General features: G+C 48.0%; 2 protein-coding genes across 4 annotated transcripts; both read right to left on the reverse strand.

Moving 5' to 3' along the window:
* Nucleotides 1-943: 943 nt before the first annotated feature.
* Nucleotides 944-89122, reverse strand: CRACR2A (calcium release activated channel regulator 2A). The gene is made up of 18 exons (XM_058655856.1): nt 89026-89122; nt 57305-57541; nt 51406-51514; nt 49571-49751; nt 46483-46629; nt 38811-38901; nt 35662-35757; nt 32883-33070; nt 27392-27463; nt 24890-24935; nt 22542-22648; nt 18478-18814; nt 16552-16684; nt 11495-11576; nt 11299-11413; nt 4931-5032; nt 2278-2354; nt 944-1228 (listed from the first exon to the last, which is right to left on the reverse strand). The coding sequence occupies exons 2-18, from the start codon at nt 57506-57508 to the stop codon at nt 1144-1146; spliced, it is 2172 nt and encodes a 723-aa protein (XP_058511839.1). The 5' UTR covers nt 57509-57541; nt 89026-89122; the 3' UTR covers nt 944-1143.
* A 30553-nt stretch (nt 89123-119675) lies between these two features.
* Nucleotides 119676-140745, reverse strand: PARP11 (poly(ADP-ribose) polymerase family member 11). 3 transcript variants are annotated; one of them, XM_058655875.1, is made up of 9 exons: nt 140543-140745; nt 134051-134168; nt 132666-132794; nt 131692-131812; nt 129409-129484; nt 125551-125623; nt 125340-125470; nt 121535-121686; nt 119676-120147 (listed from the first exon to the last, which is right to left on the reverse strand). In XM_058655875.1, the coding sequence occupies exons 3-9, from the start codon at nt 132789-132791 to the stop codon at nt 119831-119833; spliced, it is 996 nt and encodes a 331-aa protein (XP_058511858.1). In that variant the 5' UTR covers nt 132792-132794; nt 134051-134168; nt 140543-140745; the 3' UTR covers nt 119676-119830. The 3 variants fall into 3 exon arrangements, with proteins under 3 accessions (XP_058511858.1, XP_012785601.2, XP_004596405.2); XM_012930147.2 differs by having other exon boundaries at nt 134051-134171; XM_004596348.3 differs by lacking the exon at nt 134051-134168 and having other exon boundaries at nt 140543-140744.
* Between the last annotated feature and the right edge of the window lie 2573 nt (nt 140746-143318).

Here is a 143318-nt window from a genome sequence, read left to right on the forward strand (position 1 = left end):
CACTTTCCTGTGTGGGCCTGGGTTGCAGCCTGAGGGCTATTTGTGATCCTCTCCTCCCAGCTATTGGCCAAGGCAAGCACTCCTGCTGCCAGCTAGGCGAGCCTGAGCCCTCTCAGAGGCCAGGACCCCATCAGCACCAGGCTGAAGGAACACAGAGAGGCGCTGAAGCCAGCAGCTCCCCTCGGCCCCATCCCTCAGCACCAGCACAAGGTCAATATCACAGTCACATGCTTTCTGTTTCTTTAAATACAGTCTTCTGGAATCCAGTGAAATAAAACAAAATGAAGTTGGTAACCATGGATCTAGTGCCAGGCCTCCTGCCTGGCTGTCAATCTATCCTATGGACAACCCGCGTATGATTTTTTCAAAGTGCTATTTGAAGAAACATCTAGGAAATGGCTTGTCCACAGCCCTGTTGCCCTCCAGCATGGGTTGCTGTGCTGTGCAGTACATTGCTGTCATTGCAGGCAAGCAAGAAACCAGCTGCTTCCTGTCTCCCTCCTCCCCCAGGGGTCAAGGTCACAGGTGGGGGTGGGAAGAAAGCTGTGGGTTCTTGGTGAAGCACTGAGCAAGGGGGCTGGGCTCTGAGGTGCAGAGACCCTGGGGTGCAGGTAGGAGCAGCAAGAAAGGGGGAGAGGGAGGAGGAGGAGGAGTCTGGTTTTTATCTCTCAACAGCTGAAGTATGTCAAGGCCCGTGGGGACCAGGTACTAAAACGAACGCCCTTGGCATTGCCCCACAGGGCCATCTTTGGCCTTGTAGCAAGCAGCAAGTCTTCCCAGCATGGTTTCTATGGCGACTAGAGGGCTAAGGCTCCTAAGGGTAAAGAGGGGAAAGGGGATGCAGAATGGGAGATGGAGAAGACAAATTAGTGGGAGAAAGGTAAATAAATAAATAACTGGCCTGGGCACCTGGGGTCCAGGGAGAAGAGGGAGAGAGAGAGAGAGAGAGAGAGAAGACACCAAGCTATCCCCAGAGCAGCTCTGGATTCCCTGCCTTCTACACAAAGCTGCCAAGTGGCTGACCAGGACAGAGATTTGGGCAGGTGGGCTTTGGTGGGTGTTCCTCCTGGTGGGACGAGTGTGGGCTCGGCAGTTGCAGGTGTGGGTGGGCACGAGGGAGCCATCCCTGGGGGATCTCCCCTCTCAGCTGCAACAGGATTTCTTCTTGCTGAGGCGGCCCACCTGGATAGTGTCTTCCCTTGCTGTATCTTCCTGCTCCTTGAGGACCCTGGGTGAGGGGCAAGGAGAGTGGATAGAGAAGCTGCGGGTCCCTGGAGCCGGCAGCCTGGGCCAGCCACCCACAGTTGCGAGTGGTGGTGGTCAGGTTAATACAGGAGTACCTGCTCTCCCCCAAGCCTGTGCCTGCCTGGAGGGCACAGGGGGTCTGGCTGTGGGAAGCAGCCCTTGGCAGAGGGACCTCCCAACCCCCACAAATGAATCTCATGGTCGTTCACTTTACAGAGGCCATTGATCCTAGTTCCAGATTAGACACAAGAAATGAGGTATTAAGATTAATGCCAAGTGTCTGACCCTCTGCTTTATGCTTCCAAGGCACTGGCACCTGGAACATCTTCTTTGATTCCCACTGCAACCCTGGGAGTGGGTGGGGAGGGTCTAACAGATGCTCCCACCTCATTTCTGACAAGATCAGGGAACCCTGTCCAGGGCATCACGGCCGAGAAGAGTCTAGAACTTTCCTCTGTGGCATGTGACCTCTCCAAGACAAGAATGACTTGTCCTGGTTCTTAATAACTCCAACAACAGCATGTCTTCCCCTCCCCAAAATGAGTGCTGAGTGCAGCAGAATGGGCACTACTGAAGCACTGGATGAATGGGCAGGTGGATGGTGGAAGCATGGAGTGAAATGAATGCCTTGATGTGTGAGTGAGTGAATGAATGCTTAAGGACTGGCAGTGGATCCCAGTGGGTTTTTGATTTCTTGATTTTTGGGGAGGACTTTAAGGAACATGCCCTTTAGGTGGTCATCATTGAACGTGCCAGCCCCTCCTCTGTCCAGTTCTGTACCCCAAATCCCAGGCTCATGTATCCCGCCCACCACCACCACCTCCCCATTCTCCCACCCCTGTATGTGGAGGGACTTGAGAGGGGACCTTCCTCAGGAGCATTTGTGTTATCAAGGAGGATCCCTGGGAAAAGTGGAACAGGATACTGGTGTTTTTCCAGAAGGCTGCTCAGACCCCGGAGAGCTCAGTGTGCCTCCTGTGCCTGGCCCTGGCCCAGGTAGACCTGATGGTGGTTACCTGGCAAGGTGGTTACCTGGCAAGGTGGAGCAGGGACTCCTTAGCGTTGTGACCGGAATAGGCACTGCACTCATAGAAGAGGAGGTTGTTCTCCTAGAATTAGAGGGACAGAGGATGGGGGAACTTGAGGGGACAGCAGCGAGGTGGGAAGTACACTCACCTGCCACCCGCATTGCCTCCAACAGTCCCCTGAACTCCTCCAGCCTGCTCTGCGCTCTGCGCTCTGCATCTGCTTGACTTCCACTCTAGGCATCTTCCGAGGGAGTGCTGACCACAGTGAAACAGCAAAGCCTGCCTTGGTGCCGCATACTTCCTCATGGGCCTCTCCAGCACCTGTACCTGCATATTCACCTGCGGGCCCAGCTTCCCCAGGCTGACAAAGACACAAGGCTGGAGCAGAGGAGCCAAGGCTCGGGGGACAGGCATGTGGCTGGCCTGCACAGGTCAAGGGTTCAATGGCTGACAGGGCTTCCAGCAGCAGGCTTTTTCCAAGACACAGGTGTACTGTGGGCCTCAGGCAGGTGTCATGAGGTGCCTGTGTAGGAGTTCTCCTGTACACCAGTTAATTAATACTTGAGCTGGCCAGTCTCCTAGCATTGACTTCATCAAGTCAAGGCTGTGCTGAGTGTGTGTGTAGGGGTGAGGAAGGTTGTAGGGTCTCTTGATCCAAGTTCATCATATCCCATTTCTCACCAGCATGAATAGATTGCTTGTTTCATCACCACCATGGTAATGGTACTAGACCTTATTTCCAACGGGATGTCTTCTGGGCATGCAGCCTGTTGGCTGCCAATGGATCCAGCTTTCCCTGGCCAAGCCCTGGGGGTCCAGCCTCACCCCCAGCTCTTGGTCCTCAGCCACACATGGTTCATTTTGCCCTGTTTGTTGCCAGTTTGTCACCTGGCACAGACTCCAGAGTAGGAAGTCAACATCTGCCCTCCAGCACAGGTGATCTGTGTGGACGTTTGAATGGCTCCCTTCAACTCTGTGTCTAACCCTTTTGTCATTGACCAGGAAGAAAAAAAGAAAAAGAAGATGGGATCATTTTCCTTAGCCGAGATCTTTGGATCCAGATGTATTTTGGTATCCAGAGGATTAGAGTTTTTGGAGTGGTGACCCAGCACAGTCTGTAGTGGGCCTGAGATGTCATCTTACAACCAGAAACATTTCATATTTCTTCAGAAGAGGCAGGTTTGATTAAACACTTGAAAGGAGGTAAAAACCACCGATAGTCTTCAGCCAATTCCCTTTGCATTGTTGTACTAGATGAAATGCAAGAAAAATTTCCTGTTCTCAGAGCATTTTGGGTTTTGGAATTGTTGTCACATGGCTAACTGCCCTGGTAAGCCCTCAAAAACACCTGCTGGGCCTCTTACTCCCTTTGCCCTTGAATTTCAATTCTATGTGCATGTGCCTTGGGCTCTGGGCTCCTGGGTCTGTGTAGAGTGAGCCTGCTGGAGGCTGTGGACTCACAGGGCAGCTAAACCCCCTTCTTCCCATAGACACGGTTCCACAGAAACCAGACCGTGGCCAGGAAAGCAGCCACAGGGTGGGCCCTGTGTGGCTGCCCTGTGTCCATGAAGCCTGGCTCAGTCCTTTCTTGGGAAGGAGGGTAGATGATTATTTTTTTAATTATTTATTTATTTGAAAGACAGAGACAGGGAGACAGACAGACACACACAGATCAGGGATGGGGGGGAATATCTTCCGCCTGCTGGTTTACAACCCAAATGCCTGCACCAGTCATAGCAGGACCAGGCCAAACCAAGAGGCAGGAGCCCAATCTGAGGCTCATGTGTGGATGGTAGGGACCCAAGTATTTGAGCCGTCACTGCTACCTCCTGGGTGTGTATTAGCAGGACGCTAGACTAAAAGCAGAGACAAGACTCAAACCCAAACACTTGGGTCTAGGACACAAGTGACTTAACCTCTGTACCAAATGTCCATCCCTGATGCTTATTTTAAAGGTAGATTTTCCAGCATAAGCCCCCCGCCCCCCACATGCCACAATCTGCCTGGGGTTCACAGCTTTGAAGAGCAATCCGGACATGGAGGGTGAGCTCTCCGACAGCACAGTCTAAAGGAACACACTGAAGTGAGTTTCTCATGGCTGGAGGTCAAGTGCAGAGGGTGGGATTCAAGCGTCAGAGCAGATATGAAGTTTGCAACCTCTGTTTTTCCTGAATTCCAACCAAGAGAGCTTAGGGTACTTCCCCATATCCTAGAGGGTCCTAACCAGCTCTGTCTTAGGATCTGTGCCTTAAATTTTTTCAAAATTAAGCTTCTTTCAGTGTAAGAGACAGAAAGACTCCCATCCGCTTGTTAACTCTCCAAGTGTCCATGAGAGGTCTCCTATGTGGGTGGCAGGGATACCTGCTGCCTCCCAGGATGCATAGTAGCAGGGAGCTGGAGTCAAGCATGCCACTGAGACTTGAACCCAGGCACTCCAATGTTGGGGGGAGGCGTGAGCCATGTGTCATCTTAACCCCTAAGCCCAATGCCCACCCTTACTCTGTGACTGTCAAGGTGCAGGAACTGGGACCTTGCCCAGCTGCTTCCTTCTTCTGGGACTTCCAAAGAAGGTTCCTGCCAATACTCTTAAGGCATGTGTCCAAGTGCCTGGGTCAGGGGTGAGGGTGGAGAGTGGGTTGGGAACACTCTCGCTTTACCTTGGCAAGCTGTTCTCCAAGGCCCCGGGGCACTTCCCGCTCCTTCTCGTTGTCAAGTTTGTTGCCCAGCAGAAGCACTGGAACACGGTCTCCGACAGCTTCCTGCGGAACAGATAACCCGCCAAATGAGAGAAGCATTCAAAACGAGCCCCCAGAAGGGCAGGCTTGGGATGCCAGCTGGGAAGGTACAATCTGTCTTGAGCATCCCCAGCTGCTACCAACAGCCCCCAAAGCTGAGAGGCAGCGCCACCTTTGGCAAAAACCTGTCTACCAAGTTCTGGCAAGGTAGTCTGGTACCTGCCCCGCCTCCCCAGTCCCATCTTTGCAGGGACTGTGTCTCCTTCCCTAGGTTTCTTTGGTTTTGAATGGGGGATGGGCTCTGCAGGTGTTCAGGAGAGTGGGTCATGAGAAGAGGGTACGCTCTTCCAGGGTGGACAGTGTCTCTCAAGGTCAACGTAAGTGAGCAGGTGTAGTCTAATGAAGCAAGAAAATTAATGTCACATGGCTTGGAGCTGTCTTGGAGGCTGCTTGGATTAGAAGTGCCACCTCTCAAGGTCTGTTGACACAGGAGCTCCCTGTCGCTTGGGATCAAGTCCAACTCAGGCATTATGGATCCTTGCTGCTGGGCACTTCCGGCCTTGCACAGCTGCACCAGCTCTCTGCAAGGTGCCAGCCCTCTGGACCCCCCCAGCAGGTGTGGCATGGCCACCACAGGCTTACCTTGGCTAGTCTCCTAGGACCCTGTCCTTGTTGGGACCCTGCATGTTCAGCGGTCCTGTAAGTACGGTCGTGTTCACAACTCAACAGGTTATTATTTTTGCTTGTGGTGGAACATTTCATCAGGGACTTTTCATCAAAATTAGGTAACAAATTAAATGGTGATTTAGTGTTTTACTAAATGAAGAGGCAGGCAGGCTAGCAGAAGCTAATTAATACCCAGCCACAGTGTGGGCAGTCCTCAGTTCTTACCTCACCATTTCAGACAGATGTCCGTAGTGCACCTGATAGACATGTAGTTGCACTTGGAATTGAAGGCCCCGCATGTCTTTAACAGGCACATTTGTTTTTATTGCTGTCCAGCTGAGGAGAAACATTCTCATTTGACTAAATGGGTGCATTAAAGTCTCCAGGAATCCAGAAGAATGCTTGGCGGCAAAGTCCATGAATGATGAGGCCTTTTCAATAAATGGATCCACGTCCACGGTTCTCTGACATTTGTTGTCTGGGTTCCTATTTCTAATGAACCTTCTGCTGTTTAGTGTTCATGACTTTCTAAAAGTGGTATCCGTTGGTAAGTTGGTGATTCATGTTTGCAATAACCACTAAAAGGCACTAGAAGCTCTTACGGTATTTTCCAACCCATCAATGTAGATGAAGTTATGTGCGCTGTAGCTGAGACATTAAGTGGATTGCACCATATTCCAATTACTTGAACGTGAGAGACCCACTTACCATGTACCCAGAATGCTGTGGCTCCCAACAGAACAAGCTGCGCACTGTGATTAACAGAAGTAACCCCTGTTCTCCCAGAGCACTATGTGGTGCTGACTTGTACCGAGAAGAGGTTTTCATAGCAAAGGGAGAAAAGAGGAAGAAGTAGGGAAGTGGTGCAAAGGCTTGCTGTGCAGAGCACATGGGGAGAGATATTTGTGCATGGCTGTGTGCTGACTGTGATATTTGCTTGACATGGGAGCTCTCTGCAGATCTGACTATCAGACTTGCAGTCTTGGGGTAGAACCCTAACCCCAATTCTGTCGCTGCTTGGCGTGGTGGTGGCTTTGGTGTTCCACCTGCCAAAAGGAGATGGCATAGGCTGAGTGGCCTGCTGGTGTGAGGAAGAGGAAGTGAGTCATGAGCCCAACACTTGGGCTCTGTGCTGTTCCTTGGGGATGGGTAGTGGTGGTCTTTGCTCTGATTTGAAGTATTTCCTAGATATTCAAACTGAAGCATCTAGAAGGAGCAGAAGGCAAACCGAGGGAGGGCCTAACCGCAGCTGTGGTTTCTGCTTTCTCTACTCCTCTGTCTTCCAGTGGCACTCTGGTTATCTCTTTCCGTCCACTGGCCCAGACTGGCCACTCAGCAAAGCCTTGGGCTCTCCTGGGCTGTCTGTCACAGTCACTCTGGCTCCAGGTCAGTCTGACTGCCTTAGGGGGCATGGCAAGGTGCTGGGATGAGGATGGCTATCTCAAGGTAACTAAGCTTTCTATTACTAACCAGGCTTTCAGCCCATCTACCTATGCCTGGCCAGATGGAGGCTGGTCGTGATTCACTGATGGACCACTGCTTCCTTTGGGAAGGTCAAGGGTGCCTCTCTGCACCTCTGGGACTCCAGAAGACAAGCCTGTGATCAGTTCAACCTCTGAGCTTGATTCTGTTTCAGGAGTCAGCAGGAATCTCCACAAGCATGGCAGGTCCAAGTGAGTGAGGAGAGCCTAGCTACTGAGCTAATTCTGGGAGACTTGGGCCCTGCCATCACACCCCTGGGGTGGCTAGCCTGCTGGCTCCTCTCTTCTCTGATCTCCAAGCCAGATGTCTAAAGCTGGTCTCTGAGACAGAAGCCCTTCAATGTCTTCCATCATTTTAGCTGCTTCTCTTGCTGAAGTAGAGTTTATTGGAAGGCCAGATTCATTGAAATTTGGAAGATTACCCATTTCTGACTTTAAATAATTGGAATTGTCAGTATGGTGCAGAGGACTGGCATTCAAGCTTAGAACCTGCAGCTGTTGGCTTTTGTTGGGGTGGGGTGTGTGTGTGTGTGTGTGTGTGTGTGTGTGTGTGTGTGTTAATATCTGTTTGCTGGGAGGCAAGAAAAAGCACTCAGCTAGGAGAGTACTGCTATTTCTCCCAAGTCAGAACAAAAAAAAATTCTTGCAACACATTAAAGCATTGCCTTTATGCTAAGAAAAAAAATGACTGCAAAATTATATCTTCAGGGTTTCCATATTTATCCACCCCCTGGACTATGAGTCAAAACAAGATTTATTTGTGTAGTTCATTTTAAACTGCCAGCACTTTGAGCTCAACTTGGAATGTGGGGAAGAAATTTAAAAAAAAAAAATCACATGGCTATATTTTGCTCTGTGCTGTGCATTGTCACCAAGGACCAAGATCACAGTCGGAGATTTTAGCTGGCAGCTTGGGGAGGAAGAGGGACGTGGGCCAGGCCCCCTTGAGCTTGAAGGACATTCAGCGTTGAGACTGAAACAAAGACAACCTTCAACAAAAGCAGATACCTGTTTCTTCAGAGTGGTTTTCAGTCATGGGGTGGGGAGGGGGACAGCATCTTGACCAGATCAGAGCGCCACACGGAGGCTGAGCTCCGTTCCAGGGGCCTAGTGGCAGGGACCTCAGACAACTCACTTCCACCACACCTTGGAGCTTCGTTTTTCTTACATAGGACCCAAGCGGTGGCAGGCATTTGCCTCTGAGTGTTCTTCCAGTTCAGAGATGCTGGTCTATCAGCTTATTCAAGTCATGGTGATTTTCTCACTTACAGACCTCTCAACACTGTGCCATCGGAACAACAGAGAGAGGCTGGTGCTGTGGCTCAGTAAACTAATCCTCCTCCTACTGGCACCAGCATCCCATATGGGCACCAGTTCATGTACCAGCTGCTCTACTTCTGACCCAGCTCCCTCCTTGTGGCCTGGGAAAGCAGTAGAGGATGGCTCAAGTGCTTGGGCCCCTGCACCAATATGGGAGACCCAGAGGAAGCTCTTGGCTCCTGGCTTTGTATTGGCTTTGTATTGGCCACCCTTCAGTTCCCAACACGATTTAGGGCCTTGAAGGCTGTGTTTAAAACTTGTCCTGTACCCTCCCTTTGTCAGGAGAGGGAGTTGGTAAAGTGCTCTGAACTCTGGGAAAGCAAGGTGTCCTGCAACCAGAAAGTACTTATTACTTCCAATCCCCCTCAGAATCAATTAAGTGTCAAGTTTCCATCTATCAGCTCTCACCTCTGAGCGCTGGTTGCCAAGGCAGAATAAATTTGCTTTTCAAGAACTGGGAGAATAATTGCATTTCTGATGCTCCCCGTGGCACACCTTTGACACGCAGCCCGCTGTGGGATGTGGGAAAGCCTCCTGTGCTTTCAAGTGCATCAGACTGCGTGATAAACACACAGCCAGGCACAAGTGTCTGCATGCAGCTCACAGGGTGGCCTCCTGGATCACCAGCACTGACCTCCCTTGAGGGCTTGTTGGAAATGCCAACTCTCAGAATGCAGCCCAGACTTGCTGCTGAGTCAGTCTCCATTTGAGCAGGATCCCTGGAGAGCAACATGTGCTCCTTTAAGCTGGGGAGTGAGGGGCCGAGCATAAAAGTCTATGGCAAAGATTTCAGTTCTTTCCTCTAGGCCCTTAGATCATCCACAGACAGAAAAGGGGCCCTGGTGTTTGGGTTGGCTTAGCCCTCCACCTGATGTTAGTCATCACCGTGGGGAGTAGAACTGTACCTTCTCTTACATTTTTAAAAAAGGAAAAATTTGAGCTACAAATGGTCTGCAAAATGCCACCTACAGATAATTCTGAGTTAATCAGGAATTGATTTGCCTCTCAGCCTGGACTCCCTGCACCCATACCACAGCTTCCAAGGGGCATTATAGTAGGCAAGGGCAAGGCATGGGTTAACAATACTCTTCTTTCCAGTTGTGAGCATGCTTGGTACACACATTCCAGAATCTCACCCAAGCTGTAGCTCAAGGTGGCCTTCTGAGAGTTCGTAACCTTTTCCACCCAGCTCAGCCTGATTTCTTCTCTCCTGCTGGATTCCAGGTCTCTTTGTGCCACAGGTGCCTAAGAAGTGACAGCCCTGACAACGGCAGGGAGCACAGTTCCATGCATGGGTTTACACTCACTCCCTCTAATGCCAGGCACGGAACTGGTACTGCCCAGCTGTAACAGACATCCAGCTGCAGATGTACTGGTTGACTATTCTTTGCCTTGTGACCAGGAAAAGAATGAGGGACCAGGAGAAGCAGTGACCCTGATTCCTTCACTTGAGATGGGTATGTCAGATGAGTGGTTTCCAAGAGGAAACCCATTTTGTCATCCCAAAATTGCACCTGGACTTACAAGATACCAAAGCTGAAGGAAGCAGAGCACATCTGCCTGAGAGAAAGGGTGAAGGTTCCAAACTTTCATCCCCAAAGGGAACTCATCAGTTGGACTCTAGGGCTTTATGGAAGCAGGTGCAAAAATCAATGGGTGAGGAATCCCCACCCAGCATCTCTCCTGGTACTTCGCTTCTAGGAGGACAGTGGTGAATCTGCTGGTGCTGCCACAACAACTAATAAAAATAAGGAATGGAGGAGGCAGGAAGAGAGGGAAGAGGGAAGAAAAGGTATGCCATAAATGCCAATGTTTAAACAGGCATCACCCCCGACATTCACCCATGCCATTTCCTTCTGATGGTAGCTTAGGGACTGAAAGAACTGCTGCATTTCAAGATTTATATTTTTCTCATAAAAGGTTTTTAGGTGAAGTAATTTTGAAAAAAGACTTTGTATTCAACAGAATTCTGGGATCTGGCACCCATTCTGTTTCTTGAGACAGAGAATAGCCTCACCAGCCAAAACCGATTTGGGCTGGAGGCGTCATAAAGCTTAAGGTCCAAATGCATGAAGAGATGAACAATTCCAGTTTCTGCCTTCACAGCCAGAGCATATCCATTCATTCATCTGACCTCTGTCGAGCACTTCTTGCATGAGAGTCCCTGGGCTACTCTCCCAGCTGCTGCTGCTTGCTCTCAGGAGCCCCAGACTCCAGCAGAACCTTTGAGTAGGTGAAGCTGCCACTGACAACAACATGATGAGTAAGGGCATGGTGGGTGCTGCAGGTGGTAGAATGTCAGGCTCTTGGAGGATGAGAGCTTTGTTTGTGTCTCATTTATCGCTATAATCCCCAGACTCTGAACAGGACCTGGCAAGTGTTCTGAACAAATCAAAGAAACCCAGAGGGAGCTTGTGGTGGAAGAGCTGGGATATCCTACGGGATGTGACTCATCTACACGACCCTTGGTTTTGAAGTGGCTGGGGAGAAATGCACAGGTGGTCAAGGCGACACATTGCAGGTGAGACGCAAGACAGCAATGTCCTAAGGGTTGTTCTCAATTCACAGGGGATGTCACTTCTCTGAGGCCCTGCCTGGTACTCTCACATGAGAGGGTCCTGCCAGAGGTCTCCCATCACAGCCCAAGGCAGCTCCCAGTGACCAGCCTGCCATGGGCATTTGGCTGCAAGGACAGATGATGCATGAACCAGGCTGTTCCTTGTGAATTGGCTTTGCAAAGCATCGAGGGCCAGGTGAGCAGGCTGCAGAGAGGAAGGAGTGGTAAGAGCAAGCCCAGGGTTCCCCGGGAGGTGGTTGCCTCACCTCCACACTGCTCAGCCACTGCCGGACAGACAGGAAGGACTGCTTGGCTGTGAGGTCATACATGACGATGACCCCGTCGGCCTTTCTGAAGAACTGCTGGGTGATGCAGCGGTACCTAGCACAGAAAGAAGGGCTGTGGATCAGGCACATGTCACCTTCCCTCCCAAGGCCAGGCTCTGTGGGGACAGCTGCTCACCTCTCCTGCCCAGCGGTGTCCCACAGCTGCAGGGCCACCTGGGAGTCGTCCACAGTCACTGTCTTCACGCGGTAGTCAATGCCTGCAAGGAGGAATGGGCCTGTTGGGGCTGCTCTGGGGACCAGAGTAGACTTCACTTCCAGGTTTGAGTCTGATGGCTCCCATGCATCTGGGGCTGCATCCGGACTAGGGTGCAGCTTTCTGGAGATAAGGAGGGCAGGTACACAAAGTGCTCACTGCCCGGGGATGTCTGGCTCTCAGGTTCTGGCCCTGTCTCTGCCATGTGTGGGCTATGGGCTTCTCTGAGCTGCCCATGCGATCCATACCCTTGACAACGGTCAAGTCAGGTCACAGATTATAAAGCCCTAGACAAATGCAGACTGTTTTACTGCCTGACAGCTTGCTCCCTCACTAGGACCAGGTTGGGGATGGGCAGCATTGCAGCACAACTTGGGATGCCAGCATCCCACATCGGGAACATGGGTTTGAGTCTTGGCTGCTCGTTATGCCACCAAGATCTCAATAACGAATGCACCTTGGATAGCAGCAGAGGCTGGTCCAAGCCCTTAGATCCCCGCCACACACGTGAAAGACCTACATGAAGTTTTTGACTTCTGACTTTATCCTGGTCCAGATCTGGCTACTGTAGCCAACTGGGGGAGTAAACCAGCTCTTTCTCTCTCTCTATCTCTTTCTCTCTCTCTCTCCCTTTGTTGCTCTGCCTTTTAAGGTAACAAATCAATTAATTAAAAAAGAAAAAAGACTGCACTCCCAAATTTTCTCCTTCCTTCCTTCCTTCCTTCCTTCCTTCCTTCCTTCCTTCCTTCCTTCCTTCCTTCTTTCCTTCCTTTTTTCCTTCCTTTCCTCTTTTCTCTCTCCCTCTCTCTTACCCTCTTCTCTCTTTCTCTGCTTAGAATCTTTCCAAAAAACCCTCCCCTAATCACATCTAAGCATCCAGGAGGGTGGACCATCCTTTAGCACCTGCACCATCCAATCCAAATGTGTGGGAAGAGGCAGGTAGAGGACAGAGAGAATAAACGCAGTAAAGGAGGGAGCCAAGAACAGTGTTTGCCCTCTAGAGCAGCCCATTCACTGCACTGGTGATGACAATCGGCTTTCTGGGCTGTAACGCTTGGCTGTGTAGCTGTGAACTGCAGGGAAGCAGGAGGAGGCCAGCGGTTAGCATTCTGTGGCACCTGCAGCTGAAGGGGGTGGGAGGCTTGAACACAGACACACCTGTCTCCTGCATTCCTGAGGATGTTCCCAGTGCAGGAGGGTGTTGGGCGTGACCTCAGCACTCACCGGGTCATCTCACCCCCCACCTCCACCCCTCTCACCTCCAGCAAGACCCCGTGTGGTCCTTACCCTGGAGGGTTCAGCAGCCTGGATGGACAGCAACAGAGGAGAGCAAAGAGGAATGGAGACAATCAGTGGAAAAGGTCACCTGGCTACATTCGAGGTAGAGGCCAGCACATGTAGGGCCCGCGAAGGGAGGAGAGGCAGAAGTGACCACTCAGGGAATGTCAGGGATCAATGCAGTCCAGGGGTGCTGCGCTCCAGATGAGGGTAGAAGGAAAACCTTCATGTGAGTCTCCCACATGGGTTGAGGAGCAAGTGATTTGTCCCCCTTAGTAGAATGCTTTCCACATGTCACCTCCCCATCTTCACATCCACATGAGATGTTATCTGAAAACACATGTGCACACACTCACATACATACAGGCACATATGCATACATGCACACAGTTGCACACACTCGTACAACATGTTTAAGCACATGCCCACTTACACACATATGTGTGCACATACATGCTGGAGCACATGCACACACAGATGCATGCCACCATGGAAAGTTGCAGGAGTCCAGACGCTGGGCCTTGCCTGAACTGGTCTGCTGTGGCACCAAGGTGTCATCCCAGCCCTGAGGCTCACAGTCCCTTTGATTCTGTAGCTGGGCACAGAGCCCTAGCTTCTTTGTCCCAGTGACAAAGCTCTGGCTAAACACACCCTGCACTTGCTAGGAACCTCAGGGGCAATTTTCTTCTTGGCTAAAAGTGAAGGGGCTTCTGGATCTACAGTCTGGAACCCTGGAGGGTCTGCCTGTTTTCTGATAGGTACCTGGGAGAAGGCCAGCTATAGCCAGATCTGAAGCCAGCCAGTGGGCCCAAGGCCCAGAGGATGGAGCCCATCGCTTGTTGGCAAGATACGCCAGCAGGAGTGTAGGTGGGGACTGCAGGAACGGCTGGGTCTTGGCTGTCACTGGCTCCCGGTTTTGCTGGAGGATGGAGAGCTTTGTCTCTGCGATAGTGAGCTGGACAGTATAGTGCTGGAAAGTGTGTTCTGTCCTGGGGTGAGCTTGGCTTGACTCTCCACCAGACACACAAAGTACTTTCTGGAGTCATAGTGGAGGAAGTGGGTGAGCAGGCCCACGGGGACTGGATGCATGGTCGAGAACCCATGGAGATTGGAAGGAGGTGAGGACACAGAAATGGCACATGGAACACATGAACAGGAGTCCAACAGAAGAGCAACCAAAGTAATGTGTCCTAGAGGGCTTGGGCTAAACAGATATTGAGGTCACTACTGGGTCTGACATCCCAGGTGTCAGGAGATCCATGTCTTGTGTTCCTGTCTCAGTTCTCCACTGAGCATTGCAGCAATCTTGCTGAAGCTTTGCTTCACCTCCTTTGAGAGGTCCACTTTCAGAGGCTGCCACCACGGATGCTGGTTTGAATCCTGGCTGCTCCACTTCCTATCCAGTCCTTGTTCATGCACGCGGGAAAGCAGTGACGATGGTCCAGGTGCTTAGGCCCCTGAACCCACATGGAAGACCTGGAAGAAGCTCCTGGCTTTGGACTGGCCTATCTCTAGCTGTTGGTAACCATTTGGGGAGTGAATCAGCACAGGAAGATCTCTCTCCTCTCTGTCCCTCTCCCTGCATAAGTCTGATCTTGTCTCTGTGAGAGAGCAGATGCCAGGAAGTTCCCCAGGACCCTTCTGATGACGGAGGTGGGTGAGCCGGAAGGAGCCATGGCATCACCCGCTCCTGGACGTTGCCATGACCACTACCCTTGCCAGGTAATGATCAGATGCTGCTCCGGGGGTGGACCGCATTGGCCTCTGTGGCTATGACAGCTCTGTGAAGGGCGCACCTTCTGAGACGGCTGCTTGGCCATCTGCTTAGCGACAGGAGAGGCAGCACGAGCGTGTTGCGTGGCAGAGAAGCTAATCTGAGCGTGCGTGGAGCGGCATGATGAAGGGCATTCCTGATTTGGAATGTTGGATTTTTCTCCCCCTTCCTAAATTGTAGGTGTTTTCATAATTGGCCTCCTGGAAAGTGCAAATCTGTCTGACTTTCTCTTTATTAGAGGCTTTTAGCCAGGGCCTCAAATTGGAAATGTAAATGGATGCTGATTTCACATACAGATGCACACAGATCCTCCCTTCCCCCATCCAAGCACGTGCCTTTGAGGGCTCAGCCCAGAAGCCCCTGTCTCCTGCGAGCCTGTGCCGGGATTGTGACTTGGGGTGCAGGGACCCAGCCCTTGGGATGCCCTCTGGGGAAGGTGAGCCTGCCATTCCCTTGGCCACCGCCTCTTTTTTTTTTTTTTCACTTTAACCTTTTATTTCTTTATATTCACTCTTGTTTGAAAGGTAGACCCACACACATACACAGAGACCCAGAGATTTTCCATCTATTGATTCATTCCCCAAATGCCTGCAGCACTCAGGGGCTGAACTTGACCAAATCAGGGAGCTAGGAGATACACCCAGGTCTCCCATGTGGGTGTCAGGGACCAAACGGTTTGAGCCATCATCTGATGCCTCCTGGGGTGCCCATTAGCAGGAAGGTGGAATCAGATGTGGAGCTGGGACTTAAACCAGGCACTGAGATGCGGGTGTGGCAAGCCCAGCCATGGCTTCCTGCATCACTACCACATACAATGCCCCTGGCTCATGATCAATACCTCCATTCCAGGCCAGGCAAGGCCAGACTCCTCCAGGTTTGGACCACAGGTTCTGTCCTTCTTTCCCCTCTGAGTTTCTTGGCCTCTGGGTGGAGTGGCACAGAGGGAGGGGAAGGAGAATGTTTCCAGTGCTGTCACAGTGCTGGAAAGCGCTGGGCAATAACAGTGGGACACTAGGCATGTGGGGAGAGACCCAGAGGAGGAGAAGAGCTGGAAGGGCCAGGAGAGAATAAGATGAAGGAAGTAGGGTCTTTCCAGGCATGGACCTGGGGCACGGGAGGTTCGACCTGTAGAAGCACTGAGAATTTTCAGAATTCTACAACTGTAGAAGCAGTTGGCAGTCAGCAAAGGCACCATCTTGGGCTCAAGATGTTTCAAATTTTGGAGCATTGAGGATTTCAGATGTAGACGCTAAGGAAGTTCAACCTGTAATGCATGGTAGGCGTGCAAAGTGTTTATCTCTTATTGGGTGATTCAACCTGCTGGAAGCTAAAAGGCCCATGTGCCACTGTGTGTTGCTGCTCCTCATCCCAGTGCAATGTGCACCTGCAGGCAGCGGGAGTACAAGTCTACTTCAGTGTAGCATGGGGCACCATCAGCCATGGCCACTCCTTAACTGCTGAGGTAGATGGGCTTCTGACACTCACCCAGCTGCCACCCAACAGCCCTTGGAAGGAGAATGGGTCAAGTTTGTCCAGAGCACTCTTCCACCCCACCCCTGTGTTGTATGTGCGTGCACACACACACACACGTGCACACACACACATGCACAGGGGAGGGTAAAGTTGGGCAGCAGTAACCCACTAGGGAGGCAGGTGAGGTGTGGGGTGTGGGCCCCAGAATGCATCATGGTCAGTTCTGGGGGAGCTGGGTTCTGCTGAAGGTGGGAAGGAGTGGGGAGAAAGAAATGGAAGTGCAGGGTGGCCACAAGGGGGCTGCACAAATCCGGAGCTGGAGTTGGGAAGCACTCCAGAGCTCCATCACATGTAGACCTTGCTGCTGAACAAAGTAGAAACCCATCCCCATGAGTCCTCTCCCCAGCCCCCTCCTCACCACAGTCCCAGGCCCAGCTTGGGGGCAACGACTCACCCACAGTGGCCACCATGCCTGGGCAGAAGCAGTCCTCACAGAACCTCCTCAGGAAGGATGTCTTGCCCACGGCCGAGTTGCCTACAAACACAATCTTGAAGAGCCGATCTGGTGTGGAGGGGCAGCGTTCCTCCTGTGAGTGGGCAGCATGTGGTCTGGTCAATGGCTGGCTTTGGCTGCTACCCTTGCTTGGTCCATACTCCACCATCCTCTTATTCCCACACTGGTCCTCACCTCCGGACCAGCAGCAGACCAAGAAAGAGAAGGCTTTAAGTACACACCCCCAGATAGGATGACTCTGACTTCTGTCCTATCCCCCAATACCTGGACCCAAAAGGGACACTCTCACCGCATCCCCTGCCCCACCATACACTGGCACCTCCCTTGCCCTGACCCCAAAATCTAATCAGCTCTCAACTCAGCAAGAACACCTGCCTGGGGCAACTGAGTGGGCAGTCTCCACTCCATAGCTAGAGACCTGGACTGCCCCGTCCCAGCACAGAACACCCCAGGGTCAGCCACGGGGTGTCATCCACCTGCTCGGGAGGATGCTCCAGGGCAAGCAGAGAGTAGAGCTGTCTGAGGGCACATGGGTTTTTCCCCCGAGAGGTGTGCTTCCTCCCTTGCACCCTGCCTCCTGGCCCAGCTCAGCTTGAGCAAGTCTGATGAGATGGCTTTGGAATCTATTTACAAAGTGGATTTGGTGGAATTAGCTCCTCTCTTAGCGCAAATATTACAATAGAGTGGCTGTTATTAGCAACGTTGAATCTCAGAGAAAAGTCATGAACAGGCTTTTCTGGGAAAAATCAGTGCCGCGCAGTTCTTGAAGGGAATTCAAGGTCAAGCACAGGACTCAAAATTAAAGAAAAAAAAAAATAACCACACACACAACCCACATTCAAAAACTACCCCTCCCAGCCCACTTCCTCTAACCATGCATGGCACATTCTGTCGATTTCTTGTCCCTGTACATTTAATTGTCATTTGCTTGGGACTCAAACTTGGTACCTCATCAATCTGTTTATGGGGTGGGAAATGCAAAACCCAGGAGACAGGGAAAGGGTCCTGGTGACCCTGAGATGTGTCACCAACTGACCCCTTCCCTGAGATATATATGCATATATATATATGCAGGTGATGGCCCTGGAGGTTGAGTGCCTGACATCTACATGAGAGACCCAGACTGAATCCTGGCTCCATGGCTCAGTTTGTGGACTACCAGTTGTGGACACTAGAGTGAGCCAGTAGATGAAATTGCTTTCTGGATCTGTCTACATTTCAAATAAACAGAAGCAATAGTTTTTTAAAATATAGATTTATGAATATAGAAGGCAGAACTACAGAGAGAGAGAAGGGGAGAGACAGAGAGAGCCTCCATCCTTTGAATTACTCCCAATGTGGGCACAGCAGCTCGGGCTGGGCCAAGTTGCAGCCAGGAGACTGTAATTCCATTTGTGCCACCCACAAGGGTAACAGGGCCCAAAGCACTTGGAGCATCCTCCACTGCTCTTCCAGATGCATTAGCAGGGAGCTGGATTGGAAGTGGAGCAGCTTGGACACGAACCAGTGCTTTTATGGGAAGTTAGTGTTGCAGGAGATGACTTAAACCGCCACAAGACTGGTCCCCAAAGCAACAACTTTTATAATTTATTTATTTTTATTAGACTGGCAGATATACAGAGAGAAAGAGAGACAGAAAAAGATCTTCCATCTGCTGGTTCACTCACTCCCCAAGTAGCTGCAAGAGCCAGAGCTGAGCCAATCCAAAGCCAGGAGCCAGGATGCTCAGAGAAGTGCGTGGAAGACAGTATGCGAAAGCCATAAATACTCAGTATCCTAGCACCTGCCACATTCCACCTCCTTGGTGATGACAAGGGGCAGATCACACAAGTGTTGTCTGCCAGGCAATGTCGGATATGCCCTTACCTTGGAGAGGGCTTCTTTTCCAACAGGCTGTCCCCGGGGAGACATGGGGGTGACCTCCAAGGGGGAGGCCTGCTGGGCTTGGCCTTCCCCATCCTGGGGCGAGCCTTCCTCCTCCTGCTCTTCCTCTGGGCACTGGCGGAGGGGCTGCTCAAAGCCCGCCTCCAGGAGCTGGGGCACATGGTCTTCTTCAATGGAGATGATTCTGCGGAGCCGCCTGGGGCATCCGGTCCCTGGATCACCTGGTCCTGGTTCTTCTTCCATGAGAGGGTACACACTCAGACCCAGGGAGCTTCTCCTCCTGGCAATGCCAAACACATCTTCCTCCTCCTCTGACTGGCTGTGGGGTGCGGAAGAGAGCAGTGTGGGGTGGGCATTGCATTACACATCAACAGGAGGACAGATACACAGCTGAGAGCCCACTACCTTCAGCTCCTCCATCCAACAGCTTAACTTGTCCTACGTGATGCCTGCTGGTGATGACGGTGAAAGGGACAGTAGTGATGCTTATCAGGTATCATCAACGATGTCATGGATGCAGTCCCTGTCCTTTTGGAATGTTCCACTGAGTGGAGACTAAAGCAAGAATCACACACACACATAAGAGCGGGACTACACAGACACTGCAGGGCAGCACCTGCAGCAACATTATAAGGACTTCTGGCCTGCTCCCAGGGCTGGCGCTAACTAACTGTGGGTCCTCCAGCTTCCTTCCTGTCTGCCCTGCCCGTTCAGAGCAAGGCATGATGAAAGCAGATAGAGCAGCTGCCTGCAGTGTGAGCTGTACTCTGCCACTCCCCTTCAGGAAGTCTCAGGGCTGTCAGTGGGCTCCACTTCCCCTTCAGAATGAACAGGCAGGTAGACAGACAGAAGCCAGGGGATGCATCTCCTTCCCCTTCTCCGTGTTTCAGGAAGTCACGGTGAGTTGGTAGTGAGGAGGCTTAGAAGCTCGTGTACACCTGTGCACCAAGGGCAGGGAGAAGCAGTCGCAGGTGGAAGCAAAGGGGCCATTGGAGGTAGGGCCTATGCACTGGTTGGATATGCAGAAGGTTCCAAGAACAAAGACCTCACACAGGCCCTTCTGAGCTTGCAATTCCTCGCAAGTCTTGGTCAGCCATCACCGGGAGGATCTCAAGTCCACAGCAGAGACATACATGAGTGAGAAAAGAAAGTGGACTGGGCATGAAGCAGAGAGCTGAAAGAACCAAGTGGAGGATGCGGTAGGCCGACCAGAGGTGCAATCTTTCCTTTGTTTTCGGCTGATCATATTTACCGCTCCTAAAGACTGCTGTTAAGAAGGACAAAGAAAATATGAGTCTCAGGGCTGGCGCTTTGGCTCAACTGGCTTGTCCTCCACCTCCAACTGCCAGTATCCCATATGGGCACCAGTTCGTGTCCTGGCAGCCCCGCTTCCCTTCCAGCTCCCTGCCTATGGCCTGGGAAAGCAGTAGACGATGGCTCAAAACCTTGGGACCCTGCACCCATGTGAGAGACCTGGAGGAAGCACCTGGCTTTAGATTGGCTCAGCTCTGGCTATTGTAACCATTTGGGCAGTGAATCAGCAGATGGAAGATGTTTCTTTGTCTCGCCTTCTCTTTGTAAATTTGCCTTTCCAATAAAATTAAATAAATCTTAAGGAAAAAAAAAAGAAAACATGAGTCTCACCACACTAAAGTTAATTATAATTCTGATCAGTAAATTAAGATATAATTCTTGCTTACAAAAACAATCAATTAGTTTGGATTCCTTGACACGAAACGCAGCACTGGTAGCCATTCAAATAGCTTTCACTTACAAAATCCTAGTTTTTAATAAAAGCTAAATGTCTTCTTTCTGACAAGCTTCCTACAGATTCCATCAAGTCTCTTAACTGCTTATGTGCTTCAGGGCACAATTAGTGGGGCCAGTGTTGCGATGCAGCACGCTAAGGTGCTGCTTGAGACATTGACATTCTGTGTGAGACCACTGATTCAAGTCCTAGCTGCTCTGATTCCAGGCTAACTCTGTTCATGTGCCTGGGAAAGCGGTGAAAGATGGTCCAAGTACTTAGGACCTTGTCATGCAAGTGAGAGACGCAGATGGAGCTCCTGGCTCTTAGCTTCAGCCTAGCTGAGTTCTAGCTGTTGTGGTCTTTTGGGGAGGGAAGCAGTGAATGGAAGATTCTGTTTCTGTTTCTCTCCCTTCTTCCCTCTCTCTCTTCCCTCGGTCTCTTCCTGTCTCCCCCAATGCCATCGCTACCTGCCAATTAAATATTTCAGAAGAAAACAATTAGCACTTCTATCCACTTCCTCTTTGAATACACACGCAAGAGTTGGTATCAGTATGTGCATGTGAGCAAGCATCTTCACCCACAGCAGGTTTGCAGTGAAACGAAAGAAGGAAAGAAAGAGCCACTTAAGCCCTAAAATGAAGCATTTTTGCCAAAAACAAAACTCTTTCTATGGTGAATTTTCAAGCCCTATTGACCTTCTGTAATACCTTCAACTTAGCACAACAAAGTGTTTTTCAGTTTGTCACCAAAGGCTGTATGCCAACAGTAGAAAGAACAGCTACTCTCTCCAAAGTCTCTATTAGAACCCAAGGGTTCAAAAGTGTGGCTGACTTGATTATTGTCTATTTCTTTTCCTCCACCGTAATTGCACATGCTCTGCTCATCATGGCATGTACCAGCACACAGCACTGGACCTCACACACCGTAAACGCTCAACAAAGGCGTATTAAGTGAGCATTCAACAATGGGTACTGATGGCAGGGACCCCACATCTGCTTTGTCTCAGGAGGCTCACTGAGCCCCAAAGAATGTCTCATACAGAATAGGTAATCAGCGAGTACTTGTGGAGTCAATCAGTGAGTACATTCACTTTGCAGGAACCAACAGGCCAAACACTGCGGAAATTTGGCTCCCAAACGGTATCTCATTATTCAGCTAGTTAGAGGACGAGTTCATGATGATCAGGCTCCAAAATTTGCCTGATGAGCTGAGTCACTTTTGCCTTTGCAGATCTTACTTTATGCTTGAGATCCTACAGGATCAAGGGTAGGCATTTTTCTCCCCAAGTCTGACATCTAGGGTCTGGCTGCCTCACTTCCTGTTTGCACAGAGGTCACACTGAAAAAAAGTAGGAGTAGGGGATTGATTTATGTCTGTATGTGTGTTTAAAGTATTTACTTTCATTTGAAAGACAGATTTACAGAGAGAAGAAGGGATAAAGAGACAGAGACCTTCTATCTGCTGGTTCACTCCCCAAATGACTGCAATGGCCAGAGCTATGCTGATCTGAAGCTAGGAGCCAGGAGCCTACTCCTAGTCTCCCACATGCATGCAGGAGTCCAAGGACTTGTGTCATCCTTCAATGCTTTCTCAAGTCATTAGCAGGGAGCTGGATTGGAAGTGATGCACCAAGGACATGAACCAGGTCCCCTGTCGGATGCTGGCATGGCAGGTAGAAGCTTAGATTATTGTGACATGATGCCAGCCCTGGCTTATGTTTTTGAATGAATGATGAGTGAATCTTGAGCCCTCACTCAGTCATGCTATCCAGCAGCAAGAAAGCACGTCATCTTTCAGTGAGCTGAGTGTGAACCTCTGAAATGACCTGGCAAGCCCAGACCCTAATCTTGTCTGTAACTATTGGGATCCAACTACTGGAGATTCCATGGGATATGTAGCTGGTCCTTCCTAGCCAACAGAGTCCCACTCGTGAAAACCCATGTGCACTCTGCTCAACCCATGCCGAGCCTCTTCCAGGCACATCCTCCATCTCTCCCTCCTCTGACTCATCTCCTCTTTCCCTTTTGTCCCTCTCTGCAGGCACACACTATGGCCAAGAGACCTCAGAAGCCAGTAGCCTGTCCTAGGGGATGCACTGCACAGTCCCCTTCTCATTGGGAGTGGGCAGAGTATGTCGTCCAAGGATCAAGGGGAGTAGACAGGAGCTAACCTCAGCCCTCCCATCCAAGGCCATATCTCAAGGGCGTTCCTGGACGGGCAGAACTCTATACTCAGAGCCAGATCCCATGCGGTGTGAGAGATATCTAAATGGAAGAACAACGGGGTGGTGACTTACCTTCCGAGACGCCCTCTGCCATCTAGGTATTTGCCTATCACAGATCCGGATCTCTGCTTCCAGCTTGCCTTGGAAGCAGCTGCGTTTGCCTTGGCTGCTTTGTCTTTCTGTAGAAATACAGAAGTCCTTGAGATATGAGTCTGCTGATTCACCCCAGTGTTTGAACAGAAAAGGGCTCATGGCCACTCCTGCCTCCCAACCTTGCCTCACAGGTCAAGTTCTCACAAAACTCTGAAGCCACTTGGTCTCCTGACCTCCCTGGTAGCATCTGCTCACTGGGTCCTTTGACCGACATCCCTTATCAGCATCCCTCATCTCCTTCCTAGCAAGCTAATCAAACGAACAGTCAAGATAGCACCTGCTGGCCACACGAGCCAACATGGGGGAGCAATGAGAATTTGCTGGAGGGCAAAGAAGAAGAGATTAAGGTTAAATGCCTAAGAAGAATATTTAACAGTCTAAAAGCTTTTGTTGCATCTTTAATGCTGACTCTTCTCTGTGTCTCTCACCACTTATCTTCAAAATCCCAGGGACTTTGAAAAAATAGCAACCCGGAAGCTGAATTAACTCAACATCCAGTCCAAGGCTTCCGAGCTAGGGTAAGGTCCATCAGACTGGGTACAGAAATATCGCTTCAACATCAGTAGCAGGGAAGCTGGGCAGAGCAGGTGCTCCCAAGCCCCTTAGAGATGCTTCCTCACTGATATCTTCCAGGGAGAACAGGGCAGAAAATGGATCATAGGAAAAAAATCTCTCATTAACCAGCCCTCCCCAGGTTCCCAATGATCTTGAACGAGGGGAAAAGGAGATGACTTGTTTGTGGGGCCCTGCATTGCCTCTGCAGGAATCTCTAATTATTACTCAGTGTGGAGGTGATCTGAGCTCCCTGATTGGCATTCATAATTCCACTCCCCTCCTTCCATTGCAGAAGGAGTTTGGCAAATGAAAGGGGAAGGAAGTGAAGGGAAGCCATGGGGTTGGCAGAACTAAAATAAATTCAGTGCTACTTCTAAAACTGTGGTGACCGTTTTCATCATCAAGCATGCATGGGCAGGCTGCAGGCTCACTCTAATAGCACACACAGGTGGTGGTCACAACATGTGCTGCCAGTTGGTGGTATCACAGGCATGGTGACAGAACAAGATCCCACAAGGATTTGTAGTGATAAACCATGTTGGGACTAATGGAGGGTTCCTACTTCCTTCTATGGTTCCTACTTCAGTGGTTGTTCAGCTAAAGATCTGGTACAAAAAACCCTCTTTTTCTTTTCTTTTTTTTTTAAGAGTCATGTATTTTAATTGGAAGTCACATTTACACAGAGAGAGTGAAGGGGAAGCAGACAAAGAGAGGGAGAGAGAGAGAGAGATTTTCCACCTGTTGATTCACTCCCCCCAAAATTCTAATGGCCAGGACTGGACTAGGCAGAGGCCAGGGGCTTTTTCTGGGTGTCCCTCATGGAGACGGGGGCCTGAGTTCTTGGGACATCTTTGGCTGCTTTCCCAGGCACACAAACAGGGAGCTGGAATGGGAGTGTAACACCTGGGACTTGAAACAGTATCCATAGGGGATGTTGACGCTGCAGGAGGAGGCTTAATTTGCTGGGTCACAATACCAGTCCTCAAACCCTCTTTCTAAAAATCTTTCTCAAAAGGTCCTTATAATGCGCAGGTGGGAGGATAGGGATTCCTTTTCTTCATGTGACAATTAGGGGTCCTTGTCCTACAGGGCTTACATGTGGTCCAATGCCTGATAATCCTGATGGTTACAGAAGTTGTACTTATCAATCCTGCCCCCAGTCTCTGGTCTAAAGGGGAGAATGAGAAGGGGAGATCAAAATCCTAGATGTTATGGCATGTGCCCCACAGCGAAAACCTCTGATTAAACACAGCAGTGTGCGTTAGTTGGGCAAGCGTGTGGTCCTGCTGCTCAGGTCTAAAAGAAAATTGCATACGAAATGAGCAATGTAAATGGTGAAATTCACATCTTTGATTTGGCCAAGCACAGTATATAAAAGTGTAGATTTTTCACCATGAGAGATTTTTAACAAAGATGAAACCTATGTTGATATATTTCATCAGTACCATCTCATAGGTAGAATTAGCATTTTTGCATTGAAAAAATGCTTTAGTTCTACTGGGACACAAGAAAGCTGCACAACTTCCTGGGAAATCAACTATACCCTGGAAGCTATCCTGCACATTCTTCACCTCAGGCCCCCACAGGAATCGTCGGACGCATCCCAGGTGGCAGAATGTCCTTGGGCCAGCCCAAACACAGATCTGGCTACCCTGGCCCCCAGCCCTTATTTCGTAATACTTCCACCAACGTAGCAAATGTCAGTCAATTACCTGGAAATGCATGTCCCGTTCATCTCGAAGGTGCTTGTTTCTTTCCCTGTGGGCAGTACAAGAGAATCTGTTAAAATCTGGAGCTTATGGTGGACAGCTGCAATAGCAGCCAACTGGGTGATCAGATGGGTATGAGGGAAGGTAGAATGTGGGAGACCCAGGACCTGTGTAGGATCTGTCTGCAGGGATGTGGGGCATAGTTAAACGGAGGTGATAGCTTGTGTGTCAGTAAGAGGCAGGGAGACAAAATGTTCCTGTGTCTGTGGTCCTTCAGAATGACTCCTGGTCTCTCCTATCACCAGGGGGCACTCCCTCTGTGAGTCTGTCATTGAACTCTCAACCACTCAGAGTGATTCACACATGCATTCACTCACTCAGATGTCCTCTGTGTACCTTCTACATGCCAGGCACTATTCTATCACACTCACACCAATGAACCAAACAAAAAGGGCCTACCTCGGGGAATTGGCATTGTGTACTGGATGTGTGTGTGTGTACATATGCGTGTGAGGTTGGTAGCTTGCACCTGCATGAGGACTTGGGGAGACTGAGTGATCCCGTCTTTCCCACGTTGTTTCCTATGTCGTGTGGCTGTCTCCACAAAGAAGCATCAGCATTTAACCAAAGGCTGTCTTCTTTATGTGGACCTGCTATCAGGGTCCTTCACAACCCCGTTGTGATTCTCAACTCAGATACAGCCTCGGAAGCTCATAGGAAGCCTGGCAGCTGGACAAGGGAACCTGAAGGCTTCCATTGGGTTTGCCAGTGGCCAGTGAGGGCAATGCTGGATCTTGAACCTGAACCAGCAATCAACCAGTACATGACCCTATCTAACTCCAATTTGCCCTGAGATGCCATGCTCTGTCCCCATGTGCATGGTGGTAGCAGCCTTCCTCACTTGTCACAGCCCAGCTGGTGTCCTGTTGGACCACCTGCTGTCCACTGCTCTGTCCTGACCCCCACATTCTCACTGCTCTCCCTACCTTACTACTCCCACCCACCACCCTGCATTCCTTCTCTCCCGCGATCCTTGATGAGCTCACTGGGCAAGAAAACTCTGCCATTGCAGCTTTCCCAGCCACATGTTAACCTTCACAAGCTGGCCGCCACCACACAATTCCAGAGAGGCTCTGGGTGTGTGCAGCTGCTGGTCTCCATCTGAAAGACTCAGATGGAGTTGTAGAGTGATTCCTCCTTGTTGTCTTCTGGGCATCCTCTAGATCTGTTATTATTACTAATTTTTCTATGTATAAAAGGAAAGAGAACACACCAAACTCATGCCCTCACAGGTCTTGTTTTCTTCTAAAAACTGCAGGGACATACATACCTTCTGTTCAATGTATTAAACCTACCTAAGAACCCTCTTCTAACTCCCCAGTTGTACCCCACACTGGGTAGGGTAGAGCTGGAGGGCGTCCAGGTGGAAGCCCTTTTCAGTGTGGTAGCATCACCGACATATGCTGGCCTTGCTTTACACAAAAACAAGAACAAAAGTCCTCGTTGTTAAGTAAGAGGTGATTCAGTTACTTGTGCTTTAAAAGTCAAAACTTGGAGTGGGTTTTGGATTAGTGGTCCAGATGCTGTTTGGGATACCTGCATCCCATACAGAGTACTCCGTGTTAATGCACTCTTTGAGAGGCAACAGATTGACAGGTTGTGCACTTGGGTCCCTGCCACCCATGTGAGAGACCTGGATGGAGTTCCAGACTTCCGGCCTTGGCCTAGCCATTACAGTTGTTTGATAAATGAACCAGCAAACAGAAGATATCTCAATCTCTCTCTCTTTCAAATAAATAGGTCTTAAAAACAAACAAACAAACAAACAAAACACCTTTCAAGCGAACTTGAGAAGTCCATTTTCTACCCACACAAGTTGGCTTTCTCTGGCACATTCCAGACTCATGAGTCTTAAATGCATCGTGGGTAGTTTCAGAAGGTTGAGGAAGGTTCCTTTCTTGGCTCTGTGCTTGGGATTCATTTACTCAACCCACAGCCAAGAGCAGAACAGGGATGAACGCAAAGCATCTGCCAGGCAGGGGTGTTCTGTTCTGGCTCCCTTGTGAGACACTGTGTTGCTTTGTTATTTCCTTTTTCTCTATGCTCACTCCTGGATGCACAACTACCCCTCTTCCCTGAGAGTTCTGCAGGGTGAAAGAGGAGCTGTCTCAAACCAATGAGACACTTAGTTGATTGAGGCTGGCTCTGTGCTGGTTCAAGCACTAGGCACAGTGCTGCAGGAGTCAAAGAAGAAAGTGGTAGCACTTCCCCAGGAGGAGGGATGGGCCGGGGGTGGGTGAACATGGGGGCAAGTGGACACAGTGTAATACAGTGGGTGGCGCTTAGCAGTCCCTGTCTGACCGCTGGGGAATGGGGAGGATGAGGGTGCCCTCACAGCTGCTATGTTTTTCCATCACACTGGCATGGCAAGACACATTCAGATTAACCCTTCCACCCTGGGGTTTCGGAGCTGTGCTCCCAGGGTAACTCATCCTGGGCATGCACCTTAGAAAATCCAGCTGCTTCAGGAGTCCAGATTTCTCCCGCTGCAGGCTCTCCGTCACACGGTATACTTCCCTGAGGATGAGACAAACAACATGGTGAGTGGTGAGCCACAGGGTAGTAGGGGCCAGTTGCAAGTGTGTGACTGGGAAATCAGCAGAGTTGGCCCACGCACTGGGCATGCAGTGGGTTAGAGGAATGTGGCTTTCTCTGGCACACACTTGCTGTGTGCGGGTACATTGAGCTAATTGTCTTTGTCAGTCATCCCAGGATCCTCCTGCAGAGCTGTCCCTGACCCCACTGAGCATGCACTGGCAGTCCAAGATGTCCATTGGTAGTGCCCAGTGACATAGACCATCCACAGTCGAGCCAGCTCCTTACATGGGCTTTCCACCCTGCCCCTACCGCCAACCTCCCAGGTGTGTAGATGCCGCTGGACCACACAGGGGGGTGACTTCTTGGGTGTCCAGTGTCTGTGGGGACAGAGTCAATGTTCTTTTGTGAGACTGAGGGGGCTTGGGGTTCCCCTACCACTCCACACTGGTTTATTCTATTTTCAAGAAGATTCAGTTGCTCCCATCCCCCCACCAATATGGCTTCCAGATTCATACAGATGTTCCAACTTCATCCAGTTATGGCATCTAAGAGGTGGGTCTGTTGGGAGGCTCTGAAGTCAGTGTAGGTGTGACTTCCAGGGTCAGTCCTCCAGAGGACAGACATCACAAAAGCCTGAGTGTGTGTCTAGCCCCTCTCTTTCTTCTTTCTGGCTGGCCCTGGGATCCTCCCTCCACTCCTGCTCTGCCACTGCCACCCCCACCCTGCAAACCTCTCCAGATGCCAATGTGGCTTCCAGTCTTGGGCTTGACCTCCCAACATGTGTCAGCTAGACAGCCCCCTTGTATTTTCTAAGTCTCAGGGAGTTCGTAGTGGTAGTAAAAATCTGACAGCTCCCAGTATGTTTCTAGATATCTGCAATGTCCGCTGCTATACACTGCCAGCCATCACTGCCCACAGGCTGTCAGGTTAGTACCACAGGTGTACACACACAAAGACAGCCCCTGCCTACTCCTCCCTACATGGCTCCTGAACCCTGCCAGGCTCCCAACACCTTGAGTCCTTAAAAGCTGCCTACATTTCTTTCATTCTCCACCTAGCATGCTTGCTTATGAAGTCACTTTACGACCACAGCAGACCGCATCCAATGCCAGGTTCACCTTAGACAGTCCTAATTAAGCCACACAATTCCTCCAGCTCCTGTGGAGTCGCAAGTTCCTGACATTTTATTACCAATTATATTTCGTTTCAACTTGTGGTGGGGGGGTGCAATGTTTTCCATTATCCAAGCTGGGTCCCCAGGCCCCCCGTGTAGAACTCTGCTCTGATTACAACTTACGGGAGTGGTGTGTTCTCATACTGCGTGCTGGGAGCTGAAGGCCACGCATGCCTGGCCGTCTCGTGTTCCTGCCCCAACCCCAGCCCGGCTTCTCCCAAGGGGCAGCTGGGAGCAGATAGCTTTTCCCCTACTAAGGAAATTTCTTCACTGGCAATCTCATGTCACCTTTTGGAACACAAGTGACATTGCATACTGGGCACCATGACCTCCAAGGTCCCTGTCACCAAGAGGAAGTCCACAGGTGGGTCAGATGCAATATGAGAGGGGAAAACTTCCGATTTCAGAGCAAGGATTGGCAAGATTTCCATGATTCAAGGCATGCTATGGAAGTTCTATGGGCTGGGTCTCTAGGGGGAGAAGACCTCGAACATTCTAGAAAGTAAAGTATCAAGAGGAATTGCAAGACAAATGAGAACAGTGTGCTTAGTACACTCCATGGAGTGAGGGTTTGTGCGGTGTGCATGTGTGCCTGTTTACATGGCATACTCAAACGATCCATGAAAGCTGTGACTGTTGACATCTGGGTGGCTGGATAGTTGGGTCATGGTGGAGACGTAGCCCTCTGTTGTGCTGTCTACATGCTGAGCCGCACCATAAACAATTCGTTCTAAATGGACGTGCGCTGAAAAAAGAACAAGAGAGTACCGCTTTGTATCTGACCTTCCTCAGCACATGAGCACCCTGTTTGAGAGTAGAGCTGTATCTCACTTGAAAATCCAGCTCTTTTATCTTCAGGGAACAGAAAAATTAATTTTGTCTGTCCAGAATTCTTGCAGATAAATGACTAAGTCTGTTTACCTCCAAATGCTACCCTCTTCCCTCCTAGCTGCTCAGGGGTAGTGGCAGGCAGCAAGCATGGAAATATCCGGAGACAGGACTCTAGCTGAGCCTGTGTTCTGGCATTAAGCAGCTGAGTGGCCAGGGTTAGGCCACAGCACATCTCCAAGCCTTGGTGTCCTCATGTAGAAGATGAAGTGGGTGGTTGTGGGTCTGAAGGTCATGTTGGTGGTTCTGGTCTGTGTTTGCATGCTCCAGGGAGTGGATTCAGGTTCTCAAGGGACTTCTTCTTTGGCCCAGATAGGGCCCCCACTCCTACTGCTCAGTCAACATGATTGCCAGCTGCCTAGTCTTCATTTTTTTTAAGATTTATTGTATTGCAAAGGCAGTTACGGAGAGAGAAGGAAAGACAGGGAGAGAGAGTTCTCCATCTGTTAGTTCACTCCCTAAATGACTACAATGGTTAGAATTGAATCAATTCGAATTCAGAAGCCAAGAGGCTCTTCAGGATCTCCCACATGGCTGCAGATGCTCAGAGGACTTGAGCCATCCTTGGCTGCTCTTCCAGGCCATAAGCAAGGAGCTGGATTAAACATAGAACAGCCAGGACATGAACTGGCGCTAGGCCAGGTGGAAGCCAGGAGTTAGAAATAGCCCAGGTCTTCTGTGTGAGTTACAGGGGCTTGAGTACTTGAATCATTATGTGCTGCCTCCCAGGGTGCACATTAGCAGGAAGCTGGACTGGACTGTGATGTTGGTGGCACAGGTAGAAGGTTAGCCTACTACACCACAGCACCAGACCCTGCATAGTCGTCTTAGAGTGTGTGGCTGGCTTGGTTCATTAAGATAAGACTAGAGAACATTCTTTATCCTCACACTGGGATATGCTGCACCAGCCCAGGCGGTTTAAATCTATCTGCCACTCTGATGTTCATGCCTTCAGATGTAGGCTGTTTTTAGAAACTGACTGAATTTTAAGAGCATGAATTCTTAATTCTGCTTGTAGAGTTAAGCGTCCATGTCTGATTGACCTGCTCTAAGTGAGGAGGATTTGATAGGGCTTATTGACAATGAACTACAGTGTCCTTCCTTACCCATTTATCCTGGAAGCATAACACAGGAGCTAAGTTTTAAGTCAGCTGCCAGGAGTCCTTGTAAAAAGTTATATTTATATAAGTTTTATTACTTGAAAGGCAAAGAGAGAGAAAGGGAAAAAGAGGAGATGTTCCCTCTGCTGTTTTGCTCCCCAGCAATAGCTGGAGCTGGGTCAAGTCAAAGCCAGGATTCAGGAACCACACCTGCGACTCCTGTGTAGGTGACAGGGACCCAAGTCCATATCACTGCCTCCCACAGGGCATGTGAGCAGGAAGCTGGGTTGGACGTGGAGGAGCCAGGACTAGACAACACTCTCCTGTATGAGACATGAGAAACTCAAGCCATAATTTAACCTTCTGCACCACATGCCTGCCCCAGTATACTTTTTAAAAATAGATACTGAGAATATTTTTCCTTTTTTAAAAAAAAATAATCATTTAAAGAGAGTGACAAAGACAGAAGGAAAGAGAAAAAGAGAGAGAGAATCTTCCAATCTTCTGATTCACTCCTTACAGCAACTGGGGCTGGACCAGGTGGAAGCCAGGAGTTACAAACCTGGCCCAGGTCTTCCATGTGAGTCATAGGGGCTTGAGTACTTGAGCTGCTATGTGCTGTCTTCGGACGTGCACATTGGCAGGAGCTGGACTGGAAGTAGGGAACAGGCCTCCAACCCAGGCACTCCAAAAAGGGACGCGAATGTCCCAAGTGGCAGCTGAATAGCTGAACTACAGACATCATACTAGCATGAAATTCCCAATCAAAACGCAGTTCCTCCCTCTCACTCTAGGCAAGCAAGACCAAATGACACACTTCTCTACTCGTGAACCCAACTGACATGGATTAAAATCTTCCCAGTAGTCACACAAAGTGAGGACTTTTGCTTTTGAATAAGGAGTGTGAGCCTTTGTTGACCATTCAATATTGGTAAGTAATGACTGCTCTTTGCCCTGGAAACAGACTTTTTATGTAGCATGGCATTTTTAGGACCAGCTACAATTACCTTTGGCAGAATGAATGAGGAGTAGAAGAATAAATGAATGAGTGCATGATGCCCAGTCCTACCCTGTGAACATGAGGGGTGGGGCCAGCACTGGGACAAACTTGGAAAGGCAGTAGCAAATGGTCCAAGCCTCTAAGACCCACATTGTAGACCCAGATAGAGATCCTGGCTCCTGGTTCTGGCATAGCCTGGCCTTGGCTATTGTGGCCAACAGGGCAGTGAATCATGGCATGAAAAGTCTGTGTGTTTTTGCGTGTGTGTGTGTGTGTGTGTGCCTTCTCTTTTAATAACACTTCCTTTTTAAAATGCATGAAACTTTTGCACGATCTTTTAATTCCATTTTCCACAAACTCTGGTGTTTTCCAGCTGGGGAGAGGGAGGGGTGAAGCAGAGAGTCAACAAGATGTGTCTAGCATTTAGCATCTTGGAACAGTTCCTTAAAAATTCTTGAACCTCAATATCTCATTTTTAAAAAGGGTTAGGAATAGGACCAGCCAGCTCAGGATGCTGTAAAGGTCAAAGGAGGTGACACATTGAATGTTTCTGACACAGGAACTAGCACGAAATAGCTTTCAACAGGAGTTTGTGCAAAACAAATGAGTCAAATGAGCAAATAACTGGGCCTCAGAGTGCACGCATCTCCAAAACCTATCACTTCCATGGCAAGCTAAACGGCTGAGTCTGCAGGGACCCTGTAGCTAGAGGGCCCAAGCCACCCCTTGACTCTTGCACAGGTACACTTCAATCTGGTTGGCCAAACCCAACAGCCAGCCACCAGAGGAAGTTCAGTGGCAAACCAGGCCTATTCTGGTCACACCGTCTGATCATTAAGAGCACTGCATAAACTATCTGTTGACCCAGGAAGACTTCTGGCTGCTCTGTGGTCCAACCTGCACCCCAGGTCTCTAAACCGGGACTGTCCACCAAACAAGGTCTGTCGGCTAAGTTAGCATTTACTCGCTGACAGCCTCATGTTTATTGGTGCCATAACACATCTTCAATGTAATGATTTGTCCAAGGGCAGGATTGTTGGTTTCTTGTCCATACTAAGCAATTGTTGGAACAATACCAGTCTGCTCTTAATAGCTTGAAAATCCTAGGATGGATTCTGAGAGGTCTCAGGAAGCAAGGAACCTAAGGCCCCACGGGACAAGAAGAGGGGGAGAGAGTTAGGGAACCTCAGGCCCACAGCTGAGCTGGAGCTGGAGGAGAGCCAGGGCCACACTCACATCTCCTTTTCCTGCTGGAGCTGGCAGGCCTCCCGCTGCAGGCTCTCCAACTGCTGCTGGGTGTCCTCGAGCTCCCGCGAAGTGCGCTCCAGCTCCCGGGCCAGCTCTTGGTTGGTGAGTTTCAGCTGGGCGTTCTCGGCTGTGGTCTCGTGCTTGTCATTGTGCAGGGCTGCACACTGGCCTTCCAGCTGCAATGCAAAGGGAAGCAGTGTGGTATGCTGAGCGGCCACCTGCTTTTCTTCTCTGGAGGCAGGAACTGGTCCACTCTCCTCCCCCTCCGCTGTCCTCAAGCCTCGCCCGTTCCCTTCCTTCATGTATACACACTTCCGAAGGCAGGAAGCTTTCAGACCACAGCTCCATTCCTCCCATTGTGTCCACACTGAACCACTGGATAGTCCACGGGGAGCTGGCCCATTCCAAAGGAGATTCTACACTCTCATCCTCAAATCAGAAAGGTCTTAAGATCTAACCTGAATCCCTCCTGTTGTCATTCAAGCCCATCTTTCTTTTGCTTGTTCCTTGATGGAAAGGGAGAAGAATTCAGTGGTGTTCTTTAGAAAATCTTCCTCAGGGACTAATGCTGTGGTGCTGTGAACCAAGCTGCTGCCTGCAATCCAAGCGTTAGCTCTAGCCCTGGCAGCTGTGTTTCTGATGCAGCTCTCTCTGGTGTGCCTGGGAACACAGTGGGTGATGACCTAAGTGTTTGGGTCCCTGTACCCATGTGGGAGGCCCAGATGGAGAACCAGGCTCCTGGTTTGGGCCTTAATTGTTGAGGCTATTTGGGTAGTAAACCAGCAAGTGGAGAGAATCTCAATCTCTCTCTCTCAATCTCTCTTGTATTCTCTTAAATAAATAGATAAATCTTAGGGGAAAATTTTTAAACACTGGTAATGATTCTACTCTTTTTTCTTCTCTCAGCCAAATAACTCAATTCTTTTATTTAAAAATTTATGTTATTTGTTTGGAAGGCACACTTACAGAGAAGGAGGAGACAGACAGACACATGGAAAGAGAGAAAGAGACATCTTCCATTCATTGGCTCATTGCCCAAATGGCCACAATGTACAAGGCTGGGCCAGGTTGACACCAGGAGCCTGGAACTCTGTCTGTATCTCCCACATACATGGCAGGTGCTCCAGCACTGAGGTCATCCTCCTCTGCTTTCCCAGACACATGGCAGGGAGCTGCAGCAGAAGCAGAACAGGTGGGATCCAAAAGTACTCCAAGGGGATGCCAATAGTATAGCTGGCTTATCCTGCTGTGCCATAAATGCTGGTCCCATTCCAATTCTTTTAATCTAGTAGCCAGAAATCCTGGAACTTCTGAAACTGACCACTACAGGTCAAGCAGACCACATACCTTTCCTCACGTCGCTGAACAACTTTAAAATCCGCATTGTCAGAAGTTGAGCTTTATCTGGCTTTGCCAGGCTTCCAACCTTCCCACCAGGGAAAGCCTCAAACCAAAGCAAATAAATGGATCGTAATAAATCTAGTCTAATGAATGTGGCCAGTCAGGGGAGGAGGGAGGGCCCATGAGGAGTTTTGAGCCATCTTCAAGAGGCTCCCGTGTCATCAGGCAGGCATGCCGTAATTAAATCCAGTGGCAAACATTTGTTTTGGGGATCAGAGCTTAGCTGGCAGAGGTTCGGTGCAGAGAGACAAAGGAGGACAAAGCAAGGCTCAGCTGAGGATGGAGCGAGGGGAAAGGGAAGGTGGCTGGTGGGGACTGGGGGTGAGATCACCTGCGACCACAGCTGGGGAAGGGTGAGCAGTGTGGCCGTCTTCAGCAATGGCAACGGCGTTCTCAAGCAAAGTATAACATGAGGCCCCAAACAGCCCTCTCTATTCAAATAGAAGCAATGTGCCTGTGTCTGTCCAGGGCCAGGCAAAACAGGACAGGAGCCCAGGGCACCCTGGTCTCTGTCCCTCCAGGAGCCCTGGCTTTGGCATGGAGGCCCTGAGCATGGGATCTTGGGTGAGCAATCAGACTGCAGGCTCAGGTACATCACAGATGACCTGTATGCTGCCTGTGTCCTCCTTGCAAGGTCATGAAACACTCGGAGGATGCTGATGACCCTAGCCAGACATGTGGGCAGGTGAAGGCAGGACAGATGGACCTCTGGAGTAACCCTTCCTGCTGGAGTTGTTTGCAGAGTAACAGGAAGAGAAAAAGAGAAAGAGAGAGGGAAGGCGATCTTCCATCCACTGGTTCATTTCCCCATTCCACCCAAAAATAACTGCAGTATCCAGGGCAAGGCCAGGGTGCAGTCAGGTGCCAAGAGCTTCTTCTGGGTCTCCCATGTGGGTGGCAAGGACCCAAGCACCTGGGCCATCTTCTGTTGCTTTCCCAGACTCATTAGCAGGGAGCTGGATCAGAAACAGCAGCTGGGATTCGAACTGGTACTCCTAAGGAATGCTGGTGCTGTAGGCAGCAGTTTATGCTGCTGTGGCCCAACACCAGCACAACCTGGGATTTTAAATGCCATCTTTTGGGTAGCTACATAGTTCTTCTCAGATTATGAAAGAAAGAAAGAAAGAAAGAAAGAAAGAAAGAAAGAAAGAAAGAAAGAAAGAAAGAAAGAAAGAAAGAAAGAAAAGAAAGAAAAGAAAAGGAAAGAAAAGAAAAGAAAAGAAAAGAAAAGAAAAGAAAAGAAAAGAAAAGAAAAGAAAAGAAAAGAAAAGAAAAGAAAAGAAAAGAAAAGAAAAGAAAAGGTTTTAAGGGCGGGACTAGGGTGGGAAGAAGAGCCACAGGCTTTGAAGACCCCGACAGGACCTACCCTTTTCTGTTTCTGGGTGAGCTGCTCCAGCTCCTGCTCCTTAGACAACAGCTTCTGCTCCAGCTCTTGACTGCGGGCCTGAAACCTCTCCGTGTCCTTCCGGGACAGAAACAAGGTCATGTGGGGTCCAAACACAATGTACCCACCATGTAGTTACCCCAACCTCCCTCACCTTGACTTACCCAATGGTAGGGCTTAACTTCTGGAATTTGAGGTCCTACCTGCCTGCCGCATCAGTGAGGACCATGTAAGATCGAGATAGATAGTGCATAACTGCCACTGGTGACTGGGCCCTGCCTCCCTCCCAGGCGCCCATTACTGACGGAGAACTAAACAAGGAGGACAGGCTTCAGGTTCAAACTTTCAGCTTCAATCTCTGAAAACTGAGAGATGGAGGAGAGTAGCAGAGATGGGCAGGTGGCTTCCCAGACCCCCTTCCAGGTAGGATATGCTGCTGCCCAGTGGGCACTGTCACCAGTTCACTAAGTTGCCTTCTGGGAACAGAGTGCTCGCTGGGGAAGGCTCGTGACCCTTCTGTAGCAGAGCTCCTCCTGCCCTGCCCTTCCTGCTGTCTCACATCCCCTCCCTGGTACCCCAGAGATGCTGAGGCCCTGGTGACACACCTGATGATGCAGGTGTTGAGGGGACCTGGCTGTGGGATGGATGAAGGACGATGATCACTTGCACTGTTGGGATGCCGGACACCCTCAACAGAGCCAGGTCGAATGGCAGGGCCTGAGCTGGGCATCAGGACACCCGGCTTCTAGTCTCTGCTCTCGCAGCCAACTGGCTTCATTCTCTAGCTCCCCCATTCATAGAAACATAAACATCCATGCCATCTGTCACAGGTCATGGGTTGGAAGGCAGACTGAATGGGGTTGCAAAAGGTTTGGGAAGAGAGGCCATCCTTGCCTCCCCATATCAGGGAGCTGGTGAATACTGCATCAGTAGAGAGGGGTTCCTGGCTAACAGGTGCGTGGCATGACAACTGGTCATGGCTGGAAGGTGTGGGAAACAGGCTTTTTTTAAGAACCGGTGTTCTAAGGCTCAGCATATTTTTTCAACTCACTGGGTGATGTGCCTGTTCCTTCTGCCCATGATCAAGCAGGTCAGTAGGCAGAGGGACTGCAGGGAGAGCAGGAGACTGAGATCACTTTAACCATTCTCAATGGCGAGGAAGGCTGTGAGCAGACACCTCCTGCTCTCACTCAACGCTCAGGGAACCCGCCTCCTTCAGTAGGCACTGGGTCTACTGAGTGTCTTAGAGCAGCCTGTCACCCAGAAGCTAGAAAGTGCAGGAGATCAAGTACTCACTTCCTGGACAAATAACCACATCAGTGTACAGCCAGGACCCAAACCCTGGCCAGAGGGTCCATGATGTCATAACCTGAAATGCCACTAAGCATAACCCCATCATCCGGCATAAGTTCATGAAGCTAGAGGCTTAATGGCACTGTCAAAGACATCTTAGCTGTTTCTACATGCATGCAAAAAGGCAAACATCTAAGCCCAGGAGGCCAAAGGCATTGGTGTCAAGAAGAGAGGGGGGCGTGAAAGAGCTAAGCAAGAATACAGTGTTAGGACTGGATCTCGTTGAGTAATGCTAACTTGTCCTTAAAAGCTTTCCTCTGGCCCCTGTCCACGCCAGTCCTCCAACATTCCACCCCCATGCCTTGGTCCACTATTTGCTTTTGGGAGCATGCCTCTTTCTTTAGCGTACACATGTGGTCACAGCCAGGAAACAAGGGACAAAATGCCCCCAGAGAACACGCTCTTCCCATACAGCAGGTCCTTTGGGATTAAGGGTGTGACTTTACTATTGTGGGATTAGGGGAAAGGGCAAGGCTGCTGTTCTCAGAAACTATTTCAGAGTCTACTGATGTGATATGTATGTTATGGACGCATATACACCCCTAAAAACAGAGCAGTGGGAGAGACTGTCTGGAAATTCTGGCAAGGTTCCTGTTGGAGGGTGTGCCCAATTTCTTCCAATTCCCTTTCAGTCTGACATCTGTTATAATTCCAAAGAGCATAAAGTTAGAATTTGGTTCCAGGGTCGAGAGTCCCTGCTTATGGCTGGCAGGCCGTGCAGCTGCTGTCCCAGCTCAAAGCCTTTCTGCTCGTCCCGACATGGAGAACAGTCTCTCAGAGCTGCTGCTGCTGCTGCTTCTCTTTCTTTTTAAGTGAGGATGCTCATTAAAAACGGACCCTGCTTTGTTTCTTAAAGGATGATAGGGTTTCAGTCATCCTTGGCTCCTAGCACCAACAGCAGCACTAGGCAAGGGTAGGAGAAAACAACAGGCCAGGACAAGCAAGTATGAGGGTTTCTTTGTTTGTTTACATTTTCTCCAGAGAAATCTGAAGAGCATGGACTTTGCTTTTTTTAGGTGTCTAAGGGGAAGAATGGGCAACTTCAACTCTAATGATTTTCTTCTAGGGGAAGTGCAATGGGCTGGAGAACTGGGTGGAAACCCAGGAGCCAGCGTCAGCCCAGCCTGCAGACCGCTTCAGCTGATAAAGCATGCACTTCCATCCATCCATCCTCCTCCTTCCATCTGCTGTTCATCCTTCTATGCGGCCATCCACCCATTGGTCCATGTGTCTGTCCACTCACCTTCTTTCCCTCCTTCCCTGCACTTGTCTGTTTACCTCTGCATCCAACCATTGGTTCATGCATCTGTCCATCAGTCCATCGAACCATTGGTCTATTATCCCTCCAACCCTCTTCACATCCATTCATTTCTTTCCATACATCATCCATTCACCCATCCATCCATCTTTCCATCTGTCCCTTCATCCATCTACATATACATAAATACGTATATACGTATATATACACATACATCCTCATTCACTCATGGATGTAACAAATATTTGTGGAGCACCTACAACATTCCTGATACAATAAGTAAAAGATTAAGATCTCTGCTCCTCTGGGGGTGGCATGTTAGCAGGGGGAGACAGACAGCAATCCAGAAGAATGAATCATTACAGCTCATCTCATGTATGAAGCTGATAGATGCTTGGAAAAAATTCAAGTGGAGAGAGAAGGACTCAACAGTGCAGTGGGTGGGCTCAGTGGTCTTCCACTGAGGGGAAAGAGCAGAACCATGAACCCCGGGTCAGCCAGGCGCTCCGGGGCCACTCACCTTCAGGAGAAACTGCTCCTTCTCGCTCTTGATCTGCTGTTCCATCTCCTCATACAGATGCTGGATTTCCTCATCATAGGCAGCAATTTTCCTACATGGACCGCAAGGGGAGATACTGAAACAATCTGCACCTGCAAGCCTACCTTGTAAGCTAGAGGAGGAGGCGGGGGGGGGGGGGCAGCTGTCAGTCAGGCCAGTTGGGGCTGCAGCATCACACCCTTTGCATTGGTCAGTCTGGCTGGGATACAGGCTTAGCCACCTGATCTGGGCTGCAGGGGATCCCTGTGACACATTTGCTTGTCTCCCCTTTCCCAGCCATCACTCCCATATGGTCCTGGTGTTCCTTGGCCCAGCATCCTGCCCCCCCACTTCCTCTGCTACACTCACAGATCCTGGGCTTACAGACAGTGTGAAGTGGGTTGGGACAGCCCCTTCCCTACTGAACGGCAGAGTTGATTGTGTTCCTGAATTGCTTACTTTCTCTCCACCTACCTATGGTGACATGATCAGAGAATGTGCCCTGAAACCATATACTGAAGTTTGTGCCTTCCACAGGTCTTGTACAGAGCCCCAGAAGATTTCACAATAGTAACAACTCCCTCGCCCTCCACCACAGAGGCAAGGGCCGGGTGCAGGTCATCTCAGATGCAGGCCTCAAGGGGACAGCTCCAGGAGGCTGAGGCCACTTAAAGGCCAGCGGTGACAACGCTGTGTCCTCATCCTTGCTCTTGCTCTGCGCTGTCTCCACTCTGAAAAGCTCCACAGTACAGGAAGCTGGTTCCTGAACTGCTATCCCTTCATGGAAATGCAAGCAATGCAGCTGGGTGGTGGGAGTGGGCACCAGATCATTCTAAGATAAGCCCTTTCTCTTCTTCCTTCCCTCCCAATAATGGAGCCTTCTTTTAATGCTTCATCAACCACCCCACCCTCCCCCAGCCAAAACATCCCAGCAGGGAGAATCTGGCATTGGCACAGGAATGGAAACCGTAAGTTACAACACCGCAGCACTGACATTCCCAGGAGATGGCCACTTGCACCTTGCCTGACTGTGTCGCATGCCCCATCTCTGATGCCCGCTTCTTTTCCTCTTCTCTGAGGACACTCCAGGCTCCATAAACAGACTGGTAGCGTGGCTCTCCAGGGCTGTTTTGGACATCACACACACACATATGTGCATACATCCACAAGCTTGGTACTTGCCACTCTACACTCAAATGCTGGCAAGCTTGTTCTGCTCCTTATTCAGCAATTCAAGAAAACAGCCCTGAATCTCCAGCCTAGGATATAGTGGGGAGATGTTTGTAAAAAGACATGGAGAATTGAATAAGGAACCAGCGTTATGGTGCAACACGTTAAGCCACTGCCTGGGATGTCCACTTGCCATATCAGAGAATTAGTTTGAATCCCAACTGCTCTTCTTTTGGCCTAGCTCCCTGCGAATGTGCCTCTGAAACAGTGGAGGATGGCCTAAGTGCTTGGGTCCCTGCCACCCCCTGGGCGTTACAGATGGGGTTCTAGGCTCCCAGATTCAGCTGGTCTAACTTGACGGTAGTGACCTTTCTGTGGAGTGAGCCAGCAGGTGGAAGACTCTCTCTCTCTCTCTCTCTCTCTCTCTCTGTCACTCTGCCTTTCAGATAAATAAAAAAATGTAGATTGAACAAGGATGGGAACGTGTTTAAGTCCCTGAGTCCTCCATCATTTTAACTGTTAACTCTCAGGTCCACATGAGAGTGCAATTTTCCTGCTCTCCAAGGCTTTGCCACAGCTCCACCACTGCCACGGCCTCCCCTGCCACCCACTGGGGAGTGCTCACCTCATCTGCACAGACCAGAGAAAGAGCAAGGAGCCACTCTGGTCAGTGTCCCTCCTGGGGGCAGGGCAAAAGCCCATGATTCTAACCCGGACAGAGAAGCAGGTGTGAGACTTCACGGTCAGGGTCATTCACAACAGGGCACTCGCCTTGGAGTTCTCTTTGCAGACTGCATGCCCAGCGCTTGAGAGAAACCATACAATGATGGCTTCGGGGCATGAATAGCAAAGGATGACTGCCCTCTGTGACCGCCCTGAGCAGCGGCCCTGTTTCTCTAATAGTGTTTGGCATCCCTGGTGCAGCAAATCTCTTCTTCGTTAAGTGTAAGCTGCATCTTACTGGTGGAAGGCAGACGTTTGTGGCTGTTCCTTCTGCTTTCCAGCTAATCCATAAGAGTGAAGAGATAATCTTGGGGCAATAACACAGAGAAAAGGCCCATGCCAGGGAGTAGGAACACCCCAGATGCAGTTTGGATTAGCGAAGCAAGGGGGTGTTCTCTTGGTCCCCGGAGTGATCTTGTCTTCCAAGAAACCCATACGCTAGCAAGTGCTGGTAAGGAAAACCTTAGCTAGGGGGTCCAATTATATAAATACTGGAGAATAGATAAAAATGAGATAAGAGAAAGTGAAAACGGATTTAGTTCTCCTAAAGCAATACCAGTTACAAATCATTCGTTTAAGCTGTTTACCATTTATGTTTAGTAACCATGGAGGGCATTAATTCTGTAATATTCTTCAATGTGCTTATTAACCGCTCTATGCTGTACCTGATTAAATTAGCACATTCCAAGCTTTGCTTGTTCATGTGTCAGTTTGCTGGTCTTGAGTTCATTCATTTTACAAACCATTAAAATCCAAACAAAGGGAAGACAACTACAAGGTCCCAGAGGCATCTCCTCGTGGCTATTGCTCGCCATGGCCGAGGTCACTGCCGAGCAGTCCCCCTAGTACTTCAAGGTGGGCCTCAGTGGTCCTGGGTCCAGCCAGCATCACACCTGGACATGCTGGTATCTTCAGAGATTCTCCAGGCCCAACTGATGTCCTGACAAGCCTGGGTCAGGACCCAGCAGTCCCAGGAGTAGGTGCAGGGGGGTTCAATTCACACCAGCCACATCACTGACCCAGCTCATGGGCCAGGGTGACCTTGGGCTATACATGCTCCGACCTCCTCTCTTCCCAGGGTACCACCCACTGCACATCCCTCCCTGCATCACCAGGTGGATAAAAAAGAGAATGGCATGGAAACTGTTCAGAGCTACAAGGCTTGGCGTAGGCATAAGGGAAACATTTCTGATTGTAATGATTGTCCCAGGCTTTTTGCAGGATGAGGGACGCTGCTCTGGAGAAGGAGGAGGTCAGCTTTAAGGATGAGAAAGCTGCTGAGTCTGGGAAGGCTCCGGGGCAATCAGCCAACCAAGAAGCAAAAGGCTTAGTCAATAAAAACTGCTGTCAGACCAATCCATCAGATACCCAGGCTGGGAGTGAGCGGAAGCTGTGGCTCCCAGAGCCTGCACCAGCAGGCAGCTCTGCAGACGCTCTCCTGAGATCTGCTCATCTGGCGGGCAGCATTCCAGAAGGTGCACCATGTGTTGCCATCAGAGGAGAAAGGCAGCCCATTCCGGATGCTTCTTGTCTGCCACCTGCTGCAGCCATTGCGAGACCTCCTGGTCTTGTGGATGGGTCCCTTCTCTGAACTCTCCCAACACCAGACATTCTGCAGAAGACAAGACCATGTGTGGAGAGACTCCTGCCTCTCTACCAATATTGTCAAGAGTTGGTCAAGCGCTTCTTAAAGTACCACTAGAGCCTGACCCTGTGACATAGAAAGTTAGGTCTCTGCCTGTGGCACCAGCATCCTCATATGAGCACTGGTTCATGTCCCAGCTGCTCCACTTCCAATCCAGTTTCCTGCTGATGGCCTGGGAAGGCAGCAGAGGATGGCCCAAATGCTTGGACCCCTGAACCTGCATGTGAGACATAGAGGAAGTTCCCTGCACTAACATGGGAACCCGGAAGAAGCTCCTGGCTGCTGGCTCCTGATCGGCTCAACTCTGGCTGTTGTGGTCATTTGGGGAGTGAACCAGCAGACAGGAGATCTTTCTGTCTCCTTAAAATCTGCCTTTCTAATATTAATAAATAAATAAATAAATCATATATATGTTTATATGGATGTATATAAAGAACCTAGGTCCAAATCCAAGCCACAGATTGGTACCAGGACAGCTCCGGCCAAGCACCTCTCTCTTGAGAAGGTGGCTGTGTGTGTGTGTGTGTGTGTGTGTGTGTGTGTGTAGGGAGCAGAGGGGGCGGTATGTGTGGAAGTAGTGGGGGGAGAGGAGAGTCTGGAGTACTGGTGGGCCGGAATATGGGGAAAGAAACAGGGTTTGTGGCAAGAAGTGGTGTAAAGACCCGGCGATTCCAAGGTGCACACCAGCTCAGACTCTGGGCGGCCTTTCACAGATACAATTTGCCAAGCATTGTAAGGTGAGATGTAGTTAGCAGTCACTTAGCCAGCCAGCCTCCCACAGGGACTGTGGAAACTAATTAACCTTCACCAAGCACTTGGCACAGCGAGGGTGACGGTGTGACACCGGAGGGAGGCACTGACTCTGGGGCTGCCGCTGAGACACTCGCGCCTGGGCTTCCCCACTGCTCACAGCGTTTCCCCTCCCCGTGTGTTCTCCCTCTTTTGGCTTCACTTTTCCAGTAAAAGCTGTTGGCGTTTCTGAAAGTCATGCAGTTCACTTCCTAGGTGTTACACAGAGGCGTACTGAAATAGGTCTTGGGAAAACTAAAAGGAACTTGTTCATTCTTAAGATGAAGGTGTGGGTCGATGCGATGGCTCAAGTGGCTAATCCTTCCCCTCCAAACTCTAGCATCCCCATATGGATGCCGGTTCGTATCCCAGCTGCTCCACTTCCATTCCAGCTCCATGCTTGTGGCCTGGGAAAGTGGTGGAGGATGGCCCAAAGCCTTGGGATCCTCCAGCCACTATGGGAGACCCAAGGGAAGTGGCCATTAATGGAGTGAACCAGCAGGTGGAAGATGTTTCTCTCTGTTTTCCCTTTCTGTAAATGTACCTTTCCAATAAAAGTAAATCTTATAAAAAAAAAAAAGAAGAAGGAGGAGGGGTGTGATTTTGATTTTGGAGAGATGAATGGCATTTTTCTACATTTGGGACATATCTCAGGAGCTTAAACTTCGTCAGAGTTTTAGAAATGGCCCCTGGCCTTGGAGGATTCTCATGCTGACTTCTTGCGACTCTTGGTGGCTGAGATGGGCGTGTCTGATGTGTGTCTCTCCTGGTTTGTGGAAGAGCAACACAAGGCTGGTGCAGAGTGGGAGTACGCCCTACCGGCAAGCTTTGAGCCCAAAAAGCTGCGTTCCCAGCACCTCTGCTGTTTGCACGGGAAAGAAGAGCTGGCCTCTGAGATGAGGAAGCTACAAAGTGCTCAACGTTGGAGATTGGAGAGGGCTCAGGCTTCGGGTTCGGTGACTGACAACCTCCCCCAGGTTTCCAAGTTCCACCTGGAATCTGCCAACCATGGAGTGAGCAGGAACTGGAGCAAGAAAATGGGGCTTATTGCACTGCCCAAGCTGAAGGAAGACAAGACCATGGGAGGGCTTAGCCCCTTTCCTCCCTGGACACAGAGCGCAGACCCCATAGAAAGAGAAGACGGTGGGTGAAAGTCGGTTCAGCCTAGAGTTCAGCTTTGGGCTGGGAGACAGATGGAATGGTTATGGGGGGCTTGAGACCCAGCACTGCCCCCTGCTGACTTCTTCAAGAAGCAGCAAGGAGAAGCTCTTCCTAGAAAACTCTTTCAGATTTTCTTGTTTCCCTGAAGTGTTTTCCCATCTTCTGTAACTGCCTGCTTGTCCGTCTCCACGTCTCACACATGCCTACACTCACACACAACTGGAGTACAGCTGAATGCAAAAAAAAAAAAAAAGAGTGTGCAGGAAATTCTGCAAAGATTGTGAAATCATCAATTGCATTTTTTAAGATGGATGAGTTTCTTTCTAAATAGATTCGGGCTGCCTTGGTGGAATCAACTTGGCAGCTGTCGCCCACCCTAAAAAGCAATCTGGTTTTCATTAGGTTTACAAATCATGCCCCAGTGAACACAGGGCGTCGACAGCCCTCGCCTTTCCATTTGCTCACCGGGCAGTGTTAACGGGCTTCTGCCCCACCTACTCATACATCCATAAAGCTGGACAGCCTGCATTCCTGAGACATTTGACCAAGGATAGCAACCTTCTACACCATGTTGTCTGCAAGGATAAGGGGAGAGGTCTTTGAACTTCACCTTGAGTTACCTCGAGGCTCAGACTGTCCATGGCAGGCCAAAAAATCCTGTAAGATGCACAAAAACACCCACTGAAAAGGACAGTCTACTATTTTGACATTTCTATGTGCCAGTCCCATTCTGAAGACAGACAAGCATGGTCCCTGTGAGACAGGGAGCACATGCCTGACTTACACGCGAGGAAGCTAAGCCTCTGGGAAGTAGAGAAATGGGGTGCAACTTGCACAGCTGGTGGGCAGCAGAGACAGTGAGGAGAACCGATTGGGTTTGGTCCAATTGGGTCTGCTCAGCTAAGAGTTACACGGAGGTAGCTTCCGCAAACCCGCTTTGCTCTGAGTCTCGGGAAACCCTCCCTGGAGTGCTCCCCAGAGTCCGTGATCTGGGTTCTGTGTCCTCCAGCACTGTTCCCCCAAGTTGTAGAGAGTCCCAGGGGAGCTGGACAGGTGCGTTTTAGAGTGGATACCAGGGAGGTCCCAGGGGGAAAGCAGCCACAGCAAAGAGGACCTGTGTTCTGGTCTGTCAGTCAAAACACGTGGCAATGAGGGCCTCTGCCTTTTCAGTTAGTAACCAGGATGCTTTTCTCTGAGACTGCTGAGCACAGAATGAAACCCAGGCCACCCACGGGGCAGGGATGTTCTTTCCATTAAGCCTGCTGGGAAGTGACTGCCTGGAGGGACTCCTGCAGAATGCCATCACTTTTTCAAGCAGCTATGCAGGGGAGTGCAGGGCCGAGGGTGGATCACACACCCAAGTGCTTCCCAAGCCCAGTTCTGTTTGACCATCAGTGGTATAAGCCATCCTTGGAGACAACATATCTGGTTGCATGATTCACGAAGTGTGAGCCCATGGCTAGAAATGGCTGTCCCTGACTGAGCCAGCACACTGCTCATGAGTTCTCATTAGGCAATCAGGACCTTCCCCCTCGCCTGCTGGTTTCCTGATGCACTGCCATCCATGCTAGCTGGTTGGATTCTTCAGCGCTTTCTTTGCTGAATTTGGTCTGTCTCTGGAGAGGACTTGGAGGCAAAGAGAGTATCAGGAGAGATGAGGGACCATGACAAGAGAGGGGATGTTAGGAGAGGGCAATGTGGCAGGGCTTGGGACCATCTCACAGAAACGCCGTTCTGCAAGACAGGGCTGACCCACAGCTGGGGAGAGACGCTGTGTGCTGGGGTCTTGGGCACCAGACAATCTCATACCAGTTCCTGGCTCTGCTATGTGCAAGCTGTGCATTCAGGGGCATGACAGATGCTTTCCAGGGGCTCGATTTCTTCCTTGGTAAAATGCAAATAATGCATAATGAGTCCCCAGTGTAAAGCGCTGTTGAGAGAATTAAATAAAATCGAGCATTCAAAGTATCTTAAAGAGCACCCAGCTAATAGGGAGAAGTTAGCAGGGTAGAGGGAAGGTGGAGCCCCGGCCCCCACTTTGGCAAACAGCGGTAACCGGGGAGCGGTTCCAGGGAAGGTGTGGGTGGAAGATGTCAGAGAAAGAGCCCTTGGTTGTTTGTGCTTTTTGTCCCCAGGTCCCAAGAGCAGCTGAGACTGGCTACCCACTTTTGGAGGATGCACTCCAGTTCATTCTTCTCCTCGTGGGCTTCTTGGAGCTGGGAGAAGATGCTGGTCAAGAAGCCCTCGAAGCTGGACAGCAGGTGCGGCTCATCCTTCTTCAGCTGCAACCACAGTTGCTTGATATCACTCTCGCTACAAGAAAAGGAAACGTGTAAGTATGGGCCTTTGGAACGGGAGCTCTGCAGGGCTCACTGAGGGGCATGGTACAACAGGTGCAGCTGCCAGCAACATCACAATCGCTGCTCTCAGAGTGACCACAGTGATAGGCATTGATAGCCTGCTGTTTACAAGGTACTTGATGAATCTCTGCTCATTCGATCCTCACTCCTAGGAGGCAGACACTGGTATTGCTCCATTGGCAGATGAGGAAGACAAAGGGGAGCAGCCCAAGGTCCCACAGCAGCGGCGGTGGCATGATCTGGGTTGGGGGCCCAACTCAGTCAGGGCTCTGTGACTCCTGCCTTGGCCTTTTTTGCGGCTGTTGGCCTGCCAGGGAATTCTGTGATGGGCCTCTGGTGCTGAGTGTGTGAGTGTGTGAGCAGAGGGCTGGGAGACTCAGAGTCCAGGGCAGAGTCTGAGACAAAGACACAGCAACACACCCGGAAATGAGCACAGCAGGGACAGCCAGAGCAGCAAAAGACACACACGGGGTCACCGTGGCCACCAAGGAGGAGCTAGACACCATGAGCCCTGACTGCTTCTGGAGAGCCTCAAGAATCTACAAACTAGGTCAAAGACACAGCTGATTCATTCCCAGTTACTTCACAGAAGCAGTTTGATTGGAGGGCAGTCACACTCGGGGGCCCCCAGGCTAAAGAATGAAATCCTCTGGGCTTGGGTAAGAAGCACCATATCTGAGACTCTTTCTTCCTAAGTAATATTTGATAGTGCCATGTTAGCATTGCTCTTTTGGTGTAGATTTTACTCTCCAGGCCCAATAGAGAAGGATAAAGGAACCTTCTTCTGGTTAGTTACCTGTTCATCTGTCTAGTTCTCCCTTTATCCTTCCCATATTCCACCTCTTCCATTCTTTCTTTCCTACACTTCATCCTAACAATCCTTTCAGCACCCATCTATCCATGTATCAGTCCACCCACCAACCAACACAACCATCTATCCATCCACTCATCCATCTACTCATTCATTCACCTATCCAACTAGCCACATACACATCATCCACCTATCCACCCAGCCACTCACCTGTCAGGTATTTGTTATTATATGTTGTGAACTTAGCACCATACCCAATGGCATTGCACAGTCTTGGAGGGGGTGATGAGGAGTCTCTCTGTTTCCCAGAATGTGTGCCATTTCCACCTACCCGGTACATGATGTGGGTGTTCAGTACATTGTACAGATAAAATGCAAATGCCACACAAGGTTCAGAGAAGAACCAGGGCATCCTTCCAACCCTTAGTAGGTTGTCCCCTGCTTTGGTTTCAATGCTTACGTCTCCCTAAAATTTCTGCGTTGAGATCTTAACCACCAAAGGTAGCAGTCTTAGCAGAGAAGGGCCTTGGGTGATTAGGTCATGGACACAGAGACCTCAGAAATGGAATCATGCCCTTATGAAAGAGGACCAGGGGAGCTCATGTGCCCTGCCTGCTGTGGGGGCACATGGCAAGAGGACAGTTTCCTGTTAACTGGGCAAAGGAACTGCACCAGACACCGTAACTACTGGCACCTTGAACTGAGACTTCCCAACCTTCAAGACAGAACTAAGTTTTCACTGCTGATAAGGTGCCCAGTCTATGGAAGTTATGCTCTAACTGTCTTAACGGACTAAGGTACTCCCTCCTAAAGTCAGTGTGTTCTAAGATTAAGGTCTGCCTTGCCGGCTTACATCTACCCATGTCTGCCAGGTTCCTGTTGGGAGCCTGCAGAGCATTCAGTAGGGTTAAGCTCCTCCCACCCCTGCCATGAGATTTAAATGCCCATCTGATCCTCTTCTGGGGCTCACTGGGCCACTTAGGCATGGCCAGATCACCTCACCCTAAATTGTTGGGGAAGGGATATGTCCTTCAACTTCTGACGAGAATCAAGCCAAAGCTTTGCAAAGCTGCCAAATCATTTAATCAAGCTACTGGGGAAAGCCCAGTCCAGTGTGCCACTTCTGGACACCCAGAGGCTACCTACCATGAAGGGTAGAGAAATACAGTCTATGAGTGTTCTAGGTGGGGTGGTTGGGGGAACAATCGATCATCTCTACTTGCAGGACAACCCCAGACCATTGGGATGAGCAAAATACCTAAAGCCCTCTGAAGTCTTTGCAGCCTCCTGAATTTTTTCACCAGGTCCCCTGATCATGAGTACTCCCCTCAGGATGCAGCTGAAGCCCACTTTAATTCTTCTAGACTAGTCTGAAACTTCCCAAAGTCTTCCCTTTTCCAGGATGTCTCGAGTTGGCTCAGTTCCACTTAGGCCTTTGCCATAGTTTTCGAGTCATAACAAGTGAACTCTGATTTGAGAGCCTGGCAGAAAGGTGGTGGTCCCAGGAAGTTGGGAAAAGTAGGGAAGAGCACGTAGGAGATTCCAGCCATCTGAAATTTTCAGCAGAACCCTTGATTGCCCACAGGCTGGAATGGTTAAAAAGGGAAAGGAGAAAATCTAGCTCATCTCCTGCCAGGCATACGAGGGGCAACAGCTACCACAGGAGGGCCTTTGTCGGGGATGCATTGACAGGCTGTGTTACACAAATCTCTATAGAACCACTGGGGGTGGAAATGCTGGTGAGCAGATGACACCAGGAAAGCTCGGGGGGAGAGTTCCCGAAAGATCCTGAAGCCTGGTCCAAGACCTCTGTGGATTGAGCACCCCTTGGGGAGCGAGGCTAACCCAAGGTTTCTGGCACCAACTGGACAGTAGGCAGCCAGGGCAGCAGAGAGAGTGAGAGAAGAATAGCAATGTCTACCAAAGCCAAGAGGTCTGATGTCAAAGTAGAACCTGACACACCCAGCAGGCATTACCAAGGGTATGCTGTGAGAAGCCGGTGTCCTCACTGGCAATACCACACAGATGAGGGGCATGTTCCACCAGGCTGGCCTCCGTCCTTCAGCTCAGGCTCACCACTTACTCTTCCAAAACCTGCTGGGCTCCAAGCTTGTCCATCAGCTTCTGGAACTGGGCTTCCTCGTCTTTGTCTGCCCCCCCTGGATCCTCTTCTCTGGACTGATACACCTTTTCTTCTTGGAACTCAGCCACCTGTTCGCTTGCATCTTCCAGACTCGAGGTGTTCTGGCTGAAGAAAAAGTGACCTGGAAGGTGTGAGACACAAGGCTCTGAATGAAACACAACTGGCCCACAAGGAGGTCAGCTTTCTCAGCTGCCAGGAATCATCTGAAGCTCATCTGACAGAACAAGGGAAATCACTGACTGTAGAGATTTGATATGGACGCCATCACCTTGATAAGCATTCTACCAAAAATGCGAGAGCTGGGAAAGCCAGAATGCCTGACAGGTACAAGGAGGACTCCTTGGTGTTTCTTAAATGTTTTAAAAGAGGGCGGAGGAACCTTATTCCTTCTAAGGGCCTTTTGTATGTGTATACCATCAATCCTGGGGCCATACAAAAAAATTTCAACATTTAAATATTAGCCTGTTATAGATGTATTGAATTTGAGTTCCGCCTGTGTTTGTCTTGGCAAGACCAGACCAAATGATTTCATGGGTCTTACAACAGCCTATGTACTGCATCAGAAAAGTCTGGCTCAAAACACATCTCTGTGTTGATTTCATCTTTAAACAAGAACTCCCCACCCACCAGCCTCCAGCAGTCTGCCTATGAACTGTATCATCATTAATGTTATCCTTCCACTAGCCTCAATGTACTTCCCCTTCATAAGTTACTCTCCCCACACATGTGCTGTGTGGTGTTACAGAAATCTGTCTTATCCTAACAAGCCAATGATACACTCCCGAAGGTCAGGAAAGACAGCAATATCTCTCCTAAGACTATAATGGCCTGGACCCTTGCAGGAGGCAGACCTCTGATAAAATGTGCCTGGTGATGGATATGACCTGGGGACATGTTAGCTTCTCTAACTTGTTCTTGTATCTCCATTCTTCCTGGGGTCATCTGTAGAATCTCTATCGCTTTGAAACCTGTGAGGTTTCCCCCATAGCTGATATCCATCAACCTGAGGAAGACTCAGGTTGAATCAAGCAGGTGAATGATGAAGGAAGGAAGGAAGGAAGGAAGGAAGGAAGGAAGGAAGGAAGGAAGGAAAGAAGGAAAGAAGGAAAGAAGGAAAGAAGAAAGAAGGAAAGAAAGAAAGAAAGAAAGAAAGAAAGAAAGAAAGAAAGAAAGAAAAGAAAGAAAGAAAAAGGAAGGAAGGAAGGAAGGAAGGAAGGAAGGAAGGAAGGAAGGAAGGAAGAAGGAAGAAAGAAAGAAAGAAAGGAAAGAAAGAAAGAAGAAAGAAAGAAAGAAAGAAAAAGAAAAAGGAAGGAAGGAAAGAAGGAAGGAAGGAAGGAAGGAAGGAAGGAAGGAAGGAAGAAAGAAAGAAAGAAAGAAAGAAAGAAAGAAAGAAAGAAAGAAAGAAAGAAAGAAAGAAAGAAAGAAAGAGAAAGAAAGAAAGAAAATTGCTGGAACTGGCATTATGGTCTCCCCTGCCCCATTGTGTAAGCCTTCTGCCAGGGCTGCTATCCACTCTCATTGCCTTCCTCATATGGAGGGGACTTGGCAGTGACCATGTAGGCATGGAGTGGGTGCTGGCATACACAGCAGAAGTAAGCATGTGAAGAGAAGCCTAACGAATCCCAGGGACAGTAAGGCCAAGCACAGCAGCCTAAGAATGCAGAACTTGTACAACGTGGGTCCCCAGATTACGAGGGGAGAGGAAGAATATCTTCTGCAGCTTTAGGTGGAGCCCTGGCCCTAGGGTGCCTGGCATCCCCCTGCCCAGAACTTACTAAATCCAGTAGTGAATTCCTCTGGGGTCAGAAAGCCATTGCCATCAGCATCCAGGGCGTCAAACACATCCTCCAGGTCCTCCAAGCTCAGTGGCAACTCCTGATGAGCCTCTGAAAGGGATCCAGACTGTACCAGTTAGCACTGGCCGGACTCAGAGCCTTCTGCAGAGAAAGGTCTTGAGTCTGGTCCTGTCCCTCCAAAGCCAAGAAGCACACTTCTGCCTCCTGATGATTAGTTAACCTTCCATCTCAAAACAACTACCACTCACTGGGTACCTGTTAATGTGCTAGGCAATTTGCTAGAGGATCTACACATTCTCTTTCTAGCTATCTATCTGGCTGTCTGTCTGTCTGTCTACAGCAATCTGAGTTTCATCCCCATGACACTGCTTTGATTTTATACACCAACTTTGAGGTTCAGTGAGCTCTCTTCAGGTTGCATGGCCAGAAGTGGCATAGCCAGGACTCACTCCAACGGTGTCCCTCTCAACACCTATGGAAGACAAAAGCTGTACAGGACTTCACACCTGCGGGACAATACCCACATGGCTAGGAGCCATAAAGGAATGTGAGATGACGGGTGCAAAGCATGTGATACAGAGAAAGCATCCAACACTGAATGGAAGGGAGGGCGAGAAGGAGGAGGGAAGGGAAAAAAGAGGGAGAGATAAAGAGGCACTCAGTGAACGGCAGCCCGAGAGGAAGGTTTCATCCCTAGGTCTTTCTGGATCAATTTTAGCTCTCTTACCTCTGCTTTCCAGTTAAGGTGTAGGTGTCTAAGGGTCAGGCTTTTGGTAGAGCAGTTAAGATGATGGAAGAAACCCTGGAATTAAGCCCCAGCTCAGCTTCCCCATGGCTGAGAGCACCCTAGGGGAAGGAACGAGCAGATGGATGCTCTTTCTGCTTCTTGAAGAAATAAAAATAAATAAAATGTAAAAACATAGCCCAGTGAGATTGAGAGTGAGAAAGAGAGGGAGAGAGATAGAGAGGCAGGTGTGTGACTCTCAGGAACCTGATGCCCCAGTGTCCCCTCCCCACACTTTGGCCCTTGTGCTCAAAGCTGATGTTAGATCATCCCCGTCCCCACTTGGGTGATGGCTTCACCTCCTCTCCAGTCTGGATTCTAGTTCTGCTTCCAGTTGACTGACAATCCTCATAAGAAGTCAACTGCCATTGTCTGAAAGCACCAACTCCTCCAGGAGCGTTTGCATCCGGATGAGGTGATATGAGGTACTCCTGAGGTTGCACAGGCACAAGTGCTGGGCTGGGAGGACCCTATGAGGACGGAAGGAACGGCAGCAATCTTGGGTACCTACCAGGTATCCACACAAAATTTTTCCAGTGGAAGGCAATGAATGAGGTGTTTTACAAGGAGGAAGATATATACACCTCTGAACAATTAAAAAAAAAAAGAGCTGGCAGGCATGAAAACCCGTAACATCATTTGCGAGAACTCTCAGCTTGATCTTACAATGAGCTGGGAGGCCATGATGCTTGACTCAACAGGTGCCTAAGCTGTCGGAGACAATGACGCCTCACCAAGCTGGAAGACAGAATGAGGCAATAGACATTTGCAAGAACTGAAGTAACCATGAATGTGCTTTTCACATAGGGAAGGGGAGTCGGAGCATGTGCAGATATTCTAGGAATGGGTCTGCTTAGCGTATACAGTGCGATCAGCCCAGAAACCAGCTGTCTGAAAAGAGAACATGGGCTGAGGTGGTGGGTGATGGGGCCAGCCTGAGGCTTGGGAGTGCTAGTGGGAGCAGAGGCATTATGCAGAGGGGGCGGAATGACCTCCTGAGATCCTATCAAAGCCAGATTCCAGTCCTTCCTTGGGTTATCCTTCCTCCCTTCCCCTCCACACCCTACCCCCTTCCCCATCCTAGAGCAATGGCAGACATTGCTGGAGTTAGGAGTCAGGAGGCAGGAGTTATTAGCATCAGAGATGGGGTCTACAGTGTGTGCAACAGCATTGATGGGCTGTAGGATTCCGGTGAAAGGGAAGTAGAGAATGACACTGACCACAAAGCTCCCCGACCTGTGTTCTAATTCTATTCCTTGCCTACATCTCAAACTGTTCCCTCTTCCTGGTGTCAGTGGAAATGGGGGAAAAGCCATCCAATGTCTTTCAAGCCACTCTCCTGCTTGTCCTGGTTAAACCAGCACTAAGGGCTGCTTCTGCCTTTGCTGCAAGCAGTACAATCCCCCCATGGGATTCTCGCATCTCTTTTTGTTGGCCCTACTTGAAAATTCTTTTCCTCTTAATAACCATAATTACCTTTATTTATTTCCTTCTAGCACCCGAGAGCCATGTAAAGCCAATTTATCTTGGTACCGTCCCCTGGGAACCTGGTGCTAACTACAGTGTTAACAAAGTGAGATAAACAAGGTGGAGGGGAGTAGTTGTTTCTTCCCGGTGTGCTTTAGGCCCGGGAGGCTCTGAGACTTGCCTGAAAGGCGCTGAGAATCCAGAGCTTGGGTAAAGAACTCATCTCCCATGCAGGGCTTGAACAATGGTGTTATGGGTCTCCTGTGTATCTGTTTTAGAATGGCCTGTCACAGTCTTGCCATACCCACCCCTACCACACCAGCACCAGAGCCAAGTTCAGAGTCCCTGTTTGCAGCACCACCAATAACGAGCCTTCTAGACATTCTGCTTCACTCAGCATTTCCACAACTCTGAAAAGACAGGCAGGATAAAGACCAGAAGCAAGTAGGAAGTCGACTTGTCCCACCCCCATTGCCCACAGCCCGGAGGGCTCTTTCGAATGCCACCACCAGCAATTCCCAATTCCTACGGCTCTCGGCTCCTGCCATTCTGCCTCACTAAGGCCTTTGTGAACCACTAATATCTCCCATGCCTAAGTCTCATATCTCAGCCTACATTTTATATACTAAGATGCCATTAGCTGCCGACACAGAGAATCGCAATTCTCAGAAGATCAGGATCTCTTTGGGTTTACTCATTTTCGTGGCTCCAGGATCTACTGTGCTGTTGGCAAACATGGAGCATCAAATATTTGAAATGAGTAAGTGGACAGCTCCCAGTGATGACAAGAGACCGTGAACCAGCTACTGAGCGCCCTCTTCAGGTGATGGCCAGCCCCAACTGCTGATTCTCAAAGCCTTTTCTGGACACCTTCCAGGACCCAGAACAGGAGGTCATCCTGCTGCAGCCAGGCTGGGAATTTGTGCTCCAGAGCCATGGGAAAATGTTGTCTCTTGGAGCTCTCCTGCCAGCATTGTGAACCTTCCTGGTCTCAGCCTTGCTTGAAGCATGTGGTTGCACAACTTCAAACATGCAGAACTATCTTCAGAAACAGAATTGAACTCTCCTGAGAGTACCCCAGCATTCTGTACAGCCCTCTGTCCCAGCACTGGTCACTCAACCATATCCTCACATTTTCAGGATGGGAAGGTGATGCTGGAGGATGCTGTGCCTTGCAGGGCTTGGCTTAGGCTGACTTGTGGTAGAGACCCATGTTTCTCAACCTCTGCACCATGGAGCTCTTGCAATGGATAATTCACTGGTGGGGGGCGGGGATGAGTTGTGTAGAGAAAGGTGGGTGTCCTGTGTATTACATTACAGTGTCATGGAGGAGCCACTGGAAACTGGTGTGGTGTGTCCTCCAATAGTTAAACGTGGAAAAGCCAGATGATCTAGCAATTACATTTCTTGATATATTCCCAGAAGAATGGGAAGTAGAGTTATAGATATTTGCACAACAGCCAAGAGGGTGGTGGCAACCTAGTGCCTGTCAACAGGAGAATGGGTGACATGTAGGAGACCTGGAAGAGGCTCCTGGCTCCTGATTTCGGATCTGCTCAGCTCTGGCTGTTGCAGCTGCTTGGGGAATGAATCAGTGGACAGATCTTCCTTTCTGTCTCTCCTCCTCTCTGTATATCTGACTTTCCAATAAAAATAAATCTTTAAAATTAAAAAAAAAGACTGGGTTAACAAAATGGGTTAGATTCCTACAAGGAAATATTACTCAACCATAAAAAGGAAGGGATGGATGGACCTTGGGGACATTATCCTGGTGAAATAAGCCAGTCACACCAGGGTAAATATTGTGAGGTTCCACTTTATGAGGTGCCAAGAGCAGCTGAACATATTGAAACGGAAAATAGAACAGCAGCTGTCAGGGACTAGCAGGAAGGGGTGAATGGGAAATTGCTATTTAGTGGGTACAACGTTAGAATGGAGTTAGTTTTGGCAAGATGAGTACTGGAGATGGAGGCTGGCGATGGCTGCATGATCATGTCAGTGCCATTCGCGAAGATGCTGTTTGGGATGCCCCCATCCCAGATTGTGGGGAGTCCTGTGTTTGGGTCCCAGCACTGCTCCTGATTCCATCTTCCTGTTAATGTGCACCCCAGGAGGCAGCAAGGGTGGCTCAAGTAACTGGGTCCCAGCCACCTCTTGGGAAGCTCAGATGGAGTTCCCAGCTCTTTGATTCCATCTGATCCAGGCCAAGCTGCTGGGGTCATTTGGAGAGTGAACCAGCAGTTGGAGATCTCTGTTTCTCCCTTTCATTAAAAAAAAGATGTTTTTAATGGTTATGGTGGGCAAGTGTATATTTTGTGTATTTTGCCACAATTTTAAAGCTTAGCAGTTAGGAGACACCAGGGACTGGGTTAAAGATGCGGAGTGTGCACAGTGCATTTATGGAGGGATTTCCAGGCCTGGGCTTAAGGCTAAGTGTTCTACATGCATAAGCTCCTTTAATTCTCTCCTAATGCTGGGAGGCATCCATTAATAATTCACAGCTGAAGATCTATATTCCAGAGGGGTTAGGAGATTTACACAAATTCACGTTATTCCTAAGCTGCAGAATCAAGATGAAAACCCAAGCCAATTTACCACAAAAATCTCTTAAAATTTTCTTGTTGACTTAATTCAGGGTTCAGCTAACTTTATCTACAAAGGGCCAGCCCACTAGATCCCAGGCTTTGTGGGCCATTCTGTCTTTGTCTTAACAAATTAATCCTGCCCCAGTAGAGGGGAAGCAGCCCTGGTAGTTTGGAGAGGAATGAGCAAGGCTGAATTCTGGTAAAACTTTATTGACAAAAACAGATGGTGTGTTGAATCTGATTCACTTGCTGGCTCCTAAGCGATTCTTAACAGTCTGCAAAACTGATCTTGTTATATGTAAATGGGCTACTGTCTTCTTTGTAATGAGGAAGAAGAAATAAAAGAGACTGAACTCTCCTCCTTTTTCAAAATAGTAGTGAACTCTCCAGTACTTTCTTGGAATACTATTTCTCCCCCTGACCCATCCTGGGGTTCTTTCCTGTTCTTGCCTATAGCCACATGCAGCCTGCAAGTTCTTCCCCTTCCAGTTCGCACAAGGCTGTGCTGGAAACTGAAAGTGACACAGGTAGTGGTGAACCAAGTCCAAGGGAGCTGGACACCCAAGAGGAGGAACTACACTCCTAGACTAGGTCAGCTACATGTGGGGATAACAAGGAAGGAGCAGATGCTTGTAGAGTCTGCTCCAGGAGCCCAGGAGTAGCAGGTGGACTTCCATAGAGTCCTAGCTGCAGTTACTTGCTGCGGAGTGGCCATCAGGAGAGTGGGTCAAGCTGGTGCTGCTCCTTGGGACTTTATATATATAAAGGAGCTTCTGTCTGCACGCTCCTCTAATCTGTGTTCCCATTGTCATTTCCCATGACCCAGGTCAGAGAAATGAAACAGCTCTAAGTATTGACAGTAAGCAAAGGCGAGTCACAGAATAAACCCAGGAGATGTGGCTCCTCCCCAGAGATCTTTCTCCTGGGCTGATGCTGGTTTTTCGCAGAACTGACTGTGTCTTTTCTGTTAAGGATGTCACCTCTATCTGGGCAAGCCCACACCCCAGACCAGGAGATCTAGGCCAGTTGTGACTTGGCTTACCCGCATATCACTCCTGGCGATAAAGCCCTTTCCCTCAGCATCGCAGGTCTGGAAGAATTCCTGTGCCTTCTTCAGCATGGCCAGCTGGCCTGGCACCCGCTCTGGGGTCTCCTCTGGGAGATCTAGGCAGGCCATATTCTCCTTGGGTCCCTGGCCAGCTGTCTGAGGTCTGGAGACCATTTTCCCATCTGCAGCAGCAGCCATACAGACGCATCGGTTTCTTTGTCTTTTCAGGATCTGCAGGTGGAAGAAGGGAGAGTGGGTGTGGTGAGACTCAGAGAGGATGGAGGCAGGATGAAAAAGAAGAAGAGGGGATGAGAGCGCAGTGCCCAGCTGCTCGCCACTGTATCCTGACATCTCTTAGCAACCACCTTGCAATTCGCAAAAGCACTGGGCAAGGGGAGGAAATGTGCCAGGATTGCTAACAGATCAGCCAGCCCAGAAGAGGACAAAGAGATGAGAGAAAAAGCAGAAATTTGCAGATTGGAAAGGGGTGCCAGGGAGAAAGGCTGACAATAATTTCTCCCAATATAAGTGCCTAAACAACAAAACAGAGCCTGGTAGACCAGCTGCCACTTACCGAGTGTTTACTTAGAGGCAGGCACCATGCTGTGTTCTCTGCATACAGCTTTTTCCCCTTAATTTTCACATCCCTGTCAGATGGATGGCATTGCCCCCATTTTAGCATAGTGAAATAACTCCATTTTTACCACTGGGAAAATTGAGGCTCAATGATGTGGGTTGAGTCCAATTTGTCCCCCAAGACTCCTGCAGCTGTGCAAACATGGATGTCTTAAAGTTAATGGTTGACAGAGGAAGGGAGAAGATTTGATACAGTTGTGGCAGCCAGGAAGTGGAGCCCCATAGGAGGTCTTTAGGTCATCAGGGGCTCTACCCTCGGAAGGTGGCTTTCCTAAGATCTGATTATTACTCCAGTTCAAGTTCAGCCTTGGGATCCTTCTCTGCTCCTTGGCTCCTCTGCCATGGCCAGCCTCCATCAGACTCAAGTTGTAAGCTGAAACAAACCTTCTCTTTCCCAAAGTAACTTCCCTGGGTTATTTTAGTTACAGTAATGAAAAGCAGACTAATACATTCGATGACACACAGCAAGTTAGGGCAAAAGCAGAGATTTCATTTCAAACTCTTATAAACTGTTTGGTGTTGGATCATAAACCCTGCTTGATCCTAATTCTGCAACACTGTGAACATAGAGTGGCCCTTCCTCAGGGGCCCTGGGATCTGACATCACTCACAGCATACGAGTCCTGAGTGGGCTCTTGGCTCACACTGTGGTTCTCTGCCAGGAGTGTGAACATCATAGCTCATGTGAGAGAAAGCCTGGCCCATCCTCATGAGAGTTCATGTTGCACCAGACTTGCCAGCTCAAGTCTCTCTCTTCATCCCACACAGAATCACATATCACACACCTCACTCTGAACCTCACAGCCTCTCAAGCAGGGTCTTCCAAGAGTGTCTTGCCATGGAAGAAGGCAGACAATGGGGTCTGCAAAAAGTTCATGGAAAATGTGTACTGTGAGCAAACGGTGCATGGATCTCAGAACTGTTTTTGCACCAAAATATCTCACCTTCTAAATCCATTTTCCATGAACTGTGTTTCGAAGTATTTTCGTCCAGAAGCCTGGCACCTAGTCTGAACTCCACTGCTACATACATGATCTTGAATGAAGGCAAATGCTGTGTGGGCCTTGGTGGGTTTCCTCACCTGTATGAAGAGAATAGGGACCGACTTGTTCATCTCAAGGTCCCCTTCATCTCTGAGTCTGTGAGATGCTGAAGTCGTGAAATATCACTAATGCAAAAATGAAGTTAATGTGATAAAGGGAAACAATGTTGTTCCTAAATGTTCACCTCTCTCTTTTTTTCTTTAGAATGATGTATTTTTATTGGAAATACAGATTTTACAGAGTGAAGGAGAGACAGAAAGATAGATCTTCCATCCACCAGTTTACTCCCCAAATGGCTGCAAAAACCACAGCTGAGCCTAACTGAAGCCAGGAACCAGGGACTTTTTCCAGGTCTCCCGCATGGGTACAAGGTCACAAAGCTTTGGGCTGTCCTCTACTGCTTTTCCAGGCCACAAGCAAGGAGCTGAATGGGAAGTGGAGCAGCCAGGACATGAACCAAATGCTCATGTGGGATGTTGGCACCTAAAGGTAGAGGATTAACCAGTTGAGTGATCATGTTGGGCCCTCCCTAAATGTTTCTAAATGGAAACTGCTTGAAAGTAGGACAGGTCCAAGTTTTTAAAACATGATAACATCTTTGTTTAAAAACATAATAACAGGCCCAGTGTGATGGCTCAGTGGCTAAATCCTTGCCTTGCACATCCTGGGATCTCATATGTGTAAGGGTTTGTGCCCAGCTGCTCCACTTCCCCGCCAGTTCGCTGCTTGTGGCGTGGGAAAGCAGCAGAAGATGGCCCAAAGCCTGAGGACCCTGTACCCATGTGGAAGACTTCGAGGAGGCTCCTGGCTCCTGATCAGCTCAACTCTGGCCATTGCGGCCACTTCGAGAGTGAACCAGCAGGTGGAAGATCTGTCGCTCTGTATCTTCTTCTATCTGTAAATCTGCTTTTCCAATAAAAACAAAGTAAGTCTTTAACACACACACACACACACACACAACAAGGGCCAGCTCAGGGGTGTAGCAAACTAATCTTCCACCATTGATGCCAGTATCCCAGATGAGTGCCTGTTCAAGCCCTCCTGCTCCACTTCTGATCTGGCCCCATCCTTGGGCAATGTTCTTTCTGGTCATTCCTGAGTGGTGTGACTTAACAATCACCTAATCCTCAGAGGATTGAACATGTTTATTTGGTCTTGCCTAGGGAGAGGTGCCTGGGATGTGAGCCCTAAAAGGGGCTGCAGCTGACCCTGCCTTGTTTCTAACTGGGCTTCACTCAGCACACCTACATCAAGTTCTGGGCTTTAGAAAGACTTCTGGGTGATGGTGGTGGTGACAGGGCACCACCTCGTGCCTAGCCTACTGGGTGTCTACATCCACAAGGCCCCACAAGAATCCCATCTGCTGCTCAAAGAAAACTGATCCAATCATATCTGGCATTCTTTCGACATACGTCACCTTATTGGAACCTGACATTCCCCTTCAAGGTAGGTGTGATTAGACTTCCCACGACACAGATGAAGAAACTGAATTGTTGAGATAGTAAATAACTTGGAGGGAGGTTTAGTAGAGTGAAACCTCCCATGCTTGCTCACTCTCTCTCTCTCTCTCAATCTGCAGTCCTGTGTGTCCCTGCATCCCCCAAGTGATGTGATAACAACTCCCATCTCCTCCCAGAAGCACGTTTGTCATTTTTAACAGGCTCATCATTATTACATTCACTCACCATCCTTCACTCGTTATCCTGGAGCAAGCTCTGAGCAAATGCTGAGAAATACAACCACAGATAAGTTGTGGGCCCTGCCCCTCATGAGGGAGATTTCAGTCACCATGATGGCAGTTGGAGGAAGGCATTCAGGGCTCAGTAGATGGTGAGCTGGCTGTCACCAAGAAAGACATGATGAGCTGGATGTTGCTGCTCAGGGTGCACGAGAGGGGCCCTCTGCATGCCCAGCACTATTGGCAAAAGTGATCATGGCAGATGCCTCCCAAGATCATGGTTCCCTTCACCCCAGGCTTACAGAGCTGGGTCCACTGTTAAATCTGTCTTCTCACTTGGCAGTGGTGGGGGGAGCAAACTCATGTTTCACCAGTGGCCTAGCAGTGGCTCCTGCCCTTACCTCTCCTATGGATCCCACACCACGGGCTGAGCCTCTGGGGGTCCAGGAGATGAGGCTGAGGTGAGGCTCCTTTCAGACAGCAGCAAAGATGCTGAGCTTCCGCTCCTAGGGCCCCTTGCCCCACCTCCCTGACCCTGCTCAGGACCAAGGGATACAACCCAGGAAGCCCAACCGGTCCAGAAATGAGGCTTTCCCCTGTCCCAAAGCAGGTTGTCATCACTTCTGGGGCACATGGTGGAGAGGGTATTGGAACAAATGCTATCCCTTCTCTGAGAGTCTCTCCCTATGTTGGGAAAGAATATAAATTTCGGGGCCTGATGTGGTGGCTCAAAGGCTAATCCTTCATCTGCAAACACTGACATCCCATATGGGTGCTGATTCATGTCCCAGCTGCTCTACTTCCAATCAAGCTCTCTGCTTATGGCCTAGGAAAGCAGTGCAGGACAGTTCAAGTCCTTGAGCCCCTGCACCCACGTGGGACCCAGAAGATTCTTCTGGGTCCTGGCTTTAGATTGGCTCAGCTCTGGCTGTTGTAGCAATTTGGGGAGGGAACCAGTGGATGCAAGATGTTCCTCTCCGTCTATCCTTCTCTGTAAATCTGCTTTTCCAATAAAAAAATAGAGAAATATTTTTAAAAAATGCAAATTCCAAGGTCATGCTGCCGGAGTCACCATGACTACAAACAGGTCTCTAATGTTCCTCCACCGAGGAAGAAAGAACCAAGGTAGTGCCTTAAGGAACACCAGTTATTCTTCCTCTTATTGCTATTGAAATCAAATTGGCTCCCTTCACCCCAGATTCCTTGTGCTCTAACGAAACAAAGAGAACAACAAATTACATAAAGGGACATCATCAAGTCTGTCACCTCATATTGCCTCCTCCAACTGGCTGGCTGGGACTCTGGGCTGTGACATCACCACCTTGGGCCATCAGGAGGGGAAGAAGCCCTGCCAGCCCATTTAAAGGGGCAGGTGAGTGGAGGCCCCTGGGAGAAGGGACAGTCTCTCCATTGCAACGACTGCAGCTGCTGCCTGGGCTCCAACCAGCATGCTTTCTCCTCCGATGAGGTCCAATTTCCTCGTTGCAGCCTCAAGGGAGACAGGGAACAGATGTCTTCTAATGCTACAATATAACCCTGCAAGGTATGGGTGGGCAATATCATCCTGAGCTCTTCACAATTCTACCCTTTTCTAAGACACATTAAAGGCCCTTGATAACGCGTTGAGGTCCCTGTTGAGAAGGTTGCTGTTCACCCTAATTCCTCTAATAATTAGTGGTTTTAAGCCACTTTGAAGATAAAAGGCATTTCCTAAGAACTAAGTCCTATTATGATTAGCTTTGCAATATTTCCTTGCTGATGCTGATGAGCACATCAAAGCCAAACACAGCCACAGCATGATAGCTGGTGGTTAATTAGATGTGTTTCAAGGCGGCTGGTATATATTAAAGAAACTGCTGCAAAATTTATCAACATTTAAAAAAAAGTATCTGCTTTCTTCCTAACAGGAACAAGTTCTTTGCAAAGGCTGTCAGTACCGATGCTTGCAAGACAAGCAATGGGAGAGATGCGGTAATAACAGGCGCCTGGGGCCTGGAGGAGAAAAGAAAGACAACACCTGGCTTTGTGCAACATCTTAGCATTGCCAACACAACGCTACGGAGCGTGTCTGATTTTGTTTTGTTTCTGTAATCATGCTGTGATATAAACAAGTAACACTACCCTGGCTTCGTAGATGCGGTGGCTGCAGAAGATCACAGGTTTCAGAGGCAGGTGCGTCAGTGAGATGCGGCTGGACACAATTAAGGCTGCAGACCCGTTATCAAGACAACATCACTGATGACTCAGCCAGAGCCCTCGGATATATGTGCACCCTCCCCCAGCTTCTCTGGGCCTTGACTTCTAACACCTGCACCTGCAATTCTTTCAGGTAGGTCTTCAGGGTGCAGAAGTCACTTTGTCCACATGGGCACAACAAGAAGTGCCTCCAAGTTTCCTCCTGTCCTTGTAAATTGCCCTTAGCCAATAACTGTATGGTGCAGAGAGAGAAAAGCTCTGTACTGCTGCCCTGAGTAGGAATAACCACTCAGGGCTGTGGGACACCCTGTACAAGACTATATTGTGGGACCAGATGGAGCCCGGAAGTTCCCCATGGATCTTACTGTTTGTGCTTTTACCTTCTCCTGCCCTCTTGCCCTTTCTTCCCAGGTTCCTGGGGAAGCACTTCCTTCATTAATCACCCACTGTGAATTAAATGGGGACCCAATCTGAGACAGCTCTCTGGACTCCGCACTAATGTGAATATCTTCTCTGTGTGTTTTATGAAAGACTTCTCCCAGACTCCCTTAGTTTCAATCCCTCTCTTTCCGAGTCTCCTACCCTAAATATCCATCTTTCTTCTGCCTACCCCTATAACCTCAACTCTTAGTTGTTTATTTTTGAAGCTGTGGAACCCTAATGTTCCAAAACCTTCTGGGAAAAAAACGGATCACTGCACTCTCCCCAGCCACATGGAAGGCATTCAGGCCAACAGACGCAATGGGAGATGCAGAGCTGTATTTCAGATCATTGGTTCCTCGATGAATTTAAAACCTAGCAGGGTGACAAGATGCAAGTCGTGGTAGCAGATGCTGCAATAAGAGGTACATGTGTGCAGGTGTGGAAACAACGGTAGCAAGTAATGCTCATGAGTCCACAACCTGAAGGCTTGGGCAGCCTTCGCTGGCTCGGTGTCTGTCCCTCCAGGGCCCTGGGTTCCTGCCTTCCAGCCCCTTCTGCAGTGGAATTCTTGTCTTCAGGATACACTCAGCTGCTTTACTGTCAGAGGGTGAGCAACAAAGATTCTGGACAACCTTGTCCCGTGGACTTGGGTGGCCTTGCCCTCTGTGGCTTTACTGGGCAGTCTACACTGGGAGCCAGGATGTAAGGGGCTTTAGGTTACATTAGAAAAGCCTGGTGGAGGTAGCCCTTAGAGTAGAGCTGCCTTGTTCCAGAAACACAAACGCAAGAATGAAAACAGGCCTGGTTCTGTCCTCTTCTGGGTTTTAGGGAGGTGGTAAGGAGAGGCACATCAGTAATGACCCTCTGTCTGGATTCAGTCCAGCCTGGTGGGGGTAGACCCACGTGCAAGAGAAGGACCCTCAGGGCTAACCAGGCTGTCTCAGAAGCCGCCAGCTCCAGCAGCTGCTCTCTGTAGCAACTGGAACCCACTGTTGAAGAGAAAGAGAGACGCAGAATTATGGCCAGAATCATGGTCCTGTCTATGAAGATAAACAATAAGATGTAAGAGAAAGTCCTCCAAAAGTGCTGGAGGAGGAGTAGGCGCTCAGACACATGGGATTACATGACCAGGGAAGTTTGGGAATTGTTCAAGCTGACCCTGGAGCGTGATCCTGCAGAGTGCTCTGGCCACAGGCTGAGCAACATGATCTGAGAGCACATTAAAGTGACTGGAGGTGATGGCAGGGACAGCAAAGGACACTGAAGTAATCTATTGTTCCTCACACTGAGGCCAAATCTCAAACTAGTTAGAACTGGTAGACCGGACGTATGTTACTAACACACCACATTCATGAGAGGCAAGTATGTGTCAGGGGTTTCCTATGCTATGTGAGGCAACACAGCCCTTAGGTATCATGCATTCATTCAATGATTATTCACCAAGTGCAAGGACTCTCAGGTGCCCCTTGGGTAGTACCAGGCAAATCCTGCAGGCAATTGTGCCCATGGAACTTGTGTGTCTCCCTGTGGGAGAGAGAAAGCAGTAAGTACACGGACCTGGACACAGTACCTGGTCTCCAAGCCACCTAGGAACCCCTGTCACCTCTAGCCAGTCCACTGGTGTGGCTAGCAAGGAAGCAGAAAGCAATGACGAGGGTGGGGACAGCTCCATTCTCTAATGTTTTCCCAGGCAGCAGCTTTCAGGAAGACTGGGGTCCTGGGAGAACAATCCTGCCCCCAGCTGCTGACACCCGGCAAACTTCCTTAGGAAAAAAAAATCCAGTGAAGGTACACATTAGGTGCTAATAGTGTGATTTCTAAATGGTAATCTTCTGAAACCATTTTCATTTTCTTTCGAATTTTCTAATACTTTTGTTGTTACATTGCGTGATTTTCGCAGTAAAGGAAGAAAGATAATATTGTTTTAAGAAGGAGATTGACTTGGCTAAATTAAAATCATTAAATACATTTGGAGAATCAGGAAAGGACAAGATCTCACAGTGACACATTAACATCTGATGGCATCCCAGTGTGGTTCACAGACACACACACTCCATCTCTTGGATTACACTGTAGGTTACACTGAAAATCAATCTTAGCACAGGGAAACGCATGTCCTTCAGATCCCTAATGTCTGGGCACAACGTGTTGTTGTTCGTGGTGATCTCACATCACAGCTAAAACCTTCCGAAAGCTACTGAGCATTCTCCAGGTCCTCACCCACCTCTACCAACCCCTGCTCTCTCCACTAGAAACCAAGCTGACTGATTGAGGCCTGCCTTTTGAAAACTAGTCTTGCAGGAGTCCCGATCAGATTCCAGGCATGGCACAGTCGACAGAACCAAGCAGGCCTCAACGGTGCAAGAAGCCTTCCCAAACACAAAGAGCAGTGTTTACAGCGCCACCAGAGATGCCTGTATCCCCCATCACAACGCCTGCTGCAAGAGTCAGCTTCCTGCGATGGCACACCCTGGGAGGCCGCAGGCGATGGCCCAAGTGCCCGGGTCCCTGTCATTTGGGAAGTGAATCAGCAGATGGAAGATTTCTCCATCTCTCTGCCTCTCAAATAAAATGAAGGTAAATAAGAAGAAACAAATGAGTAAATACATGTCACTTGCATTGGAGGACAAGGACGTTGGTGAGACATGAGCCTCAGAGGAATCGGGTACTAACCCTTCACTCAGGTTCCAGCTCTTCAATCTTGCTGAGTCTCACTGAATGAAGTCAGGCGCCCGTTCTAAAACGCAGGCGGCAATTACGAGAGTCAGGCCTGATTCTCAAAGGACGCATGTTCTGGATGGAGAGGCAGCATGCGAAGCCAGGGGAAAAGTTAATTAAGAACTCCGGGTACACTCGCAATTATGAAACAGGCTCCATACGCCCTCTCTGGAACAAGGCGGGGTTTAGCAACCAGATCATCAGAGATGTCTCAAACCCATACCTGATTGACCCTGACAAGCAGGGACAAAAGGGGCACTACCAAACAGAAAACACATAGCTACTTCTGCAAGGGAGGAAACTTCCAGACACTGGTGGCTGAATTTCTGAGGTCTCTCCCATCCCGATTCTAGAGAAGGGGTCTGCTCCCTGCTCTCCTTCTCCCCATTGCCACATGTGTATCAAGTGCCTCTCACCGTGATCTTAAGATCAAGTGATTGCAGAAAAAAAAAACACCTGCCCTATTGGCTTGCATTTGTATTGGCTTTTGTTTATTTGTTTACTACAGTGCATTCCTAAGCAAAGCTTAAAACTTGCCAGGAGCTGGGGGTCAGTGAGGACAAAAAAATTCAAGTTAGGTCCTGTTGCCATTTGATATTGTTGACAGGGCACCTCCGTGTGCTGGGCTATGGTAGGCTCCTGGAAAGCATCACTAACCACACAATAACCACACAAAGAGAGAGGAAGTTTTTTTCAGGTGCTTTAAAGTGTGCAAAAATATTTTATAACCTGTGCCTACCCCTTGAGTTACTATCTTATTTGTAGCACACAGACATTATTGCATGGCTTTCAAAGACTGTGCTATCTTGTTTGTAATGACCACATGGCGGAAGTTATAGATTCTGCTTAGCAGCTGGTGGAGGGCTGGGCCTGGGGATGCCAGCATGTCATAGATATTCCATGTGACACTTAGTCATTATCATCCATCACGGTTATCTCCCTAAGCATTGCAGGGTAGCAGCTGAAGCTCAGGAACCCCGTTCCTGCCACATGACCCTTGATGGGTTTAAGCCTGTGTTTTCTCTGCTGTGCCAACACACGGCTTTGGCTTTACAGAGTCCTGGGGGAGGGGCCAGTTAAGTTTCCACCTGCAGGGCTGGCATCCTGTGTAGGTACCAGTTCGAGCCCCAGCTGCTTCACTTCTCATTCAGTTCCCTGCCATCCGTCCTGAGAAAGTAGCAGATGACGTCCAAGTCCCCAGCCCCTGCCAGTGATATGGGAGATCCACACAGTTTCAAGCTCCTGACTTCATTCTGACTCAGCCCTGCAGCCATTTGGCGAGTAAACCAGCAGATGGAAGATCTCTGTCTCTCCTTCCCTCTCTGTAATTCCACCTTTCCAATAAACAACCTTTCACAGGAGGAAGAGAGGCCTGCGTTCAAGTCTCCCAAGGATTTGAGGGACCCCCAGTGAGGGATCTGATTCCCCTAGGCCTGTTTCCCTGCTGTGTTAAGCAAGGGGACACTACAGAGGTGTTTTTGAAGCATACACCTTCACATTACCGTCTCAGGTTCTCATCCCAGGCAAGGTACTTGATCACTTTGGACCCTGGGCTTCCCATGACCTCGTCTGTACACAAACTACCAGAATCTATCCCTTCAATTTCTTATTTGTAAATGTTTATGAATTTATCTTCCTTTTATTTGAAAGGCAGAAAAGACGGATATTTTCCATCCTACCAGCTGTCCCAACAGTGACTCTGGGCCAGGCTGAAGTCAGGAGCCTACAACTTCATCAGGATCTCCCATGTGGGTAACAAGGGCTCAAGGGCTTGAGCCATCATCTGCGCCCTCTCAAAGTGTGCATTAGCAGGAAGCTGGATCAGAAGCCAAGCCATTGGGATTGGATCGAGAACTCTGACACAAGACACAGGCGTCTGAAGCGGGGCCTTAGCCACTGCGTCCACCACGCACCCCATTCCCATTTCTTTGTAATGATGTAGAACTACAGATAGAAATCTTATCCCAGAAGTCACCCCAAGCTCTACAGAGCTCCTCAACTCTGTTCCCTTTTTTTTGTTATCAAAATTGAGACTTCTGTGCATCACACAGATCGACGATGGTGTTTGTTTAGAGGTTTCTTTTGATTTAACTTAAGTTTTAGAAGCTTGCCCTCCGAAGCCAAAACCTTGCAGACTTTTTCCTTGATCTTGCAATAAAACTCCCTCTGAGATATTTAATTCTAGAAACAGCCTCTGCAAAGCCATATTCCCTTTCAAGAAAAAAGACATTTAAATTACAAACACCCAATTCTAACACAAATAAAATCTCACATGAGCAGCAGGCTCATGTCCCATATATCTGCTTTGCTGTGCTACTGCCACCCATATTGATGACTTTCCTACCCTGCTTCCCCCACACAAAGCACCTGATGCACCTGCAGCCTCTTGGGCCCTGTGTCTGACACTGCGCTCACACTTTCTGTTCCGAATGCTCTCTTGAGTGCTTTGCTTTGCTTTAGCCTGCAGTCCGCTGTGTAAATCCCTCTGCCCCCTCCGTAGCTTCTGGCCTGATCCCAGCCTTCCCACATGGAGCTTTTTGGAAACAAGCCTGCATTAGTTCCACTTTCAACCTTAGTTCCAGAGCCTCTTGAATTTTAATCCAGGCAAAGTGTGTTTTAGAGCCAAAACTGACTTCTCAGAGAAGAAAATCTTACCCAATTCCCTCTCCCCCCACCTCCTCCCAGGGTGAAATGCCAACACTATTTTTGATCGGAAGGGACAAAGAAAAATTCTCAAGGCAAATAATGGGGGTAGAGCTGCTTTGCAACACAGCCAACCCATGATGCAGAACCCACTTAATCACCCGCCCATGGCCTGGCCACTTGGTAAATCACTATGGGATTTCACTTCCTTCCCAGCCATTCAACTGGCTGGATGGCCAGCAGTTGTTGGTGCTCAAAGGAAAACACACAAGGTGTAAACAAGTGGTAAATCTGCTTCCTCAAGAGAATAACACACTGGGGCAGGCATTTGACACAGCAGTAAAGATGCTTCCTGGAACCACGGCATCCCGTATTAAAGCACCTGCTGCCCCCAGCTTCCTGTTAATGTGCAATCCGGAAAGGCAGCAAGCGATGGTTCAAGCAGGTGGGTCTCTGTCACTCATGTGGGAGACCCAGATGAAGCTCTGGACTCCTGGCTTTGACCTAACCCAGCCCCAGCTTTTGTGACCATTTGGGGAGTAAAAGAGTAGATAGAAGAGTCTGTCTCTTTCTCCCTGTCTCCTTCTCTCTCTGCCATTCAAACAACATGAAAATAAATAAATTTTTTTAAAAGACTAGATTTGAATTCCAAACAAATTAACATAGTGGTTCTATTCAGCTAACATTTTCAGAGTGGCTTTGACTACAAGATGCTATGTCATGTAACAGGGACGAAAAACACATGATCCATTACCTTCGCCCTCAAACAACTTACGGTCTAGTTGAGATAGGTGCATATGACAAGTGTGAGGCAGAATGAGGAAAAAGACATGACAAGAAGTATTTATTTACGTGTGTGAGTGTGCATGTGTGTGGCCCCCCAAAAAATCCATTTATAATGTGAATGGTGACTATTTGTGTTTACTGAGTTTATGGATAGATTTTTATCCTTACTGTTTTCTAGCTTCTTTTTTGACAATAAGATTGCTTCTTATTGAAGCGATAAATTGCTTCTGAAGGAAAGAAATTATAAAGAATGTTGATTCGGGGCCTGGCACAGTAGCCTAGAGGCTAAATCCTCGCCTTGCATGCACTGGGGTCACCTGTTCATGCCCTGGCTGCTCCATTTCCCATCCAACTCCCTGCCTTTGGCCTGGGAAAATAGTCAAGGATAGCCCAACACCTTGGGACCCTGCACCTGTGTGGGAGACCTGCAAGAAGCTCCTGGATCCTGGCTTCAGATCAGCTCAGCTCCAGTGGTTGTGGCCACTTGGAGAGTGAGCCAGTTGATGGAAGATCTTTCTGTCTTTCCTTTTCTCTATAAAATCTGCATTTCCAATAAGAAATAAATAAATCTTGAAAGAACGCTGCTTTGAGTGATAGAGTCAGACTGTGACGAGCGGCAGGTGTGTATACAGCTCAGCTCTATGGGAGACAGGGAAGTGAACAATGTGAGATGGCCGAGCCCATTCCAGGCCAAAGGAGTCGCCTGGAAAGGTCAGCAGGTCACAGCGAGGGGGCAACGATGGCAGAAGGTGAGCAAAGGGACAGTGTGCCTCAGTACAAGCAGCGAGAGAGAATTAGGCCAGAGGGTTAGGGGCATCCAATGGCAGCCCCATTCCTCTCAGTTGCTTATTCTCCATGCTCCAATTACCTTTTGTATTTCTTGTTAATTTACCACTCATCACATTGCATTTCCACTGGTTGCATTCATGTCTGCTCCTGCTACATTTTTTGCTCCCTGAGGTCAGGGGTCGTGGCTCACTCATTCTGAAATTGCTCTTAGCACAATTACTGGCACATAGCAGGAGCTAATGAAATCTTCCTGGATGAGATGAGGTCTAACAGGGATATTTCTTTACCTGTAGGAGTCATGAGTTTCAGGACCTAACTTACCCTAAGGAGTTCATGTGTGTGAGGCATTATGTTAGGTGACTTACTTGTCTTCATTAATCCTGTCACTTTGTAGGAGACTGTCCACACTCATCCACACACACACACAAAGCTCAGGAAGGTGAGTGAGATCAGCCATCTAGGGACATGTGGGCAATGACGAGAGAAGTCAGGAGAGTCAGATGGCAGAACGGAGAGTGCGGCCAAACAGGAAGTAGCAGGGAGACAACACCGGCCAGAGGTCGCAAGGACTTCAACAAACACCATCATGCCAAGAGGAAGTACAGAGGATGACTACGAGGGAGGGAGAAGCAAGTGGACAAGTTAGACCTATTGTTTAGATATTAATGGGGGGTCCCCCAAGGGGTGCTGATGGGATGGGGTTGGACCATTAGCAAGTGTCACCTAGTGCGAGGTCTGTAGGTCGCCTGGGAAACACGCCCCAGGAGAGTCGATGTAACATTCTCCATTTGGCTTCACCCACTTTCTCGATTCTTCTTCCACCTGTGCTCTGCCATGGCCATGCACAGCCCTCATAGAGGCCAAACCAATAAGACTGTCCGATCTTGACCTGGAACCTCCAACACTGTAGGATAAACAAATCTTTCCTTTTTGCAAAGTTAGTTGCCTCCAGTATTTTGTTAGTGATGAGAGCTGATTAAGATACTTATCTAATGTATCACACATTTGAACACATTGCTACAGATGGCCCTAGCCACAGACCTGTAAATTTCCCTGGCCCCAACAAGTTGGGAGAAACTTCCGGTTCCATCTCAATCAATGGATCTCCATCAACCTTCCCCACTCTGAGACTCAGTTTTCTCATTCATAAATGGATTGATAGCTTTTTAATTTAATATTAATTAATTGGGGAACAGAGAGGGAAATAGAAAGAAGTCATTCATCTGTTAACACACTCCTAGACTCCCAGAGTGGCCAAGGTCAGGGTCAGGCTGAGGTTAGGGGCCAAGCTAGGTCTTCTACACAGGAGGCAGGACTCAAGCCCTTGAGTGATCACTGCTACTTCCGCAGATGTACACTAATAGGGAGCTTGAACAGAAACCCAATGGAGGCTTGAAACCAGGCACTCTCCAATGGGATGCCCAACTTCTGCACTAAGCACCTACCCCAAGACCACCTTGGAGACCCTCCACACTAAGTCTACAATTACCTGTGATCATGAACTTGGTACACCTCCTTTGTATTTTCATGCCTGTGGTAAGGAAATAACTGCTTGTGTAAGTGATGTCCTTCCAGAACTCTATTACCGTGTCAAATCTGAAGCAAAACTCCATTGTTTGGCAAAGGGGCAGGTGGTTTATCTCCAACACGCTCTTTCGCTGGTTTAGAACTGCATGGGAATAGCAGTGGTCTTGTCTTGGGCCCAGTGTGGTAGCCTAGTGGCTAAAGTTCTTGCCTTGCATGCACAGAGATCCTATATGGGTGCAAGTTCGTGTCCCCGAAGCCCCACTTCCCATCCAGCTTCCTGCCTGTGGCCTGGGAAAACAGTTGAGGATGACCCAAAGCCTTGGGACCCTGCACCCGCATGGGAGACCAGGAAGAAGCTCCTGGCTCCTGGCTTTGGATTGGCTCCTGGCTCCTGCCGTTGTAACCACTTGGAGAGCAAATCAGCAGATGAAAGATTTTTCTTTCTTTCTCTCCTCCTCTCTGTATATCTGACTTTGCAATATAAAGAAATAAATCTTTAAGAAAAAAGAAAAAGAAATTCTTGTCTCGCCAGGACATCTCCAGTGGTGCTGATTTCCGGCTGTCACATTGTGTCTCCATGGCTCAGATGCTCAGTGAGTAACAGCTTTACCCACCCTGGGGAATCTCTCAGGTTTTCTAACAAACAGGAGAGGATTCAGAAACCATTTACATGTTTATTCTCAGAATATTCTACTGCTCAAGTACACACAGTTTGGCCCTCTGGTCTTGGGCACAGGGACATTAAGGTCATACTAAGCAGCATCGAAGTCCCCCATTTCCGAGACTTGAGCAACACTAGCAAGAGTCCCCTCTCCTGCTCTCCCGTCTCAGCCCCACCTCTCACTTGAAGATGCCAGATCCTTCCCTCTCACAATTCATAATGGGCAAGGACAAGAAGGTGCTTAGTAAGCGGGCCTGCTATCCAGGGTAGCCATTCTGACATCCGTGTACCCGGCATCCCTCTCAACACCAAAACTGTAGCCACTGGCCAAGAAGTGTCCTCCCGGCAGTCCACATGGAAGGAACATTTCCTTATGCTCGGAGAAGGAAGCAAAGGGCTCCCTTCTGCTTTTAGCATATTTCTAGCACAAGAGGTCCTATCAGATCCCTAGCGGGGCTGACGGTTGAAGATCAAGAGCATTTGTGCGTCAGTTAATTTCTCCCTCGGCTTCTTTTCTCTTCATTCCGCCCAAGCCCCCCACACCCTACCTCCCAGTTCAGTGCATTATAGTCCCCAGATGTTTCTGGCCAGGCAGCATTTAATTGCTTCTCCTCCACCCTGAAGGCACCATCGTCCTCAGGGTGACCTCCCTGTTTCCATTCCATTGGCCCTGAGTGAGCTGTTGAAAACAGTTCTTGGAAAATGCACAACAAAGATCCAGCGATACGATTAGTGAGTCCGTACATGCACTCTGGCTCAAACCCTCAGCTCCTGCTGAGCCAGCTGGAAGATTCAGGGAAGACTCAGCTTCCAGGGGCATTGTTAAGGAAAGTTTCACTTGCTCCAGCCTGCAGAAAAGTAGGGCATGAGTCCGTGCTGCATCAAGCAGTGCCCCGCGAGAGGCCTCCACAAGGCACCCAACTGGTTATTAGCGCAGTGCAGTCGGCACAGAGTGTGCTGGGGAGTCGGCTGCTCTTGTTTCTAACTTGGTGCTCTGAAGTTGGGAAGAAATGGCCCCTTTGCTACAGTTTGTCAGGAACGATGTGACTTATTCTAGACACCCGCAGAAGGTATGCGGTGCCAAGGCATCAGCACAGTCTACCCAGCGAGGTCAGCAGCATCACCAGGACTTTTGGGCTGGGGAACAAATGGCTTTGCTCGCACTCCTGAAACCCATGATGTAAGGTGGGACCACTGGTGGGGGAAAAGGAGAGAGCCGGCTGGATACAGTGACTGGTGACACAATTCAGTAACAGAAACATGAGTGTTCACACATGTGACCCGTGGCTGTCATCTACTGCATTCTGTCACATTTTATTTAAATTAGCTGTGTTTTAAATGTTGCTCAGAGCATCTGATACCTTAGAGAAGACTTAAGAGTGGTTTTTCCACCCAACCAATGAATGTCCAATTTTTATAATAAAGGTTTGGAAATACCTTCCTTACTGCATGAAATAAAACTCATAGATAAGCTAGCTGACTCATCTCCATAATTCATCCTTAATTGTAACATAAAAGGAGGAAAAGAAGGTGATTTGCAGTAAAATAATAAGTCATTGCATGTGTAAGCGCTCCTGCTGGATGGCCTTGGAGCACATGGCAAATAACCCAGGCACACACCCACTTCTAACGGGTAAGTGCAGACTCGAAGTCGAGTGCAAAGCAATCCACAGAACCCAACGCATACGTGGGAACAAAACAACAGAACCATGCAGGAGTGTTAGCATGCAGAACAAATCCACTTTCCTGTCTGCCTGTGGTAACAGGAAGAAGGAAATAACCTTAACTGACGCGCAGATAACAAGCCAAATCAAACTACAAGCGTGCCAAGTGCAAAAAACAAGGGAGGGTGTTATTCTTGCGAATGAGGTAAGCCCGGGGCGTCGGTACAGTGTTGTGATAATCACTCGTGTTGTGACAGGGGACAGGGTTGCAGGATGGAGACCTGTCTCCCACGTGTGGAGCCCTCTCGCCTTGCTGAGGTGCACATGAGTTAAGAAAGCTTTGGGGGTCCGGTGCGCAGCAGCCTCGTGGCTAAATCCTCGCATTGCATGCACCAGGATCCCATATGGGCACCGGTTCGTGTCCCAGCTGCTCCACTTCCCATCCAGCTCCCTGCTTGTGGCCTGGGAAAACAGTCAAGGACGACCCAAAGCCTTGGGACCCTGCACCCATAAGGGAGACCCAGAAGAAGCTCCTGGCTCCTGGTTTCAGATTACCTCACCATCAGCCATTGCAGTCGCTTGGGGAGTGAATCAGCGGACGGAAAATATTTCTCTCTGTCTCTCATTTTTTTCTGTAAGTTTGCCTTTCCGATAAAAATAAACAAGTCATTAAAAAAGAAAGCTTTGGGAATGACATCTTTAGAACTCATGCAGGAGAGAGGGAGAGATTGCTCTGGACAAAGTCATTTGGTAAATCTCCAAGGAGAACGGCAATGAGCAGCCCCAAAGTAAACAACTGGTGCCTAAGCCAGAGCTTTTTTTTTTTTTTTAATCATTTTTAAAGACAATTTTAAAAACAGATTTTGTTCATTGAAATGCTGACAATTTGTATGACAGTATTAATTTAACAACATTGGGTCCCACATAAGTTACATAAAGTCCTCAGTCTCCAGTGATAAATCTGCATGTGACTCCCTGGCTTTTGCAGTAACTGCATTGTGCCTGGGGAACCCTTTTCTAGTCGACGCATGTTTGGAAGCGGGGAAAGTTCTCCTCTCTCAAGACTTTGTCTTCATTCTATTGAGGCTTCTCTTTCCTAAATCACTGGGCTTTGGGCCTAATCTCTTTGAAAATGTGTGAAGCATTATTCTAGTGGGCGGTACTGATTCCATTAGGAATATGGGTCAAATGCCACCTTAGTTAGTTTCTGCTGAGGACACAGGCCCCACAGAGTTGTCAACTGCAGGTGGCACTCCCCTCCTATCACTAGTTCTTTGAAAACAAGCAGGAGCTGGGATGCTAATCTCTCACACAGCTGCCAGCACATGGTTGTGGCCCTGGAATTGCCTGCTGTGTGTATCACATCAGCACTCTGCATTCTCTCTTGTTTTAAAACAAGACATTTCTAACTTTTCCAAATTCTGATGAAGAATTAAAGAGGGAGAGAAACAGAGCTCCTATTTGCTGGTTATTCCCAGAATGAGACCAGAATCAAACTGAGGATCCAAGACAAAACCAGGGACAGAGGAATTCAGTCCAAGCCTTCCACTCTGGTTATAGGCACCCACCAAATTCTTTGATCCATCACTCCTGCCAAAGGTCTGTCTTAACTAGAAGTTTGACTCTGAAGCCACAGCCAGGAATTACACCCAGACATTCTGATATAGGATACAGACATATTGACTGCTAGCTCAAGCATCTGGCACTGAGTGGACCTTTTAAAATGTGACTTAATTCCTAATCACTCACCCATGGGAAACACAGCAGACACTGGGGACTGAGTTTTAGCACCTTTATTTTGTACACTTTGTTTTCTTTTTTTCTTTTAATATTTATTTATTTTCACTGGAAAGGTAAATTTGCAGAGAGAAGGGGAAACAGAAAAAGCTTCTATTTGCTGATTCACTCCCCAAATGGCCACAATGGCCGGAGCTGGGCCAATCCAAAGCCAGGAGCCAGGAGCTTTCTCCTGGGCCTCCCACACAGGATCCGAAGGCTTTGGGCCATCCTCTACTGCATTCCCAGGCCACAAGCAGGGAGCTGGATGGGTAGTGGAGCAGCCAGGACATGAATTCACACCGTTAGGGAATGCCAGCAGTTACAGGCAGAGGATGAGTCCACTGAGCCATCATTTTGGTCCCAGTTTTGTACACTATTATGATGAGCATTGGCTGCTGCCAAAGACCACAGCATTTAAATGAATAGCGTTCACCTGTCTCTCCACCCCACTTGCCCGTGGGCTGCTGCGGTTAGTTAGCATCGCACTCAGAGAAAGAAAGCATAAAGAGCCAAAACCCCAGTGGCTCGAAGATAACCACAGAGCTAACTGGTACTTTTGCATGCAGAGGAAGGAAGACGACCAGCAGCCAGGACAGGTGGAGGAGGGCTGGTGGCCAGAAGCCCCCGCCCACAGAGCCTTCCACCCATCTCTGTTTCCAAAGTCAGCTGGAATGTGGTAACCTATGAACTCTGCCCTCCTGGTCACTTCCCTCTGCCCACCTCCCTGGCCAGCTGGCTGGATTTAGCACCCCTCTCCTGGAGGAAGCAAACAGACTTCTAACCCCTGTGGTGTAACACACAATGAGCACACGGTCAGAGATGAGAAAAGTGGCTGGAGCCCAGCAAAGGGCAGGCAGGGGTGTTTCCTCGCATCTGACCCTCAACCCCAACTGCGACTATTTCCAGATACCTCACGGTCACTAGGGCTGTGGGCAGAGGGGTGGCTCAATAACAGCTCACAGCCTCCACTTCCGGCCCTCACTTCCTTCCTTCATCTGGCAACATCAAATGAAGAAGACCCGAGATGGTTGGCAACTGTCTACCTTGTCCCTCCAAGATGACTACTCCTTCTGTCACATTGGGGACCCAGCCGGTCACATCCACCACATTGCTCCAACACCACACTTAGCGGGTGACCCTACAGCTCTGTCTGCACGGGCCTCCCAAAGCAGGGTGTCATTTCTTCCTCCTGTCTTTCACACCTAGCACAGGGTGTCACATTCAGACATGGCTCAATAAATGTTTCAGCCAAAGTGGGCAGTGGGGCCAACACCCTGCTACCCAACCTGAAGGGTCGGAGGGGATGAGCTGCCTCCTTTGATAGCAGACAGACATGTGTTATTCTTGGCCTTCTTTGGGGCCTTCTCGTCCATTTTCATAGATGCTCTTGTGTTTCTCACAACCATCTCACCACAGCACCAATGGGGACAAACTTATGCAGGAAAAAGTGTGAATACAAATCACAGCTTTTTTGGAAGCAGCATAAACATACTAGCTAAAACGTCAGTTTTTATAGGCACAAATCTCTGGATTTAGGTTCTGGTTCCATCACATACAAGTTACAAGTCTTGATGAAGCTATTCCGCTCTGCTGCTGTCTCTTTGTCCTAAATGGGACCGTGTGTATCACACTGCCCAGCAGGTTTCTTTCTTTCTTTTTTTTTTTTTTTTTGGAAATTTTTTTTTGTTTGTTAATTACATTGCATTATGTGACACAGTCTCATAGGCTCTGGGATTCCCCCAACCCCTCCCCATACCCTCCCTCCATGATGGATTCCTCCACCTTGTTGCAGTATTACATTTCAAATTCAGTCACTTTCATTGCAAGTGTATACCAAGCATAGAGTCCAGCATCTTATTGTCCAGATAAATTCAACGGCTTCTTGTGGAGACCATCTCTGGTCTGAAGGCAGAGCTGGCAGAATATCATCCCGATCAATTTAAAGCCACAACATAACATCAGCAACAATTTACAACATTATGGAATTAATTGACATGCTGTTGAGTAATCAATATGTTAAAAAAAATGCAAGTTCTTAACCACATCCTGTGACTACTTCATTGACATTTCAATTTTAGTTTATATACTACCCACTTCTATACACCTTTAAATGGCTATAGGGTACTATTCAGCTGTCTCGTGTCTATTTCCATTTTAGTATTTAGCAGTTTATAGTGTTGAAGCATAATTTTGCTGGACTTGGCAGGTTTTGGCATAGTCTAAACTGGGTTATAACTCTAACAAGGCATATGTCAACAGTTGAGGTGCAGAACAGTTTTAGGAGGGGTATGCAGAGAAATCTTCAATACCTTAGTGAGAAGTAACTAATCTTTGTGTCCTGCCTAGTAAGGTATGTGTGAGTTCACGCTGACCGTTTCCTGTCTGTTTTCTGTCTACCTATTCGTGTGTGTGTGTGTGTGTGTGTGTGTGTGTGTGTGTGTGTGTTGGGGGGGGCTCCGGAGTTACTCTGATGGTCATTGCAAGAGAGGGTGGGGATCCAAAGTTGGAACTAAGTTAGGACCAGAGAAAGCTCCTCTCCCTAGTCCCGAAGGAAGTTTACTGTTCTTCCTTTTCTGTGGACTGCTCAGGGTTCCTGGCTGTTGTTTCGATGACCTTGGATCCTGCGAGGAAGGATTTTGGGCTTCTTCCATCCCATGTGGTAGATCCAAATGGGCATGGATAACCTCAGAGTTCTCGGCCTCTGAAGGCACTCCAATTCCCTGTGGTCTCTTCGGCAGTTGGGATGTAGTCCTTGGTGCCCATACTGATAGTCCTTGGTGAGGATCCGGGAGTCTCCAGAGTTGGAATACAAGCCTCCTCCTGTCCCCCGACCCCAGCAGGTTTCTGACAAGGTCACATGTGCACAGAGCAATACTTTTGCCTGTCTTGTCCATTTTGATGGCTGCTTCCTAAGCAGCGACCCCAGACAGTGCCAAAGCAACCAGACAGCAGAAAACAGGCTTGGGTATGACAAAGCCAGGGCTACAGACCAAAGATGCAGAGAAATAACAGAGATGAGATAAGCAGCAGGTGCAAGTGGAAGGACGGTCTCCGTGGTTTCCTCCTTCTACCGGGGACAGACACGTGCAGGAATGATTTCCCCTTTCTCTTAAATCTCCTATGGGAAATGCAGTATTACCACGACATTAAGTGGCAGGCAACACCCAGACTTAATAAGAGATGGTGAGAGGTGGTGGGGAAGATGTCAGATGGAACCAAGCTGGTCCTGCTTAAACCGACAGCTGCTACTCAGCCCAGCCAGTTGTCAATGCACATTGATTAGAACCCAGAGTTCCCAGTTCTTTGGACAGTTCAGCGATAACAACAGAATTGAAAAATATTAGCCATATTCAGACACCATACAAAAGTGTAGATTTATTCATGGCTTGCAATGAAGAAGTTGTTGTAATGAAGAGCATAAGAATGGAAACTTCTAGTGTCCATAGGAACATAGTAAGAGCTTGCTTTAAAAAGTACTCAACAGACGATCTGTTACCCTCATTCAAAATCTCTCCTACTGGTTTCTCACCTCTTTTTGCAGTTAAAGAGGAAGAGCCTGCAGGGACAATGAGCTGCTTTCACAGCTTTCAAGGAATATGAAAGGCAGAGAACCCCAGCCTGTTTAGGGATTCTGCCTTGGTGAGCTGATGGAGTTCTCACTGGCAGAAGAAGATGTAGAAAATCTCAAGTCCCAAGCAGGGAAGCTGTCACTACCCAGAACACCTGTTTGTTTGGCCAAGTGCTCCTTTACAGAAATGGCTCCTCCCTGTACACCCTGCACTCGGAAAGCTCTAATCCACCCCACGAGCAAGCCCCGCGCGTGTCCAGTTACGTACCTGGGGGGCACAGGAGGTGGCATGCCACAGCTGAACTGTTTTTGAGTCCTATGCTCTCGAGTCTGTCTCCTTGGGAAGATCTGGGTGTGCTGAATGCCCAAAGAGAAGCCCAGGTCCAAGGAGGAAGAGCTGCTGCCCCACCCTTGGCAAGCAGCCTGCAGGTCTGGCATGGCTCTGAGCCAGCCTCCTGGTAGGGCAGCCATGGGCAGGGCATGAGCCACAGGTGGAGCAGATGGAGGGGCAGGCTCTTCACTGGAACCTCCAGCCACCTGTTCCAGATGCTCAGGGAAGGCGTGACCTCTGAAGTCACTCAGATGAAGATAACCCTGCAGCCTGAATCAGACTAGGGAGCAGACGCTGCTGCTTGCACGAGAAACAACATTCCTTTCTTCCCTGCTGCTTCCTAGCAGGACTGCAGCCTTGCTCATTAGTCAGAGCTGTGACCCTGTCCCCCACGGCAGCCTTGTCCGGTCAAAGCGGACACAGATGGATCTCTTGCCAGGTGACAGGATGTAAGTGGGCTCTTGTCCTACCTGCTCCTTAGCCATGAGCGAAGCTGAGGTGCTCCTCCAAATGTGTTCCTCACTCTGTCCCTCTGCTGGCTGTTGTGCTAATAGCCTGACCAGGACTTCTGCAGCCGCACTGTGACCATGAGGGGGAAACCTAGGTACTCCATGCCATCCTGGAACCAATGTATTGAACGTATTGGTGTCAATTTTCATGCAGACTTTTTTTTTAACATATATGCATTTTGAAAGGCAAAGAGACAGACATAGACATTACTAAATGCATTGATGAGCTGGCTAGAGAACTCTTCAGCCGATGATTGTAGAGATACAGATCACAATGCATCTAGAGAAATTAAAGCCAAACCTGAATATAAGGGCAGGGACCAAAAATTCATTAGGGAAAACTGAAAAGATGACAGAAAGGAACCACAGAGGATTTTTAACAATAAAACACGGATACTTGAAATGAAGACAGATAACGAAAACGACAGACTGTGGACAGACGTTCTAGCGTCCCAGACAAACAGTGAGCCAGAGCTAGGTCAGAAACAAAGGAACTCAGACCAGCAAAGCTGCTGCCTACAGTGTTGGCACCTCAAAGGGGCACTGGTTTGAGTCCTGGCTGCTCCACGTCTGATCCAGCTCCCTATTAACACACCTGGAAAAGCAGAAGAAGATGGCGCAAGTGTTTGGACCCCTACCACCTGCGTGGGAAACCCAGAGGAAGCTCAAGCTTAGGTCTGGCTCAGTCCTTGTCATTGCAGTTACCTGAGAACTGCCAGATGGGAAGCGCTCGCTCGCTCTCTCTTCCCCCTCTCACTCTTTCCTGGGTTTTCTGTAACTGACTTTCAATTAAATAATAATCATTTTTAAACAAACAAAAAAATGAGATCCTGGCGCGATGGCCCAGTGGCTAAATCCTCATCTAGCAAATACCTGGATCCCATGTAGGCACCAGTTTGTGTTCCAGTTGCTCCACTTCCCATCCAGCTCCCTGCTTGTGGCCTGGGAAAGCAGTCAGGATGGCCCAAAGTCTTGGGACCCTGTACCCACGTGGGAGACCCAGAAGAAGCTCCTGGCTCCTGGCTTCGGATTGGCTCAGCTCCAGCCATTGTGGCCACTTGGAGAGTGAATCAGTGGGTGGAAGATCTTTCTTTCTGTCTCTTCTCTCTGTAAATCTAATTTTCCAATAAGAAAGAATGAATCTTAAAAAAAAAAAGACAGGAAGGGAGGAACCTAGGTGGAAGCCTGGGAATAAAGCAATGAAGAACACAAGAAATAAAAATGGAATTTCCTTTAAAAGAATTATTTTACTTGAAAGTCAGAATTAGAGAGAGAGAAAGAGAGAGAGAGACACTGAGAGGGAAATCTTCCACCGTCTGACTCACTCCTGCAATGGCTACCATAGCCAGAACTGGGCTGAGCTAAAGTCAGGAGCCAGGAGCTCCCATGGGTCTCCCACATGGGCGCGGGGTCTCCCACATAGGCGCGGGGTCTCCTACATGGGCGCGGGGTCCCAGGGACTTGGGCCATCAGCTGCTGCTTTCCCAGGCCACAAGCAGGGAGAGTGGATTGGATGTGGAGCGGCCAGGACACAACCTGGTGGTCATATAGGATGCTGGCACTCCGGGAGGAGGATTTGCCAGACACGCCACTGTATCAACTCCCTACAAATGGATTTCCTAAGCATGCTGTTGAGGAAATAATATCTCTTGGTGTGCACAGCTGAAGCGTGTGAGGGAGACGGTGCTTGGGATGGTCACATCCCATATTGGATTGTCCGGGGCTGAGTCTCAGCTCTGTTTTTGATTCCAATTTCCTACTAAAGCAGACTGTGAGGCAGCAAGGGATGGCTCAAGTACATGGATCCCTGCCACCTCTGTGGGTGATCTGCATTGATTTCTGGGCTCCTGGCTTTGTCCTGATCCTGCCCCTGTTTTTGTAGGCATTTTGGGGACTGAACCAGAGAATGGACAATCTCTCTGCACCTGTTTCTAACACTTTGCCTTTCAAATAAATAAAATAAGGGGAAAAAATAAAACACATTCGTAGTCAGACTGACTTACATTTATATCCTGCTGTCATCTTACTACCTGGCAAGCACGAATCACTTTAACTCTGGGCATGTTGATTTCAACTTAAAGACTCAACAGAATGCTACTTCATGCAACGTTTTATGAGGAATATGGAACAAATACATACCAATATTCCTCATACAGCCTGAGCACCTGAGTTATGTACAATAATATTAATTTCTCATACCCTTGAAAATGATTGTGAGCAATAAAGAATGAATCCTTCTGTTCCAGTTTTAAAGTATTTTCATATTGCATGAAATCAGCACTGAGGAGCCAGCGTTGAGTGGCTATTTCCTTTTTATCTCTCCAGTACCAAGCCCAAGATCTTTTAAACAACATATTTATGGCTTATTTATTTAAAATATACTGCCTGTGTACACACATACCCCAAGGACGTACCCTGGATTCCAGTTAACTCACAATTCTGAGATAATTTGTGGTCACAGTTTTACGGCATCATAAAACACATGCTGGCCCAGTCAAAGCCTTCACAGCCTGCCCTGCCACTCTCCTGCCCCCAGGTTCCCCTCTGCCTAGGAGATGGCAGCGCATAACGAACCCCTTTGCAGCCCCCAGCTCCCCTCCAACTTCTTCCATGACTCTACTCTGTTTCATTAAGGATCAGAAAAAAAAGAGCTAAATAAAAACATCAAATGTGGAAAAGAATACTTAGCTTAGCTTCCTTTGACTCTCCTGCTTATTTTTCATTGGCAACAATCTGTGGGGGAACAGATAGAACCAGAGCCAAGCCTTCCTTGACGGGGTCAAGGACACTGCACCTGAAGTCCTGGCACCTGGCCCTTCACTTCGTATTTGGGCAAGCTCTCTGATTCGTCACCTGTGAACTGGGAACAGTAATTACATCCTGTTTATAGAGCGTTTGACCCTTCACTGAAGTGTTTCCATACTCATAACTTCACTCTATATACACAGCTGAGTGTAACTGCACACTGTGTTGCTATAAAGATTAAAGAAGGGCTGAGTGTTGTGGTGTAGGAGATGAAGCCATTCTTAGGATGCCCGCAACCTGTTGCGGAGTGCCAGTCCTGGCTACTCCATGCTTCTGATTCAGCTTCCTGTTGATGCAATTGTGAGGGCCAGGTGCTTGGGTCCAGATGGAGTTTCAGGCTTCTAGCTCTAACCTGGCCTAGCCCTGGCTGTTGCAGCTATTTGGGGAGAGAAAACAGCAGATGTAAACTCTCTCTGTCACTCTGCCATGAAATAAAATAACCGGAAGAAGAAGACTCAGCAGCAGAACTTGAGTGGTGCTGAGTACACTGCAAACTGTTACCAGGAACCAGGCCCTCACTAGGGTGCCACACTCACCCTGCTGTGGGAGTGGGCTCTGCACTGTAGCCCTGATTCTACACTCGCTATCCAACCTTCAGCAAGGTACTGAGCTAGGGCAAGCCTCTGTTGCTCACCTCCAAGTTAAGAAAATTAATCACGCCACCATCTCACGGCACAGGGCTTTGTGTATGTAGGCACTTGGAGAATGAGCGTTCACTTGAACTTGCACCAGGTCAAATCCATAGGTGTTTGCCTCTGAACTCCACCTCTTAACTTTGTCCTTCACCCTCTACAGCCCTGGGTAAATATTGACAAAAGAAAGACAGAGACTCTAAATATCAGGAGACAATGTCACTATTGTCTTCAGAAAATGTCAAAACCTCATTTTGTTCCACTCTGTGCATGTAAATGCCCTCACCGTTGGGGTGGAGGTGGGGTTGTTTTGTACGGTACATAGCCCAGGCTCCCTTGGGTCCCTGCCAGCCTGGACCTCGCCCCACTTCCTCCTAAGAGTCTAGATTTGGCTGCCCAGTGAGCTAGGGACTAACCAGCAGCAACCAAGCTCCCTTCATTGCATTGTGCAATTGATACAATTGAGAAGAATCTCCCATGACTGAGCTGACACTAAGTGGATTTATATGCTGAGTGGATTTATTCTAATGACTTAGCAAGTAAATGGTGACTTTAGTCCAACCTGATGGACAAAGGAAATCTACTAGGTTGTAGATAAAGACAACTCCCACTTCAAAGCTAGTGTTTTCGTGAAGGATTCACTGGTCATTTCCACCCATACAATACCCTAAGAGACATGAAGGGATGCTGTTTTATAGCCGAAGAAGCTGAGATCCAAACAGCAAATGTTTACACCGAACCTAAAACATACTCTTCTCATCAGGCACCCAACCCAACTTAATTTGCCTGACTCCAGGTCCTGGCCCTCAGAGAATGGCATTTGGGTGTACACATCATTGGCATTCGCATTCAGAATGGGACAGCGCACACCAGGAAGCAACATGCAGCCACTCAGATAGTGTCTTCTTCAGGTGCATTAATGAGGTCCAATCAGCCCGCAGTTCACAGACCAACTGCCATCAACAATGGTCATCTGGGCAAGGGAGGACGGTTAGCTGTGACTGTCACATGACAGTCTGTTCTTTCCTCAGAAGCCCCACCCAGAGCTTCCCTGAGCCACACAGAGTCTGCGTAGCTGCTGGGGCTGAATGTACAGTGAGTCTGAGCCCAGGGAGGTGACCTCCTCACCGTTGCCAGGCCAAAGATGTGGATCAACCATACAGCTGCCTCTGACCTTGTGGCTTGCGTTGCAAGGAAACTCAAAGTAGGCAGGCGAGATTCAAAAGTGGGTCTGCTGTGGAAAGGGTGGCTATCCAGGCTTCTCCTTTCCTGTTTCTGTTGGCTTTTGCTGGGAGAGTCCCTTTACATACAGGAGACGAGTCTCTGAGGGTAGTCACCTCTGCGGTCATCTATGGCTCTGAGGGTGTCTCCATCCCAATTGGCTACAGTCCATAGAATACACACTCAAGTCTGCACTGGTTTCTAGAAATCTCAGCATGGATGTCCCCAGCCAGAGAGGCCAACGAAGCTTACTCTGTACAGCATCCTGTCCAGATGAAGGAGCAACCCTCAGCTGTGTGCTGGGGGAGGTCTCACATCTTTTTAGGTGATAAACTGACTGGGCGAAAGCCAACAGGAGGAGGGGTGGCACTTGATGATTTCTCACATTATGAAGCAGGGAAACCACGTGAACATCTGTGGGGTCCCTTCCTGCTCCCCCCGCTGACTGCCTTCCCAGAAGGAAGCCAAAACCGCAAGCCCCAAAGCTGAACTCCCAAAACGTGAGTGCTTAAAGTGACAGCAAGGGTTGTGCATCCGCAAGAAAGGCGAAACATCCAGTGTCGGGGGCTGTCCCACAGGGGCTGCCATAGAAAAGGCCAGTGCTAGGAAGGATGGCCACTGGAGGAAAATGACATACTGTCAGTGGGAACCAATGCCCAGGACAACCACACACCAGAGGCATCTGCCTGTGCCTGGGTGTCAGCCAGTTCTGCTGCAGCAAGACCCTGATGGGTAGGAAGACACAGCAGATCATACTAGAACACGTGAGCAGAGTCAGGGGTCCCCGAGTCCCTGCTAGCCACCAGTCTGCCACATCAGCACCTGGGGGGAGATCTAGGAGATGTACCTGCAGAGCTAAAGCCACCTTTGTAAGCGTCTGATAATTTCTTGAAAAGCCTAGTTTAGCAGTTTGCTAAACCCCATTAGCACTTTGTTGATGCTATGTAAATAAGGCATTTTGGTACAATGGGTTAAGCGGCTACCAGCATCCAACTTGAAGTAGGAGTCCCAGTGGCTCCACTTCAGCTACCTGACAATGCACCTGGGAAAGCAGCGAAGGATGACGTAAGTGCTTAGGCCCCTGCCACCCATGTGGAGAGACCCAGATGGAGTTCCTGGCTCCGGACTGCATCCTGACCACATCCTGACTCAGCTCTGGCTGTTGGGGACATTTGTGGAGTGAATCAGCAGATAGAAGATTCTCTCTCTAACTCTACCTTTATAATAAAGAGATTGATCTTTCTTTTAAAAACTGTTTTCAGGGGCCAGCATGATGGCTCATCTGGCCACCTCCACCCGCAAGTGCTGACATCCCATATGGGCACCAGCTGTGTCCCAGTGCTCCGGCTCCCGTCCAGCTCCCTGCCTGTGGCCTGGGAAGGCAGTAGAGGATGGCCTTGGGACCCTGTTACCCACATGGAGCCCTGGCTCCTGGCTTTGCCCTGGCCCAGGCTAGCTTTTGTAGCCAGCCATTTGAGGAGTGAACCAGCAGGTAGAAAATCTTTCTGCCTTTCTCTGTTTTTAAAACTGCTTTTCAAACAGATAAACAAATCTTTACACAGAGAGCAAGAAGGATGAAAAACAAAAGATTGTGAACATGGCCAAGGGGCCAGGCTGTCTGGGTTAAAAAATTCCAGTCTGGCCTCTTGGCTGTGTGTCCTTAGAAAAATTGCTCAACCTTTCAGAGCTGGACTCCCTTACCTGTAAAATGGGAAGAGCGATGATGACTGTGTTTATCTCCTAAGGCTGCTGGAAGGATTAAGTGAGTTCATTCCTACCAAGTTCTGGGTCGTGCCTGGGTTATTTCTATGTACCCCACTTCCAGATGAGGTGGTAAGAACATCTGTGAAGTTCTGTGCTTGGTGGCAGGGCGGAGAGGGCTGCTAGAGGACGGTGCCTGCTGCATTAGCACTAGCCAGCCTTCCTTCCCTGCAGTATACACAGGGTGGCAGAACTCCCTGTGCCGACACCAAGAAGCCTGGCCAGCTGCCAACCCCGGGGCTTGATACAGAGCAAGTTCTAAAGTAAATAAAGTGAAAATAAACCAATTGCCCAGGTAATGGGAGATTTTCCTCCTGTCTGCCCTGGTGATGGAGTCGCTAGAGCCAGCCTCCCATCTCCCTGGATGCTGCTGCTAGGAGGAAAAGGGGTGCAAAGAAGCTTCCTGGCCTGCAACACACACAGGAGGCAGCCACCCGCTGTTCCTGTGTGTCCTGGCGCAGTTCCAGCAGGTGCGTGAGGCGTCTGCCTCTCACCTTTCCACCACAGTGCCCGGGCAGCAGGCATGGAGAGAGCACAGGGCTTTGCCAGGAACCCACTGAGGCTCCCTAGGGGATCTGCACTGGGAGGGACATCATATCATTCCCTCCTCCCACACATACACACAAGTTCCAGAGCCCTGCCTCACTTCTCCCTCTGCCTCCCCAAGCACAATAGATCTGAAGGTACACAAGAGACCTTTAGCCTGAGGTGTGGACAGAGGCTCTTGGATCCCAAACTATGGGAGAGTCCTGTTTGCTCCCACGTCCTCCTGTCTTTACAGTTCTTGAGTCAGGCTCTGCCCAGCACTGGCCCCCTGGAAGTGCCTGCATCCTCTGCCAGCCCAGTCTGGGTGTCAATCTTCAGGGCAAGGGAAGAAAGCACCCTGTTGGCATGCTGAGGCAGCCAGGGCTGGAAGCAGAAATAAATGGGCACAAGGAGGCAGTGTCTCTAGCAGAATCCACCACAGATGAAAATGCTTTGCTCCTCCAAATGCAAGAGCCCCTTCCCCAGCTGCATGCATGTCACACAATGGTCCCCTCTGGCTTCCCCAGGCAGACAGGGTCCTCGAGGAATCCATTTCTAACAATGGCCCACAAGAGGTCCATCTAACCCAGTCCCCCAGAGCCCGGAGCCACTCCTTCCAGAAGGAACTTGGCTGCTTCAAACTCTCCTATAACACAGTCTAGTACCAACGGTGTCCGTGGATGGATGGAGGAGCTCCTAGGAGGAAACACCCCTTGAACAAGATCCTCCCTGATGATTTCACCTGCAAAGGAAAGTGAACCTGGACCCTCCAACTCAGCTTCCCATCCCACATGCAACAAGCGTCTGTAGCCTTGACATACCTGTGCCAGGGACGAAAATGCTCAATGCCGACTTGCTCCAGCGACAAGGAGCTCAGGAGCTTATAGGTGGAGGGTCTTCCGAGGGGCTCAGAGGACCACCTCTGGGCGCTCCTGCCTACTGGCCCTTTCGTTCCCGGGAGTCACACAGAGCTAACTGCATTGGGTTCCTAGTGCCCCACACCATTTCTCCACCAAGTACACTGTATGTGAGGGACAGTGACACCCGTCTAGAGGGCTCTCCAGTTTGCACACACGCAAACCTGGGCCGGGTGGGCACGTGAGGTGGGGAACTGAGTCACCAAGGCGGACCACAGCAGCACAAGCGGAGGCCAGGGCGGAAGCGAAGCCCCAGCAACAGCCCATTTCCTGGCCTCCTCTCGCCTCTGCGTGGTTCTCCTTCTGCCTCTCTGAATTTCTGATTCATTCTCTCTCTCTCTCTCTCTCTCTCTCTCTCTCTCTCTCTCTCTCTCTCTCTCTCTCGGCTCTGTTTCTACACGTGGCAGTAGTGGTGGCCACCACTGGCCCAGCCCATATGGCACCGGCTCTAGCCTGTGAGTCAGGAGTTGAAGTTACCAGATCTGGGACTTTGGGCAAGTCATTTCAGCCCGGATGGCCTCACTAGTTTCTGTAAACACTGGGGAATCGGGCCAGGGGACAGAAGGGCCCATTTCCTCCGTGAAAGGAAGGGGTTGAGGTTGGGGGAATACTCTGAGCTTATTCTTGGTTGACAACTTTTGGTGCTTTTGGGCATCCTGCGAGGGTCTTGGGAATACTGAGCTACGGGGGTAAACAGGGAAAGAACAGAGGCTAAGTCTAGCACGACCCGCCTTCCCCTCACTCCTCTCCTCCCCCGCCCCGGCCATGCCTCCCATAAAGGCCATAAAAGCACATGCGTGCCACAGTAGCCAGCAGGCCATGCTGCACCGAGGCGCAGGGCAGCGCTCACCAGCAGCTTCCCCCTCATTACCTACCGCGCCTCTTTCCCGCGCGCCTGCCTACCTGCCACGCCGCAGCTCTGGAATTTGCAGAGGCCTTCGGTCCGCCCGCCTGCCGCTCTGCTCAGCTTCCTCCACCTGTACCGGGCGAGAGGCACCAGTCCCAGCAGCGCTCAAGAGCAAGTGGCGCCCCCTGGGCGCCCTCGGGGATCTGCGCGCCACCGGGCTGGCCGATAGCAACCAGAGCCCAGCGGCGAGGGCGGGGCTGCTGCTGTCTGAGCCTGCTAGGAGGGTCGGGCTCCTAGGCTCCCTCTGCCCTCTGCCCTGATTCCCAGCATAGCCAGGAAAGCCGGGTATCCATCGTGGGCCCACTGGCGTCTTATGGGGCACCCCTGGAAAACTAATTCCAGCTGTTCTTCTGGAAGAGAAACTAAAGAGGAGTTTGCTTTAATTTTCTGACTATAAATTCTACGGCGGGCACCTGCTTCAAAAAGGAAAGGTATATCATGAATACACTCTGCATGGGTTTCAAGATCTTTCATGCCAACAAGAGCCCCTTGCTTTGAATTTCACTCCCCGCCTCCCCCCCCCCCCCCCACGAACTTTTGGAAGTGTTTTAAAATCATCCAACACATACTCACTAACAAAGCAAGAAAATAATCCTCCAAGGTGGGCACGCTGAGAGTGGACATCGAGACTCTCTGCACTCCCTCTGGCCGCCCCCTTTTCTTCCCAGGCCCAGGCGCTCTGCCTTGAGCATGCTGGTCAAACACCAGCTTTTCTATGTGGCAGCGGCGGTGGGGGAGCTCTGCTATGCTTGAAGTGGCCCCTCGGTGGATGTCTCAAACTGTTGAAATGCTACTCCCTCGCACACCTGTCTGGGGGCACCACCAGCCTCTTCTCCATGGTACCATCATTCTCTTGTTAGGTGATAGGTCATGTCCCTTCTCCTCTTCCAGCACTGGATGCAAACACTTAGCAGGGTCCTTTCTTCTAATGCCGCCCGCCCACCCACCCTGTGCTCCCTCCACCTCACTAGCAGGTCAGAGGCCTCCTTGGCTCCTCCTCTGGGATTTCACCCCATGTCTTGGGTTTGAGGGGTCAGGGTGGTGGCATCCTTGTTCTGAAATAGGCTTGCAGTGTTACTCAGGTGGCTAGGGTTCCATTCAGACTCTCCCTGCTGCTTGCTTGAAGACTGGAGGGGCTGGCCTTGCAGGTTATAAAAAAAGGTCATGGGCCCGGAGGCGTGGCGTAGCAGCTAAAGTCCTCGCCTTGAAAGCCCCGGGATCCCATATGGGCGCCGGTTCTAATCCCGGCAGCTCCACTTCCCATCCAGCTCCCTGCTTGTGGTCTGGGAAAGCAGGAGAGGATGGCCCAAAGCTTTGGGACCCTGCACCCACGTAGGAGACCTGGAAGAGGTTCCTGGTTCCCGGCATCGGATCGGCGCATACCAGCCCGTTGCAGTCACTTGGGGAGTGAAACATCGATGGAAGATCTTCCTCTCTGTCTCTCCTCCTCCCCTCCTCCCTGTATATCCGGCTTTCCAATAATAATAAAATCTTTAAAAAAAAAAAAAAGGTCATGCCAGAGGGCTTGCCCTGTGGCTAGCCAGCCCCTGGGGCTGGGAGCTGGGGGCTGGAGGCCAGGAAGGGGGTGGGAACCTTTCACTTTCAGAATCTAGAAAGCAGAGGGGACTTAGGACAGGGTCTGATGTGAGGCCTCCCCACTCCGTTTAGCAAAGGAGAAAACAGGCCAGAGATGTGTGAGAGGCGCCAGAACCACCCATCACTGTGACCACAGCTGCTCAACAGCAGGAGTTTCCCTGCATCCTGCAGCTCCCGGAGGCCTTTCACTTTTTCAAAGGTTTATTTATTTGTCTGAAAGGCAAAGTTGCAGAGACAGACAAACAGAGAGAGCTTCCATATCTGGCTCACTTCGCAAGTGATTGCCACGGTGAACGCTGAGACAGTTTTAAGCCAGAAGCCTGAAAGTCCGTCTAGGTCTTTCACAGCGACAGCGACAGCAAAGGCCCAAGTACTTGGACCATCGTCCACTGCTTTTCCAGCAAGGAACTGAAGCGGAAGTGGAGCAGCTGGGACTCCAACGCCCCATTCTTATGAAATGCTGGCATTAGAGGCAGTGACTTCACTTGCTGTGCTACATGACCAGCCCCAGTCCTTCACTGTCCAAGCAATGGCACATGCTGACCCTCGCTGACCCCTCACAGTACTAAGGCATCAGAGAGTGCCAACACAGACTGTGCGGTTTTGCAGGCCTGGGGTGGAATGTCCGTGCCCTGACTTAGCAGTGGGCTTTCTTCTTCACCACCATGTGATGAGTAACGGCTCCTGTGTCATGGGGGATTGGTCAGAGAATCTTAATACAAGTGTGTGCTTAAAGGGCTTAGAGCAGTAGCTGCTACTATACTAATGCCCTGTGAGTATGTGTCAACTATATCATTTCACAGGCTTTGGAAGGCTGAGATAGAACACAGTCTCTGTTTCTGACAAGCATATTGCTTCCTGTCCTCGAGTCTCTAAGTCCAAAGACATGTATTTCATAGGTCAGAAAAACATCTGGCCTGTATTGCTTCTCAGAACAGCAGGACACTTCACAGTGTTAGGTTTTAAGCGCACTTTAAGTTCCTAAAGTTCTTACGTTGTTACATGCAGCTAATTCCCACAGCCACGTCCTCTTTTCATGATTACTTTACCACAAGCCAAAATTCCAGACACAGCAAGATTCTTAGTAGGTCCTTTATTCCAGCAGGGTAGGAGTGGGAGCAGGGGTGGAGGGGAGAAAATTGGAAGGGACACATCTCCTGCCATGGTGGCAGGATGAGGCTGCCAGGACAGGGGAAGGGACAAGATGGAGGAGGACGGGGAAGAGCGAGGCGAAGGGAAGGGAAGAGAGGGGGAAGGAGAAGGGGGCGGCTGTGTGGGCTGTGTGCCAGCCCCAGGAACTGGTGACTGAGATTACCTGGGCCACAGGTAAGTGGGTGGAGACGAGGGGAGGGGCTGGAGAGATTGGGGAGTGGGATTCTCAGGTAAGGGGACAGGTTACATCTGATTGAAGGATAACTAGATGCGAATTTCATGAGCTGTGGGGAGGGGAAGCGGGAAATGGCGCAGGGTCCAAGATGGGAGGTTCGAATCACTGCTCACACGCAGCATCAGCACCAACCATCTCTACTGTCCTTCCTTCGGGATCACAGAGGCACCTTCCGTAAGAGCTCAAGGCTCACCTTGCACACCTGTGCCTCTCCTATTCTCAGCCCACAGCAGCGAAGAAACAGAACAAAAATGACTCTTCCCAGGCACAGATATGGGAAAATGAAACATATTGTGGATATTCACTCAATTCTTGAGACACTCCCAGCCCGTATCAGAGTGTGCGGAGTCCTGGTGACTTTGCATAGGATCCAGCTTCCTGCTAATGCACACCTTGGAGGGAGTGGGTGATAATACAAACACCTGCTTCTCTACTGTCCACGTGGGGTGGAGTTCTAGGCTCCAGGCTCACGCTGAGGCAGGCATTGGAAGGTTTCTCTTCCTGTCTCTTTCAAATAAAATAAAAGAAACAAAAATGTTTAGAAAGGATACTAACAGTTTCAGAAGATGAAAGAGAAGGTGAGTAACCTATTTAGAAAATCTACAGTTGTTGCTTGGGCCTCTGTCACCCACATAAGGAAGCCCCACTGGTGATCCTGACTCCTGGCTTTGGCCAAGCCCAACCTTGGCTTTTGTGGCTATTTGGGGGAGTATTTAAACCTCTGGTTCATTCCCTAAATGGCTGCTACAACCAGGGCTGGGCTAGGATAAAGCCAGATCTTTAATACAGGTGGTAGGGCTGCAAGTACTTGGGCCATTTTCCAGTGCTTTCCCAGGTACATAGACAGGCAGCTGGATTTGAAATGGAGTAGCCAAAATTCAAACTGTCACTCATATAGGATGCCAGCCTTACAGGAGGTGGATTAATCCACTCCATCACAGTGCCAGATCCCAAGATCAATGAACTTTTCCAGATCCACCATGGGAAATTATTAGCTGGATTCTGAACTCTCTAAGAAAGTTGGCACTTTCAAGATGGAAGAAAATATAGAAACGACCCTGTCCAGTTCCCACTGCTTTTCAGAAAAGAGTGTGAGCTAGTAGGTGACAGGGTCCAAACCACAGAGCTTTCAGCCTGGCGCTCGCATCTGCCACCTGTGCATGCTCCCTCCAGGCCTGGAAAGGTGACAGAAAGCTCCACGTTCACAGAGTAGCTTCTGGGCAGGAGTGTGTGAAGAGGTTGTTAAACTGTTTCCTCAAAAAGCAATTGTAATGCTTGGTTAAACTGTCAAACACAACCATTTCATCTCCTTGGCAACTGAGAGCAAGAGGCAACAAACTGAGGAGCGCTTGTTCATGAAAGCCGCAGGATGTACAGGAAGGGGGGCAGGAATGAGAGGTACTCTTGCCTGGAGCTGCTCCCCGCTCCACGCTCAGCTCTGCAGTCTGACAGTCAAATCGGGGCACGCCAAGCTGTGAACACCAGCGGGATTTTGTCACTGCTGGCCTGGGTTCGCTTTAATTTGGAGCAGTGTCGGTTTGAGTGGCGATCTTGGGTGCAGGTGAGCAGAGAAGGCGAGCCGCTACTCCAGCATGCAATTGCAGAGCAAGCAATGGATTCTGACCAGGCAGGTATTTCACAAGGAGTGCGGCGGCCATTCTCTGCATAGCGTGAGCTGACCACGTCTCAGGCCCAGGGCAGCCCAGTCCAGTCACATAGTCCCAGTCGGTAGAGCTTCGCAGCTCTTGCTCAGATCTACGTGCAAGGACTGGAGATCTTACTGACTCAAAGAGACCACCTTAAACAAGCCTCAGGATGAGCAGTAATCTGGACAATCACAGGCTTGATTCCAGGAATCCGGGTTTAAGGAAACAATCAGGAGAAATAAGGCCACACAGGCATTCCAGGGTGCACCTTGCAGAGGTGAGCTCTGCCAGGCCCTGGAAAGTTTAGCTGAACGAATGTTTGGAGAACAAGGATGAACAGTGCAGAGCAAGCTCCCAGGTTTTTGAAGACTTCTCCCCTGGCAGTAAGAAGCTGATATTCTAACTCACTGCCACTTGGTGAATTGAATTAACTAAATATCTCATGGGATCCTCCCCTGGTTCAGCCATTTGGAAAGCTATTTGAATTTAACTTGAGCATGTCTTTCCTCTGCTAAACTAAATGACCTCTACTGATAGAGTCTCCATTTCTTAACTCAATAAATTTCACTACCTGGGCTCAAAGTATGTGAAGAATTTGAAACAAAGCTGCCACTTGGGACACCTCCACTCCATAGTGGAGGGCTTGGGATCTATTCCTGGCTTGGCTTTCAATCCACTTTCCTGTTAATGAGCATCCCTGGGAGGCAGTTAGGTGCTTGGGTCCCTGCCACCCGCTTAGGGGACCTGGATGGAGTTCTGGACTTCCAGCCTGGTTGCTTCAGCATAACCCGGGCTGTTATGGGCATTTCAGCAGTGAATAAATGGATGAAAGATTGTGTGTGTGTGTGTGTGTGTGTGTGTGTGTGTGTGTGTTCCTTTGTCACTCTTCCAAATATATAAATGAATAAAGCTCCTTTTAAAATTCAGAATCTTGATCACACAGCTACATTGTGTTACTCAATTTCCTGCATTTTCCTTGACTGTATCAGTCCAAAGGTTAACAAACAAACAAAACCAAAGGTGAAAGAGGAGACAACGAATTGAAAACAGTAGAAAAAATAACCCAACTAGGAAATGATATTCCAACATATGCCTGATATGAGAAGCACAGATTTCAAATGAATATATGCACAATCTGAGGCAGGCATTTGGTCTAGGGGTTAACACACCTGCACTTCACACAGGAGTCCCTGGGTTCAAATGCTGCCTCTGGCTACTGATTCCAGTCTTTTTTTTTTTTTTTCAAATTTATTTATTCTTTATTGGAAAGGCAGATATACAGAGGGGAGAGACAGAGAGGAAGATCCTCCATCCAATGGTTCACTCCCCAAGCAGCCGCAACGGCTGGAGCTGAGCCAATCCGAAGCCAGCAGCCAAGAACTCTTCTGGGTCTCCCACGTGGGTGCAGGGTCCCAAGGCTTTGGGCCATCCTCAACTGCCTTCCCAGGCCACAAGCAGGGAGCTGGATGGGAAGTAGGGCTGCCGGGACTAGAACTGGGTCCCATATGGGATCCCGGGCGTGCAAGGTGAGGACTTTAACCACTACGCTATCGCTCTGGGCCCTGATTCCAGTTTCTTTTTAAGGTAGACCCTGGGCAGCAGGTGACAGCTAAGCATACGCGTCTTTGTCACCCATGTGAGGGACACAAATGAAGTGTCTGGGTCTTCGTTCCAGGCTGAAGCCTGGTCCAGTCCTACCCATCGCAGGTCACTGGGGGAATGAATCACGAGTAAGAGCTCTCCTTTTCTCTCTGCTTTTCGAAGTCTCTCAAACAATAACAAGATTGTTTCCTAAAATCTAATTCAATTACACAATTATCCTGAAGTCCTAGTTGACTTTACAGATCTTGCCATTGTTCCTCTTAACCCTCCCCAGCCACCTGGCTCCTCCCTGACTCCTGCGTTTCATTAACAGCAGCATGAAGCTCCCAGCCAAGACCTGTGTTCAGTCCTTGTCCTCATTCCTCTCCCCTCATGCAAACACCACGCCGTACACACCCAATCCTCTACTGCATGTTGGAACACCCTCAGTTCCCAGCCTCCCATTTACTGACTTAGCTCAAGCTCTCATCACCAGTCCACAAAGCTACTGCCACAGCCCCCTACATGAACTACTTCTAAAACATTTTATGTTTTGCATCTTGTAGGTTCTAGAGACACTGTGGTGAGTAAGAAGTCCCCAGTTGCATGATGCCTGTATTCTAGTGGGTGAGCCAGAGGATAAAACACAGCAATGGCACTAGGAAGAAAATTAAACAGGCTGACATAAGAAACAATCATGGAAATCAGAGGGCTTACCCAACCAGAGAAAGAACCAGGAGAGCAGAGGTCTGCAGGTAGAGAAGAAACCAGCCTTGCCAGGGCACAACAGGAAAAGAGAAGACTTGGTGCAAACTGTTAGGGTGGCGGGGACAGCGACAGAGAGAAGCGTAGCAGAGTGAGCCGCCAGACTGCAGTTCCAGTTGAGGCTGGACGCAGCAATCAGCACAAGACCTTCTGGTCTTCAGCCTGGAACTTCTTACAAGTGCCGTGGGCACTGGTGGATGGGGTTTAAAAGCAGGGGAATGATGTCATCTCACTTAGGCTTTTACAACACTACTGTGACTGGCATATGTGGCTGTGGGGAGCCATTCAGGGAGCTACTGGAATGATGGTGCAAATAGAGACCAGGGACCTGCGGCCAGGGTGAAGGTGGAGGAACCAGAGAGAAGCGGATGGATTCACGCTGTTTCAGAGACAGACCAGACTTGACATACTGCTCTGGGTGTATGAGGGCAGGAGGGTAAGGTGGCCTATGGAGGGTGTCTTGGGTATCTAACTGGATGCATGGTGGTGATATTTATTCTGCTGGGGAAGACAAAGGCAAGAAGACGTTTGAGACAACCAAGAAGGTTTAGAAGGTGTTTACTTCTACGAAGCTATAGGAGAAGGGGGAGGTCTGGACTAGAGATTTAAAAGCAAAAAGGAAAACAAAATAAAACAACAACAACAAAAAAACCAACTGAGAGCCATCACCATTGGCGCTTGCTTAGGTGGGCTCCCTGGCTCTGGGGATAGCTAGAGAAGCATCGAGAAAGGGAGATGAAAGAAAACCCAAGACTCACCAAGATCCTGCCATACTCACAGGTCAGGACACTAGCCAAAAAGTTGCCAGTGGTCTTCCTAACTCTAACCTGTCCTTCACACTCAGCCCAGGGCATCAGCCTCACCTTCAACACCTGGCCGTGATCATGACTCCTTCCTTAAAACACTCCATGCCTCTCCATCACCCTTGCAGGAAAGGTCAGCCCTCCCTCACCTCTACCCAGAGTATGGTCATCAGTGGTCATCAAGCCCCTTTGCCATCTAGACCTAGCCCAACTTCTCAGGCTTCCTTGCCTGCTCTGTCCAGCGTATTCAATTTGTATGAGGACTACCTAAGCACACATCTGCTACTGCTAGTAGATGTAGCTGAAGGAGGATTGTATTTTCAGTGTATTGCTCCTAGTGGGTGCTCAGCAACACTTGCTGAACAAAAAAGCAGGGAGGTAGGCAGGGAGGAAGGACAGATGACAGGAGTCATTCTCTGTGAGAGAACCTTCACCAAAAGTGTGTGGAAATTAGCGTCTGTGTGTCTCTAGTTCCCTGGCTGGAGACAGAATGAGAAGAGCCCCATCTAGAGGTGGGATGATGCAGGAACAAATCCATCCCTGAAGTTTTTCCAGAAACAGAACCCAGGGACCATAGGCTAAACGGAATCTTACCCTTACCCGAGCATTTTTAGGAAGTCACCTCTAGAACCTGTCTGTCAAACTTTACTCTTTGGGAAAATCCAAATGAAAAAAGTGCATGGAGTCGCTGGGTTGCTGAAGTATGACCTCATGCCATCAGATCTTTTGAACTTGCTAGGAGGGTCATAAAAATCAGTCTTGAAATGATACTTGTGTGCTTGGGGAAATCAGCTGTTTCCAACACGACTGCCGCTTGGGGAGAAAGAACAATGAGGAAGGAACGAGGGGTACACTCGTGTCCGATAGAAACGAGTGAGTAATGTCTCTCGGTCAGATGAGCTCTCAACACTAGAAAAGAACTCGTGTGGTGGACCAGAGCAGTCCGCAGCCCTGCTGACGAACCACCGTTCGTCACCCACAAACGCTGGCATGGTTGGAGCGGTTTCCTTTCCCAATTGAACGAAGAGCCGGGAAAATGAGAAATGGACCGTTATTTAAACAATGACCTGGACCCATCTCAGATATCACTGCAGTGAAATTTGTTTTATGTTCCTGTTTTTATCTGAGGCGGATGGTTTCGGAGAACACGCAGACTCCATTTGGCTGTGGAGCCTCTTCTTCGATTTGCTTGTTTATAAAACACCAGCCTATATCGTGTTTTGTGGTTCCGTTTCAAGCATTACACATTAAGCAGAGGAAGGATGGCTCAGAAGTGAAAGCAGTGAGCTCCTGTCCCAGCTGTGTGATGGCGGGTGGGTGGGGTAACAGAGTTGAACACTGAAGTTCTGAAAGATGAATTGGGGTGGGGGTGGGGAGGGCGGTCTCCTTCCTCTCCGGTTGCTGTGAAGAACCAGTGAAATAACGCACGTGACACACATTTTTTTATTGAAAAAGAAAACCCTATTCATTGACATGTAAGTTTGGCACATTCTGTCAAACTTCATGAAGAACATTGGTAACTTTCTAGGAGTGCATTGTTTAGTTTTGATATCAGGATAATGTTGGATTCATCGAATTGATTATAAATCTTCCTTTTTTATATTTTATAAAAGCATTAATGTAGGATCAATGTATCATTTCCTTCTTAAATATTTGATAGCATATACCGGTGAGGCCATTTGGGCTAAAGCTTGTAAGCCAGTGCGTAAATTAAAGATTCAAAGTTGTGAATAGATACAAGGCTTTTCATAAATCAGTTAATCAGTTTAGTTTTAAAATATTTTATTTTGAAAAGATTTAGCTATTTACTTTGAAAGTCAGAATCATAGAATGACAGAGATCGAGAGCGGTCTTCCATCGCTGTATACTCCCATCCTCAGATGGACGCAACAGCCAGCAATGGGCCAGACAGAAGCCAAGAGCCAGGGGCCACATCCAGATCCCCGACACGTGGACCATCCTCTATTGCCTTTTTCCAGACCCTCGTCAGAGAGCTGGATCAGAAGTGGAGCAGCCAGAACACAAACTGGCACCCACACAGGGTCTGGCATCATAAGCAGCACCTTAACCTGCTATGCTGTAACACCAACCCCAAGCAGTTTGTCCTTGAATGGGTTTGGTAGCTTGTGTTTCTCAGAAAAAAAAATTTTCGTTTCACTTGTGTTTGTATAGGAAGAAAAATGTTCCTGATAATCCCTGCTTATTCTTCTTGCTATCTATAGAATCCGTAGTGGTAATCCCTCTTTCATTTTTGATATTAGTAATTTGTATCCTCTCTCCTTTTATCGTATCAGGCTACCTAGAAGCTGATCAACTTTACTGATTCGTGACTCTGTGCTGGGTTTCTGTTAAAGTTTGTGTAGGATTTGCCTCCCCCCAAACTCACACAGATGCTTAACCTCTGGTGTCTTTGTGTGAATGAGTGACGGATTAAAGGAAGACACGTGACCCAGCGATGGCGTCTGAGAGGTCTCTAGGTCCCTGGGAGCGCGTCCTCAGAGCCCGGTTCTTACCAGATGCTGGGTTAGTTGAGTTGCAGCTAGGCAACTCGTCAGCAGGTGATGCCCCCGCACCTGCCTTCAGCAGCTTCCATCAGAGACAGGGTTATGGCGCCACCCAGTCCTATCACCTCCATCTGGAAACTGAAATCAACTTTTTTTTTCCCAAAAAATGTTTCTCTCTGGTATTTTAGAGTATTGAAAAGTAGGCTGACACAGTTGCATGTATTTTTCTCTGTTGCTTTTCTGCACTGCTGACTTACACTTTTGTGTTCCCTCTGCTTGCATCAGGTTTATTTTTCGTAGTTTTGTAAGGTGGAAGTAGGATTATAAAGTTGAAAATGTTTTCTGATATGATAATTCAGTGCATCGTTTTTCTCTAAGCACTGTATTAGCTGTATCTAAAAAATTTTAATACTCTACTCTCATTTGCATTCAACTCAAACAATTTTGTAAGTTTTTAATTTCTTTGTGTCTATGGGCTAATTAGAAATGTGTCCCTTTTTCTTCCTTGTGCTGTGACCAATGAATATATTCTCCATTACTTCAATTATCTTAAATTTATTGAAACGAATTTTATGGCCTAGCATGTGATCTATCTTGGGGAGTGCTCCATATGGACTTGAAGAAAATGTGGCTCGCTCCTGCGGAGTGGGATGCCTTACAGGTGCCCATTAGGTCACACAGTTCATTTTTTGAGTCTTCTATAGTCTTCTGGCTCTTCCTGCCTGCTCCGCCAGTTGGTGCAAAGCAAGTGTTAACACTTCCAACTATAAAAGTTCGTTTGCTTCTTTCTTTTTGCTCTATCAGATGTTGCTTCCTGCACTTGGAATTTCTATTACTAGGTGTGAATCTTCTTGATAAATTCACCCTTTTATCACCATGAACCGTCCTTTTATAATCTTTGATCGTATTTCTGGTTCTGAAACATGAATTATCTATTTATGAATACAGCTTCTTCAGCTTTCTTTTATTTGGTGCTTGTAGGGTGTATCTTTATTCCGCTCTGATGTTTTTAACCTGTCTCTGTTTTATGAAAATAAAATAACATTTCCTAAATGCAGTATATAGTTGGGTCTTTGTTCTTTTATGCTTTCTACAGTCTCTGGGTTTTAGTTTGGCACTTCAGACAGCACATTTTAATTTCTCTGGGTTTTAATTTGCCATCTTGTTGCCACTTTCTATTTTTTTCCATTTGTCCTTCAATCCCTTTTTCTTCTTTTTCAGCCTTTTTAAAGCCAATTGAGCTATTTCTCTAGTTTCCATCAATGGATTGTTAACTAGTGGAGATGCTAATTTTTGCCCCTTTGGCCTGTGCTTTTAATATTGATGCCAAGAAACCATTGCTAAGACCAATGGCATGAAGATTTATGTAAGAGTTTGACAGTTTGGGGTATTATGTTTAAGTCTTTAATACATTTTGAACTTACGTGTGTGTGTGATAGAATGTTAAGGTAGGGACTGAGTTGCACTGTTTTGTGTGTGGATATCCAATTTTCCCAATATCCTCTGTTGACCACTTTACCTTTCTCTGCCGTGTATTGTTGGCACCCTTCTCAAAGATCAGTTGACTGTATGTATTCAGACACAGTTCTGGATTGTTCTTCTGTTGCCCTGCATCCGTCTCTGTTATGTGCCAGAGCCATATTGCTTCAACTCTGTAGATTTGTATATATTCTGAGATCAAGAAATATGACGCTTCCAGCTCTGTTTTTCCTTCACAAGACTGTTCTGGTTAGCTAGGGTCCTGTGTGGCTCTCTTTGGATTTTATGATTGTTTTTTCCTATATGTATAAAAATGCCATCGTGATTTTGACAAGGTTTGTGTTGAATGTTTAAGTTGCCTTGGGAATTTTGGACATTCTTACAATATTAAGTCTTCCACTCTGGAAGCATGGGATATTTTTCATGTGTGTCTCTTTCAGTTTATTTCACTGCATTGTAGTTTCCTGTGTATAAGTCTTTCACCACCGTAGTTAACTTTATGCCTGAGTATTTTATTCTTTTTTGCTGATATTCTAAGTGGAAATGGTTTCCTCAGATTTTTCCGGGAGTTTGCTTTTACTGTATGGAAATGTAGCTGATTTTTTGTATGCTGAATTTTGATCCTGAAACTTTACAGACTTTGTTAGTCCTAAGAAATTTTGCAGAACCTTCAGGGTTTTTACATGTAAGATCATATCATCTACAAACATAAATAGTTTTACTTCTTGCTTTGTGGCTAGGATGGCCTGTATTTCTTTTTCCTTGATGACTGCCTTCATTTTGAAAGATTTTTTCTGTGGCTAGAAAAGTAAGATTGACCTTTTTAAAAAGCCATTCAGTGCAGTACAGAAGTTATTATTTTGCCTCTGGCTGGAGTAATTCCTGATAAATTTTCTATCATTGTTTCCTTGTTCTGTTCTTTCCTGCCAAGGGCCATTTGGATATTTGTAACACTATTTGAAGGCCATACAAAGTTATCAACTGAAAAATTAGTCTGTTACACAGAGTTTCTGATGCCTTGGCAGGGCCAGACCGAATGACACAGCCTATGGCTGGATGTTCTTCACCGATGCTGTAAACTTGATGGAGGTCCAGGGCAACCCACCACTGAAAAGGCATAAGCTTTCTTCCCCCCCCCCGCCCCCACCCCTCCCCCAAAAAACACCTGTGCTTCGAGTGCTGAGTATTACAAGTCTTCTCTATTCTGGTTGCTGGACCAGAAACTATTCCTAACCTTACATGAATGCTGGAATTCTTCACTATGCTTCTTTCTGTTGATTTTCCCCTCATCCTTTTGGAGTTTGGTCTCAAAGAAATGCAGACAAATACTTAGCCAAAACACCTTGAAGAAACTCCATGGGCTGTCTGGAGGTTTTCTTTGGTTAGCTGCCTCTTTCTCTGGCACTCTGAGTTGCCCTGGTCTGCATGAACTTGGCTCTCTGTGTCACGGAACTCCCGTAGGTCCTCTGAGCTGTAATGCGGTGGATCAACCGCCCCTAGTGAGGCAGTTACGGGCAATCAGCGTTCACCTACTTTCTCTCTTCTTTCAGGGACCACTAGGCTGCAGAGATTGCTGTCCAATTTCTTCTAATTTGTTGGCACAGGAGTGTAATTACCAAAGCATTTGATCCTATTCTAAGTCCATTACAGGCACACTAGTGCTCATAATAGCCCACTGAAAGATGTTACTATCATTATCGTGCTCAGTTGCAAAGGAGGAAATCTGGCATGGAGTAGTCAAAAAAATCTTGCTTTAACTCATTTACCTGATAAACGTCAGAGTTGGGATTTGAACCCAGGAAGTCAGGCCCTTGCTTTTAAGCACTACAATACTTCTCACGCTATTTTAAGTAGAAAAATAGCTGAAGATAGACAAACATGTCTGAAAAAGGAGCAGGGTGTCACCCTGATCTCAAATTTAAGGTGGATGAATGCAAAGCAATGAGCTGTAGGTAAAGGTTGTTTTTGTGCCTACAGAGAGTTTGGGCCTTCAGTCAATCCACACAGATGAGGTATGGGCTGAGGGATGCGTGTCCACTTGTAGGGCAGACAAGCCCAGCTGCCACACAGAGGAACACCCCCTTGGAATGACCTTGACAACATCAGCACCCAAAGACTGATGGATTCAATTTGTCCAACAAGCCCTGGGAGTCAGCAGTTTGCAAGACAGACCTGATGTCTAGACAGCAAATCAGAGAGGGCACTTGGCAATTACAGGGGCGGTTGCGGTGAAGGCAGGCAAGTCAGGACTCTATAGAGAATGAAGTAACTGCTGCTGACGGTATGGAATGGTTAGCATCTCCCCAGCAAAGATGACACACCACGCCTGACGTCTGCTTCCCACAGAGAGAGCTGTCACCATTCTTCCTCTTGCTCCGGCAGGTGTGCTCCTGGCAGGCAATGGGGTCTTTGCACTTCACTGAGTCCTGGCTCTTCCCTCTATAGACATCAGCCTTCACTCTCCAGAGATGTCAAGAGTTCAGAGGGTAAATGCCACTTTACTTAATCAATGTTTATCACGATTCTTTGGAAAGTAATGACTGGGGTAGCTCCCTGAAGAGTGGGCTCTGCTTCCATGGCTAGTTTGCTTTTGACATGTTTTCTCATGGGCTGAATTTCTCAGTTATATATTAACTCCGTCCTGGGCATTTGCTCCATTAACAGCCTCTCAGCTTTTTTCCCACAGGGCTTTATGACACCTTGTCCTGTTTATCTGCTATATTGCAGACAGACTGTGTTTTGTAGTTCTAGCCTCAGAGGTGCTACCACCTCTCTTAGCCAATCTCTTTTCCTTTGGGGTGATAATGTATTGGGTTTCTTTCCAGCCTGGGGATGAAAAACGGACTTTCCATTTGTGCCAGTTCTTGGTCCGTTGTCTTTTAGCGCCAAACCCACCTTCTTTGACCTGCTTTGTGATACCAGAGCTAGATGCTATGGGATACATTTCCTTGTTTGCCAGCTGGCTTGATGTTAGGTTTTGACAATGAGTATGGAAGGGACAAGAGAGGGCTGGGAGAGAAAAAGAGGTCTCTATCTGCTTCATCCAGGTTTGTCTTTCCTTGCTTTAGCAGGTGGAGCGGTGGGCAGCCATCCCAGCCACGTTTCAGGGCAGTGGCAGCTGTACCTTTCAGTACCTTAGGTACTCCCCAGCCAGTCTCCTTAGCACCGGCACTGCAGGAGGCACAGTCCTGTGACAACCAGAGCTCTCCACCCCTTCTGCGTCCCCTTTGTCCCGAGTCCTCTAGTTAACTGCCCCTCTGTTCCTTCAGCGTTTTCTTCAACCCCTTTGAGCAACACTATACGGCAACGATTCTCTAGTAAATTTCCCCAAAATTTCTGCTATGATCTCTGTCTCTTACCTAGACCGTGATTGATACAACATCTAGGGCCATTCTGATTATTTAGTTGTTTGAGAAATGATAAGAAAGCAAATCTCTCATTAGGGTGTGTGCAAGTGTAAGATGTGCACTTTACCGTAAATATAAAAATGACAGAACAGCACGGTGGATGAACTACTGAAGCACATCGGCCTGGCTACTTCCTAGCTGTGTGACCTTCAATGATCCGTCCCTTTGTGCCTCGGCTTCATCTCGAAAATGGGAATACAGAAAGTTACCAGTGAAGTACAATATGCACAGCTACATTAGAATCTTAGGCAAACAACCAGCAATTTCTTAGAACAAACAGGCCCTAAATACGACACAGACACTAGCTAAACCTAGCAACCCTAATATCAAAAGTTACACAAAAGGTTTGCCACTTGATACTGGACCACCACACGGAAGCCAGTGGTCCTTTTGTTGATATAGTGCAAGAGGCCCGCTTTCAAAGATACCCTGCTGCGAAATGTAACGTTCCTACCTCAGGTATCGCTCCCTCTAACTGCACAGTCCATGGCTCCCCAACTCCTACCCTTCAAAGTGATCTTTTGGGAAGGGAAGCCCAATGAGTGGATCATCAAAGTAGGCATGGGACCCAAGGCTCAGTTATTCTAAACTACTGGTCTGAAGATGCCTGAAAGAAGACAAAAACGGAGGCTGAGCTGGGTGCCAGTGGTGCCATGAGCAGGCCCCAGGAGACAAGCCGCGATAGACAGCAAGATCCAGCTTTGGCAGACTAAGCTGAAGACTTTGCACCTGCTGTAAGGTCTTGAGCATTCAGGTGATGTCAAAGCTCCCTGCGTTCCTAGGCTAACCACGAACCAGGGAATCAGCTGCGCACACTAGTGGAACCTAGTGGCATGTTTACAAAATAGACTTGCACACTGCACGTGTGAAGACAACTGTCCTTTGGAGTCAAAGAATTCGCTTCCTCTCACTTCCCCTCATGGGGCTCTCAGCACCTTGCTAATGGTTGTATGCACCTTGTTACACACAGGGCTCTGACACAGAAGAGTCAGTGCCCTTATACCAATCCCTCCAAAATGTTTCATTCCCTCTTTGATCAGTCATTCCAACCACCCACATTTCCAGAAATGTATGCTTACCTTTATGATCTGGTGATAAAGATGCCATGAAGAGATGATTGGAGAGGAATGGAATGTCGCAATCCACCCACCGATACTCACTAGGTGTTGTGCCCTGCGTCAGATATGTGGCGCTCGGGCTGGACACTTGGCCTACAGCACTAACTCAGCTAACCACCAGAATAGCCCTGGAGGACAGAGAGCAGAGAGGGCCTCACAGGCAGTGCTCGAGGTGGGATTTAAACCCCAACTGTCTGGCTTCTGTGTATTACTAATCATTGTGGATACAAAAGCACAGTGTTGGTCTTATGATCTAAGAATGTGCAAGTCGGGTAGGTGGGTTCCCGGGGTCTGCTGTTGTTTCAGAGTGGGGGCTTCATGCTCCATCTCCTCTCTATAGGGATGAAGGATGGTCATGGCTGGCAACCAAGACCAGCACCATAAGACAAGAAACAAAAAAACCCGGATTCCTTTTCTACTGCTCACTGTAGAGCAAGCAAACGTCCGTTTTAAATGATACCAAAATGAGCTTCTTGGACTTTGTAATAATAAAACTTCAAAGATTGCTCCAGGGTGATTTGATTCAAGAAAATGATGGGCAAATTAAACCACGTTTTCCCAATGAATTACAGTGTAATTGCAAAGAGAGTATCTATTACTTTCTTTCAACAGATGAACACATTTGCTAGAAGGTAATAGATTTACTAGGAAAGCGTCGCACAGTACGCCCATGAACCGCATGTTTAAGTGTTCGCGACTTCTGTATAGCAGCAAACACGCTATCGTTGCAGTCCTCTGAGACCCAAATCTGATGACAAGTTCCATCCGCCCCCAGTGGCTTTATGACCCAGGACGAGAATAAAATGCAACTGGAGAATGAACTGTCCAACTGCGCTGTTAGAGATCCTGTTTGCAAGGGTTTAAACCTCAGAGAGGGAGGGATGGGAAACGAGCCTGCGGGCAGATACAAAGTTGGGGTCCTGAGTCGCAGAGTAGTAACACAAACTCAAGTATGAGGGTATAAACATCTCCCCAGCTTCTGGCACCTGATGACTCCCTCCCAACAGATAACCTGGGAGCCGTCTGCTGTGTAAGAGGCCTGAGCAGCAGCTGTGGGAGGAGGCTTGCAGGCAAGGGCAGCGGGGTGACTAGGGGCTGGTCTTGAATGTAGGTGGGAATATTTGAGTTCTTAGATAGTTCGATGTCTCTCCTCATTCCAGCCAACAAGCACGAAAGGCTGGTTCACCAACTTGCCATCTTTCTTTTTCTTTTTTTCTTTCTTTTTCAGCGTTCCACATTCTTGTGTGTCAGAACTTACCAAGACATCCTATTTCGGCACAGAGCCTTAAAGTCAGACAGATGTGAGTTTATATCTTCATTGGCTATTTGCCCTTGCACTTCTGCAAGCTTTCGCGTGCTCATTTGTAAAGTTGTGATGAAGACTGGCTGTAGGGGTAATTCAAATAATGTACATATACATAATTTAAAAGCTGCTAGCAAGGCGTTTTCATTCAAGTGTAATTTTGGAGAACTGCTGTTTCCAAAAGTAGAATGTCATCACCCAAGTACAAGGAAACACAAACTGCTCAACTCCCCGGGCCGCTTGAGGTCAGAAAGATGTTGAGAAGGAAGGAAAGGGTTCGAAAAGGTGAGAGATTCCAAAGACCAATTTTATTTCAATTTTCATTCTTACAGTCTACAAAAAGAAATCCCGGAGCGTCCATTGGGTATAAGACACCACGCCATTCATTGCTAGGAAGACAGAATCTAGCAATAGGGCCCAGCGGCGTGGCCTAGTGGCTAAAGTCCTCACTTTGATGCCGGTTCTAATCCCGGCAGCTCCACTTCCCATCCAGCTCCCTGTTTGTAGTCTGGGAAAGCAGTCGAGGACGGCCCAAAGCCTTGGGACCCTGTACCCACGTGGGAGACCCGGAAGAAGCTCCTGGCTCCTGGCTTCCTAAGATCAGCACAGCACCGGCCGTTGCGCTCACTTGGGGAGTGAATCATTGGATGGAAGATCTTTCTCTCTGTCTATCCTCCTCTCTGTATATCTGACTTTCCAATAAAAATGAAATAAATTCTTAAGAAAGAAAGAATCTAGTAATACGTGAGATGCATGCTAACCTTGTGCCAACCAAGCCCCATGGAGGGGGCACGTCTAAGTACCAGCATATGTGTGCCTTCAGGCAATCAACTGACCCGCCAGGCTGCCTTGGTCCTTTCCATGTGCGCCCTGCTGTTCAAGGGCCTCAAAGCAAGAAGTTTCAGGGCCCGGCACAATGGCTCAATTGGCTAAATCCTCAGCTTGCAAGTGCCAGGATCCCATAGGGGTGCCAGTTACTGTCCCAGCTGCTCCACTTCCCATCCAGATCTCTGCTTGTGGCCTGGGAAAGCAGTGGACAATGGCCCAAAGCCTTGGGTCCCTGCACAGGCAGGGGAGACCCTGAGGAAGCTTCTGCAGGGCTCCTGGCTTCAGATCAACTCAGCTTTGCTCTGACGGTTGCAGCCATCTAAGGAGTGAACCAGCAGTCGGAAAATCTTTCTGTCTCTCCTTCTTTCCACAAATCTTTCCAATAAAAATAAAATTTTTTAAAAAAGGAAATTTCAAGGCTGCTTTAGGTCATCAGTTATGTATTAAACTCTAACAGGCAATTCTTTCTGTTGTCTAAAAAAGGCACCTTGTAAAGCAGTGCGTTCCTCATCTGTGGCTCCCCTTATTGTACTTTCATAAAAGCACAGGAAAATGCAGTTTGAAAATACCCTAATGGAATATTTAGGAATAAATGGGAGAATCCCTGGAGCAGTGCTCAAGTGTTAAATTGCACCGTCTCTGGCCAGGTCCTGTTGCTCATCCCACAGGGCAGGTGAATTATCCCTTTGTGCAACAGCGCCCTCTTGTGGACTACACCACCAGCACATCATTATCAGCTGCCAGAACTGCTGTCCCAGCGACCCCAGTGCCTGTGCTGAAGGAACCCTCATTTTACTTAAAAATGGCCCCAAAGCACAAGAGTAGTTACGCTGCCAATTTGGATATGCCAAGAGAGGAAGGGCTATAAAGAGCTTCTTCCTTCACAGAAAAAGGTAAAAAGGTAAAAACACACCAAGGTTACTAAAAGCTACAGCAAGATGAATATCTTTCCAAAGATTAATTTATTTTTGTTAGAAAGTCAGATATACAGAGAGGAGGAGAGACAGAGAGGAAGATCTTCCTTCCGATGATTCACTCCCACATGGTTGCAATGACCAAAGCTGAATCAATCCAAAGTCAGGAGCCAGGAATTTCCTCTGAGTCTCCCAAGGCTTTGGGCCATCCTTAACTGCTTTCCCAAACCATAAGCAGGGAGCTGGATGGGAAGGAAGCAGGACTGCCAGGATTAGAACCAGCACCCATATGGGATCCTGGCGTGTGCAAGGCAAAGACTAGCTGCTAGGCTACCAGGCTGAGACCAAGATGAACATTTTATCTAGGAAACTGTGAACAATGTAAGAGAAGTTCACACTGCTCCTGTTTTAACATAGCAAACAGATTTACAGCCACCTCACTAAGTGCACAGTTGCGATGGAAAAGGCAGTAAATCTGTGGGTGGAAGACACGGACAGAAACAGATTCTGAGGGCAATCAGGCTTGATACCACCTAGCGCTGCAGGCACCTGCTGGAGGTCTCGGAGCATATATTCTCGCGTGTAAGTGGGTCTGCTGGGTTCCAATGCGGTTCTCTGGTCTGTGCTCAAGGCTGGAGAGCAGCTGGCCGTTCTGTTCTGCATAGTAACCCCCTAGGAGGTTGGAGACTTACTAAGTTAGTTGCTGTGGAGCTCTAGAGCCATGATCCATCGTGGACTGATGAGAAAGCCAGATACATTGAACCTCATTTTCACAGCAAATGAGTTCCCCTGTGACTACAGAGATGGAGGACAGCGCACCTTGCCGCCGGCCGGGGACAAAGCTGTGGGGCAGGCAGCTGCAGACGCTCAGTGATTTTCTCCCATGGACAGTAAACAGACTGGGAAACACATCCTAAGAAACACTTCCATGCTGGTAATTCCGTCGGAAATTCATTCCAAAATTTAGAGGAAAAGGGCCATTGGCTTCCTGTCCAGAGTCACTATAGGTAAACCAGGTGGTAAAATGAGTAAACAGAAAAATCAACAACAAACTTTGGTTCAATCCTAATTTGACTTTGCACTACTGGTTCTTAAAAAGACACATTTACTACGCTTCGATAGTGACTTTTATTTTTTGTGTTTTGTGGTGCTGCGACATCTTGGAAGTCTTGTTTGCCAGGGAGGTGAGCCCTCCCAGGGCTAATTTCCAGGAACAGCAAAGAGCTCACAAGCTGGCCTTTCATTTGCAAAGCAACCAAACCAAAGGCCCCATCCCCAACCACTGCCTTCACCTAACTCTCACATGGCAAGCCAGTATTCCCTCGGCCCCCACTCGCCCGGGGCCAGGTGACAGAGCCTCAGAGACGCCCTTTCTCACTCAAAGTTGGCTGAGATTATTCCAGCTGTCCACTCCTGACTCACTCACATTGGCCTCCCTGCTCACCTAGCATGGAAACGGCTCAAGTACAAGCTTTTCCCATGGCATAGCACGCCTCCTCACCTTGGGAAGTCTAACAAAACATCCTTCAACGGCACTGACTTCTTGTCTCTGTCACCTGACCACAGGTGACTGAAACACAACCTGGTTGTCCCAATTCCTTTGGTCCTTTAGCTCCCAGCTCTAATGAGCAGAACTGGGAACTGGAAAGCTCAAAAAAAAAAAAAAAAAAAAAAAGGTGCCAGGCCTGGCGCGGGGGCCTAACAGCTAAAGTTCTCGCCTTGAAAGTGCCAAGATCCCATATGGGCACCCGCTCTAATCCCGGCAGCCTTGCTTCCCACCCAACTCCCTGCTTGTGGCCTGGGAAAGCAGTCGAGGATGGCCCAAGGTCTTGGGACCCTGCACACGCGTCGGGGACCCGGAAGAGGCTCCAGGCTCCTGGCTTCAGATCTGCGCAGTTTCAGTTGTTGCAGCCACTTAGGGAGTGAATCGTCGGATGGAAGATCTTCCGCTCTGTCTCTGCTCCTTTCTGTACGTCTGACTTTCCAATAAAAATAAAATAAATCTTTAAAAAGCAAAGGAAGGTGTCAACATCGAGGCTTACTGCCGCTTCACACGGCACACAGCAAGCCAGCATGAACTCACGCCCACCTGCCCTGTGTCTGCTGCACAACCCCTTTAGTAAACACCTCTGGAAAAGCTCTCAACAGTGCTGGGGGTGGAATTCCCAACATCTAGATTTGGATGGAGGAAAGAAAATAAAAATCAAGAAACTGCATAGGGTGCAAATCTTGAAAGAATTTATCAAGCCTTCAGTCTCATGGATGTTAATGCCTCAAGTGCTTGTGATTTCAAACACAAAGTGCTGGGTGGGTCAGGCCCGCTGATATGGTAAGAACTTGCAACCCAGGAAGGCTTTGCTATTTGCAAATACTGTCCACGGAGTTTGCTTGCATTCTCCTACACTTCTCTTTCAGCTCAATCGTCTGGAAACATCCGTTTTCCAGAGGTATTTGGAAGGGAGCTCGTTTATCATTCCCCTGTCTAATGATTTTCAGGCGGATGAGACTTGTCTGGCCTTGAAGAACTGTGACAAGAAACTGGATTTTGTGGCAAAGCGGAACAGTGTTTACACGGCATGCAAATACATCATTCTTCCTGCTATCATCGATACAGAAATCGCGCCTGGGCGTGCTGCTCGGGTTCTTTGTCGGAATCTCCATCATTGTGGTTCGCTGTGCTTTCTTCTTCTCCATTTGGTCCTGTCAGTGTTCAGGCTCCATCAGTAGTTCTTTCCAGGTACTTAACCTTTAAGATGAAAGGGTTTTGCTTTAATCTACTTCCCATTTCCTCCAGGAGCCAACAGCAGTTTTTGCAACACAGCTTGTCTCCTGAGACCAGAGTGCCAAGAAAACCTCCATATAGAACAAATTCCGTTTTGTAGGCAGGGCTAAGAGGGTTGGTGAAGAGTCGTTGTGGAAATTATGTTCTGAGGCCCAAACTGGATTCAAGACTTTTGACTTGTACGCACCGGGTGAGAATCTCTAGGCATTAATGCCTATGATGAAGTGAAGGTGTCCCCCCAACCAAAATAAAATTCATGTTGAAATTTGAACACCCCAGGGAGATGTATTTAGCGGCGAGGCCTTTGGAAGGCTATTTGGCCATGAAGTAGAGTCCTCATGAATATGAGGGTGTGCTTGCATCTTCTGGCCTCCGCCGCACGAGGGAGCCAATGAGCAGACAGCCGTCTGAACTGGAAAGCAAGCCTCACCTCCAGACGCTGTGATTTTGTGCTTTGAGTTTTTCAAAGCATGTGAAATACATTCTGTTGTTCAAAGCCCTCTTGTCATTATTCCAAAAACAGAAAAGACGAAGTGTAACACTGTGTCTGGCTTGAGGCGGAGAGACGGATGTAATGATTTTTAGGATTTTCTGTCTGAATACACTAATAGACAGGTAGAGATCAATACAATGATTAAATAAATACATACACACACACACACAGAGGCATGGGTTAGCACAACCACATCACAGACAGGGAGCCACAGAGCGAGCTCCACTGTCTCCCCCTACCCCTGCCGCCCCTCCGAAGGGTCATTGTGGCTAGGGTGGGGCCAGGCCAAGCCCAGGGAGGGCCTGGAACTTCATCTGGATCTTCCACGCGAGTGACAGGTGTGTCAACCATTTGGGCCAGCCTCTGTTGCTCTCCCAGGCCCATTGGCAGGGAGCTGGATTGAAAGCAGAGCACACAGGACACAGACTCACACTGTGTTATGGGATAAAGGCATTTGGGGAACTGGCAACCTACTGCACCACACTGGGCCCCTAGCACAATTTTTATCTGGTAGATTGATTTTGGGACAAAACAAAGTAATGAGAGATGACTCGCAGTTGGGTGACAAAATTAAGAACAAAAATCTTTTGTGGAGATTGAAAGGAGGACCAATATGAATAAGACAAAATTAAAAGTGAATACTTCCTTTCCCGGGTCACAGTCCTTTTCCCAGGGGAAGGATTTCTGAAAACTTATTATAACTGGCTTAACCCCTCCAAGTTCCTTAACGTTACAACGAAAGCATCCCCCATGTCACTAAATATCCCTTTGAAAGATCGTTTTCACAGGCATCTGATACTCTTTCTGAAGTGTGTAGCAGAAAACACCTTTTAAAAGATTTGTTATTTTTATTGAAAATCCAGATCAGATTTACACAGAGAGGAGAGACAGAGAAAAAATCTTCCATCTACTGGTTCATTGCCCAAACGGCCGCAACAGCCAGAGCCGAGCTGATCTGAAGCCAGGAGCCCCCAGGAGCTTCTTCCAGGTCTCCCATGCAGGTGCAGGGTCCCAAGGTTTTGGGCCAACGTTTAGTGCTTTCCCAGGCCAAAAGCAGGGAACTGGGTGGGAAGTGAGTGGTTGGGACATGAACCAGAGTTCATATGGGATCCTGGTGCTTGCCAGGTGAAGATTCAGCCATTGAGCCATCACCCGGGGCCCTATCACACACTATCACACATTTTAACACTCCCCTACTCTTGGCTGTATGTTGCTGCAAGTTATCCAAATGCATGCATTATGTTATAATGGTCATTCTTTTAGAGTCAAAATAAACTAACAAATGTAATGGCTTTATAAAGTTCATCATACATGATAGATTCTATTTTTCTGGTTTCCCAGCATTTTTAGGGGGGAAATACAGGGATCTTTTGGTTGTGGTGGTGGTGGTGATTTGCAAGTACAATATTTCCCAACAGAACAATCAATACAGAGTTCAGCTCCGGGAGGCGTTAGCCCCGAAGTAGCAGTGCTAGTGACATCACTTTAGAGACACTGTCCGTTTCAGATGTAGGTCTTCGCAAACAACATGGGCCAATGTTTATGAGCATTCAATACTTCTTGATCTTATCCAAGGGATAGCTTAAACAAGCAATTTCCCCTTTAAGAGGGGGCCTAAAGGGATGAGATGCTCTGTTTCCAGTACAGGAAGACTTACCACAATGCCTGAAAGCCGTACAAGGCAGACTTTAGATGTGACATAGAGTAGTTAACAATAAAACCCCCAAAGCTAGTGGCACTCTAACAGCCTTTAATAGCTGGGGACCATGAGACTGGCAGGCCTGGCTGAAGCCACCCACGGTCCCTCCTCCTCCTCTCCACACTTAAGCATCTCAGCTTTCTTTAAAATTCCATCCTTGGCCTCGCCTCTCGATCACTGCTTATCTTGGGGGAATGCAGACTCTTGCACAGCTTGAACAGTCTTTTTTTCCCCTAAAGATGGCTTTTCAATCTTTTTCCAGCTCTGACTTTGTCCTTCAGCTAGTGAAGTCTTTTCAAGCGTAATGCATCGAAATCAGAGTTAATTGTCTTCCTGTCTTCATTGAGTCAGCAGGTGTTGGGCCTCGCCTTTCACGTTCGTTACCTGGCATTTGCCTTCAGGATGTAGGTACATTGCTGCCTTGCCCCTTAGGTTAAAGGCGTACCATGCTCGCCAGGAATGGCCAGGAATAACAGCTCCTCTGACGTCCTGTTTCCCAGGACACTGAATTGGCATCTCTGCCCAGCGTCCATTCACATGGAATGATTGTCCATCTACGTGGTCTCTTCCCTAGGACAAGACACTGGACAAAGAGCTTCTGGAAGGCAAGGACACCATTCATCTTTCAAATTAGTCCTGGCACACCAAGTGGCACACCAAGTAAGTGGATGGTCAACAGGCGTTTAATGATCAATAATAGAAACCAATGTTAACAATGGTAAGCCTGCCTTCCTTTCCTTCCTTCCTTCCTTCCTTCCTTCCTTCCTTCCTTCCTTCCTTCCTTCCTTCCAGAAAGGAGAACTTACTAAAGGATAAAGAATGTGTTAATTTGGTTTCATCATATTCATTCAAATTACTTCGTTAAACACTATTGCAGCACCCACCACCCAGAACTGAAGCCTTTCCCCTGTCATTTTAGTCCCAAAGGTAGGCGACTCTCATCTTCCCAGGGCTTGAAAGTGTTGACTACACCTGGCAGGTGAATGGACAAAGTAAATTGGAGGATTCGTAACTTGTGAATGACGTAGAGTGCAGCCAGGGGGCCGCAGCACCTGGGTAAATACACACTGGGCATGGACCTTCGATGAAGGGCACTGGCTGGAGGGGCTGGACAAAAACAACGTGAGGGCAACTCCTCGGTAACTGCCTATGTGTTCAGACTTAGAAAAGACTCAAGCGTTGTTGGTGAGATCAGATTAGATATTGGGTTAGTAAAGATCAGAATTAGATGACAGTTGGGGGCTCTTTATCCTAACAATTATTGTAACTGAGATAAATACCTGTATAACTGGATTTCGCCAAGGGGTTGTCCTGTCTGACATCAAAGGCTGCTTTTGCAGAATCCTTTAACCTTTTTCGCTACAATTTACATAGTAACTGAGGATGCGGTGGTGCTGATTCTGAAGTACGATGCTGCCATCTAGTGGTCATTGCTCTTACACGCAACACCCCGTAAGGTCTCCTTTAGTAGGACGACGGACCCAAACACACAGGGTCAACAGAACCCAGATTCATTCGATGTATTTTCAGGGAGAATGCACATGCTGAAATGGAGAATCCGGAGTTGGCATGACCCATGCCTGGGTTGACGTTGTAGCCGCGCTACCGTACACAGAGGGAGTTTGTTCTGTGCCTTCAACGGTACACACAGGCCCAAGGGCGGCAGACAGGCCTAACACGGAGCATTATCTACTGGAGGCAGATTCTGGCCGTTCTGAGTAGGTATACAAAGGCGGGGAGAGCAAAGGCATTTGAGCTAAGTAGAACGGTGGCCTGAAACAGGCATTCCACCTCTTTTTATCCTAGAGTAAGTTCCTTGAAGGCATAACTTTCACTGTTAACAGCCTATGTTTGGCAGGTGCCTCGTGAGTAGTAGATGATAGAGTGGTGCTTTGTGGGATGGATGGATATCTACACTTATCATTTCCATAAAGGAAGAAGAACAGCCCAAATAAAAATTAAGAAAGAATAAATAAAAGAGTAACTCCCAAGGTTTGAAAACTGGCCTAGTTCTGGCTGAGTTAACGTGATTCTGCTGAAAACCAACCTCAGCCAAGGCTACTATGAGGCCACAATGGAAATGACACCAAAGCTTCAATGCGTAATTACGTCTAAGCACAGGCTAAACTCCAGTTACTCTGCCGCCCCCCAGGACACTCAACTTGCTTCTTTAGTCAAAATGAGCGACTGTTTCCTCTACCAGTGACAGCTTTGTCTTCATTTTGGTCTTCCTCCCTTCATATAAACTTCACAGATGGGCCACCTCGCAGCGTCCAATCTTGACTCCACTCCCGACTCCTCAGGAGTCCCTGCTACCCAATCTTAGAATCAAATCTCAAACGCTATGGTTTCTTCAGTTCTACTTTTACCATGTAGACCCACATGGCAGGATTCCCTTGTTTAAGGTCCAGGGCTAACCTGCTGGTCCACCAATGCCAAGGGAAAGAAATCCCATGCAGGAAAAGGTTCTATGAGGCTTAGACAAGTCTGCATGGATTCCGAATGCTCTTTTGCTCCCAAATAAACTTACCTTTTAAGTCCATTTTCCACAAAGTTCTATGGTTTTTAAAGATTTATTTTTATTGGAAAGGCTTTTCAGATTTACAGTGAGAAGGAGAGACAGAAAGATCTTCCTTTTATTGGTTCACTCCCCAAAAGGCAGCAATGGCCGGAGCTGAGCTGCGGCCAGGAGCCAGGAGCATCTGCCAGTCTCCCAAACAGAGGCAGAGTCCCAAGGCTTTGGGCCGTCCTCCACTGTTTTCCCAGGCCATAAACAGGGAGCTGGACGGGAAATGGAGCATCCGGGATACAAATCGGTGTCCACACGGGATCTTGGCATTTGCCAGGTGAGTATCTAACCACTGAGCCATCGTGCCGGGCCCCACCAACATGCTGAGGCTTACAACAGACCAGGTATCATCCTGAACTGCATACAGCAGCCATCCTGGAGTGACCAAAAACACGAGAAATCAAATAACCTGGCCAAAAGACCGCAGGTGGAAAGGAACTGGCAGTCTTTTGGGGGGCTCCTCTCTCCCTGTGAGTCCCATTCACACTAATCAAGCAGGCTCATGTAACCGAGGATGCTACCGTATTTCTCTGAGACAGTCATTTGTTCCATTTGTGTTGCCCTGACCGTTATCTTATTTCACCAAAACTCTTCCAGCGTTTAGTGCAAAGGGATAAATACAAGCGAAGCTACTTTGCTATCAACTCTCACCAAAATTATCTTTTTGAAAAGGCTGGGGTTTTTTGGGGGGGTATTTTTTCATTATCTTTTCTTCTCCTTTATAAGTGCAGAATATATAACCTCACCTAGAGAAACTCTAGGACCTCAATGCCATTTCTTTGCAGCCTCTAGGACCTGACTGGGACCAGGAGCCAAATTTGCAAAGATGCCACTCAGCTACATCATCAATCAAAGCTTCATCACTTTTTAAAAATCATTATTATTATCATAAGTCCTACATGCCCACAGACTGGGTGCATGAATTTAGCAAATAGAAAATTTGTTTTCACAAAGAACCTTGACCATTCTGTTCTTCATTTCTCCCAGCTCTAAAATTAGAACATTCTTTGAGACTTTACTTGTTGGCCAACTGAACTTCAAAGACGAAATGGAAATGCCCAGCTTGCTTCAACATCCTGGGCGTGCTGGGGGTTGGATGGATGGCAGGATGCATGCCCCTCGGTGAATGCAGACACGCCTTCCAGAACATGCCCTCACGCTCTGCTGAGCTAGGGAGCACACCGAGAGGAAAGGATGCTGCAGGGGCCAGGTCTGCAGTGTTCTGGAATTTTCAATAGCACAGAATAATTGATCTTCTCCAACGGTTTTCTGATTAGCAGCTTGGGGCTCATGGTGATTCCATCTGAGAACAAGAGACCTCCCCCACCTCAAGGAGCATATTCCAGAGGTGCAGGTCATCCATCCCACCAGCGTCCGTTCGGCTTGAGCTGACAGTATAGGACGGAATAAGGTGGGGTGGACAGGGAAAATCAGAAGTCACAGCAACAAACGGGTGGCATACACAGACAACCCAGACTGGCTCTGCAAAGCTTTAATCACCATAAGTCAAACACATATAATTCACATATCAAAATGACCCAAAAAATTCTTTATTAGTGTTACCATCAATACTCTGTGAAAGAAAGGATATGCAAAATACAAAACCTTATTGTTCATAACTTAAAAGATTTATGAAACTTTTTTATAAACCCATGTTTTTTTTTAACCCTGAGGCTAATATCACCAAAGTAAAAGATAAAAGTCATTTCCAGCTGGAATTTATTCAATGCACAGTTTTTCAAACTACTCAGCGTTGACCTGGAATGCTTTCCCTTCTCTCCCCACCCACGTCACGTGATGACAAGAGGGAGAGTCAGCAAATGGTCTTGTGTGTTTAGTCTTCTTAGGCACCGTCACATGATTCTCAACTCAAGCTACTGATCAAAGAAATACAAGCATAACATTGGGCTAACTCAACATGATCTACTTTAAAACATGGACTGAAGTCAATTCTTTCTCATAAAGGGCCGACCAAGCAGAACACTGTCAGGCAAGAACAACGGTATGACTTTTTCACAATGGTTGCTGTAGTGTGTTTGCTCCACTCCCGTATAAACCAACAAGGCGAATTAAGTTCCCAATGCCTTGGAAATACTTCACTCTGGGTCCTCAGTCACTCTGAGATAAGATCTGTGCTATGTCTCAAAGAAAAGTAACTCCCCAATGCTACAATAGCTATTCTATTCAAGTGCTGAAGAGAGGTATACATGTTAAATTGGAGAGGAGAAAAAAAAACCACAGTGAGAAAATTTTTTCTATGTAAATCACAAATAGAACAAGTATTTATTTAAAAAAATCTGCATTTCTAGTTCTGTAACTTTGTTGCTTGTGAATGCACCTAGCGATGTTGCCTCCAGATAGTTTCATGATGGTCTTAGCATATTTTAAAAATACGCTCTTTCTAAATATTCACAGCACTCGGTCTAACTGGCGGCCATCAGCACACCTGCTGCCACGCTCGCAGGGCCCCTGTGGCCTAGTTCCCTTTCAGTGCACACTGGACTGAAGCATAATTTGGGGGCTTTTACAAAGCCTTTAAAATGATCATTTCTAAGCCCAGGCTTTTCTTGTTTCAGATACCTTTCCAATTCAAGTGACTGAAGTGGAATGATAGGTACTAGACACTTATTGGGAAAAAATTTTTTTTTGTTTAAGAATTAAAAATTATTTTCCTCAACGCAGCCAAAATGGGGTGAATGTAAGAGACAGAAAACACGGTACTAGAAAGAGTTCAGAAAAGGCTTTTCTGGCACAGGCTTGGTAACAAGTGTTCTATTTTTTTCGTGTAGAATCATGGAAGATCAGTGCCCAAAAGGCTCTTAACCACACGGCCACTCCAGCCGAGCGGCTCACCAGCCTCTGCTAGGAGACTGTCAGGCACGGGACGCTGCTCAAACACGATTTATTCTTCTTTAGAAGAGAATAATAAAATGGGTGGAACAAATAAACTTCCATTAGACAGGATTATGCATTGAGTCCAACTCTTCGAGATCTGGCAGTCAACTGTTGCCCAAAACAACAAAGCAAACTTGTTCCCAGCATTTTGTGCAAACGGGGATACAATAGAGACAAGTGAATTGGAGAACTCATGGTTGCGTTAACTGTTCGCTCTAGGGGACAGAAATCTTCAGAAGTGATCACTGGAAGGGGCTCCCAAACAAAGGGGCAATAAATGCTCTGAATCACAAACATTCCACTTTGAAGGTGTCTGCTACACCTTTCACAGGCAGCTTGGCAGGGGTTCAAGAGCCCAGGCTGGAGGAGCAGGACTTGAGCCAGTGTGGGCTGCACTCTGCCCCACCAAGGCCACTGGAGACCCAGCTTGCTGGCTTGTTGACTTGTTGGCCTGTTGGGAGGCACTGCGGGTAACATTATTTCTGCTTTCTGTGCTTGCACTCTGCGAGTCTGGGGTTTTGAATGGCCCCTCAGGAGACCGACAAAGCCACGTGTTGTCTGTGGACAGTGACAGCAGAAGTTAGTTCACAAAGGATCAAGCTGAGGTGTGGTCACTAAAGGGATATACTTACAGCTGCATGTTTAGGCTTTGAACATATGACTTCCTATGCCTGGGTTTAGCCGAACTAAAACCATTTATCCTGCCACCGCTCATGTAAACTTTAAAGGCTCTAAATGACCACGTTACTTGAGACAGCTGACTTCACTGTAAATGGGCTCCTGGACTCCCCGTGTGTTAAAACGGCAGTGATCTCCATTTGTAACAGATAAGACAATGAATAATGGATAAAAACAAAGCAACAGCAGAAAACCAGCCTTCAGTAAGTCTTTTTATATAGAGGCCACTTTTTTTTTTCATATCTGTTTCAAAAGTATTAGATAATTAACATTTAGTGGCTAGATGACAGAAGAGCAAATCTTCCTGCAAAAAAAGAGAAAGACTTCCTTGCCCACTGAGATTTGGGAATGAAATCAGTAAAAGTCTATCAAGTATTCAGGATAGATTTGGTTGGCATCAAAAACCACAAAGATCCTGGGGTTCCAGGTGTCATCCACACAGCTGTCGTATAAATTCACATAGCTGCCGTCTTTGGAAGGAGGCCGCATGTACTTGGAGTCCCCGTTTATGTAATCTCCAATGAGAACTCGCGCGAGAAACATGGACTTGGAGGTTCTGAGGAGGTGCCGCTGCTGCAAGCTGACACCATGAATCTGGAAGGTATTGCCATGCTTTAGGTCGTCTTTGCAGAAGCGACTGGAGTACGCGGCATCTCTAGCAAAATAGGTTCCTTCAGCAAAAGGACCAAAACAAAAGCAACAACAAAAAAAACCAAGATTATTCCTAAGAAAATAGTACAACTCACAAGCAAAAAAAACATCGTAAAGGTCAGGAGAGAACAAACCCGTGGATTCCGGTCACGGAAGCAGGTGTGGGACCTCCTCATTGCAGGTGGCCCGGAGAACACATGTCCCTCTGTGAATAGCTGTGGTGCAGACTGCATAGGACAGAAGTGCTGCTCTGGCTAGTCCTCACCACCACCACCGCGAACCCAGCATCCCCTTGCCTGAGGGTGGCAGCTACCACAGTCTGTTCTCACAGGGGATCTTAGAAAGCAGCCAAGCACACAGAACAGATAAGAACTCTTCCGCGATGCAGAGCATGGCAGGGCATGCAGCGTGGCTGCCTGGAGCCTCCCTCCTATGTCTAGCTTGGCCTGCCGCTCCTGTCACCAGCTAGCCCTGTGCGGCACCCTGCGAGCTCAGCAGGGCACCGTGAGCACAAGGTCTGTGCTGAGTCACCCGAGATGCCTTCCAACCCCACGAAACCACATCTCTGTGACTCGCTGGGATTACTGGGGGCACAGAAACCCAGGCCCAGGAACAGGTCTCCAAGACAAGGTGGTGCTCTTCACACTGGAGCATTCCCAAAGAACATGGACGTAGGGATATTCAACAAAGCGGCAGGAGACTCTAGTGCAAGGGGAACCCGAGCAGTCAACGACGTTAAGGAGACAACTGCTCTCAAGTGTTCTGGAAGTGAACTGTCTCATATTCACATGGTATAGACGGGTCTTGGCTAACACACTTTTGGTCTTGTCACTGTTTAAATCAATCAATGGCCTTTTCATTGATACTTCCTTCTCTTGCTGGAGGAGAGGTAAGAAAACCAAAAAGGAAGAGCCATGCCCTTTCTCCTCATCCGGGGCAGTGGGCACTGGAGTCCGGACTCCCAGTTTGGAAATAAGGGGAACCTGTCCCTCACTACCTCTTATTGCCGGTCAGTGCTGTTCCCTATCATTTTTTAAAAACAAAACAGTAGTATTAGTGTGCGACACAATTGGCTTGTTCGGTCTTTCCCAACATATTTGCCATGAAGAAGTTTAGTGCACAGGCTTAGACGTGACAGGACTTAGATGCAAAAATTAAACATAATCCAGCAATTCCCCTAACACCCTGGCCCGTCTGCTTGGCCGGGGGCTCTGTCAGCCGGCAGAGATGTCGCGGCCTTCCTTTCAGCTTCCACATGTGTGAAGGACTCAGGGACTCGGAGAATTCAGAAACTGGCACAGCAACTTCTAACCTAATGCTTAGCAAGTCTCTGAAACCACAAAACAACCATCTCCAAAAGGGAGAAATCCCTAGGGCTCACACTGGATCCAGAATTCCAATAATTACCTTTCCCAAAGAGAGCACCATGTATACCATTTATTCTCCAATCAAAGTTATGGATGCATATCGCTTCCACAAATTCACTGCTGGTCCCGTGGAACAGCATTTGTTCGTTGATCTGAGGCACACCTCTCCTTTTTTTGAGTTGGGCTTTTTTCCTAAAAACACAATACGAAAACACAAGAAAGCATGGAAAGATACAATAATGGCATGCAATTTTTGGTGAAACAAAATATTTCTTTAATATTAATCACAAGTGGACAACAAAATTCTGGAGAAGAAATAATTTCAAATTCTCTTGGACATAGGAGTGCATGTCATCTAATAAAAAAAATTCTAGTTAACACAGAGACTTAAGGTTGGAAGTTACACTCAAAATCACAGTTGGCCAATCACAGCAATGGTAATTGATGGACTAACCCAGCTAAGCTCTACACAGGCCTACCAGCAAAACCACAAAGAGTGAAATGTTACTTTACATCGTTCATTCGACAGGCAAGGATTACAGCTTAGTCTGCTCATCCTCAGAGAATGGAAAATGTTAGTTACACTATTTTGAACCATACGGCCACTTAAACCCTATCTCTTCTAAGGCCTGAAAGGGTTATAGTCAATGCAGGACTAACTGTAACAGAAAAAAAAAAATTGAAAACAATCTAAAAGTTCCTCTATAATTGTTTTACACATGAAAAGTAATGAATAGGGCCTGGCAGCGTGGCCTAGCGGCTCAAGTCCTCGCCTTGAACGCGCCGGGATCCCATATGGGCGCCGGTTCTAATCCCAGCAGCTCCACTTCCCATCCAGCTCCCTGCTTGTGGCCTGGAAAAGCAGTCGAGGACGGCCCAAAGCTTTGGGACCCTGCACCCGTGTGGGAGACCCGGAAGAGGTTCCTGGTTCCTGGCTTCAGATCGGCGCACACCGGCCCGTTGCGGCTCACTTGGGGAGTGCATCATCGGACGGAAGATCTTCCTCTCTGTCTCTCCTCCTCTCTGTATATCTGACTTTGTAATAAAAATAAATCTTTAAAAAAAAAAGAAAAGTAATGAATAATACATTTGTATTAAATGCAGTAAATCTTCAAAAATCATATTGGATGAAAAAAAGGATGTTGCAAAAAGAGCAATACCATTATACAGGAACACACACCCTTGGTGGCCAAAAAAAAAAAAAATTCCATAACAGAGGGGCTCCAGCAGTCTCACAGGAAAGCAGGAGAGGGCAAACACTCCACCTGAACCTGCAATGCTGGCATTGCTAAAAAGCAACGTGTAAACAGAAGAGATTGTGACAAGTGTTAAGATGTTAAATCTGACAGGTATGCACCTATTAACTGCTCACTGCATTTTTATTTTTTTAGATATTTCAAAAAAAAAGAAATGATTTCTGATTAAATCCACTGCTCCCTGTCATCCTGACAGCTATTCAATGTCAGCTTCAGGAGTGTCAAAGACTCCCTGTGGCACTGCAAGACAACACAACGTATTCCTGATCAGTGGCAACCCTAAGAGTGCACACTCGTCCCCACGGAGTCCGTTCCGCCCTCCCGTTATTTCCAGTGCTGGGTCTTGCTCATTCTCTCCTGAACACAGAACAATTCAAGTCATTCTTACATAAAACAACTCTACTGAGAGCCAGAAATAACTACGGACACCCACCTAGGCTTTGTTCCGGAAGCTAAATGGACAGCCTTCCCTCAGCTATCCCTTACACAGCACAGCTGCCAGACCTTTCGCCTTCCTGGACAGTCTTCAGTTAACAAGACTCTGCTGGATATTTCTCTAGTTTATCAATATTGGTAAGAAATAGAAAAAAAGAATCTAAACACCATCAGACAGCACTAACCCCACCACCACCCACTATTTGTTTCGTAGCAACGGCATCAAACTGTGCAGATGGGTGTGCTGTCAAATGCCCAGGAATTTTTAAAATCAGATCTCCCAGAGCTTCCTGTACACTATACTGTACAACTGATTTATAAATCTGTGCATGTTTGCTTCCATTGAATTATACTTCAGTAATTTGAAGAGTAAAAATTAAACAGCAAAGTAGATACTCATCTCTCGGATGGACAGACTGTAGAAGCAACAAACAGCTGGAGAAGAGCTGCCTTTAATCAGAGAAATGTAATCATTTAGGTTTCTACAGGCTGGTATTCATAAAATCATGAAGGGCATTACAACAGTAAAACTTCCAGTGTAATCTTTAGCACAAAAAGCTTTTTCGAATCACTGTACAAATTAGAATTGAGTGGGAACTCAAATGATAAAAGAGGCAGTATAAGCTTCACTGAAGAACCCTGATCAAGAATAATTAGGGCAGCTGTTTGGTACAGCGGCGAGGATGCCACCTGAGAAACACACATCCCATGTCAGAGTGCCTGGTTCGAGTCCTGGTTCTCCTGCTTTCAATTCTGCATCCTGCTGTTACGTACCCTGGGAAACAGCAGACCACAGCTCTAGGACTTGGGCCCCTGCCACCCACATGGGAGACTAGATAGAGTTTAGGCTCCTGGGTTCCTGGCTCTAGTTGCTATAGAGAATACCAGCAGATTAAAGCTCCCTCCGTGTGTGTATGTGTGTGTGTGTGTGTGTAAATAAGTTTAAATAAATTACATGTGTGTGAGACCATTTTCAAATTCATTGAGAATAAGATCAACGGAGGCAGAAACACCGACCTTCCTCCATCAGGGACTGTTTTCAAACAGGAGCAGACTAAAATCTTCTTAATTCAGTCGAACTCAAGAGTTATTGTCAGAAATGAAAGGTGGTTTAATCCAAAGGAGAGGAGCACAAACTGAAAGCAAAACCTCCCATGAGAATCAAACACAGAATGTACTCAGACCAGACAAACTAGTCAGGAACTCCGTGCATCCCTAGCAGAGCAAGGGCAGCCTAACCCTCGAGGTCCTAACACTGGAAGGAGCCATAGTTCAGATGTGCCTTAAAACACTCCAACAACCACCACCACGACGCAGATCTCAACAACACACCAGAACGACGGGTACACACTCCTCATGTCGGACTCTACATTGTCATGTCTGATTGATATTTTTCTGAATGAAAACTTAAAAAAAAAAAAAAAAAAAAGGACATCCATTGTAAAACTAGAGGGGAACTCAATGGGAGGGGGAGGGATCTTGGAGAAGGGTATGGGCAACCCCAGAGCCTATGGAACTATACCATAAAACAAAATAAAATACGTTTAAATGTAAACAACAAAATTCAGTTTATGTTAAAAATGTTAGAAATCAAACGTCACCCTCAAATATTCACTTGACATGTGTTGGAGAACCATCTGCTGTAAGCAATATTTGCTGCAATACTACAGCACAGCAGGCTACCTTGGCCAGGACCTGGGCTCTCTGGGACGAGCTGCACTTTCAGGTTCAGCAGAGGGATCCACTGAGTCCTTCCCGGCCTAAACTTTATAATGGGTTGAGTTTTACATCGACACCATACCCTTTGGGCTAGGCAGCCAATCTGAAGGTTCTGTTTTAAAGTGTTCTTTTAAACGCAACAAGCAAACAGCCACAGATAAGATGGTGCAATCGTTAAAAACGACACAGAACAAAACACAGTGTTTCCAGAAATGTCTGATTCAAACTAGCTGGAAGGAGATTCTTCCCCCACAACTTCGCAAGCGAAGCCTCTTCCTTTCTTACACAGCAGCTCTTTTCCATCCCCGCAAATGTGGCAGGTCCACAGAGAGTCAAGCAGCCGACAGCACTGAAAATGAACACCTCTAAACACCATTCCTAAGACCGCAAACACCTCAGAGGGAAGCAGAAGGTTCAGATTAGAAACCACCTTACCTGCAAAAGAACTCCCACAGGTCTAGATTTTGAATCCTCTGTATTCGTTTAATTCGGTTACGATCCATTGTTTTCCCAAAGAGGTTAGCAACTTCATTGTACTCGTGTGTTTGATTGTGCAGAGAAATTAGCTGGAAAAGGAAGTTTGTGCAGTTTTACTAGGGCCCCGCCCAGCTTCCTCCAGGGCAGAGCCAGGCTGTGTGGTCCTCACCTGATATGGGAGTTCAGTGTTCACGTTCTCCCAGTGTGTGGGCATAGGAATAGCTTCATTTTCACATATGTAACTTCAAACAGCAAAGACAAAACAAGCATTAGAAGCTGACTGTAATTATTATTACTGAGTTAGCCTTTTCTCCTAAGCTGGATTCTTATGTATAATTACTAAAAAAATGTAATTAAGTGTAGCCCTTGATTTAAGATATTTATTGAATATCTATAGGGCACTACTTCTTAGGAAAGGAACAGCATAGTTTGATGGAAAATAGCCAATACCACATACCACTCAATTTTCAAAAACACTTGCTTAGTCCTAGTTTGATTTTTTTAAGATTTCCAAGTTTCTTTAAAATGTAAGAAAGATTGTGATAAAGAAAGGAATGTCTAAGAACAAAGCCAAACTTCCAATTAAAAAGGCCAAAAGTCTTATTTATTCTTATGCTTACTTATTTTTATACTAGTTTATACTGTCAACTGAATCATATCAAGACTCCTCAGCCATACGTTGTTGGCTGTCTTCCAAGATCTAGATTCAAACTTAAACCTTTTCCTGTTGACTGTCTACCATTCTTTTACATGTGTCACCCACAATGAATCCACATCAAGCAGCTGGAGAATCTTGGAAAAACTATCCAGCAGTTTCAAACCACCAGATGTGGACCCAGGAGATGGGGAGCCTGGAGAGTGAAAGCTGCCCCTGCTCAGGCCTCCGCCACGTCCTCTGAGTCTTACTGGAACAAGTGAGAAATTTGAAACCTACACGCAACTTACATTTGGCATAACACGTGGCTAAAATGAATGGGACTCAAGACATGGTGTGCACCAGGGAGCTTCCCTGCCATGCCAGTGTTCGGCCTGCCCGATTCTCACTTTTTGCCTCAACTTCAGTAATCACTGTGTTTAGTCTCTTGAGCGATCTTCCCTCCCAACACAAACAGTATCACCAAACATAAACATTTTACACCTGGTTTTACTAGTGTATTCTGTGAGAACTTTCCTCAAGTATGAAACCGAATTCCATTCCCCAAAGTCTCTGACATAAGCTTCATCAGGTCCCATCCTCTCTCCTTTAGATCACAGTTCCGTTGTCTTCACTATGCTGATTCTAAGTCTACTCCTTACTAAAAACTAGTTCATTAAATTAAAGGAGTGTACAGAAGTCAGGCCAGCCTTTCAGAATTCAATTATCTCCTCAATAACTAATACTGCTAAGCCTTATGTGGAGTTGTTTCACAGGAACTTTAAGTCCTAAACAAATAAACCAATAACCAAACTACCCATGGACCTGAGACAAGCCATAGCCCACTCTGCATCACAGCATTTCCAGAAGAACACACCAGGCCTCTATTGCTGACCAATCTAGATAAGGCTCCGGGAAGAGGGGACCAACAGGAAACCCACTGCTGAACTGCTCATGTGCTGCTCAATCCCCACTTTCATCTGTAAGGTCCACCAATTTTATCCTCCCAGGAAGCCATGGAATTTAGTCATAGTTGTTCAGTTCCTTATTCCATTAACTGCAAGGAAAAATCTGTTACTTTCTTCCATCATCCTGGTGTAATTTACTTACTGAGCATCAGTCAAGTGGACTAGTGTTAGGGGGTTCTTTTTTTTTTAACATTTATTTTTATTGGGAATGCAGATAAGATTTATAGAGAGAAGGAGAGATAGAAAGATTTTTCATCCCCAAATAGCCACATGGCTGCAGCTGACCTGATTTGAAGTCATGAGCCAGGAGCTTTTTCTGGGTGTTCCTTGCAGGTGCAGGGACCCAAAGTTTCAGCTGTCTTCTTCTTCTGCTTTCCCAGGCCATTAAGCAGGGATCTGGATGGGAAGTGGAGCAGCCAGGAACCAAACTGGTGTCCATATGGCTTGCTGGCACTTGCAAGGTGAGGATTTAGCCAATGAGCCATTGTGCTGGGCCTCAGTTTTGGGGATTCTATAAGGTAATTCCTCCAACCAGTTTGGGGGAACTCAATAACAATTACATAGAGACTCTTCATTTCCAGTGCCTACAACCAAACCTGGTAAACACCCAATACATAAAGGCTGAATGCAGGAATCAATCTTACTTGACAATTAGACATAGAATTTTTTAAAGTTCTACAAGTACTTCAATTCAATCATGAATAAAAAATGTATGTAGTCACAATCTTTTTCTCACTTTGCATAAAACATCTTCCAGATACAAAAAACCACTTGTAATGTAGCCTGTATGATTAATTTAACACCTTGCCAAAAGCAAGCACTTTTGCCTTGCATGTAACAAACACCCAAGTTTCAGCAACAAAGAATTTCTGTCAGCATCGACCGACCCTTCGCCACGCTTCCTGTCTGCTCCTTTTGTTACCTTCTTGCCTATTATTGTCATTCACTCATTAATTTTTCCCTCTCCTTTCTTCTATGACTGTTCAGTCTGTGACAGAACCATCCTGCGCCTCTTCCCCATGCCCCAGGCATGCCAGATGGAATAACATGCAGTTGTAACATTTTCCATTACTATGCTTCCCAGCTTACATATTCTTTTGAGGGTAATTCTCGTACTATACTTTGCACTGAAGAATGCAGACACACTGTGGCTGCTGAGAACGTTAGATTCTCTGAATTCCAATCAAGTTCTAGAACATCATTACGCAAGTACTTGGAGAACTTGGAAATCATGATGCTAAAATACACACCAAAAGCTCCAAGAAACAAAATGACAGAAATTTAAAATATTTCTTTAATTCTTTCAGAGTATCTTCTTGGAAGGAACAGATGGCTATTCCCTATACTTCCCATGTACCGTTACACTTTTTCAGCTTCCTTCTAAAAATTTTAGAACAAAAGAAATTTCAACATTTGCTTGAAGATTCTTTCCAGAATATAGGAGTTATTGCTAAGATTGTCCCTTTCAATTCCATCCACATGAATAACAGAATGCATTCTCTTCTGGCATTTATATTGCTTATTTTCAGAACATACTTCCAAAGACAGAAAACAGGAAATTCTGTAAACCAAATTCAAGGAAGACAATTCTATACTCTTGTCCCATTGTGCTACCATCTTGTTTGGGTCTCCTTTTGTTGCTACATTTTCAAGAATACTTGGGGTCAATGTGGTGGCCCAGTATGCTAAGCCTCCTGCTTCAGTGCAGGCATCCGTTATGGGCACCAGTTCACATCCCAGGTGCTCCACTTCTGATCCAGCTCCCTACTACTGGCTTCAAAAGCAGCAGAGGAGGGTCAAGGTCTTGGGCCCCTGCACCCACCTGAGAGACCAGAAGAAGCTCCTGGCTCCCAGCTTTAGAATGGCCTAGCTCTGGCCATGCACCATCTGGGGAGTGAACCAGGGGATGGAAGGGGTGTGTGTGTGTGTGTGTGTGTGTGTGTGTGTGTGTGTTCCTTGCTCCCTTTCTCTGTAACTGTTTTCAAGCAAAAAAGAAATCTTTAAAAAAAAAAAAAAAAAAAAAAGCACGTATAAAGGTTGTCCTACAAGGATCAAGGGATTACCTAGCATTTACGGTCCAGAACATCGGGTGGGTCTATGGGAGTCTTTCCAAGTGAACAATTCAAACTCACCACAGAGGGTTATTATAAGGTTCTACAGCAGAGACCATTAGGCCATAGCCATGCAAACTGTCCTGAAGAATTGAAAAATACAAACATACAGGGAGAAAGAAAGAGTATCAGGAAAGGAAACACTGACTGGAAGTAATACCACCGTTACTTAATCAGCAAATGAAGAGATCTGATACTTGAAAGATCGAAGCTAAGGTAACTGAATGCCTACCAAAACGCTTTCAGTGTGTTTCGCTGTCAGACAGTAAGCAAGAGAAGAGGGAATAAAACCCGCCCTTTGCTCCTTACGATACCTGAAAGCACTGATAGAAAAGGGGGCTCGTTTTATCAGGCGCTGCTTTCCAGTGGTCAGATTCATTTGCTTCATTTCTGCACACAAAGACACAGGCATCAGATGAGCCACAGCACGGACCGCGCCCTGCGGCAGGAGGATTAGCAGCCTCCTTATGAGCCGGGCGCAGCAGGCATGGGGTTTGGGAGGAGCTGAGAAGGAAGATTCTGTGCTATCCATCCATGTTACCACGTCAGGGGTGCTTCTCATGGGAGCACAGCTTCATGGCTTCATCTAAGGTCACGTGGAAAGATGCCAATTCCACACACTACTCTGGGTGAGGGTCTAGGCATTTCTGCATCACACTCAGGTTAGAATAGACAGCGAAACACAAGTGTTCTAAACCTAGGAAAGTTAAGAATACTAGAAACAGAGAAATGACAGTCCTAAGTCTTCTGTTATTAATTGCATAGGAAAAAAAAACACCCATACTTTCATTTCTCTAAAAATTTTGGAAATGATAAAAGAGACACATTACTCTTGTAAAACTAGCACAATTCATAGAATTTCAAAACTTGGCAGAGTTCTTGCCTTCTCTTTATGCCAGAATCCAGCAGACAGAGAACCTGGCTAGACCCAACACTGTTTATATACAAGGTTCTCGTGATGGCACAAGGGTCACCTCCGCTTTCATTTATGCTTCAGCCATGTCAGTATTGACTAGGTCTGGCTTTTCCATTTCTTCATTCCCACAAAATCAAGTATTTAGTCTTAATGTAAGATTCTGACCAGTTTAATCTTCTTCATTTCACAACATTTCATTCTAGAATAATGGGTTTCACTCAGCCAGGCAAACGCTGGTGTGAACCGTGTTCTGCCCTTCTTCTCAACCTTCCACACGCTGGCACCGTCACACCCAAGACCTGTAGCATAATTTTCTTCAACCATGTTTTTTTTTTTAAGTTTCCTTCTAACCATTTTTACAGAGAAAACTTGGTGTTCTCTAGAGGCCTAATGGGACCAATAAACTGTCAAACAGCATATGTGAAATACTAATATTTAAACTTTTTAAACATAGAAGGTTAGAAAACCTGAGTCCCTAGTACATGTATGGGCTTTGATTCTTTGATAAAGACTTCTTTTTAATAAACTGTATTTTCTGATGGGAAGCTTATGGTTTACCAAATTATCTACCTACTGCCTTGGTGGATTTTACCATTTATGTAGGCCTGATGTCCAACATGCTTCAGCATGGCTTCAAAACCAGCATTTGCCTGGAAGACTAAAACATCTACCTGATACCTTCGACCTACAGCAGAAACACTAGTATGAGGAGTCCTGGAATGGCAGTCTATTTGCCTAATGTCATTAAAAAAAAAGTTAGGATTACTCAGTAGTTAAGAATGCAATGGGTTTAATTCTAAGTAAAGATCAGCAAGAAGAACGACTTTGGCGGGATGACTACAGCACAACTCAATCGTTACCATTTCTAGGCCTTGGCTCAGCCACAGGAATGTCTTAAGGTTTTACCGCCCTGTCTAACCATAAAACACATAAGACACTGTGTCATAAAGACAAGGGTCATGGGAACTGAGTAGGACTTGGGGGGCAGTGATCAAGATACAGTCTCACCAGGAATCTTCCACCACCCAGGTCTTGTCTGTCTCTAAAGCACTGAACAGCTGACATTAGTGGCTAGAAAATAAAGAGGCTGAATCCAATAGTTTTTTGTTTTTCTTCCCATGGAATACCAAAACCCGTGCCCATATATCACAGAAAAAATTTAAGGTGGGGCCAATGAGCAGACCAACTGGCTAAACTGTGAAGAGCGCCAACGGAATTAAAAAATGGCAGGTTTCTCTGTTAAAGAAATAGCTTTTATGGCAACAGAAGGGTTCATTTCTGCTAAACTTGGTCTTGAACTATTCATGAGTTTCTCATTTAACATCTCAGAGTGGTCTTTAAAATTAAAAGGTTCCTGTCTATTTCAGAAGACTAATGTGAGAATGAATAAAACAATAGGGGCGTTTGCAGCTCCTGCAGGGCAAGCATGAACTCAAACAACAGGACAGTCTGCTCCACATAAATTCACACACAGAAGAAGATAAATCTGCCTTAACAAAAGGCAATGGTTGCTCCAAAAGTTTTAAGCCTTAGATTTCTCTAAAGGTATTTTTGCGAACAAAAAAAGATTTACTTCACTTTTTGTAAATACATCCAGTAATCCTGAACTTCAGAGCCACAGATTTTATTGCATTAATATGCTAAAAACATAACTATTAGGGGAGAGAAAAAAGAAACATACCTGCAAAGTCTATCTTGTAGCTGAATTTGGAAGTGGAAAAACAAATGGAGCCACAAGGATTTGTTCTGAAGCTTTTTTCGATGTCTTCACTGCTAACTGAACACTGAATGTTGGTATCCGGCTTTAAGACAAACCAGAAAGTTTCACTTACCAGCCGCTCACCTGAACAATTTAGCCACAGCAGTGGTTACTGTGGTCATAGAAACATGAGACGGAGGGCTGGGGGACGCTTCCTAAACCACCTGCTTTAGTCCCCAACACACGGAGCATTAACATCCTGCCAGCACACCGAAAATCATTTGAGTTGCCAGTGAAAAAATGATCGGTGATACTCCTTTTGTTCAGATTATTATGCTTTCCACATGATGCTGTCTGAGTGGCTCACATCAAATAGCTTGATAAGGTTGAAAAAAAAAAAAGAATATAGGCATTTTGAGTATGAGTTCAAATCTGAGTTTCACCTGCTGGGTGACCGTGAGCAATGTTAACTTCTCTAAGTCTCCCTCTTTGCTCACACCTACCGCAGAGCCGCTGTGCAGAGGAAGGAGGGACGTCGAAGGACGACGCCTAACGTAACACCTCGTGTGCAGAAGGTGCTGGCTGTGAACTCGCTCTTCCCTCTCTCTTTATTCACCAAGGCAAACTTGGAGCTGCTCGGATGAACTGACACCAAGCAACTTGCACTCACATTTGCCCATCACAGTGACCACGTTTCTTCTAAATAAACTCTTTGGGAAAACCTGGGGACTAGAAGATTTTCTCATTTTTTCTTTCAGTTAAGCTATCTGACTTGCTGGGGGTAGGTTTTTCTCAGTTCTGCATTCATACTCATTGTGCAAGGGAACTCAAAAAGTTCATGGGAAAGCGTGCAATTCGCAAAACAACCACGTGTGGCTGTCAAGACATCTATGCACTGAGTAACTGGAGTTCTCTCGTAGGCAGCAGCCGCGGGCGCGGGCGAGGGCGGAGGATACCTGAAACATGTGCCATTTCCCACATTCCGCCAAGTAAAACCAGCCCCACTGTGTGTCTGACGTGTCCATGTCATCCATTTCACTGTCCATTGTTTTGGGTAAGAATTCTTCCGTTTTGTGAAACATCTCCTGAAAAGTCAGAGAGAGGTGGTGGGAGAAATGATTTAATTAATAATCGATGTATTTTTTGAACATCATTTTACTTCTTTACAAACAACCAAATACCAATTGTCTTTCCCACAGTGACACGTTACAAACAGTGTTATAACTTGTCTATTGGCTCTGAAGGAAAACATACAATGCTAAGGATCACTGCTTAACAGACCATCACGTTGAGCAAACATATCATAGGTCACTGAGCTACTTAGGTAAACTACAGCCATGTCAACATGTGCTCCGGGTTTTCTGTATACCCCAAGGGGTTCCTATGTCAACATGTGCTCCGGGTTTTCTGTATACCCCAAGGGGTTCCTATGCAAACAGGTAAGATCAAATGTACCTCATTTCTGTCCCTGAAAGTCATGATTTCATTTACTTGTATGGGAAGACGCTAGATTTACAAGATATGATGTTGAATATAGAACTAAGTCACAAAAACAGAAATAGTATGAACCAATTTTGATGAAAATCACCTATATTTACCCACATGAACATATGTGTATATGTGTGTATTCACACACATACACAGAAAAAAGTCTAGACTTGTATACAATCACTTGCCAGAGTTTTTCAGGGGTCATAATAATGATACCAGCTAGCCTTTATATGGGTCTCATTACATGCCAAGTGTGGTTCTTAACAGTCTGCAGCAGATAACTTATCGAGGCCTCACAACCACTTCATCAGGTTGGCATTATTATTATTCCCAATTTATAGGTGAGGAAACTGGAGGCACGGGGATCATACAGCGGAGAAGCCACAAGTCTAAATCAACCTGGTTTCAGAATTCGGGCACTTGGTCATCACTGCCTTCTACTACATTAGTAATTATTCCTACAGTTTGACCCTGGCCGATCAGCTCACATACACATTATCTTCTGAAAGGTTTTAAGCACTCTTAGGTGGGTATTTTGGTGAAGAAATCATCAGAGAGTGAACAAAGAGACGAGTCCAAGAAGGTCAAGCTTTACATGGAATTCTTCCTATCTCCATTCTTTGTTTTAAAGTTACTGATTTAAATCTGCATGATCAAACCAATAATCGAAACAGTCACGGTATCACGCCCGTCCCTGACACCCACTCCCTTGCTATCAATTTATCACCATCTAGACCTTGTCTAGGCCACGGTTCCCTCCTCACAAGACAGAAAATTACAGATTCCTTTCCTCATTAGGATGTTATTAGAACAACAATCAAATAATGTAGGAAAGTATCAAGTACAGTACCTGACTGAGCTCAATGGAGGGGGCTTGCTTAATTTTTATTCATGTTTGCAAACTCTCTCCAAGGAATAGTTATGATTGCTTTCTGGTTTTTATTTCTTCATGTTTTAAAGTTGATTGGCTGCTAAGAAACGAAAAACAGAACACCCTAGGATCAAGAGCTTCAGGTTTAGGGTCGCCATGTAGCTTGCATGCTTAACTCGATGATAGAGAGATTTAAGATTGAAGGTGCTGTGTCCAGTGAGCTCTGTTTCTGGTTCCTACCACTGTTCTCATCCTTTGTTTATTTCACTAAGAGAGACAGAGACACACAGAAAAGGAAGGATGACCTGAATCTAGCTTTCTCCTCCAAAAATAACCAGGAAAATCTGGAATGATGAGTTTGACGCTAACAGTTAAGACAAACATTTAGCTTGTAAGTTTCATCTTTTCTCCATTTAAAAAAAAAAAGGATGGAAACAGAAAACTATCCTCTATACAGCATATAAGCAACATACACTGCATGACACTGTCCTGGAGATCTTACTTCAGGCCAGGTGACAAGTACAAGCGTTCGGACCAAGTCCCTGAAGACTTCTGTCACAGCAGCTGTGGGTTTGGACCCACAGACCCCCTCTCCTATACACCCTGTTTCAGAGAGAACGGCACTGAACATTCCTGAAGCACTTCACATTTTTTAAAATTCTTTTTGTTTACACAATCCTTTCCCCACAACTCACAGGCAGGGGAGAGAAATCATTATTTTCCAATTAAAGTCAGAAAAAACCAAAGCAGAGTTAGCAATACTGAGAAGATTAAAAAAAAAAACCGCCCCGGGCCGCCTACCAATCACTTCTTCTATTTACCAAGCTCTACCGCCCCACCTCCATGCATGAATAGCTATCCCTTCTCTCCTGCTGGCAAAACTCAATTTCATTCCTTCAATTCACAGACGCTCTGGCTTTCAAAAGATTCATTTCATCTGGGTAACACTGATTATTTTCTATCTTATGTAACAGGCAGTGTATTTTGTAAAATTTTAAGTACAATGGGGGCACAGGAAGAAACTGTCAATAATATCTATTCCAAGTAGACTCTTGATTGATGGAGCGTGGGAATGGTCCATCCAGATTATCCAATTCAAGGGAAAATAACTGAAAGTCAAACTCTTGGCCTAGATGAGGAAAACAATGCTGGTTGTAAATCCTCTCATAAATTTATTACAGTGAAGAATGACTTGTTCTGTTAGAATAAACATGATACCACGAGGAAATTTTTCTCTCGATGGAAACAAAGATGACCCAAAACCTGATAGTAGATATCTATACAAGGATCATCTCAGCAAAAATTGAGTTTTAACTGATGAGACAATTTTTAACAAACACTTAAAGACTCTAGAAACTATAACAAAGACAAATGGAGAGACACTCCTTTAAGAAATTGTACTAACTCTCAGTTCCACCTCCAACACAAGCAGCCTAAAGCCAGGGCCTGCCTGTCCTCCAGGGCCCAGATGCCTGGGCTGATAGTTCAAGGCCAGATACTGGTGTTTCTTACCTCCTTCTGCCCCAAAGCGGTAGAGGCTTAATTTTGCCCCAAGGACACATCACATCAGTCTCCCTTCCCCAACCCAGTCCCTATTCAAATGACAGCAAGGCTATTCTAAGTTAGGGCAGGTAAGAATGCAGGGCCCTGAGGCTACCATCTCAGTTTGTAACCTAGAGTAGGAGGAATACAGGGCCCGAGGCTACCATCCCAGTTTGTAACCTAGAGTAGGAGGAATACAGGGCCCGAGGCTACCATCCCAGTTTGTAACCTAGAGTAGGAGGAATACAGGGCCCGAGGCTACCATCCCAGCCTGAGGCTACTATCCCAGTCTGTAACCTAGAGTAGGAAGAGCAAGCCAGGAAGACCAAGGGCTGCTATCAACATCCTCATTTCCTACTCAGGAGTATGGATGTCATTCTAGAAAAAGGAGGGATCCCAACCCCTGCTACTTGGATTCTACCAAAGGGGAGAAGGAAGCCATAGGACAGAGCCACTGCTCTGCCCATGGTGACTGCATTTTTAAAAAGATTTATTTTATTTTTATTGCAAAGTCAGATATATAGGAAAACGGAGAGACAGAGAGGAAGATTTTCCGTCTGATGATTCACTCCCCAAGTGAGCCGCAATGGCCGGAGTTGCACCGATCCAAAGCCAGGAGCCAGGACCTCTTCCAGGTCTCCCACATGGGTACAGGGTCCCAAGGTTTTGGGCCGTCCTCCTTGCTTTCCCAGGCCACAAGCAGGGAGCTGGACGGGAAGTGGGGCCACTGGGATTAGAACCACCATCCAGCCACCATCCCAAGGCAGCAGAGTCCCCTCACATCGCCTCCTTATCATCTACTGCACATGTCATCCAAGTTACCTTCATCCCCACGTCGGCCTGCGTGACAGCTTCTTGGACAGTGCTCCCATACTCTATGCCCCTTCTAGGCACCACAAACTTAGTGGCTTAAAACAACACAAATTGGGGGCCAAACACAGTAGCCTAACAGCTAAATACTTGTTTTGCATGCAATGGGATCTCATATGGGCACCGGTTTGTGTCCTGGCCACCCTGCTTCTCATCCAGCTTCTTACTTGTGGCCTGGGAAAGCAGTCGAGAACGTCCCAAAGTCTTGGGAACCTGCACCCATGTGAGAGACCCAGGAAAAGCTCCTGGCTCCTAGCTTTGGATTGGCTCAGTTCCGACCATTGCGGCCACTTGAGCAGTGAACAAGCAGATGGAAGATCTTTCTCTCTGCCTCTCCTTCTCTTTGTAAATCTGCCTTTCCGATAAAAATAAATAAACTTTTAAAAAAAATTGCCCTTGAGCTATATCCCTCCTGTTAATCCTGGGAAAGGACATACTATTCCTCTACTACCATTCATGTGTCACTCCACTAGAAAAGGAGTTCTACAAGTGTGGTCGCAGGTGCCACATCAAAGTCATGCTTACTTGCAGAGTATGATCAGCCTGTGGTACTTCTGTACAAGACATTTCCCGGCTGAGAGCAGATGTCCATAAATGCTGGCTACCTCTGCCCTCCCTCATCCTCTGAAGATGCCCCGACCAAGACTTTAATCATCAGATGTGCACTTTCTTCACTGACTGCTTTATCCTGTATTCCCCACTCTGTCACCTCCATGGGCTCTGGTTACTATGCTTCCTTTGATCTTCCCCAATAACACTACTTCCATCACTTAACAATCTTGTCCAAATAAAACTTCCATAAATCCTGGTTCCCCACCCTCTGATACTACTCTCTCCTACCCAACTAAACTGCAAGGAATAGATTCTGACCCGATTCCCTGGCCCCTAGCATAGAATGGTACATGACAAGTATCAGAGAGGCTCTGCTGGGTGAACCGGGTAAAGACCTGGAGTGAGTGAACTCTCAGAAGGCCAGCGGCCAGAGCTACCTGGCACCCAGTGTGGAGGGAGGTCAGGACTGAAGACACTGGGCAGGCACATTCATATTCGAAGCTTGGAGATCCCCCAAATAGGATGTGCTCAGAGGGAAAAAAAAATACATCAAAGGGATAGAAGGAAGTGAAGTACAATTAGATCAAATTACAATTAGGGATTTAATCATAGAAAGAAAAAGCCCAAAACTCCTTGCAAACCAACATGAAAAAGTTTTGAGGAAACACTTCATCGCATTAAAGCTGTGGAAAGCCAGGAGGACGAAGGTGTGTGCCCTCTGCATGTGGGGATGCCCCGTGCTCGGTGGCAAGTGGTGGAAGTAGGTGGAAGTGGGCTGAAGGGGGAATGCTCAAAAATGGCAAAAAGTGTGAGACAGCAGGAGAGAGATTCATAGCACTAAGGGGGTCTGGAAGCAGCGAGGGATGCAAGACAACAGAGAAAAAGGTGGTCCCCCAGGGCACCTTCCACTGTGACTTACACCTGCTCACTCCACCAGCAAGGGCCAGAGCATGGTCGGAAGCAGGACTGCCTATTAAACTGCCTACACACCAGGGACGTCAAGGAAATCACTTCCTCTCCCCTAGCTGCCTCTTCAGATTCTTACTCTTCCAACCTCTGAGCAAAGGAAGGGAAGATGACAACAGGACAGAGGAAAGCCGGAGAGTCGGGGCACACGGGGTCAGGGCAGAGACGGGCAGCCTCCCAACTCTGTCCAGTAGACTGCACTGGGAGACTCCAGACTTGGACCACCTGTCTGCAGGTGGGTGGACAGGGGAACGCTGTCTGCTCCTGCGGTCAACCCAGCCCACTCCGGCAGGAACACTCCCGGCAGGCCTCAGGTCTGCCTTGAAAAACAGAAAGTTGTGAACTGGGGTCAAGTTCATCCAGCACTGCATGGGCCCCTGCTTAGCTTCCCCCTCCACCACCACCACCAATGAAATGTTGCAAGGTCAGAGGTGACTTTCCACAGGTCAACCATGGCTGAGGTCCCTGAACACCACAGAGGAGGCCGCCTGGGAGGAGCACCAGGGTCCAAGGGGATCTCACAATTCCCAAAGCCCCTGGGAGAACACTGCACCTGGAGTAGTATGCGGTGTGTGCATGTGGAGGCCAGGCACAGACAGAGGACACTCAGGGAAACTCCAGCAAAGCTGCTGCCAAAATAGAATTCATCCTCTTGTCCGATGGAAGGTCTTGAGTAGTAGTGACTCAGTTGATCAGGAAGGCCAGGACTACTTGCATTTACCTTTAAGCTGCACCACAGCTTAGGTTTGGGGGGATTTTTCAAACTTGTAGTAAGTGTGGTTTGACCCAAGGAAACAGTCAAATTAATTTTTATCCCATAAACACATTTGGACAATCCTTCTACTAATACCAAGCAGGCAATTTACTAGAGAAACACATGTGTGAAATGCGTGTTAAAAGCTAACTAGGGGGCCCGGCACGATGGCTCAGTGGCTAAATCCTTGCCTTGGGACCCTGCACCCGCATGGGAGACCGAGAAGCAGCTCCTGGCTCCTGGCTTTGAAACAGCTCAGCTCTGGCAGCAGAGACCACTTGGGGAGTGAACTAGCAGATGGAAGATCTTTCTATCTCTCCTTCTCTCTGCAAATCTGCCTTCCCAATAGAAATAAATATGTATTTTATGATAATGAATGGTCCTTTTTATGGCGAGCCACCCCAGAGTTTGTGGAGCATCTTGGCACTGAGCTGACACAGCAGCTATAGGTAATAAAAGCCACAGACATCACAGTGGCAGGGCCCTGTGGGCCATACATGTGGGCAGTTCACATTATTAACAAAAACCAACTCGTAAGTGACTTCAGGGCAAACTGGGATTTCATAAAGAGACCAATATATCAGGCAGTGACTAATGCCTGCTTAATTCTCACAAACTCAAAAATGATCACACAACAAAATGTGTATGTGACACAGGAGGGAGCAAAGAACTTTCTAGAACAGAACTTTCTAGACCCAATCACCATGGTGAATTCAACAAGCAATTGCCGAGGGTCTACGAGGTGCCAGGCTGTGCTGAGGTTCTAAGGGTAAAAACAGGCAAAATTCCAAGCTTACTCCGAACTAACAATTCAACGAAGGATTTAAAACATATGTAACTTTGAGACACACAACTGGGAGATAGGAGCGTTTATTAACATAGAAATCAAGAAAAGGACAGCCAATAAAATCCAACACAGAGTCACATAGGAACATTCATGGACTTACAGAGACATAACAAGAAGACTACAGATAGCGCAACTGAAAACACAGCCTGTATCATCAGAGAGCGCAGTTCCCTCCTGTAAAGCATCTTCCGGCAGAGATGAGCAACTATTTTGCTCTGATGTGCCCGGATGATTCATGTTACAAGATGAGTCCGTGTGGGACTACAAACATGGGACCATCAAAAAAATCCAGGCCGGGGGACTACTTCTTACCAGATTTTAACACACACACACACCCCAAGGGAAAACGCTCCGTTAACCATCTATCCGGAAACATATTCCAGAAACGGGCGGGCGGAACGCAGCGTCCATGGGACGGACTCGCTTCACACCTGCGAGGCCTGCCGCGTCCCCCTCTGCCGCGGGAGCAGGCGGCTTTCAGCCGGCCCCGCGGCGAGCCAGAGCTGTCGCTCGCCCCAAAGTGGACACCCAGAAACCTTCTAGAACCTCGGCCCCTGAAAGAAGGCCTCAGGGAACCCCACCACACAACCGGACCGGAGTGTTCAAGGGCTGTTTCCCCAACAGGGGGAAATGAGGACCCTCCTGGGCCGCCGCCTCGTTCTAGACGGGGCCAGTGAAGACAGCAAGACACAAAGGTAACACCTGCCCCTCTAAAAAAAAAATGTCAAAAGCCGGGGACGGTGGAAGCTCCAGAAGTAAACTACTCTAAGAGGAGCGCAGCAAAGCGTCGGCCGACCCTCCCAACAGGGCCCGGAACTCAACTCCCAGCCTCCAGCGAGTGCGGAGGGCGGAAATGGTTCCGGGGAACACCCACCCCAGTCCAGCCCCCTTCCCAGTAGCTCCGCCCACCGGGCCCGCCCCGTCCCGCCCGGCCACTCACCGGATACGCTTCCCACATAACGGTGGCGAAGTCGAGCGGAGAGAGGCTGGAGGAACGGGCTGGCCTCGGGGTCGGGCTGTGGGGTTATGCCGAAGGGTCCCGGGAGCCAAGGCACACGGAGGCGACCCTTACCGAGACCTGCCCTCACCCCGTCCCTGTCACAAGCCAGCGTCTTCGCCCCCCCCGCCCGCGCCGCCAGACTTCCGCCCGCCGCCGGCCAATCGGCGCCGGCCCCGCCCCCCGGAAGCCCGCCCCTCGGCTGTCACTCGGTCTCCCTGGGCCGGCGCGGGAGGGTCTGTCATGGGGACGAGGCTGGCGACTCCTCGGCTCCGGGAATATCCTTGCAGGCCAATATGTGTGAATCTGTTTCAGCTTTAAAAAAAAAAAAAAAGTGGCTTTCCGGGCCCCGCACGGTAGCCTAGCAGCTAAAGTCCTCGCCTTGAGCATGCCGGGATTCCATATGGACGCCGGTTCTAATCCCAGCTGCTCCACTTTCCATCCAGCTCCCTGCTTGTGGCCTGGGAAAGCAGTCGAGGACGGCCCAAAGCCTTGGGATCCTGTACCTGTTAAACCCGAGGGGGCGATGGCCAGGGGCCCCTCGCCCCACGACAAATGGAGTCCTCCGGCAGACACGAGACAGGAGACCAAGAGATGTAATCACGCCTGAGGCAAGGTTTATTTCACACGGGCTCGTGGGCGCTCCCGCTTGATCGAGTAAGGAGTCGCGCTGAGCCGCACAAGCTGGGTCTTTTTATAGGATATGGGAAGCAGGAAGCGGGGTTACAGAAGCAGATGCATAGTTACAGGGATCCCATTGGCATCTTTAAGTCACACAAGGCTATGATTGGTTTAGGAGCTGCCCTTGCTTAAAGCAGTCTTTAAGAATGACTCAATGTCTGAGAAATGGAAACTTATTTTTTTTTGTAAAATAGAAACTTGGGAAACTGAAGCTTACTGTTCCTAGCTCTTGGAAAGCACCTAACGGCTCCTAGCTCTCTATCTTGTAAGGTCTTTTGCCGCTCCTTATCTCACAAGGTCTTCTGCCTGCAGGCATCCTATTGACCCTTTTTTTGCTGGAGCTGAATTTGGGCTCTACATACCCGCATGTCTCTCCTGCTCTCTGTCTTTCCAATAAAAATAAATAAACCTTTATTTTTAAAAAAAATAAAGTGTGTAGGTACGGTACACCCCCACAAATACACTTGAACTATTCCCCCTGGTAGACTTTCAGGTGATTCTGTTTTTTGCAATACCAAAACATCCTGTAATAACATTCTTGGTCACAGATGTTGCTTCGTATTTGCCCAGTGACCTTCTTGGAAATCATTCCTAGCCATGAAATTGTCCCAATGAGATCGCAACGGAACTTGTTGCCCAACAATTGACTGTTGGCCCCAATATTGCTTGTTGAATAATTGATTCTTTCCTCATTACTTGGAGTGCCACCATGGATCATATGCTTAAATTTGCATATATATGCATATACTCATATGGTCATACATATTTCTGAACATTCTGTTAAGTACTTACTTATTTCCATGTCATAAACACTCTTGTAATTACTATAGTTTTATAATATATTTGCTCATAAAATTTTTTTTTAAATTTTCTTCCTTTTCTGAAGTTTCAAAATCACTAGGCTTCCTATTCCGCAAGATATCTTTCTATTTAGGGCTTTTGTATCAACAAAATTTTTAAAAATTTCCACATAGATTTGCACAATTTTTGTAAATTTGTTGTGTCCAGGTAATGAGAATGAGATAGTTCTTCCTGCATTTCTGAAAGGTGGACTTACGCCTATTTAAGCTTGTATCACACTGTGAAAATGTCTCATTAATTCTAATAACTTATCAGCCAATTTCTAGGAATTTTTATGTGCCCATCCTATCATCTGTGAATAATACAGTTTTCTGCTTTCCTGTTGCATTGGCCAAAACCTCAGAGGACTTTCGCAGAATACAGGACAAGCCTCACGGGAAGAGGATAACAAGCAACCCCCATTAGATAGTCTCTCAGTGGGCGAACTTCAGGGTGAACCCAAGTCCCAGCCCTGCCGGGAGTATAGCGTCTTGGTGACCGGAACCTGTGGAGACAGTAGGAGATGGCTCAAGCATCACACCCTAGGTACCGACGTGGGAGGTGTGAATGAGATTCCCAGCTCCTGGTTTCCACCTGGCCCAGCCCTGGCTGCTCAGCCATTTAGGGAGTGAACTAACAGATGGAGAATCAATCCCTGCCCGTCTCCTTCTACGTCTCTGCCTTTCAAAGTAAATAAATATATTTTAAAAGATTAAAAAAGACAACACTATCATTTTCTTAATTTCTTTCTACTTTTAGTTTGTGACAAGTTCAGTTTTTATCAAAGATCTGTCTTATTTTTATCCAAAAGGCAAAGTTACACAGAGAGGAGAGAGAGAGAAAAAATTTCCATTCCCTCGTCCATTCTCCAGATAGTCGCAATGGCCACAGCTGAGCTGATGTGAAGCCAGGAGCCAGGAGCTTCTTCCAGGTCTCCCACACAGGTGCAGGGTCCAAAGGACTTGAGCCAGGATCCCATATGGGCACCGGTTCTAACGCCAGCAACCCTGCTTCCCATCCAGCTTCCTGCTTGTGGCCTGGGAAAGCAGCCAAGGACGGTCCAAAGTCTTGGGATCCTGCACCTGTATAGGAGACCTGGAAGAGGCTCCTGGCTCCTGGCTTTGGATCAGGAGTGAATCAGCAGACGGAAGATCTTCTCTGTCTCTCGTCCTTTTTGCATATCTGACTTTGCAATAAA

This window comes from Ochotona princeps, chromosome 27, assembly GCF_030435755.1.
Source record: "Ochotona princeps isolate mOchPri1 chromosome 27, mOchPri1.hap1, whole genome shotgun sequence".
Lineage (NCBI taxonomy): Eukaryota > Metazoa > Chordata > Mammalia > Lagomorpha > Ochotonidae > Ochotona > Ochotona princeps.

Coding starts and splice junctions, on each gene's coding strand:
- CRACR2A (XM_058655856.1), bottom strand. CDS start 57,508: ATGGCTGCTGCTGCAGATGGGAAAATGGTCTCCAGACCTCAGACAGCT. Junction 38,902..46,482: donor CTGGAGTGCATCCTCCAAAA/GTGGGTAGCCAG, acceptor CGGTCCATGTAG/GAAAATTGCTGCCTATGATG. Junction 33,071..35,661: donor TCACCCAGAAACAGAAAAGG/GTAGGTCCTGTC, acceptor TTTGCATTGCAG/CTGGAAGGCCAGTGTGCAGC.
- PARP11 (XM_004596348.3), bottom strand. Junction 131,813..132,665: donor GGAAATGGCACATGTTTCAG/GTATCCTCCGCC, acceptor TTTGTCTTAAAG/CCGGATACCAACATTCAGTG. Junction 125,624..129,408: donor TTTTCTATCAGTGCTTTCAG/GTATCGTAAGGA, acceptor TGCTGTTTGAAG/TTACATATGTGAAAATGAAG.